This window comes from Leptidea sinapis, chromosome 26 (genome assembly GCF_905404315.1).
Source record: "Leptidea sinapis chromosome 26, ilLepSina1.1, whole genome shotgun sequence".
NCBI lineage: Eukaryota > Metazoa > Arthropoda > Insecta > Lepidoptera > Pieridae > Leptidea > Leptidea sinapis.
Window position 1 is genome coordinate 103779 of NC_066290.1, and position 137946 is coordinate 241724.

At 37.8% G+C, this 137946-nt stretch overlaps 1 protein-coding gene across 3 annotated transcripts; it reads left to right on the forward strand.

Annotated features, from left to right (window-relative positions):
* Positions 1-21018: 21018 nt before the first annotated feature.
* LOC126972290 (protein fem-1 homolog C) lies at positions 21019-91438 on the forward strand. Of its 3 annotated transcripts, none has more exons than XR_007731112.1 (10): positions 21019-21479; positions 35096-35705; positions 47758-47893; positions 47965-48208; positions 55354-55454; positions 73693-73827; positions 81645-81778; positions 86664-86933; positions 88322-90787; positions 90906-91438. XR_007731112.1 is itself a non-coding variant. In XM_050818938.1 (10 exons), exons 2-10 carry the CDS (start codon positions 21319-21321, stop codon positions 88568-88570), a joined length of 2040 nt encoding a protein of 679 aa, XP_050674895.1. In that variant the 5' UTR covers positions 21022-21160; positions 21256-21318; the 3' UTR covers positions 88571-91438. The 3 variants fall into 3 exon arrangements, 2 of the variants coding, with proteins under 2 accessions (XP_050674895.1, XP_050674896.1); XM_050818938.1 differs by having other exon boundaries at positions 21022-21160; positions 21256-21479; positions 88322-91438; XM_050818939.1 differs by having other exon boundaries at positions 21022-21160; positions 21259-21479; positions 88322-91438.
* The last annotated feature ends 46508 nt before the right edge of the window (positions 91439-137946 follow it).

Genomic DNA, 137946 nt, shown 5'->3' on the forward strand with positions numbered 1-137946 from the left:
ATTTGAAAAATGATCACAAAATCGTTCTCTGCACCCTCGAGATACTCGGATACGATACCAATAATGTAGTTATCATAATTATGAGGGGCGGCCATCTTGGATTTCAAAAATGATCACAAAAACATACTGTGCACTCTCAAGAACCTCGGATACGATACCCATATTTTTGTGATCATAATCTTGCACGGCGGCCATCTCGGATTTAAAAATGATCCAAAAAATGTTTTCTGCATACTCGAGAACCTCGGACACGATATCCATATTGCTGAAAACATAATTGTTTGCGGCAGCCCTCTTGCATTTCAAAAATTATCACAGAATTGTTCTCTGCACCCTCGAGAACCTCTGACACGATTTTCATATTGCTAAAATCATAATTTTGTGCGGCGGCCATCTTGGATTTGAAAAATGATCACCAAATCGTTCTCTGCACACTCGAGCACCTCGGGTACGATATCCATATTGCTGAAATCATAATTTTGTGCGGCGGCCATCTTGGATTTCTAATTTGATCACAAAATCGTACTCTGCACCCTCGAGAAACTTGAATACGATACCCATAATGTTGTCATCATAATTTTTGCGCGCCGGCCATCTTGGATTTCAAAAATGATCCCGAAATCATCCTCTGCACCCTCAAGAATCTCGGACACGATATCCATATAGTTTAAATCATAATTTTGTGCGACGGCCATCTTGGATTTCAAAGATGATCACAAAAACGTACTGTGCACTCTCGAGAACCTCGGATACGATACCCAAAATGAAGTTATCATAATCTTGCACGGCGGCCATCTCGGATTTAAAAATGTTCCAAAAAATGTTTTCTGCATCCTCGAGAAACTCGGACACGATATCCATATTGCTTAAATCATAATTTTGTGCGGTGGCCATCTTGGATTTGAAAAATGTTCACCAAATCGTTCTCTGCACCCTCGAGAACCTCGGGTACGATATCCATATTGCTGAAATCATAATTTTGTGCGGCGGCCATCTCGGATTTAAAAATTATCCAAAAAATTTTTTCTGCACCCTCGAGAACCTCGGACACGATATCCATATTGCTGAAAACATAATTGTTTGCAGCAGCCCTCTTGGATTTAAAAATGATTACAGAATTTTTCTCTGCACCCTCGAGAACCTCGGACACGATATCCTTATTGCTAAAATCATAATTTTGTGCGGCGGCCATCTTGAATTTGAAAAATGATCACCAAATCGTTCTCTGCACCTTCAAGAACCTGGGGTACGATATACATATTGATGAAATCATAATTTTGTGCGGCGGCCGTCTTGGATTTCAAAAATGATCACAAAATCGTTCTCTGCACCCTCGAGAACCTCAGATACGATACCCATAATGGAGTTATCATACTTTTGAGCGGCGGCCATCTTCGATTTCAAATATGATCACAAAATCGTTCTCTGCACACTTGAGAACATCGGATACGATACCCATATTGTAGTTATCATAATTTAGTGCGGTGGCCATCTTGGATTTTAAAAATGATCTCCAAATCCTTCTCTCCACTATAGAGAACCTCGAGTACGATATCCATATTGCTGAAATCATAATTTTGTGCGGTGGCCATCTTCGTTTTCAAAAATGATCCCAAAATCGTTCTCTGCACCCTCGAGAACTTCGGGCACGATATCCATATTGCTGAAAACAGAATTGTGTGCGACAGCCCTCTTGGATTACAAAAATGAACACAGAATTGTTCTCTGCACCCTCGAGAACCTCGGACAGGATATCCATACTGTTGTCACCAAAATTTTGCGCGGCAGCCCTCTTGCATTTCAAAAATGATCACAGAATTGTTCTCTGCACCCTCGAGAACCTTGGACACGATATCCATATTGCTGAAATCATAATTTTGTGCGGCTGCCATCTTGGATTTCAAATATGATCACAAAATCGTCCTCTGCACTCTTGAGAACCTCGGACACGATATCCATATTGCTGAAAACATAATTGTTTGCGGCAGCCCTCTTGGATTTCAAAAATGATCACAGAATTGTTCTCTGCACCCTCGAGAACCTCGGACACGATATTCATTTTGCTAAAATCATAATTTTGTGCGGCGGCCATCTTAGATTTGAAAAAAGATCACCAAATCGTTCTCTGCACCCTCAAGAATCTCGGACACGATATCCATATTGTTTAAATCATAATTTTGTGCGACGGCCATCTTCGATTTGAAAAATGATCACAAAATCGTTCTCTGCACCCTCCAGAACCTCGGATACGATACCCATAATGGAGTTATCATACTTTTGAGCGGCGGCCATCTTCGATTTCAAATATGATCACAAAATCGTTCTCTGTAGCCTTTTGAACCTCGGACACCATATCCATATTGCTAAAAACATAATTGTTTGCGGCAGCCCTCTTGGATTTAAAAATGATCTCAGAATTTTTCTCTGCACCCTCGAGAACCTCGGACAGGATATCCATTCTGTTGTCACCAAAATTTTGCGCGGCGGCCATCTTGGATTTCAAAAATGATCACAAAATCATCCTCTGCACCCTCAAGAATCTCGGACACGATATCCATATAGTTTAAATCATAATTTTGTGCGACGGCCATCTTGGATTTCAAATATGATCACAAAATCGTACTCTGCACACTCGAGAAACTTGAATACGATACCCATAATGTTGTCATCATAATTTTTGCGCGCCGGCCATCTTGGATTTCAAAACTGATCCCGAAATCATCCTCCGCACCCTCAAGAATCTCGGTCAAGATATCCATATTGTTTAAATCATAATTTTGTGCGACGGCCATCTTGGATTTGAAAAATGATCACAAAATCGTTCTCTGCACCCTCGAGATACTCGGATACGATACCAATAATGTAGTTATCATAATTATGAGGGGCGGCCATCTTGGATTTCAAAAATGATCACAAAAACGTACTGTGCACTCTCGAGAACCTCGGATACGATACCCATATTTTTGTGATCATAATCTTGCACGGCGGCCATCTCGGATTTAAAAATGATCCAAAAAATGTTTTCTGCATACTCGAGAACCTCGGACACGATATCCATATTGCTGAAAACATAATTGTTTGCGGCAGCCCTCTTGCATTTCAAAAATTATCACAGAATTGTTCTCTGCACCCTCGAGAACCTCTGACACGATTTTCATATTGCTAAAATCATAATTTTGTGCGGCGGCCATCTTGGATTTGAAAAATGATCACCAAATCGTTCTCTGCACACTCGAGCACCTCGGGTACGATATCCATATTGCTGAAATCATAATTTTGTGCGGCGGCCATCTTGGATTTCTAATTTGATCACAAAATCGTACTCTGCACCCTCGAGAAACTTGAATACGATACCCATAATGTTGTCATCATAATTTTTGCGCGCCGGCCATCTTGGATTTCAAAAATGATCCCGAAATCATCCTCTGCACCCTCAAGAATCTCGGACACGATATCCATATAGTTTAAATCATAATTTTGTGCGACGGCCATCTTGGATTTCAAATATGATCACAAAATCGTACTCTGCACTCTCGAGAAACTTGAATACGATACCCATAATGTTGTCATCATAATTTTTGCGCGCCGGCCATCTTGGATTTCAAAAATGATCCCGAAATCATCCTCCGCACCCTCAAGAATCTCGGACACGATGTCCATATTGTTTAAATCTTAATTTTGTGCGACGGCCGTCTTGGATTTGAAAAATGATCACAAAATCGTTTTGTGCACTCTCGAGAACCTCGGTTACGATACCCATAATAGAGTTATCATACTTTTGAGCAGCGGCAATCTTGGATTTCAAAAATGATCACAAAAACGTACTGTGCACTCTCGAGAACCTCGGAGACGATACCCATATTTTTGTGAGCATATTCTTGCACGGCGGCCATCTCGGATTTAAAAATGATCCAAAAAATGTTTTCTGCACCCTCGAGAACCTCGGACACGATATCCATATTGCTGAAAACATAATTGTTTGCAGCAGCCCTCTTGGATTTAAAAATGATCACAGAATTTTTCTCTGCACCCTCGAGAACCTCGGACACGATATCCATATTGCTAAAATCATAATTTTGTGCGGCAGCAATCTTGGATTTGAAAAATGATCACCAAATCGTTCTCTGCACCTTCAAGAACCTCGGGTACGATATCCATATTGCTGAAATCATAATTTTGAGCGGCGGCCGTCTTGGATTTCAAAAATGATCACAAAATCGTTCTCTGCACCCTCGAGAACCTCGGATACGATACCCATAATGGAGTTATCATACTTTTGAGCGGCGGCCATCTTGAATTTCAAATATGATCACAAAATCGTTCTCTGTAGACTTGAGAACCTCTGACACGATTTTCATATTGCTAAAATCATAATTTTGTGCGGCGGCCATCTTGGATTTGAAAAATGATCACCAAATCGTTCTCTGCATACTCGAGCACCTCGGGTACGATACCAATAATGTAGTTATCATAATTATGAGGGGCGGCCATCTTGGATTTCAAAAATGATCACAAAAACCTACTGTGCACTCTCGAGAACCTCGGATACGATACCCATATTTTTGTGATCATAATCTTGCACGGCGGCCATCTCGGATTTAAAAATGATCACAAAATCATCCTCTGCACCCTCAAGAATCTCGGACACGATATCCATATAGTTTAAATCATAATTTTGTGCGACGGCCATCTTGGATTTCAAATATGATCACAAAATCGTACTCTGCACACTCGAGAAACTTGAATACGATACCCATAATGTTGTCATCATAATTTTTGCGCGCCGGCCATCTTGGATTTCAAAAATGATCCCGAAATCATCCTCCGCACCCTCAAGAATCTCGGTCAAGATATCCATATTGTTTAAATCATAATTTTGTGCGACGGCCATCTTGGATTTGAAAAATGATCACAAAATCGTTCTCTGCACCCTCGAGATACTCGGATACGATACCAATAATGTAGTTATCATAATTATGAGGGGCGGCCATCTTGGATTTCAAAAATGATCACAAAAACGTACTGTGCACTCTCGAGAACCTCGGAGACGATACCCATATTTTTGTGAGCATATTCTTGCACGGCGGCCATCTCGGATTTAAAAATGATCCAAAAAATGTTTTCTGCACCCTCGAGAACCTCGGACACGATATCCATATTGCTGAAAACATAATTGTTTGCAGCAGCCCTCTTGGATTTAAAAATGATCACAGAATTTTTCTCTGCACCCTCGAGAACCTCGGACACGATATCCATATTGCTAAAATCATAATTTTGTGCGGCAGCAATCTTGGATTTGAAAAATGATCACCAAATCGTTCTCTGCACCTTCAAGAACCTCGGGTACGATATCCATATTGCTGAAATCATAATTTTGAGCGGCGGCCGTCTTGGATTTCAAAAATGATCACAAAATCGTTCTCTGCACCCTCGAGAACCTCGGATACGATACCCATAATGGAGTTATCATACTTTTGAGCGGCGGCCATCTTGAATTTCAAATATGATCACAAAATCGTTCTCTGTAGACTTGAGAACCTCTGACACGATTTTCATATTGCTAAAATCATAATTTTGTGCGGCGGCCATCTTGGATTTGAAAAATGATCACCAAATCGTTCTCTGCATACTCGAGCACCTCGGGTACGATACCAATAATGTAGTTATCATAATTATGAGGGGCGGCCATCTTGGATTTCAAAAATGATCACAAAAACCTACTGTGCACTCTCGAGAACCTCGGATACGATACCCATATTTTTGTGATCATAATCTTGCACGGCGGCCATCTCGGATTTAAAAATGATCCAAAAAATGTTTTCTGCATACTCGAGAACCTCGGACACGATATCCATATTGCTGAAAACATAATTGTTTGCGGCAGCCCTCTTGCATGATCACAGAATTGTTCTCTGCACCCTCGAGAACCTCTGACACGATTTTCATATTGCTAAAATCATAATTTTGTGCGGCGGCCATCTTGGATTTGAAAAATGATCACCAAATCGTTCTCTGCACACTCGAGCACCTCGGGTACGATATCCATATTGCTGAAATCATTATTTTGTGCGGCGGCCATCTTGAATTTCTAATATGATCACAAAATCGTACTCTGCACCCTCGAGAAACTCGAATACGATACCCATAATGTTGTCATCATAAGTTTTGCGCGCCGGCCATCTTGGATTTCAAAAATGATCCCGAAATCATCCTCTGCACCCTCAAGAATCTCGGACACGATATCCATATTGTTTAAATCACAATTTTGTGCGACGGCCATCTTGGATTTGAAAAATGATCACAAAATCGTACTGTGCACTCTCGAGAACCTCGGATACGATACCCATAATGGAGTTATCATACTTTTGAGCGGCGGCAATTTTGGTTTTGAAAAATGATCACAAATTCGTTCTCTGCACCCTCGAGAAACTCGGATATATTTGAAGCAAATACCTGAAATATTAAAGGATGAAACTATTAAAGCTATTAGGACACAAAAGTTCGATAAGGCACCAGGACCAGATCTCGTTACAAATGAACTACTAAAAACCACATTACCAGTGATCGCTCCAAAACTAACAGATATATTTAACGAGATTCTCAGAACGGAAATTATTCCAGAGGAGTGGACCAAATCGACAATAATACTTCTACATAAAAAAGGAGACAAGACAAATATATCAAATTATAGACCAATCAGCTTAATGTCCAATGTTTACAAAGTGTTTTCCAAAATAATATTATCTAGAATAGCCAATACCCTTGACGAAAATCAGCCTAAGGAGCAAGCTGGATTTCGTAGAAATTTTTCAACTATAGACCACATCCACACCCTTCGACAAATACTGCAAAAATTTAAAGAATTTAAGAAAACCTACTTTATCGGATTTGTTGATTTTAACAAAGCATTCGATACCTCAGAACATGAATTTATCTTTGATGCATTACATTTTCAAGGAATACAAACAAAATACATTCGAATCCTGAAAAACGTTTACAAAAAGAGTACTGCACAAATAAAGTTTGAATCTACAGGTGAAGAGTTTGACATTGAAAGAGGTGTTCGCCAGGGAGACCCTATCTCACCTAAACTGTTTTCAGCCGTCCTAGAAATGATATTCAGGAATCTGAATTGGTCAAAGAAAGGACTAAATATAAATGGCGAAAATGTGAATCATCTACGTTTTGCTGATGACTTAATCGTATTTTCTGATAGCCCAGAAACTTTAAATGGAATGTTACAGGAGTTAGCGGATGAGAGTATTAAGGCAGGCCTTTCAATGAATTTAACAAAAACAAAAATAATGACAAATTCTGCACAAACAGTGCAAATAACAGTTAATAACGAGCAGTTAATATCTAATGAAGAATGTATGCAAAAAGAAATAGAAAGAAGAATAGTTAAAACGTGGAAACGATACTGGTCACTTAATTCAGTTATGAAGAATAAAGATTTCTTTATTACTTAAGATTTTTTAATACTTTCCTTTTGTCTTTCATAGGCATTTGCCTATGAAAGACAAAAGGAAAGTATTTAATACGTGCATACTACCATGCTTATTGTACGGTTGTCAGACATGGGCATTGACAGAGCAACTAGCCAACAAAATTAATATTTGTCAGAATGGAATAGAAAGAAGCACAATAGGAGTAAAAAGAAAGGACCGTGTGAAATTAAATGCAATTAAAAAGAAGACAAATTTTAAGAATGCATACAAAACATTCAAACAATTAAAATGGAAATGGACAGGTCATATGATAAGAGAAAAGACAGAGAAATGGGCAAGACTAATAACCGAATGGCAACCACTAGATAGCAAAAGAAATAGAGGTAGACAGCCTATGAGATGGGAAGACGACATCAAGAAAATAGCGGGGCAACTATGGACTCGTATAGCAAAAGATAGGACAGAATGGAAATTTTTGGAGGAGGCCTATGTTGGAAGACAAGCTGTACCACAGTATAAACCGTTTGCCGATAGCATTTAGAGGCACTTTTTTACTATTTTAGTACCTAGTATGTAAAATTTGTACAGTAATAAAGGCTTTTTTATCTTTTATTTAATTTATTTATTTTTTATTTAAAGATTCACTCGAGCTTTTAGACAGCTAAAGATTCACTCAAGATTTAAGACAGCTATAGATTCACTCGAGCATTTATGTAGCTATAGATTCCTTCCAGCTTTGTGAAAGCTATAGATTCACTCGAACTTTTATGACAGCTATAGATTCACTCGAGCTTTAAGACAGCTAAAGATTCACTCGAACTTTTATGACAGTTATAGATTCACTCGAGCTTTTATGACAGCTATAGATAATCTCGAGCTTTTATAACAGCTATAGATTCAGTCCAGCTTTTAGACAGCTAAAAATTTACCCGAGATTTTAGACAGCTATAGATTCACTCCAGCTATTGTGAAAGCTTAAGATTCACTCGAGATTTTAGACAACTATAGACTCACTTGAGCTTTTATGACAGCTATAGAGTCACTCGAGCTTTTCGACAGTTATAGTTTCATTCGAGCTTTTATGCAGCTTTATATTCAGTCGAGCTTTTATGACAGCTACAGAATCACTCGAGCTTTGAGACAGCTACGGATTCACTCGATCTTTTATAACAGCTATAGATAATCTCGAGCTTTTATAACAGCTATAGATTCACTCGAGCTTTTAGACAGCTAAAGATACACTCGAGCTTATATACAGCGATATATTCACTCGAGCTTATATAACAGCTATAGATTCACTCGAGCTTTTATGACAGCTATAGAATCACTCGAGCTTTGAGACAGCTATAGATTTACTCGATCTTTTATAACAGTTAAAGGTTATCTCGAGCTTTTGTGACAGCTAAAGATTCACTAGAGCTTTTTGACAGCTAAAGATTTACCCGAGATATTAGACAGCTATAGATTCACGAGAGCTTTTAAATCGCTATAGATTCACTCCAGCTATTGTGAAAGCTAAAGATTCACTCAATCTTTAAAACAGCAATATTTAAAATAGCATTCAATCGAGATTTTATGACAGCTATAGATTCACTTGAGCTTTTATGACAGCTATAGATACACTCGAGCTTTCAGACAGTTATTGATCCACTCGAGCTTTTATACAGCGATATATTCACTCGAGCTTTTATAACAGCTATAGATTCACTCGAGCTTCTATAACAGCTATAGATTCACTCGAGCTTTTAAACAGCTACAGATTCACTCAAGATTTTAGACAGCTATAGATTCACACGAGCCTTTAGAAATTTAAAGATTCACTCGAGCTTTTATACAGCGATATATTCACTCGAGCTTTTATAATAGCTATAGATTCACTCGAGCTTTTATGACATCTATCGATTCACTCGAGCTTTTAGACAGCTATATATTCTATCGAGCTTTTATAAGAGCTTAAGATTCACTCGAGCTTTTATAACACCTATATTTTCACTCGAGATCTTATAAATGCTATAGATTCACTCGAGCTTTTATCACAGCTATAGATTCACTCGAGCTTTTAGACAGCTATATATTCTCTCGAGCTTTTATAAAAGCTATAGATTCACTCGAGCTTCTATAACAGCTGTAGATTCACTCGAGCTTTAAGACAGCTAAAGTTTCACTCGAGATTTTAGACAGCTATAGATTTTAGATTCACACGAGCCCTTAGAAATTTAGAGATTCACTTGAGATTTTATGACAGTTATAGTCACTCGAGCTTTGAGACAGTTATAGATTCACTCGAGCTATTATACAGCGTTATTATCACACGAGCTTTTATAACGGCTATAGATTCAATCGAGCTTTTATGCCAGCTATAGATTCACTTGAGCTTTTAGACATATATACATTCACTCGAGCTTTTATGTCAGCTTTAGATTCACTCGAGCTTTAATAACAGCTATTGATTCACTCGAGCTACAAAACAGCTATAGATTCACTCGAGCTTTTAGGAAAGCTAAAGATTCACTCGAGCTTTTAGACAATTATAGATTCAATCGATATATTCACTCGAGCATTTAAAACAGCTATATATTCACTTGAGCTTTTATGACAGCTATAGAATCACTCGAGCTTTGAGACAGCTATAGATTCACTCGATCTTTTATAAGAGCTATAGATAATCTCGAGCTTTTATAACAGCTATAGATTCACTCGATCTTTTATAAGAGCTATAGATAATCTCGAGCTTTTATAACAGCTATAGATTCACTCGATCTTTTATAACAGCTATAGATAATCTCGAGCTTCTATAACAGCTATAGATTCACTAAGCTTTTAGACAGCTAAAGATACACTCGAGCTTTTAGACGGTTATTGATTTACTCGAGCTTTTATACAGCTATAGATTCACTCGAGCTTTTATGACATCTATCGATTCACTCGAGCTTTTAGACAGCTATATATTATCTCGAGCTTTTATAAGAGCTAAAGATTCACTCAAGCTTTTATAACAGCTTTATTTTCACTCGAGATTTTATAACAGCTAAAGATTCACTCGAGATTTTATATAGCTTAAGATTCTTTCTTTCTTTAAGAGAAGCTTTGTAAAAGCTAAAGATTCAATCAACTTTTATGACAGCTATAGATTCACTCAAGATTTAAGACAGCTATAGATTTACTCGAGCATTTATGTAGTTATAGATTCCTTCCAGCTTTGTGAAAGCTAAAGATTCACTCAAGCTTTTATGACAGCTATAGATTCACTTGAGCTTTTATAACAGTTATAGATACACTCAAGCTTTAATGACAAAAATAGATTCACCCGAGCTTACATGACAGCTATAGATTCACTCGAACTTTTATGACAGCTAAAGATTCACTCGAGCTTTAACACAGCTAAAGATTCACTCGAACTTTTATGACAGTTATAGATTCACTCGAGCTTTTATGACAGCTATAGATAATCTCGAGCTTTTATAACAACTATAGATTCACTCCAGCTTTTAGACAGCTAAAGATTTACCCGAGATTTTATACAGCTATAGATTCACTCGAGCTTTTATGACATCTATCGATTCACTCGAGCTTTTAGACAGCTATATATTATCTCGAGCTTTTATAAGAGCTAAAGATTCACTCAAGCTTTTATAACAGCTTTATTTTCACTCGAGATTTTATAACAGCTAAAGATTCACTCGAAATTTAAGACAGATAAAGATTCACTCGAGATTTAAGACGGCTATAGATTCACTCGAGTTTTTATATAGCTTAAGATTCCTTCCAGCTTTGTAAAAGCTAAACATTCAATCAAGCTTTTATGACAGCTATAGATTCACTCAAGATTTAAGACAGCTATAGATTTACTCGAGCATTTATGTAGTTATAGATTCCTTCCAGCTTTGTGAAAGCTAAAGATTCACTCAAGCTTTTATGACAGCTATAGATTCACTTGAGCTTTTATAACAGTTATAGATACACTCAAGCTTTAATGACAAAAATAGATTCACCCGAGCTTACATGACAGCTATAGATTCACTCGAACTTTTATGACAGCTAAAGATTCACTCGAGCTTTAACACAGCTAAAGATTCACTCGAACTTTTATGACAGTTATAGATTCACTCGAGCTTTTATGGCAGCTATAGATAATCTCGAGCTTTTATAACAACTATAGATTCACTCCAGCTTTTAGACAGCTAAAGATTTACCCGAGATTTTATACAGCTATAGATTCACTCGAGCTTTTATGACATCTATCGATTCACTCGAGCTTTTAGACAGCTATATATTATCTCGAGCTTTTATAAGAGCTAAAGATTCACTCAAGCTTTTATAACAGCTTTATTTTCACTCGAGATTTTATAACAGCTAAAGATTCACTCGAAATTTAAGACAGATAAAGATTCACTCGAGATTTAAGACGGCTATAGATTCACTCGAGTTTTTATATAGCTTAAGATTCCTTCCAGCTTTGTAAAAGCTAAACATTCAATCAAGCTTTTATGACAGCTATAGATTCACTCAAGATTTAAGACAGCTATAGATTTACTCGAGCATTTATGTAGTTATAGATTCCTTCCAGCTTTGTGAAAGCTAAAGATTCACTCAAGCTTTTATGACAGCTATAGATTCACTTGAGCTTTTATAACAGTTATAGATACACTCAAGCTTTAATGACAAAAATAGATTCACCCGAGCTTACATGACAGCTATAGATTCACTCGAACTTTTATGACAGCTAAAGATTCACTCGAGCTTTAACACAGCTAAAGATTCACTCGAACTTTTATGACAGTTATAGATTCACTCGAGCTTTTATGACAGCTATAGATAATCTCGAGCTTTTATAACAACTATAGATTCACTCCAGCTTTTAGACAGCTAAAGATTTACCCGAGATTTTATACAGCTATAGATTCACTCGAGCTTTTATGACATCTATCGATTCACTCGAGCTTTTAGACAGCTATATATTATCTCGAGCTTTTATAAGAGCTAAAGATTCACTCAAGCTTTTATAACAGCTTTATTTTCACTCGAGATTTTATAACAGCTAAAGATTCACTCGAAATTTAAGACAGATAAAGATTCACTCGAGATTTAAGACGGCTATAGATTCACTCGAGTTTTTATATAGCTTAAGATTCCTTCCAGCTTTGTAAAAGCTAAAGATTCAATCAAGCTTTTATGACAGCTATAGATTCACTCAAGATTTAAGACAGCTATAGATTTACTCGAGCATTTATGTAGTTATAGATTCCTTCCAGCTTTGTGAAAGCTAAAGATTTACTCAAGCTTTTATGACAGCTATAGATTCACTTGAGCTTTTATGACATCTATTGATTCACTCGAGCTTTAAGACAGCTATATATTCTCTCGAGCTTTTGTAAGAGCTAAAGATTCACTCGAGCTTTTATAACAGCTATATTTTCACTCGAGATTTTATGACAGCTATAGATTCACTCGAGCTTTTAGACAGCTAAAGATTCACTCAAGATTTAAGACAGCTATAGATTCACTCGAGCATTTATATAGCTATAGATTCCTTCCAGCTTCGTGAAAGCTAAAGATTCACTCAAGCTTTTATGACAGCTATAGATTCACTTGAGCTTTTATAACAGCTATAGATTCACTCATGCTTTAATGACAAATATAGATTCACCCGAGCTTACATGACAGCTATAGATTCACTCGAACTTTTATGACAGCTATAGATTCACTCGAAATTTTTATGACAGTTATAGATTCACTCGAGCTTTTATGACAGCTATAGATAATCTCGAGCTTTTATAACAGCTATAGATTCACTCCAGCTTTTAGACAGCTAAAAATTTACCCGAGATTTTAGACAGCTATAGATTCACTCCAGCTATTGTGAAAGCTTAAGATTCACTCGAGCTTTTAGAAAGCTATAGACTCACTCGAGCTTTCCGACAGTTATAGTTTCATTCGAGCTTTTATGACAGCTATAGAATCACTCGAGCTTTGAGACAGCTATAGATTCACTCGATCTTTTATAACAGCTATAGATTATCTCGAGCTTTTATAACAGCTATAGATTCACTCGAGCTTTTAGACAGCTAAAGATACACTCGAGCTTTTAGACAGTTATTTATTCACTCGAGCTTTTATACAGCGATATATTCACTCGAGCTTTTATAATAGCTATAGATTCACTCGAGCTTTTATGACAGTTATAGATTCACTCGAGCTTTTAGACAGCTTTATATTCTATCGAGCTTTTATAAGAGCTAAAGATTCACTCGAGCTTTTATAACACCTATATTTTCACTCGAGATCTTATAACAGCTATAGATTCACTCGAGCTTTTATCACAGCTATAGATTCACTCGAGCTTTTAGACAGCTATATATTCTCTCGAGCTTTTATAAGAGCTATAGATTCACTCGAGCTTCTATAACAGCTATAGATTCACTCGAGCTTTTAAACAGCTACAGATTCACTCAAGATTTTAGACAGCTATAGATTCACACGAGCCTTTAGAAATTTAAAGATTCACTCAAGCTTTTATGACAGCTATAGATTCACTCGAGCGTTAATGACAAATATAGATTCACCCGAGCTTACATGACAGCTATAGATTCACTCGAACTTTTATGACAGCTATAGATTCACTTGAGCTTTAAGACAGCTAAAGATTCACTCGAACTTTTATGACAGTTATAGATTCACTCGAGCTTTTATGACAGCTAAAGATTCACTCGAGCTTTTAGACAGCAATACATTCACTCGAGCTTTTATGAAAGCTTTAGATTGAAACGAGCTTTAATAACAACTATAGATTCACTCGAGCTACAAGACAGCTATAGATTCACTCGAGCTTTCAGACAGCTAAAGATTCACTTGAGATCTTATGACAGCTATAGTCCCTCGAGCTTTTAGACAGTTAAAGATTTACTCGAGCTTATATACAGCGTTTTTATCACTCGAGCTTTTATAACAGCTATAGATTCACTCGAGCTTTTATGACAGCTTTAGATTCACTCGAGCTTTAATAACAGCTATTGATTCATTCGAGCTACAAGACAGCTATAGATTCACTCGAACTTTCAGGAAGCTACAGTTGCACTCGAGCTTTTATGAAAGCTATAGAGCCACTCGAGCTTTTAGACAATTATAGATTCAATCAAGCCTTTTTACAGCGATATATTCACTCGAGCATTTATAACAGCTATATATTCACTCGAGCTTTTATGACAGCTATAGATTCACTCGAACTTTTATGACATCTATAGATTCACTCGAGCTTTAAGACAGCTAAAGATTCACTCGAACTTTTATGACAGTAATAGATTCACTCGATTTTTTTTGACAGCTAAAGATTCACTCGAGCTTTTAGACAGCAATACATTCACTCGAGCTTTTATGAAAGCTATAGATTGAAACGAGCTTTAATAACAGCTATAGATTCACTCGAGCTACAAGACAGCTATAGATTCACTCGAGCTTTCAGACAGCTAAAGATTCACTTGAGATTTTATGACAGCTATAGTCACTCGAGCTTTTAGACAGTTATAGATTCACTCGAGCTTTTATACAGCGTTTTTATCACTCGAGCTTTTATAACAGCTATAGATTAACTCGAGCTTTTATGACACCTTGAGATTCACTCGAGCTTTAATAACAGCTATTGATTCACTCGAGCTACAAGACAGCTATAGATTCACTCGAGCTTTCAGGTAGCTACAGTTGCACTCGAGCTTTTATGAAAGCTATAGAGCCACTCGAGCTTTTAGACAATTATAGAATCAATCAAGCCTTTTTACAGCGATATATTCACTCGAGCATTTATAACAGCTATATATTCTATCGAGCTTTTATAACAGCTATAGATTCACTCGAGCTTTTAGACAGCTAAAGATACTCTCGAGCTTTTAGACAGTTATTGATTCACTCGAGCTTTTATACAGCGATATATTCACTCGAGCTTTTATAACAGCTATAGATTCACTCGAGCTTTTATGACATCTATCGATTCACTCGAGCTTTTAGACAGCTATATATTCTATCGAGCTTTTATAAGAGCTACTGATTCACTCGAGCTTTTATAACACCTATATTTTCACTCGAGATCTTATAACAGCTATAGATTCACTCGAGCTTTTATCACAGCTATAGATTCACTCGAGCTTTTAGACAGCTATATATTCTCTCGAGCTTTTATAAGAGCTATAGATTCACTCGAGCTTCTATAACAGCTATAGATTCACTCGAGCTTTTAAACAGCTACAGATTCACTCAAGATTTTAGACAGCTATAGATTCACACGAGCCTTTAGAAATTTAAAGATTCACTCAAGCTTTTATGACAGCTATAGATTCACTCGAGCTTTTATGACAGCTATAGAATCACTCGAGCTTTTAGACAGCTACATATTCACTCGAGCTTTTATAACAGCTATAGATTATCTCGAGCTTTAAGACAGCTAAAGATTCATTCGAACTTTTATGACAGTTATAGATTCACTCGAGCTTTTATGACAGCTATAGATAATCTCGAGCTTTTAGACAGCAATAGATTCACTCGAGCTTTTAGAAAGCTATAGATTCGCAGAAAGCGATGCTATTTTAAAAGAGCGTTATATAAATTTTATAACTGAGTATGAAGAGTTAGGTCACATGACAAATACATCAAAACAATTCTCTGAACCGATTCAAGCACAGATATATTCTTATTATTTACCTCATCATGGGGTCATACGCGAATCCTCGTCAACCACAAAACTACGCGTGGTTTTCAATGGTTCTAGCCCCACGTCAAATAAAAAATCATTTTATGATATTCAAATGGTTGGACCGGTAGTCGAAGATGATTTGGTGTCAATTTTATTACGTTTCCGACAGCATAAGTGTGTCGTATCCGGCTCGAAGGACCAAATTGGATAGGCGTGTAAATGGGAAGACGAGCAGACGCCTTGGTTATAAGATGATTTTAATAATTTGACAATATAATATGATGTCTTGATACGTGACATATGAATGACCGTCGCTGAAGCATTGTTGGACACGGAGAGCTGCGCCCGCGCCTGCCCGCGCGCCCCGCGCCTCCCCGCGCTAAGTGTTCAAGACTTGAACAGTCTAGTGCTCTCAAAGCTGAATGTGTATAACATGTTGTCTTTGGCCCACGTTTTGTTTCTGTAACTAAAAAACTCATTCAGAGAGTCCAGAATGCATGTGCCCGTTTTTGTTTCAATATAAAATATAGAGACTATGTCACCCCTTTCTTGAATGAGCATTCAATGTTAAAAATGAAACAATGGCGAAAACTTCATTTAGCTTGTCTCCTTTTTGGTGTATTGAAGTTCGAGAAGCCAAAATACCTTTATGACAAACTACCAAGAACGGCTAGTGTGAGGTCGTGTGGGTCACGGCAGTGTTCTGTTCAGATGGTTATTGAGAAGCATCGATCGGCGTCATTTAGAGGGAGCTTTCGTTACTCGGCATTCAAATATTGGAATTACACCCCACCGCCTAATAGAAATTTAAAAAGTCTACCCTTATTTAAAACGAAATTAAGACAATTTCTTTTACAGGAGCAAAGAGCACAAGAGAACTTGGCTCAAGATATGAGTGTAATATAGGTTAGATTCAGATTGCTCTTGTCTCTTTAGTACTATACTATCTTCCCTCTTAAATTAATAGGTGAATCGATTGGCAACCGAACTAATTATCTATTTTCGTCTATCTCTAATCATAGTTCATTTTAATAATATATTTATCTAGTAGTTATTATTCTTTGTATGGTGCTAGTATTTTTATTATCATTTTGGTTTTGATTGTATTACACTGCAAAATAATGTCGTAGGTATTTATTAGTTCAAAATTGTAAGCCTAATGCACAATATAAAATGAATAACATATTAGTTGACAATTGTTTGTTGATATAATGTGGCTCTAGAAGTCCTGTAATTATTTTAACAGTTGACAGTGTCATCTGTCACCTAGACAGTTGGTTGACGCTTGAGGACGCTTGAAGACCACAGAGCAAGCACCCATCGGTCTGAATCCGAACTGTATGTCGGGTATCAGGTTAAGTTCCGCGATATAATGATTAAGACGCGCGAGAATTAATCTTTCGTAAAGTTTCCCGATCGAGTTAATTAAGCTAATAGGCCTATAGGTACTCGGATTAGCTTTAGGTTTATTGGGTTTTGGGATACCGATAACAATGGAATCCATCCATTGTTCGGGGAACGCGCTATTAGACAAAAGAATATTAAAAATGGTAACCAATAAAGTAATAAGAGTCGAGGGTAGGATTTTAAGAACCCTATTGTTTATAGTGTCGGGCCCCGGGGCCTTCTTGGAGTGAAGCTCCTTAATAATTAGCTTCACCTCTTCGTAAGAGGTGGGTTTTATTTCATCGCCTGAAGGGCTCAGAGCGGAGCGACGTTCAACTTCACGATCAACGTCGTCAATGTGTGTCGGGTCGGCTGCTGCATTTGGAGAGCACTGACTCTCGAGACTGTCAGCGAGGCATTCAGCCTTCTCCTCGTCATTGAGCGCCGGCTGCAGTCCCGGTCTATCCAAAGGAGACATGACAGTGGGTGGCTCCTGTTTGAACGCGCGAGGCAGCTTCCAGACAGCCACATGTGATGGCTTAAGGTTGCCGAGCAAGCGGTCCCAACGTTCGCCGCGGAGTTCCGCGATACGTTCCCGTACCACACGCTGTAGGTAGCGGAGGTGGCGCCTATTCTCGACCGACGGATACCTATCGTAAACTCTAGTGGCTCTGTGCTTCTGGGTGAGTAAGTCCCTGACCTCTGGTGGCAAGTTTAGGCGATGCGGTTGCATCGTCGAGACCTGCCTGGAGTAGGCCTTGATTATGTTCTGGATGTGTGACGTCACATGAGAGATAGTACTGTGAGCCGTGTCAACCGAGTCGATGACGTCCGGTATAAGGTCAAGGTCGTCGGACTTGATAGTCTCGAGATCCTTTTCCAGCCGTTGCCAGTCGATCTCTGTTTTCGTCGGTGGTTGAAAGTTAACCGGTGGGCCTAGATTTAGGACGACGGGCCGGTGGTCTGACTCTAGTTCGTGAAAAACTTCAATAGAATTTACATTGAGCGTTACGTTTTTAAGTAACGCAACGTCTAGTATGTTGGGTCGGTGCGCGACGATATCCAGATATCGTATTGGTTCGTCAGGTGCTATTACTGAAAAGTTCCGCGTGTCTGTAAGAGAATCTAATAAAATTCCGTTTCTATTTGTGGCTCTACTGTTCCAGCGGGAGTGTTTGGCGTTAAGATCGCCGCCCACTATGACTGCGGCCCCGTGACCGAGTAATCTGTGTCTAATATTTGTTTTTTAGGCGGAAGATAAGCTGAAATAACAGTGCTCGGCTGGTGATTCGCCATACTGACTCGGATGGCAGAGGCCTCGATGTACAGTAACAGATACGACTTAGGGACCTTCAAGAAAAAGCATACTCCCACCTTAAAGGCCAGCAACGCATTTCTTGACACACCTGTTGTTGCGGATGTCCATGGGCGGTTGCCTCACCTCTCCCCATCCCGTGAGCCTCTTAACCATTTGCCCCCTCTCATATAAAAAAAACGCTTGGAGGTGTTCCACTGAAGAGGGTTACTGAGTTCAAATACCTTGGCCATATTGTAACTGAGCACCGTAAAGACGATGCAGATATTGAAAGGGAACGGAGAGCGTTAGCTGTCCGATGTAATATGCTTGCTCGCAGGTTCTACCGTTGTACCGCACAGGTTAAAGTAACCTTGTTCAAGGCGTTTTGCCAGTCCTTATATACCTATGCCCTGTGGGTTGGATATACGCAGCGGGCATACAATGTTCTTCGAGTGCAATATAATAATGCTTTCAGGATGTTGTTGGGGCTCCCGCGGTACTGTAGCGCATCAGGTATGTTTGCGGATGCACACGTGGATGACTTTTCATCAATCACCCGCAAACGGACAGCCTCACTGATGCGTAGGATTCGTGCGAGTACTAACAATATCCTGATGGTTATAGGTAATAATCCCGAATGTAATGTTCTGAGACACTGGGTTCATATACACAGCAATGTACCTGGTGCCTCAAAACAACGCAGATTTATGAATTAATTTAAATCAAATATAAATATAATGTTCAAATGTTTTAATAATTTTGCTGATTTTTAATTTTACTAGCATAGTTTTAAGTACTACTCTACTAACAATATAAAATGGATTTATAATGGTCTGAATTAAATGAATTTTATTTTATTTTATTTATTTTATTGTGTGTCTTCTATCGCATTTATCACGGGGATTGTTCCGAAGAGCTGTTTAACCTGATTCCTGCCGCCGAATTCCACCTTCGCACGACATGCCACAAGTTAGGATATCATCCCCACCATCTGGATGTGTGGCGGTCTTCCACAGTGCGGTTTTCAAGGAGCTTTCTTCAGCGTACTACAAAGCTGTGGAATGAACTTCCTTCTGCGGTGTTTCCGGGACGATACATCATGGGTACCTTGAAAAAAGCGCGTACACCTTCCTTAAAGGCCAGCAACACTCCTGTGATTCCACTGGTGTTGCAAGAGATTGTGAGCGGCGGTGATCACTTAACAACAGGTGACCCATACGCTCGATTGTCCTCCTATACTATTAAAAAAACCGACTTCAAAAAAGGAGGAGGTTCTCAATTCGTCGATTTTTTTTTATGTTTGTTACCCCAAACTTTCGACTGGGTGAGCCGATTTTGATGATTCTTTTTAATTTGAAAGCAGGTGCTTTCCATTTTGTCCCATAAAATTTAGTCCAGATACAGATTTAGTACAGAGAAAACCATTAGTCTTAAATTTGCTATACCTACATATTATTAAATTTATGAATAACTCAATATCGCGCCAACCGCTTTCGATGATTCTTTTTCTATTAGAAAGGATATACTTCAAAAGTAGTTTGGTGAGAGTTTGGTTGGGTTCTGATTATGGTATCCATGACAAAGTAACGGAACTCTTCAATTCTTAGGAGCAAATTTACGATACTCGGCCGAATCTTTTTATGCTATTAGGATATTTAAGTCATCTACCATAACATTGTTATGGTCAAGCAATCGTCATTGTCCAATATGATGATCAATGGGACTCCTTAACGACTTACAGTAATAACTTCCAAAAATAACAAGAATCGTAACTAGAATTATATTAAATAATTATATTGTTAAAAATACGCAATTATTTTTATATTTTTAGTGCATATTATAATATCTGTTGTTCTGGAATAGTGTTTATGAAGTCAGTTTTTTTTTGTTAAATTTCTTTTTTATTATCAATTGTAATTGGTGAATTAGTTTTAAGGATTTTGTATATATATCGTGTTTCTGAATTAAATTATATATTCCTGATATTCCTAATACTACTCAATCAGTTGTTTTAATGAACCTCCAAACCCTCAGTCTCTAAAAATAAAACTGATGACTAGGCAGCATGGTCTCTGGACCTTAGCCTGTTCCTTGTGGAACGAAAAAAATAGCAATAGTATTGTGACTTCTGCGGCTGACAGCAGTTGTCGGCTTTCGCACTCCGCTAGATAGTAGATAACACATTACCACAGAGTACACATTACACAATACTTGACAATGACTCAATATGTCAATAAGAAAATAAGTATAATTAATATGATTACAAATTAAAAGTTTAAACGTGCTTCACACAAAAAGTCAATTGTGAATTCTAGAACTTGATTCTAAACTAATCGTGTTGTTATTAAGGTGAATGATAAATAAATATCACCTTTACAAATACGTGAATAAATGTCATATTTCTGTGAAAGTGTGTATGTGATATGATAACAATGGATTTTCAGTAGAATACGTCGTAACATAGCTGACTTGGCAGACTAGTCGTCTATAATTGAAAACAACGCAATATGTTCTCAGTTTTCGAAATATGTGAAGAGAGGCAGAAAAGCGACAAAGTGGTCGGAAAATCTAAGCATCATGATGCCCTGTTCCATGATCTGATGGAAGAATGTAAACACAGTGCTCCCGGAGCCAGACTGTCTGCTAAAGTGCGCACAGCTCTTGAGAGGTTGCTATATAAGTTATGCTTACTCATACACCACATTAGTTGATACAGATTTTTATGTCTGGCTTAGATAATTTATACGTCTAGATAGAGACTCTTTCTGTTACACAACCGACAAAAACATGTTTAATATTTTAGTGTGCTTGACAAGCTGCTTCTTACGCTTATTACACTCGCGATTTGTATGACACTTTGTGTTATTGTGTGTGCATTGCTCAAAGTTGAGGTTAACTCTAAACTCAATTTTTTTCAATGTTTTCACAGTTGTCATAGTCTATCTAGACATATAAATGATCCAAGGTGGCAGGTCAAAATTTTAATTGTATTTAATATTTTTCTGAAACCTAATTATGACCATTAATTTACTATCTGATTTGGCTTAAATGTAGAAGTGACAATTAATGAGTTTAGCTTAGCCAACTTTATATTATCATGAATAGCAAGCAACAAATTAATATTTTAATGAGCCACAGCCTACATAAATAGTGGAGCAGTTACAATGTAACACCACAAAATTGCATGTGTAGTAAGGTAAAAGCACTAATACTCAACAGTGTTCAAAAGACTCATTTTCTGATAAGAATAATAATTATTCAAATTACTGTACTAATGATGCTACAGACATCTAGTGATATCTAAGACACTTTCTTAAGTAAATTTCTAAATGGTGTCAGTTGGAAGTAAACAATGTGAAGAAGTGAACACATGTGTTGAAATTCCTAAATTTTTTCTTAAAAAGGCTGACATCTTGCAGGTAAGATTTTGTTCTACATTTTTACAATTTTTGTTACATTTTGTTTTAAAATAGTTCATCGTATATCATTTTTATTATAATAAGACCACTGTCTTTTTACTTAGTTAAATTTCCTTACAATTTAAGTGAAAACCCTGGGGTTAAACCAACTTACTTTCATATACTCATATTCATGCAATTAGTGCCTCTATGTCTTGTGAATAAAGACCTATTTAATTTCTGTTAGTTTTAGATTAGCCTATCCAACAGTAAACTAGGTGTCATTTATTAGCTTTTGATTCTAGATTTGGTTGAGTATGATTTTCTGAAGCTGATATGGAAGTGGCTATACATAAATTGCAGGGGGGCATCCTCACAGGTTCTGTAGCAAAGCAATTCATTGTTCCAAGATTTACATGACCCAAAAAATAGAATGTATGAAGAATTAGAAGAAGAAGAAAGGAACTATAGCTGGCCTATGCATCAACTCATGGTCTTGTTATAGTTAATAAATAAATGGATTTGCTTTATGTGATAACATATTTTAACAGAATCATGACCATCATGTTCACGAAGTATTCTTAAACAAACAAGGAATTCAACCTCTATAGGTTCTTGCATTGAATATACTTATCTATATATATAAAAATGAATTGCTGTTTGTTTGTCTCGCTAAAACTAGAGAACGGCACGACTGATTTGGCTAATTTTCGTCTTGAATTATTTGTGGAAGTCCAGAGAAGGTTTAATAGGTGAATAAATATGAAAATGCTCAGAATTAAATAAAAACAACGATTTTGATTTTTCTTTGATGTGTCCACTGTCGGTCAGAAGTCAAATTAAAATAATAGTTTAATATGAATATAACTAATTATTATTTTTAAATCTTTCTAACTTTCTCAGGAGGTAAAAATAATCTTAGTTTAGGTAACTGTAGCAGGTAGATTAACTACAGTTGTTAACTATATATCAGATTATTTTTATGTAGATTGTTAAATCTTAAGTGTTCAAAAATAAAATTTCTGACCACACCAACAAAACAAAACAAAAAGTTTACCGTTTAGAAAGCTTTGAATTGATTAACAATATGTATCATAACTGTGTGTGTGCATCAATATCAAATTTAAACCTTATAAATAGCCAGTATTTCAGGAAAAGTCTGTTTTGTAAGTAAGGAATATCATGTGTAATTAATTGAAAATAATAATAAAATTTCATTCATACCGAGATTCCTTTTGTTTGTTTTAAGTTTATTTTATGCAAAAGTTTAAGTATTTTATTTATTGATTGAGGCAGTACGAAGTCTGCCGGGTCAGCTAGTAATTTATAAATTTGACACATTTTTTATTACTTTTTAAGAGATATTTGATACACAGAAAACACATAAACTAATTTGTTATTTAAGTATATTTATTATAATTATTGTTAAATATATTCTCATTCATTTAAAAGAATGGCTGTTGAGTTTTTTGTATGTTCTTGTCTCAATCTCTATTTTAGATAATAATTTAAATAAATATTTATCATGACTATTCAAACTCAAAGTCAAAAATATTTTATCAACATAAAACTAAAAGATTTATTGTCAGTCCAATTAATTACACAAAAGTTTAAACATATTCATATTTCAAAAGCACTTAGTATAAGCCTCTTTGAATAAAGTTTGCTTGACTTTAAAGATAAAAAAAATATTTTAACAAAAAAGCAACCGACTTCAAAAACACTATTCCAAAACAATAGATATAATATGCACTAAAAGTATAAAAATTGAGAATTTTTATATAATCTAATTCTAGTTATGATTATTGTTTTTTTTTTGGAATTGGTGTCCTTCCCCCGCGACCCGCTCTCGCCTCCTCACGACTCAAGCACATCTCACCTATAACTGTGTAGTTATAGGTGACCAAGATAGGTTAGGTAACTACATACATAATATGTAGTTACAAACCTAGCTTGGCTGACACCAACTCGAAAAAACCAACTTCGTAACTAGAATTAGATTAATTAATTAGATTGTTTAAAAATACGCAATCATTTTTATACTTTTTAATGCATATTATATCTATTGTTTTGAAAAAGTGTTTATGAAGTCGGTTAGTTTTTTGTTAAAATATTCTTACAGTATTTTGTTTTTTTTCATATTTCTAATCTACCTTTTTAACTGACTTCAAAAAAGGAGGAGGTTCTCAATTTGTCCGTATGTTTTTTTTTTATGTTTGCTACCTCAAAACTTGCGACTGGGTGAACCGATCTTGATAACTCTTTTTTTAAAAGGAAGATTTTAGTGGAAGATTGTGTGGATTAGTTGTAGATGTTAGATAGCATGGTTGATATATGTGAAGAGTGTGACAAAAGTGATGAAGAAAAAACTATCACAAACGAAAGGACTAAGACCTATTTTTAATTTTTTGTCACTAGCTCATGAATGAGTTGATATGATAGTTTATTATAATTGTTGCTCTATTTTGATGATAGTACAGTTGTCTATTATTAGTGATTTAGTTTTTTGGCGATGCTATCTATTAGTTCCAATGACAAAGTGTAAAATAATATAAATTTAAGTTTAAAATATGCTCATAAATAAAGCTTTGATTTTAGAAAGGAAATTTGTAAAACTTATTTAATAATAATAAAACTAATTTGTAAACTCAGTAATAAAATATATATATATATATTTTTGATGATTAAAATTTGTGTTTTTCTTAAAATACTAATAATTAAAAGGTTTGTTTGGTTCAAAAATAGAGAAATCTTATAACTAAGAACAATATTATGTTATATTACAGAACCAAAATGGGGTCTAGTCAACATTATGTTGGGAATTATGCTGGTAGCGTTGAGAAGTATAATTCCTAGACCTTCTCTAGACACCGAGACACAGACTTAGAGAATTAAATATTTATATATATTTATTATCCCCCAAGTCTACTGCTACCTAGTCTATAAACATTGGCAATGAAAATAATAAAATTATATATTTATGTACATATAAAATAAAAAACATCTGTGAGTTATATTATATTACTTATCAATTTAAGGAATATAATAATAACATAACATTAAATCATAATATCATAACATTGGTAAGTAATCAGCAAAATTTTTCTTACAAATAAAATAACAATAATATTTAAAAGTATCCATAGATAGGTTAACATTCGGTGTTAATAAATGATACACTAACACACACATGAATAATTTAACATTGCAATAGCACACTACATTACGATTACACGTCAAAGAACTATAGTAAATGCAATTATCGCAAGCAAAAAAGAGATAAATCTAATTTGCTAATTGCTTTGTATTTGAATAGATAAATACAGATTTATACCTAAAATACGATTCATTCATGAGTTCATGTAGTAAGTTTTAAAGAAGTAAAACTGCATTAAAATTAGGTGAATAAAGTGTCATTGATTTTACAAAAAAAATATTTAATATTGAATATAATATATAGCCACATTGATGATATCAATTATGTATACATAAAATAATAAAAAACATGCAGACACCAAAACAAAACCGAAATGTATCTACAGTAATTTTTACAATTTTACTAACGACGGCTTCCAAAAAGTTGATTACAATTATTATTTATTGTATCTTATATTATGTATGAATGTCTTTTTGTTGAGGGTTTTTTACAATAAGGTAATGGGAGAAGAAGAAAATGATCCATTAATTCTTCTGCAGTTAGCAAGGGATATACTGAAAGAGACTGTGTTAATCAACTCATAAAAATTATGACATTTCGTATTACGTTCACTGCAACGACTTTTTTCATCATTTCCTAAAATATTCTATCTCGATCATCCCGCAACAGACAGCATCAATATTTCGTCATTTCTGTACGTTAATCTATGATCGGCTTGGCGGCGATCGGCGTTGTCATGGCGACATATTTATTTTGTTAGATAAATAATAAAATAAAATGTTATAATTCATGATTTCTTAACTGTGATGTGTAATTATATGATTTTTTTTTATTTTCGTAATTAGTGCATCACATAACACAAGACGGCATTTCAATGTTGTACCTATATCATATTGTAAGCAATTCTGTCAACAACAAACGCGTGTGTACCGTTTTCGTATCGAGAGAGCGTCTACCACCAAAGGAACCAATTGACTCCATTTAGGCGATTGATTTCGGCGCGCTAGTGACATATCTACCTCTGTTGATACTATAATATCATTTATGTATGTATTTAACGTGTAGTTTAAGAATGCAGGATTACTTAGATCACCAGTATGTTCAACACACACTTGATTTACAGGAGTATTGGAACACATTATGTCTATAAGTGTTTCGCTGTTGTTAATAAAGTGTGTTGGCTCCGAAACGTATTGTCATGTTCATAGCTTGCAAGAATTGACACAACTTTTTTGAATGAATATATAGTTAAAATGAATATAGGCCAAGAAACACGATCTCTGCAGTGGGGATCTGCTCCAACACGGAATCTGTAGCCATTTGTATGTGTTCGAGGAGCCGGTCAGTCTCTGCGTTACCGCTATAGAACCTATACAGGCATGCGTAGATTCGCGGATGGTCATCGCAGTTTATACGCAGCCGGATGATGGATAGTTCCTGTCCTTCAAGAAAACTCAGGCGTCGAGAACAGACATTCTCCCTGACGTAAACGCACACGCCAGCCCGTGGTATAAAGGAGTGTTCCAAATTATACCCCGGGTATGAAAGGTAAGATGAATCAGTCAGAGAGGATATCTGGGTCTCGGTTAAAAAGAGCAGGGCCGGCTTCGCCGTCTCCAGGTGAAACTGGACGGCATTTAAATTTGAGCGAAGCCCCCTGATGTTATTATCTACCTAATTTCCATGCAGTTTTACTACTTTATAGCTTTTACTACATGAACTCATGAATGAATCGTAATTTAGGCATAAATCATGGTGTACGGTAAATAATGATATCTGATTAATTAACTGTATTTTTTCTATACAAATCCGAAGCAATTAACAAATTAGATTTATCTCTTTCGCTTGCAATAATTGCATTTACTATCCTTCTTTGACGTATATTCGTAATGTAGTGTGCTATTGCAATGTTAATTTATTCATGTGTGCGTTAGTGTATCATTTTCAAACTCTGCGTATTAGTGGTGTCCAATGGCTTGGTGACAGTCAGTGATGTTAGTAATGATGCGCTTGTTGACTTGATTGACGCCCACCATGGAGCCTTATCATTGATAGTTAAATTCACCGCGAAAAGTTTTCTCCAGTCGGCCCCTAGGCGTACATACATGTTTAACTGCGGTGATTATGAGGCCATTAATGCTGAAATACAAAGCATTAATTGGCACGGCGTTCTGTCGGATTTATCCCTTGATGAGTCGGTCACATTTTTCTAAGAGTTTTTTGAAAAATTGAAAACAAGATATATACCATCTAAATTTATTAAACCTAATCACTATCCAGTGTGGTACTCTATCCATCTTAAAAAAGCTTTTAAGGAAAATATAAATATTTACGTAAATACAAAACTTATGGTAAAATGTCGGATATGGTTTCTTATAAAATGATACGTGCAAGAATAAAAAATCTTGAAAAATCATGTTACGATAATTATATACGTACTGTTGCAAATTCTATAAAACTGAATTCAAAATTACTTTTGGTCGTATATGAAGTCTAAACAAAATCTGAACTCTATGCCTAGTTGCATGCATCTTGTTGACAAAACCTTCAATACTGGCACCACTATTTGTAATGCCTTTTCTGATTTTTTTCGTTATAACTTTACCGACCTTCCGATCAGTAAAAATGTCATCTCTTTATCATCACAACCGGTGTGTGATATCTCGCAAATGCACGTAAACGTTACTGAAGTAAAGAAACTACTCCATGGTATTGACCCATCAAAATCCGATGGTCCGGATCATATACCTGGAATATTCTTAGTGAAATGTTCTGATTCCATATGTGTACCCATTAGAATTTTATTCAACAAATCTCTCTATGCGGGTGTAATGCCAGATTTATGGAAAATGGCTTATATTACTCCAGTGCATAAAAAGGGGACTAAGTCTAAGGTTTTTGAGAAAATCATTTATAGTCAGGTTTATCCTGCACTAAGGCAAGCCTTTAGCCCCAGTCAGCATGGTTTTCTTAGAGGTCGCTCGCCTGTCTCTAATGTTGCACTTCTTAATAATTATCTAACTGAAACAATGCAGCAAGGTGTCCAAGCTGATGTAATTTATACCGACTACAGTAAGGCATTCGACCGAATACGGCATGACAACCTTCTAAATAAGCTCTATAATATTGGTATCAGCGGTGATTTGTTAAGATGGTTTTCCTCCTATATTCAAAATCGCACTCAAGCTGTTGTTGTCAGTAATTATATCTCAGGGTGGGTACCAATATCGAGTGGCGTTCCTCAGGGTTCCTTACTTGGCCCTCTATTGTTCGCAATATTTTTATATGATGTCGATACTTGCTTACGTACCGCCATAATATTGTGCTTTGCTTACGATATCAAAATTTACAACAAGGTATCGTCACTAGATGATGCAATAGCTCTACAAGAAGATCTACACTGATTGCAAAATTATTGTGATGATCATAGCCTAGACCTAAACCCATCGAAATGTAGCGTAATCACATTCACGCGATAGCATCCTATAATTTTCAAATACCAGTTGAAATGTGAAAATGTGCAGAGGAGTAGTACAATACGAGACCTTGGTGTTTTACTTGATTCGAAGCTATTATTTGACCAACATATAAATTTAACTATATCAAAAGCTATGAAAGCCCTTGGATTTATTATAAGAACCTCGCGTGATTTCCATCAAGTCAAGACACTGAAGATATTGTACTGCACCTTCGTTCGTGATCAATTAGAATATGCCTCTGGAATCTGGAATCCCTTGTATTCTACATATATTTCTCGAATAGAAAATATTCAAAAAAAGTTCTTACGCTTTCTATGCTACCGTACTAACGACAGATACAATTCAAAGTCCTACGAGCAGCATTGTAAAAAGCAACATTTACTACCCCTTGAGAAACGACGTATGATCTCTGACATTGCTTTCTTCTTAAAAATAGCTCAAAATAAGGTTGATTATCCAGATCTTCTTTCGACAATTTTATTGAGAACTTCGTCAACTGCACTACGCTATAGCCGTTTATTGTATGTACCTCAATCATCTACTAACTACCGGAGCAATAGTTATATCTTGCGAGCTAGCCCCACCTGTAATAAACTAAGCAGTGAAATAATTAATTTGGATATATATATATTTAGATATATTTAGATTTAATACAACTGTCAAAGCAATGAAACAATGTATCATGAAAACATTTTTTGAATCCTAACCTGTAAATATCAAGTGTGCTTATTATTTGAACTATAGCTAACTGCTACTATCGACTCAAAATACTTTATCCTATTAGAAATTAATATCCGGACGACCGAGCCTTGCTCGGATTTTTAAGTATGTACAAAACTTGAACAAAAAAAAAACTAATAGGACATCTGGATTCGAACCGGGGTCTTCTGCTTTCCGGATCACCCAATGTCCCATCTGAGCTATAATAGTCTTGTATATAGTGGCGAAATTTACCTTTGTATTCTAATGTTATTGTAGCTGCTTCTCATTCAAACATGGATAAAACATTTTTTTTTAATTGAAACCTAGCTAGATCAATTTATCACCCCCGAAATCCCCTGCATACTTAATTTTATGAAAATCGTTGGAGCCGTTTCCGAGATTCAGATTATACAATAGAATATACAAGAATTGCTCATTTAAAGATATAAGATATTAATAGTAAAATACGTCTAGTTAGACTATGCAGTTCACTTATCTTGTCGAAACTCGCTCTAGTAAGACAATACAACGTGTACAAAACGCATGTGCACACTATTGCTGGGACATACCTGCCCGTCCCATATAACTCCGTTTTTGAACGATGCCGGAGTTTTTTTTTTATGTAATAGGAGGACAAACGAGCGTACGGGTCACCTGTTGTTAAGTGATCACCGCCGCCCACAATCTCCCGAAACACCAGAGGAATCACAGGAGTGTTGCCGGCCTTTAAGGAAGGTGTACGCGCTTTTATTTGAAGGTACCCATGTCGTATCGTCTCGGAAACACCGCACAAGGAAGCTCATTCGACAGCTTTGTAGTACGTGGAAGAAAGCTCCTTGAAAATAGTACTGTGGAGGACCGCCACACATCCAGATGGTGAGGATGATATCCTAACTTGTGGCGTGTCGTGCGAAGGTGGAATTCGGCGGCAGGAACCAGGTCAAACAGCTCTTCGGAACACTCCCCGTGATAAATGCGGTAGAAGACACACAATGAAGCGACGTCTCTACGCAACGCCAAGTGATCCAGCCGTTCACAGAGCACTGGGTCCCCTACAATTCGAGCTGCTCTACGTTGCACGCGTACAAATGGATCGAGCTGATTCTGGGGTGCGCCAGACCAGAGATGACAGCAATATTCCATGTGTGGCCGGACCTGCGCTTTGTAGAGCGCTACTATGTGGGCCGGCTTGAAGTATTGCCGTGCTCTATTAATGACGCCCAGATGACCACGAAATTGGCAATCGCTCGAGATTTCGAGACCCAGTATTCCGATACTAGGCGAGGCTTTAAGGGAAGTGTTGTCGAAGAACGGTGATACGACAAATGGGGTTTTTTTAAGTGGTAAACGCGCAAACTTGAGTCTTCTGGGGGTTAAATTGGACAAGGTTCAATTTACCCCATTCCGCGACCTTCTCAAGAGAGGACTCGATAGAAGACACAAGTTTCTCCCAGCACTGGTCGACGATTTCCCGAGAGAGACCTGCATGGCCCGTGTATACGGCATCACCAGTGCTGTCGTCTGCATAGCAATGAATGTTGGAGGTGTCCAACATATAATTGATATGCAGAAGAAACAGCGTGGGAGACAGCACACAGCCTTGGGGCACTCCAGCATTCACGGGCTTAGGGTTCGAGCAATATCCGTCGACAGCGACCTGTATGCTGCATCCAGTGAGGAAGCTGGAGGTCCACTTGCACAAGCTCTCGGGAAGCCCAAATGATGGAAGTTTGGAGAGGAGCGCCTTGTGCCATACACGATCAAAGGCCTTCGCTATATCCAGGCTAACTGCCAGGCCCCCCTTGCTTTCAATAGCCGCAGCCCATCTATGTGTCAGGTATACCAGAAGATCACCTGCCGACCGACCATGGCGAAACCCGTATTGTCGGTGTTTGATTGAACTGGTGACCCTCTAGGTATATCAAGAGCTGACGGCTAATTATGCTCTCCATGATTTTGGAGAGCAGGGAGGTAATAGCAATAGGCCTGTAGTTTGCCGGATCCGAACTGTCTCCTTTTTTTTGGATCGGATGGACAAGGGCTGACTTCCATGAGTCAGGGACTACGCCTGCCGGAATAAATGCGTTAGCACCGGCGTCAACTCAGGGGCACACGTTCTAAGCACGATTGGAGAAATGCCATCCGGCCCACTCGACTTCCTGACGTCCAATGAAAACAGAGCTCGCCGAACCGTTTTCTGTCTGAACTGTACTTCAGGTATAGAGCTCTGACACCGCGGGATGGTCGGCGGTGCTTTTCCGTTGTCGTCAAGAGTCGAGTTGGAGGCGAAAAGAGCGCACAAGAGATCGGCTTTCTCTTTTGCCGTATGGGCCAGGGTGTCATTCCTCATGTGCAACGGCGGCATGGACGGCTGGCTGAAGTTACCAAGAGCAGCTTTCGACAACGACCAGAACTTGCGTGTTCCGGTCGGGTAACTGGAAAGCTGCTCGCCGATTTTGACGACGTGTTTTGTCTTTGCATGGGCGATTTGCCACTTAAAAATCTGGATGGTTCGGATCCTTTGTGCCCAGCGCCGCAACCCAAGTTCGATACGCCTGTTTTTTGCAGTCAGATGCTGCTTTAACTGACGCATCGAACCAGGGCTGTGATCTGCCACCGATCGGTACTACAGAGCTTGCTATAAAAATATCCATGCCCTGTAGTATCACATCGGCTACTGCAACGGCGCAGGCACTAGGAAAAAATTGTGCTCAATTTTGTACCCGGGGTACGTTAAATATGATTTATCGCTAGGTCGAGATATCTGCGTCTCCGTAAGGAAACACAAGGCCGGCTGCGCCGTCTCAAGGTGGTGGTGGACGGCGTTTAAATTGGAGTGAATTCCCCTGATATTGCAAAAGTCCACGTTGAGCGTGGAGCGGGGTGCCGTGGTGTTACTGCCTCGTTTGTCCTCGGTTATGCGCGGTTCTGTGCCCTCCCAGAATACGACGGGCAGCCCGAGCAAGAATGCTCGGGGAGGGATTCTCCGACTCTGGTAGAGCCGTTACCCTCCTGGGGTAAAAAAATCTCTTTCAGTTCCGCTGTCATATTCGGGTGGAGGGGGGGGGGGGGGGGGGGGGATGGCCTCTGGTCCTCGACACTTACCTATGCGAAACATAGCGGCACTAGGCCGCTACTTCTCGCCGGTATTCTGTGCGAGTATGGTAATTAGCCCGCACGAGTCTGGCTCGATTGTGCTGACGTCAAAAGACGGCAGCGTGACTCTGCCACTTCTAAAAAGCCCGTAGTCGCCTCTTACGACACCCATGGGCCTGGGACTCCCCTATTCTTTTTACGCCCCGGGGAAAGTACAGGGCAGTTTGTAACTTGAGTTGCCGCAGAAAAGTTCACTTTGCATTATTATCGAATTTTGTCTTAAGATTTATGTATATACTTTATTAGGAATTATTTATTATATGTAGAGCACACTGTATCTCCAGAGTTAAACAGGTACCGTTGAAAATCAGTACAGTTTCATAGCCACGGCCGTGTCACAGATAATCCTGAGTTGGTGACCCATTTCCTGCACTGCACAGGAAATCTCCAATATTATTATAATTTCTCAATTACTATTCAAATACGTTATTTTTCGGTTTGTTTTATACTTTTATCTTATTATATTAAGTGTATCCTGTGAGTGTTTTGTACAATATATATTTTCATCTCTTTATTTCTAAATATAAGTTGCATGCATACACCCTAAAATAGACCAAAATTGGCGAGTGTAAAATGTGTACAAGGCCCTTGCTAAAGAATAAGCTGATTTCTGAAGAAACTTCCATCAATGACGTCCACACTGTTAAACAATATATGCAAAAGTACAATTTGCAAATTGCAATTTTTCAAATTGCAAAAAACCCCTTGTCCTTCATATATTACTCAACGGCATTTGAAAGTATTAAACATACCTAATTATATAATATATATAATCAAGGCTGATACAACAAGGAGAAAACTAAGTGTATATCACCATTACAAGTAATGTAGATATACATTTAGCAAGGGAAGCAAAAGCTTTGTCACACTGAAATCAGGAGGTGCACACTTCCTCATCCAGCTAGCGGTATGTCAAGGGTTTGTCACCAAACCTGATATAAAATATCGATAGATGGACAGTAAATAGAATATGTAACTGAAAGATTCTACTTCAGCAAAATTATATCCCCTGCCTGACAAACAAATGAAAATGAAAAAAAAAACATAGTTCTAACAGTAGAACAAATATTGGGCGTTAAAATTTTGAAGAGCAAAAATCTAGATATGAGTATCAAATGGCACACCTCAGGGCTAAATTCTGGGGCCTCTATTTTTCAATGTCTTCATGAATGACATAATACGATCTGTTAATCACAGCTACGTTTACCTTTTTCAGACGATTTCAAGTTGTTCAAGACAGTGAGAAACAGTTCTGACGTGAAATGCCTTCAGAATGACATTGACAAAATTCACCCCAACTTCCGAATGGAATGGTTGCTTCAATGATTGGTTCCATCGTATGGAAAAATGTGTCAAATTTCGCGAAGAATACTTCGAAAAGCAATAAATACATTTTTAAATAGTAATGTTATGTCACTTCCTTGATACCCGAAATTTCGACTGGAAAGTGTACAGAAAAACTTAATTGGTAGTTTATAAAAGGCATTTATTTTCTCAAAATTGATTCCTTTAGAATTCTTTTTGATGTCATTTCTTATACTACTAGATACTACTACCGCTTCGGAAACAAATGGCGCTCTGAGAGAGAAGAAGCGGCGCAATCGTATCATACCGATTCAAGACTACAAATACAGTCAGGACATGTGCTGACAAAATGGAGCACTTTCAATTACAGCAGCTATCCTCGCGACGATCTCATCTCGACATGTTATTCCTAAATATGTTATTAAACGGCGGCATTGATTGTTCGCCTCTGTTACTTAATTTTAAATTTCCTACCAGAATACGTGGTATGGTGATGTCGTGACATCTATGTGATTTGTTTGAGCCAAGTTTCTGTAAAACCAATCTAGGACGTGATTGTGGTACGCATTTCTCATCGCTATATTGGCTATACAAAGAAAAGTCCAAATATTGACATTAATTTTGATAGTCTTAACATCTTTAAATTAAAGCTGATTAAGTGTAAGACCTATCTACAGCATCAGAATGTAATACTTAGGTAGTCTTATATAATAAATTGGTTGGAATATTGCATTCACAGATTCGTAACTAATCTAAATAGCTCGTAATTTACTAATTTTAATAAAATTTTTTCTAGATTTCTCCTTACTAATAATTTTTGTAACACAAAGCATGCTGTGATTACCTTTAATTGTAGGAAAAGTTAAATTTTATAATTAAATCCAATGTAATTATTAAAACTGTAACTACTATTTCTTACGTTGGTGATCAATTAAATACATAAATAAATAGCCATGCCTTACCAATGTTTGTGAAACATGGTCCCTGAGCAAAAAGCAGAGGGTTAGACTGGCTAGAAACCAAAAACCAATGGAGAGCATGGTAGAGCTCCAGAGGACTATAACTCATTGTTAACGGTGTGTCGCAGGTTGCGGCCGGCCGAGAGGCGCGAGCTGGTGTCGCGCACGCATGACGGCTGCGCGCCGCTGTTCGTGGTGAGCGGGCGCGGCAACGCCGAGGTGGCCGAGTACCTGGTGCGGGCGTGCGGCGCGCCGCTGGAGCAGCGCGGCGTGTACGAGCTGGCCGACGACCGCTGCGCGCACCGCGTCACGCCGCTGTGGCTGGCGGCCGTGGCGGCGCGCCTGCCCGTGCTGCGCGTGCTGCTGGCGGCCGGCGCCGACGTGGACGCCGCGTCCGACTCGGGCTCCACGCCCGTGCGCTCGGCCTGCTTCATGTCGCACCTGGACGTGGTGCGCCTGCTGGTGTCGCGCGGCGCCGACATCCACCGCGCCAACCACAACGGCGGCACGTGCCTCATCAACGCCGTGCAGTCGCACGCGCTGCTCGCCTTCCTGCTGCGGCGCGGCGCGCGCGTGGACGCGTGCGACACGCAGCGCAAGACGGCGCTACACTACGCCGTGCAGGAGCAGCGGCTAGAGAGCGCGCGCCTGCTGCTTCGCCACGGCGCCTCGCCGCACCTGCGCTCGTGCCACGGCGACGACGCGCTGCGCACCGCCGCGCTGCGCCGCTCCACCCAGGTGACCCCCGCTATTGTGTGACGTGTACGAAGTAGGACAGGTATACAAGTCCAACAGTGTTCCTGTAATAATTGTCACAAATTATCTTGAATTTGATATTACTACTGATATTACTCCTAAATCTCTTATGCTCCGAACTTCCATAGTCTGTGATAGCAAGTAGTTATTCATACAGGACGATTTTTTCTTGTTTGAGAAGCATATGCTATAGCACTTATTTTCATTTAGCAACATTTTGTTAAGTCTGCACCAGTTGTTTACTTTGTTCAGTTCCTCCTGTAATATTATGTTGTCAACAACCTGCTGTATTTTCTTGTACAATTTTATATCGTCAGCATACATTTTAAAATCACATTTAAAGTCATACGCTAAATAATTTATAAATATGACAAAGAATAGTGTGTAACACTTGCAGGGTATCATCGCCAGCCCCATCAGTTCCTATCGTGGATTCTTATCCTGTAACCCTCGAGATGCTACTCAAAGAGATTCAGTGCATCAAAACCCAACTGTCTGGTTTACCTGGCCTAATTGCAGATGTCCACACTATTAAAGAAGAGATCGTAGACCTCAAGGCTGCTAACGAGTTCAGCAACAACCAAATTGTGGAACTGTCGGACAGGGTATCAGCAACGGAATCGAGGATAGTAAAAATCGAACAACTCGAAGCAAAGGTCTGTTCCTTACAAAGTGAAGTAGCCACTTATCAGTCACTTTTATCAGCAACTGAACAAAGATCTCGACTCAATAATATCGATATAAAAGGAGTGCCATTGAAAAAGGATGAAAACCTGTTCGCCATTGTTGAGTCCCTAAGTAAGAAAGTCAACTGCTTATTTCCCAGATCTCAAATCAATTATATATACAGAGTTCCAGTATATAATTCCAAAGACAAATCTATAATAGTGAGTTTCTTGAATAGATATGTAAAGGAAGACTTTGTTGCGGCAGCAAGAGGATACAAGTCTTTGACTGCAGCTGACATTGGTTTTTCTGATTCACAGAAGCGTATATTTGTAAATGACCACTTGACAGCAGACTCAAAGAAGTTGCTAACTAAAGCTAAGACAAGTGCTAAAGATAAAAACTACAGCTATGTGTGGGTGAAGTATGTAAAAATCCATATACGTAAAAACGATACATCACCAATAATCATAATATCCAATGAGAGTGATTTAAACAAAATGTCTTAAAATGTGTTCAAACTGTATGTGTATATCTAAGCTCGTTAGCCTCTTGTCTTAAATCTTATTATTTACAAGTACTTGTTCAGTGTAACTTTTATTCAATCTTAATCCGGTCTTATGATACGCGTTTACTGTTATCGCATATAATGTTAATTTACGCCTCGACTGTTGTCCGGCCGATGCGGTATAGTTCTCAGCAGGTAAACACCTTTTCTATTGCTAATTACCTAATATCTGCCAGCTCGCTCACACTCGTGGTATATGCCGACTACTATTGTCATAAACGCATGCATACTTACGATATTTCAACGATTAGCACTTTTCTTGTTACAAATGCCTTTAATAATGTAATACATATTGTATACAAAATAGTTTATTATCCTATGTGTGTAAATTTACTAAGCTCATATCCTCCACACGCTCTAGACTACATTATTTTAGTAGCTTCTTATTATATTTTATACTTATTTTTTCGAAACGTAAACTTCATAATGTTTACAAGCGCACTATTATACACTGTTACTTTTCTTGTTCTATACTATAGCTTTAAAAATGGATAACACGGGCAAAATTAATATCTACTATCAAAATACTCGGGGATTACTCACGAAAACAACAATCTTTTATCGAAATCTCTGTCTCAATTCGTATGATATTATTATATTAACGGAAACGTGGTTGGTAGATAGTATTCTTAGTTCAGAGTTATTTGACGATAGGTATATCGTATGGCGGCGAGATAGGGATTATGATTTAACCCAGGAAGCTATGGGGGGTGGTGTCCTTATAGCTGCACGTAGGGACATTACCACTATGACACAGTCCAAATTTCATTCTACGGCTGAAGACTTATGGGTCACAATAACACTAAAACAAAGCCATTCTAAAAATTGTATTAAAATAAATTTGTGTGCCATATATTTATGTAAACAGAAATGTGGCTTATCATTTTCAGATAAGCTACAAAATTTCTTATCAAAACTTAATGAAATAATTTTAATGAACCCAAATGATAAGTACTTGATAGTTGGCGATTTTAATCTCAGTTCAATTATGTGGTCCCGCTGTAATGACTCTCAATACATGATGCCCTATAATGTAACTACCGACGAACACAAAGACTTCATTGATGACCTTACTCTTTTAGATTTGCAGCAATACAACTGGTTTGTTAATCATCAAGGAAGGATTCTTGATCTTGTTTTATGTAATGACGTTGTGCATGTGTTTGAATGTGACGACGCCCTTTCAAAAATTGATCCTTATCACAAGCCAATTGTAATAAAGGTGGAGTTTGTGGATCTTCTTCTTCTTAGTCGGACACTCTTGTCAGAGTGGTCGTGGTTGCGCTGACGAGGTACATGGTGGAGTGTTCGGTGGGTCAACATCCTTTCTGAGGGTAGATCTCCTGGCGATGTGCTTCCATTTCTGACGGTTAGAGGCGTTGCGAGTACACTGGACTATGGTGGACTCAGTAGCCTTTGTGATGGCGTCTATCCAGCGGGTTGGCGATCGACCGCGTGCTCTCTTGCCTTCCACCTGGCCCTGAACTACCAGTATCTCCATCGAGTTCTCATTTCTAGAGACGTGACCAAAGAACTTCAGTATTCTTAGTTGCACAATTGACGATAGTCTGTCTTTAATACGAAGCTCTTTGAGGATGGATACATTGGTGCGAAATGCCGTCCACGGGATCTTTAGGAGGCGTCTCCAGCACCACATCTCTAATGCATCGATTTTACAGCGGTCCTGCAGTCTCAGAGACCAAGTTTCGGCTCCATAGAGAAAGATTGGAAACACAAGGCATTTCATCAATCTGACTTTAGTCTTCTTGGTAATCCTCCTGTCCCTCCAAATCTTTCCCAGTTGTTCCACTGCAGACCTGGTGATGGCGCACCGTCGTCTGATCTCGTCGCCACATCCTCCAGTACTTGATATAGTAGAACCAAGATAAATATAGGTCTGAACCACTTTACAGTTGGCTATATAGGGTACGTTGGTTCCAATTTGTTCGGCCCGGTCTACTATCATCACCTTCGTCTTGTCTCGGTTAATAATAAGTCCGAATTGGAGACTGGTACTTTCTAGACGGTTTAGGAAATTTTCCATATCTTCTCTAGTCTGTGCGAGAAGGGTAGTATCATCAGCGTATCTGAGGTTATTTATCACGCGTCCCCCAACAGATATTCCTTTGTTCCAATCATCCAAGACAATGCGCATATTATACTCTGTGTAGATGTTAAAGAGTAATGGCGATAAGATGCATCCTTGTCGTACACCGGCCTCAGTCTTGAATTCGCTTGAAAGGGTATCATCCACTCGTACCGCTGCAGTACCGTGCTCATACAACCTCCTCAATAGAACTATTAAATGGGATGGTACACCCATTTCCGCAAGTATCTTCCAAAGGTGTGTCCATATGACCGTGTCAAATGCTTTGCGAAAGTCCACAAAGCAGATGTAAAGGGTTGTATTGAATTCTCTGGCCTTCTCAATAATCTGACGCAGTATAAGAATTTGTTCCCGAGTGCCTCTTCCCTTAACAAATCCGGCTTGCTCGGGTGCAATCTGCCTTGAGAGGTAGGCCAACAGCCTTGTATTAATTACGTGGAGCATCACCTTACTTGCATGAGATATCAAGGATATGAGTCGGTAGTTGATGCATTTCTTTTGTTTGAAATTTGTGGATACTCCGCTATTAATACCTCTAGCTCGATCAACTTATCTGTTCAATAAGGGAGATTATAATGCCATTAATTCGGAATTATTAGAAACTGACTGGCATAGCAAATTTTCCTTACATAGCGTAGATAAAGCTGTTACATTATTTTATAAAATCCTTGATAAATTACTTGAAAAATACATACCGACTAAACGTATAATGCGAGAAGCCTATCCTAAATGGTATACGCCTGCACTGATTAAGTCGCTAAAAGAAAAAACAAATATCTAAAAAAATATAAAACGTACAACAATAAATCTGATCAATTGACTTACTTTTTGTTGCGTGACAGAACCAAATCACTCGAAAAACGTTGTTATGAGAACTATATAGCAAATGTAGAAAGTTCTATCGAAAAGGATCCTAAGCATTTTTGGTCTTACATAAAATCACGAACCAAATCTAACAGCATTCCCAGCTCAGTGCACTATCTTGGAAGTGTTGCTGACACAGGCGACAATATTTGTAAGTCATTTAGCAATTATTTTCACTCAACATTCCTCACCCCTAGCGACACTGACTCATCATCACCTATTAATAATAACTTGTTAAACTGTAGTTCTCACTCAAGTTGTATCTCTCAAATCCACATAGACACAGATCTAGTAGCTCAACTACTATCAAAACTTGACCCAACTAAATCAGCCGGACCAAACCATATCAGTCCCATATTTTTAAAAAAATGTGCTAAAACTATTGCAATTCCCATCGCACTCTTGTATAGAAAATCTCTTACTGAATGTACGTTTCCTCAAATTTGGAAATCAGCTTATATTACACCAATACACAAAAAAGGTTCTAAAACGGATGTATTAAACTACAGACCTATATCTAAGCTATGCCTAATAGCCAAAGTCCTTGAGAAGATAATACACACCCAGGTTTACGACTCATTAAAGAACTCCTTCCACCCATCTCAACATGGATTCCTCAAAGGGAGATCTACTGTATCCAATCTAACCTTTATCAGTGAATTTCATTGTTCCATGGACAATGGTAGCCAGGTAGATGTAGTATATACCGATTATAGCAAAGCCTTTGACCGAATAGACCATAAGACGCTTTTATCGAAAATTCAACTTTTTGGTATTGTCGGGGACTTGCATCGGTGGTTTTCATCTTATATTGACAGAAGGTCACAAGCTGTGGTAATCAGTAACTATATCTCGAGCTGGGTAACCATTCCCAGTGGGGTTCCGCAAGGTTCGTTACTTGGTCCTTTATTATTCACCATCTTTATAAATGATATTTCCACCTGCTTTCATAACACTCGCTTGCTCTGTTTTGCTGATGATATGAAGATATTTAATACCATTGCGACTCTTAGTGATGTTGAGAACCTTCAAGCTGACCTAGACCGACTGGACAACTATTGCCAAACCAATAAGCTTGATCTCAATCCCTCCAAATGCTCTGTAGTGACTTTTACACGTAAATATAACATTATACCATCGGATTATAAATTAAAAAGTCAAACACTAACAAAAAACACTGTTGTGCGTGATCTTGGAGTTTTATATGACTCTAAACTGTTATTTGATGATCATATTGAACATATAGTCAAAAAAGCTTCAAGCGCACTGGGATTTGTACAACGCACATGTGCTTCGTTCAAAAACATCAAAACATTTAAAATTCTTTACTGCACATTCGTACGCAGTATACTCGAATATGCTTCCCAGGTGTGGAACCCACAATACGACACATACATTAGACGAATTGAGAGGATACAATTAAAATTTATTAAGTATTTATGTTTTCGACTCAAAATTTCTTTTAAATCAGATAACTATTATAATTTTTGCAAACGATTTCACATACTCCCTCTCTCCATGAGAAGAGAAATAGCAGATATATCTTTCCTCTTGAAAATTACTTCCAATTTAATTGACTGTCCCGAATTATTAACTTTAATAAAATTTAATACCCCTGTTAGCCTTTTGCGTTTCAATCCTCTTATACATACACCATTAGTTAAAACCAAATACAGGCAAAATTCCTACTTGTGGCGAGTGAGCATTAACTTTAATAAACTCGATAAGCGAGTAGGCTTAGACCTATTCTGCACAAGCGTAGCATCGGCTAGACACATGTTGAGTAACGAATTCTTTCATTGAATTGTTAGAGCATAAGTATAAGTATGTAATTTATTATATAAGTATATCTATCACTATCGTTGACAGTATTAATTGAAGTGTTCGAAACTATTATAAACTAATATGTCGCTATCCGTGAGGACCTTTAATTGGCTTTTTGTCACTATTAGATTTTATTTAAAACTATTGTACGCTGTTGGTCTTCCTATATGAAATAAATAAATAAATAGTGGACCCAAGTGAGATCCTTGAGGTACCCCCATGGGTATAGACTGTGCTCTCAATACATAACCTTGCATTTTAACGATTTGAGTTCTATTTTTGAGTTATGATTCGCACCACCTATATAATAACCATTTAATTTCATTTCATGACTAACCATTGCCAAAATCTTCCGCAGTAATAAGTTCCGCAGTTAATGAGGTCGAAAGCTATACTAAAATTGGTATATATAACATGCATTTCCTTACCATAATCCATACTTTTCGCGACCTCCTCAATAAATCCAATTAAATTCGTTGTAATCGATGTTTTTGGTAAGAAACCATGCTGCTGAGGGTTTAATGTGGCAATACATTTTCTGGTGTACTATCGATTCATAAACTTTCCCAGGAGCTGGTACGATGGACACCGGACGATAATTTAAGATGATATTTCTTTTTCCATTTTTGTGTATGGGTGTCATGCACGCCGTTTTCCAAATTAAGGGGAACACACCATCACGTTATAGATTTATTATATAACCAAAGGAACAGATAAATTGTCAGCACATTTAGTTAATACAATATTCTAAACTCCATCCATGGTTAAGTTTTATTTACTTTATAAAAACCTCAGATTCACTTAATGAAATTTCACCTAATGAGGACTAAGGAGGACTTTCGCTTACAATCAGCGACGGAAAATTTATATGCGAATGGGTTGCTGTTCCCTGGGGGCTGAGCCTTATATACTGATTTATTTATTTATTAAAGCACACCACATCATATACAATATAATCTTCTTAATTTTATGTTACAATTAGCAGTTCTAAAGTATAGGACAATTATGGTGCACATAAAAATTACAAAAAATACTCCCTAATTATTTCCGGAGCTCATGTCCGCAGCACTATCGGGGGAATTCCATCGGGCCCGCTCGATTTATTTATTTATTTATTCAGAAACAGACAGTCTTACAAATGATTTACTAAATTAAATAACAGATACTAGACCTAGAGTTTCCTTAATTAACAGGTTTAATAGCGAACAGTCTATTATAATTATACAAACATATAAAAATACTTTAAAAGATCATACAAGTTCTATGAGAATTTAAATAAAATTATTTTAATTTGTTTTTTAAATTTTGAACATAAACTGGAACAGGAAGCTATATCTACACTATAATCATGGTGTAAATTATTATTGTGAAAATTTACTCGCACGACGAACAAAACTATTTTCTACATAACAACTAGAACAAGAATTTACATGAAATAATTCGTTTGAATGACATGTGCGTTTTTGAGGGCGAGGTATTTTTATGTTTATACATTGCAACAACGAGGGACAATCCATAATATTATTAATTATTTTGTACAAAATAACAGTATCAATAAAATGACGTCGTTTTTCAAGATGTTACATTTTTGTTTGCCGATATGTCATAATCAGTGTATATATTACCGGTCTTATAATCTAAGGTCTTCGTAAATTTCTTTTGGATCCTTTCAATTCGATCAACATGAATTTTGAAAAACGGGTTCCAAACAGAGGATGCAAATTCTAAATTACTTCTTACAAAACTATTAAACAAAATTTTATGAGTTTGTGTGTTTTTAAATGGCTTTCCTATTCTCAATATAAATCCTAATTTTTTGTACGCTTTTTTAAGAATGTTATCAATGTGTGGTACAAAGGTAAGCTTTGAATCAAGGATAACACCCAGATCTCGCACTTCAGTAACTATTTTTAATGGCTTACCGGAAATAGTATAAGCGAATATGATCGGGTTTATCTTGCGTCTATAAGTGATCATATGACACTTATCAGTGTTCAAGAATAGACTATTACCCTTGCAATATCCCTCGAAAGAAGTGAGATCTGCTTGTAATGAGTAGCAATCATGCACACTCCGAACAATTTTAAAGATCTTTGTGTCATCTGCGTATATTAGCATATTAGATCCATTCACAATACTAGAAATGTCATTAACATAAAGTATAAAAAGTAACGGGCCTAAATGAGAACCCTGCGGTATACCCGAGCTAATATTTCTGTAGTTAGAAGTATAACCAGCGAGAGCAACAGCCTGACTCCTATTATCTATGTATGATTTTATCCAGCGCAGAAGATCACCATGTACTCCAAGACGCCAGAGCTTTAAAATTAATGTTTTATGGCAAATTTTGTCAAAAGCTTTGGCAAAATCGCTGTACACTGCGTCCACCTGACAACCTTCATTCATTGCATTAAGTATAATTTCGGTGAATGTAAGCAAGTTAGATTCCACACTACGTCCTGTGTAAAAACCATGTTGACATGGAGATACTATTCTGCGTACAGAAGAGTTGCGCAGTAACAATCTTCTCCAATAACTTACCAAAATGGCACAGCTTGGAGATAGGTCTGTACTTACAAATGTCATCACTAACTGTTCCTTTTGGTATAGGTGTGATCCAGGCACGTTTCCACAACGAAGGGAATACACCTTCTTGGATAGAACTCTGATAAAGTAACGTTATTGGCAAAGCAAGACTTGAAGCACATGAACGAATGAAAATAGGATGAATACCATCCGGCCCTGCACCCTTATTCACGTCAATAGATTTTAAATATTTAAATACTAAATCATGTGTAATTTCTACCGAATTTATATCTAACAAGGCGCAGGCAGGTAATTCACAATGATCTAAAAAGTTACTACTACTATGATCAGATTTTGGAAGTTCAAAAACAGAATGGAAATGATCATTAAATGCATCACAGATGTCTTTACCATCAGAAATACTTCTATTCTTATAAGTCATATTTTGGGGGATACCACTGTTTGCAGTTATAGATTTAAAATAGTTCCAAAAAAATTTAGGACAGGAATTGATCTTCGATTCAGCAAATTTAATATAATTGTTGTAACATTCTTTCTCTAGTTTAATTACTCTTTTTCTTAATAAACTAAAACTATCATAATCCAGCCTATTGCCATATTTTTTCCATAAAGTATGATATTTCCGTTTTTCTTTTAAAACTTTTATCAACGGGCGGGTATACCAAATCGGAAAAGAACAAGATGATCTAACAGTACGCAAAGGAGTATATTTGTAAATTAATTGATTAATATTATTATAAAATATATTGATACACTTTTCCATATCCAAATTTCTGAAAAGGTCACTCCACTTAATCTGCGAGAGCTCTAAGTTAATCTGTGCATAGTCTGCACCATGAAAATTTAAAACACTCTTATTAGCCGGTTTTAAAGCTAACTTACTGTTTATGCTACAATCAATGGTCAAAGAGGGGTGGTGTCCATCCTCGCAGGTGGTAAGTGGACTATCACATTTTACTACATTACAGTTTAAATTACTAAAAATTAAATCGAGCAAACGATTATTATGGTTTAGAATAGAATTGTGTTGTTTCAGATTAGTTAATGACATGAATTCGACCAATGACTGTGTTAACATATTAACACTGGGATTTGCAACCAAACTGTAACTATCAAAGAAAGTCCACTTTGTTGCTGTCATATTAAAATCACCACACAGTAAAATTAAATCCGCCGGATTATCAATAATAAGTTGCGCAACTAAGTCAAAAAATGATAGCAGGGTGTCTCGATGGCCTTGCCCATGAGGTATGTAGGCACAACATATATTTAGATTATTGTACTTACTATCTCGAAGAGGTACAGCCACCCAAACGGTTCACAATGCGCTGGAGACGGGACAGGCCAGTGTCGGCGCACAGGGTGATAGTCCCCCCACACCGCTACCGCAACTCCGCCCCCCCGCGCCGCGCCACTTGCCTCAAGTGATCGGTCCGCACGGAACACTACGTAGTTATTATTAAAATATTCTCTATCGTAAAAGTCAGGAGTAAGCCAAGTCTCGGTCAAACAAACAAAATCATAATTAGATAAGGACAGTCGCGCCAAAAATTCATGTGATCTACCACGAAGGCCTCTCGTGTTTTGATAATATCCATGCAATTTATTTATATCCATTTTTAAAAAAATCCGTAAGTGTATTATACTTATACTTTATGATAACTATTAATACTACTAGTGACAAATCGGCAAACAGCAAGTTATCTGTGGAACTATAATTACTATTGCTGTATAAATCAAAATATGAATCTACCCGCAATAATGTAACAATAAACAAGAAATACACGAAGTTACACAACAATTTTAACAACACATGATGATAAAACGTCACAAAGTTTAAATTAATAATACTTAAGAATCGTAACAATGCACTTATTTGCAAATAATATGCAGTTATTAGCACTGATCTCTCGTATATTATATGTAGAAAAATAGTAATTACCTGTTTCATTATATGAATAACATAGCCATTTAAATGTTTGCATGTACGTAGTCATTTAAGTTTATTTAAATCGGATGGCTTACAGATATGAATGACTTTAGACTTTTCACACTTACGCATCAGAATCTTACAGTCCCTCACCCACAGGTAATCATACTTAAATTGCAATTTAAGTTCACGAGCACGCTTCAATAATAGTTTATTCTCGGGTGTAAGGTGATCCCCGACGTAGATGCTAGTGGCAGGACCGGCTACTTCCAGCTCCGCGGTGGTGAGGCCACGCCGCGCGCGTACCGCCGACAGGAACTGGTCTTTGCAAAAGCGCCTCGTGAACTTCACCACTATCGCGGGGACGGGAGCCTGACCGTTTTTATCTTATTTCGTATCAAAACGACGCACACGGTGTATGTGATCGATGTCCTTAAGGTCGAGTTGATGACCTACTTTGGCACTTATTATGTAATATAGTTTGAAGGTTTTCCCCATTCATTACTCGCACACCAGAGATTTCTACATTATTCATCCTGTAGTATTGATCCTGGGCACTAATCGATTCCTGTAAGGTATTTATTGTGTCTTTTGCCGATATAAACTCAGTTTGCAATTGGGAAACCGCCGCCATCCTATCCTCAACTATCAGAAGACGGTCCTCAATGCTCGTGAATATGGCATCCATTTCGCTTAGTCTAATATTGAGAGCCTGAATTCCCGCGATGGCATCCTTCAACTCGTACTTTACGGTACTAAAACCATCCCGTAAAGCTCTGATCTCTGAAAGAACGTTTTGCATATCAGAGCTGGAAGATCCTACGCCGCCAGAACGGCATTGGACGCAGCGCCAGTTCACCCTCCTATCGATGTTCATCTTCTTGTAGCTAGCTTCTGTCACTCCAGCACACCCATAGTGGAGCATACGACTACATCCATTACATTTTACAAAGTCGATTAGCACATCACCACAAATTGAACACGACGACATTTTTATTAATCACAAATTATTTAGAGACTGAAAAATCGACCGTTCGCTACGACACGTCGAAGCTGACTTTATTTATGACTTGACATTTATGAATGTCCTAAGTGAGAAGCCTTAAGCACGGTCGGATTTTTAACGCCATGTCGGATTTTTAACCCCGGCATGTATGACTCGCACCGTGGAATATGTGGTAGTGGTGCACCTTGGTCATCCAGAGTCGAGTTGGACGCGAAGAGGGAGCCCAGGAGATCAGCTTTCTTTTTCGCGTCATGGGCCAGCGAGTTGTCGTCCCTGTGCAATGGCGGAATGGCTGGCAGGCAGAAGTTTCCTTGGACCTGGAGGCTTGATTGTAGTGTTTTTGCTGTGATATACTAAAGGACGGTTTGCGAGCCCGGTAAAGGTGCTTATAAATGAGTTATTGTGACAGACGCATTATTTAGAAATTAGTAGATGATTGGTGATTTTACTTTTTGACCCTTGTTTGTGAACCGGGGCAATGAAGTGGTAATAACAATGTGACCGGCGGCTCGCTGTCGGCAGATCGTGTCGCTGCTGCTGGAGACGGTACCGTACGGCGCGGCGCAGCGGGCCGACGCGCTCGAGCTGCTGGGAGCCACGCACCTGGACGAGTTCAACGACGTGTGCTCCGCGCTGAGCTGCTGGCGCCATGCCACCGGTACTGTGACCCCGCGCCGCAAACTCCGCGCCCGCACCCTCACCCCGCTGACGGCTGGCTGTGTGTTGCAGCGATCCGGGAGGCGGGCGGCGGCTACGTGCCCAAGACGGCCTCCGAAGACGTGGGCGAGGAGGAGCCGCGCGGGCTGCGGGGGGAGGGCTCGCGGGCGCTGGGCAGCGCGGTCGAGTGGCGCGCGGCCAAGGACCTGGAGAAGCTGGCGCACGACGTGGACGGGCTGCGGGCACAGGCGCTGCTGGTGGCGGAGCGGGTGCTGGCGCCCGCGCACAAGGAGCTCACGGCCAGGATCATGTACCGGTACGACGATAGATACCTGGAGGAGCTGGCGCACGACGTGGACGGGCTGCGGGCACAGGCGCTGCTGGTGGCGGAGCGGGTGCTGGCGCCCGCGCACAAGAAGCTCACGGCCAGGATCATGTACCGGTACGACGATAGATACCTGGAGGAGCTGGCGCACGACGTGGACGGGCTGCGGGCACAGGCGCTGCTGGTGGCGGAGCGGGTGCTGGCGCCCGCGCACAAGGAGCTCACGGCCAGGATCATGTACCGGTACGACGATAGATACCTGGAGGAGCTGGCGCACGACGTGGACGGGCTGCGGGCACAGGCGCTGCTGGTGGCGGAGCGGGTGCTGGCGCCCGCGCACAAGGAGCTCACGGCCAGGATCATGTACCGGTACGACGATAGATACCTGGAGGAGCTGGCGCACGACGTGGACGGGCTGCGGGCACAGGCGCTGCTGGTGGCGGAGCGGGTGCTGGCGCCCGCGCACAAGGAGCTCACGGCCAGGATCATGTACCGGTACGACGATAGATACCTGGAGGAGCTGGCGCACGACGTGGACGGGCTGCGGGCACAGGCGCTGCTGGTGGCGGAGCGGGTGCTGGCGCCCGCGCACAAGGAGCTCACGGCCAGGATCATGTACCGGTACGACGATAGATACCTGGAGGAGCTGGCGCACGACGTGGATGGGCTGCGGGCACAGACGCTGCTGGTGGCGGAGCGGGTGCTGGCGCCCGCGCACAAGGAGCTCACGGCCAGGATCATGTACCGGTACGACGATAGATACCTGGAGGAGCTGGCGCACGACGTGGACGGGCTGCGGGCACAGGCGCTGCTGGTGGCGGAGCGGGTGCTGGCGCCCGCGCACAAGGAGCTCACGGCCAGGATCATGTACCGGTACGACGATAGATACCTGGAGGAGCTGGCGCACGACGTGGATGGGCTGCGGGCACAGGCGCTGCTGGTGGCGGAGTGGGTGCTGGCGCCCGCGCACAAGGAGCTCACGGCCAGGATCATGTACCGGTACGACGATAGATACCTGGAGGAGCTGGCGCACGACGTGGACGGGCTGCGGGCACAGGCGCTGCTGGTGGCGGAGCGGGTGCTGGCGCCCGCGCACAAGGAGCTCACGGCCAGGATCATGTACCGGTACGACGATAGATACCTGGAGGAGCTGGCGCACGACGTGGACGGGCTGCGGGCACAGGCGCTGCTGGTGGCGGAGCGGGTGCTGGCGCCCGCGCACAAGGAGCTCACGGCCAGGATCATGTACCGGTACGACGATAGATACCTGGAGCAGCTGGCGCACGACGTGGACGGGCTGCGGACACAGGCGCTGCTGGTGGCTTTACTTTACTTTACTTTATGTATGTAGGTTAGTATCTTTGTGAGATCTGAATTACATTTTATTGTATGACGGCAAGTGTCCCTATTTCTTTAATTGATTTTGCGGAGTGAGACTTCCGTACGTGTACTATTATATATTCTTTGCCTTAGGGTCCACCGTTTTCCTAATTTTTTTCCATAAAAATAACGTTACAATGTAATATCATAGAATAAAATTTATTAATTAATAGTCTGAGGGTGGTCGCTCAATTCCCAATCTGTGTTGTCATTAAGACAGTCATCTTTGTTAAAGTAACCTGTTAAATGATAGCTCAGTTTGAACTTTTACTAGAAATCGTCTCCAGAATGTCTGCAACATTCTCTGTACTAATTGCCAACGGGTTAGTAAGCTTTGAATGATCTTTGAATAGGTATAATTATCCTCACGAACCCCAATTAATGAATCGCCTACTAAAAATGACCTGGAATTAATGGCAATAACTCACTAGCACCTGAATGATTGATCACACTCATTGGTCTTGAATTGAGACATGCTTCCACCTGAGTGAGGAGAGTGATCAGTTCTTCATATGTTAAACATGAATCACCAATCACTCTCTTTGAATGACATGAAATTTAGTCGCCTTTATTCTAGCTTCCCATAATCCATCAAAGTTTGGAGCTCGAGGAGGAAGAAAGTGCCATTTAGTTCCATTGGCCTCTGAAATGTCCGGTAAATTTTTGTAAACTGATAATAATTCCTGCAATTCCCTGTTTGCACCTACACATGTGGTTCCATTACCGCTCCATATTTGAGCAATATGGCCACGCCTAGCTACAAATCTCCTAAAAGCTGCTAGAAAACCTTGAGTACTTGAGTACTCAGACTTGAGTCTGTGACAGCTTCCAAGTATACAGCACGCGTAACCTTACATACAAAGAGACTTATGTTACCTTTGTGAGCATGATGTCCACGACCATTCGATGTCCTTATACTTATGGGTCCCGCATAATCGACGCCACTGTGAAGAAATGGCCTTGCTGGAGCACATCTTACAGCTGGGAGTGACCCCATTAGTTGCGTTTGTACATGACCTCTGTGACGTTTGCGTATGACACATTTGTGAATGTACCGTTTGATCCTATTTCTGACACCAAGTTTCCAATACGCTGCTCTCAGATAGTTCAGCATAGTTTGCAGACCTCCATGCAGAGTTTTTGCATGGGCATCGGCTACCAATAAATCTGTTAAACGGGATGTACTAGGCAACAAAATCGGATGCTTAACGGCTTCATCCAATAGAGACTCGTGCAGTTTACCACTGACTCTCATAATTCCATCACCGTCATATATGAACATAATGCCTTCAGCTTGCTAGATTTAGCTTTAATAACTCCTTTAAGTTCCAATTCGTTACAATCTTCTGCAAACGCTTTTCTCTGCACATTCTTAATACAAACTTTAAATGGTGCTTCTATCTCTTCTTTCTGTATATATTTTTTTCTCTCTTCTTTCTGATTTCTCTTCATGAATCTGCGACACTAAGCAATTACTTTAAGCATTCTTGGTAAATTTGAAAACCTTTCCAATATCCATTCGTCTTAGTCTTGCACTACAACATGAACCTTTATTGCTTCTTCTAAATCGGTTAGAACTTGATCCAAATATTTTTATTGTACTCAATATTTTGTTTTCTTGGAAATTCAGACCCGTCAAACCAGAAATCTTGATTTGCTAGTGCTTCCGCTGACATTCCTCTGGAAGCACCATCTGCTGGATTATCTTTCCATTGAACGTGATACCATTGCTTTGGACTTATAACCGAAATTATCTCCGAGACACGATGTCCTACAAAAGTTTTCCGTCTACTTGGATGGCTGTTTAGCGACCCAAGGACTACCATGGAGTCTGTCCACGCCCGAATGTTTTACATTGGTATATTTAATACCTGAACTACTTCTTGTATAAGTTTTGCTAAAAGAGTTTCACCTCATAATTGCAATCGAGGAATACTTTGTTGTCGAATGGGTGCTACTCCTGTTTTGGCCGTTAAAAGCTAAACTGTAACTGAAGATCTGTTACATTTGATCCTGAACCGTTTATTATTCTTAAATATACTACTGCAGAGTAAGCGGCTTTTGAAGCATCGTAACTCTTTGACAACGTCGTTATGTGATGCACCAGACCATCGTGGGATTTTTATTTCGTTTACTTGCACTAACTCTTTGCGGTAACAATTCCATCCGTCTATTAAAGTTTTAGGTAGCATGTTATTCCAATTCAAACCAGTTAACCACAGTCTCTATATGAATATTTTAGCCTTAATAATAACTGGCGCAATCCACCCAAGCAGGTCAAACAGCCTAGCAATTTCTGATAAGACATTTCTGTTCGTCACCTTCGTAGATATTATCACTGGATGATTAATAGCATATGTAAAGCTAATATATAAGCTTCCTCACGGGCCCAGGTAAGTCCTAATATTTTAATGGTAGTGTCTAATTTTATTTTTATTTGTTTGTCTCTGTTTTCCTGTATTTTCTTGTCCTAGCACTGATTTCCTTTAGGTTGGTTGTACTGGCCCTTTTTTGACTTCTCTGTATGTGTAACATTGCTAGTTGCTTTATCCTTTGCTTGACCTTCCGTAACCCCCTCGCGTTTGTTCCGTTATGTTTTCAATTTGTTCTATTAATTCCCTATTGTTACTTCCCCATTTTTGAAGTTTAAAACCTCCTTTTTCTAGTAAATCTGATATTTTCTTGTATATTTCTAATCCTTCTTATAGTTTATAGCAACTTGTCATTAGATCATCCATATAAAAATTGTTTAAAACTTTATTAACTGCGAGAGGATAGTTAGAGCCTTCATCGAGTGCGACATGTTATAATGTCTTCACAGCTAAGTACGAAGCCGCGGCAGTCCTTAAAGTAAGTAATTCATAATCTTGTATTTCTGATTATTAGAATAAAAATCTTTTTCTTTGTTAGATTCTCCTCGCCATAATATTCTTTGCGAAATTGTATCTTCTTCTGCAATCCACACTTGACGGTACATTTTGATAATATCGGCTACTAGCGCTATAGGATACTCCCGCCACTGCAATACAGTGTGACGCAAGTCTGCTTGTAGTATCGGCCGTACCATTAGATTATCATTAAGAGATACACCATTTTTATTTCCTCCGAGGCGTTGAAACTACTCTCTACTTTGTAGTACTCTTGTCATGACTTACGACGGCATGATGGGGTAAGTATACAGCTTCTTCCCTTCTATTGTCTCTTTCTTGCACTTTTCTCATATGTACTAGCTTTACATACTCCTTAAGAACTTCGTTGTACTCTATGGTTAAATCTTCATTTCTATTTAGTCATATTTCTAATGAATTAAATCTGGCTAATGCTATTTCTCTTGATTTTCCAAATTTGGCAATCTTACAATATATCGGTCTATCTTTCGCTCTTTTGGTTGTTCTCATAATATAAAAACCTTCGCATTTCTGTTCTTCGGTAAAATTTTTTGTAGTTTTAGATTGTTCTTCTAAGTCCCAGAACTTCTTTAACACGTCATCCTCTTTCATATGTACGTGCATTGTAAAAATATTATTTGACCTATTATCAACTTCAGTTTTGGAAATAATAACGCCTGAAAGGATCCAACCAAATTCATTTTTCTGAGCAATTAAATAACTAGAAGGACCTTTTAGTATACCCTCCGTAATGATATGGCTATACACATCCGCGCCCAACAAAACATCTATCAGACTGTTAAAACATATCTTATTTTTGGACACAAAATTACGTCTTTCGTTAAATGATTGTTTGGCAAACATGACATAAACAGAGTATGTGGGATTCAGAACAATACTCACATCATATTTTTTGGTGCACCCGTAGCTAACATTGCACGGGACCTATTAACATATCGAGAACTATTATTTAAATTTTGACCTGAAGCCTTTTTGGGCACCACGCTCTCTAATGCGCGAAGACTATTTTCAATAACAAGTTTTAATTGATCAAAAGTTGGCAGTTCATTCCCTGAATCTATATTGGAGACACTCATCTCCCCCTGTTTTCGCGTTTCGTTATCCAACTTTGACGTCACAATGTGAATGATAATAACATCCCAAGTAGATACATCTATGTACAAATTTTAGTGCATTTAAACAATCACAAGTAGTATCAATAAGTTCGATTTTTTTTATGGAATAGGACAAACGAGCGTACGGGTCCTGGTGTTAAGTGATCACCGCCGCCCACATTCTCTTGCAACACCAGAGGAATCACAAGAGCGTTGCCGGCCGTTCTTTCAGTGATATTGCTGATTCTACATTTATACGCTTTTGACCGAATAATCTTTGGAAAAAACAATTACCAAGATACTTTTTGTTGCTATATCTACCCTTTAATTGAGTCCAACATTGACTATAGTTAGTATCAGTAATTGGGGCATTTTTATAAGTTGTTCTGCCTCACCAGTAAGATGACTTTTTAAAAAGTGCAATTTTGGACATTATCCAGAGAATCATTATTATGAACTAATTATGTAAATAGATCATGAAAAGTTGTCCATTCAGAATATTTTCCAGAGAATGTAGGTATCGAGATCTTTGGCAATTAACTAAAGAACTAGATGATTTGGACTGACTACTAGTAGAGTTCTGACCACCTGGCGTTATTAATTACTGTCTTCATTAAAGTTTTATATGTTATATAAGTATCTTCAGTAATATAAATATCACTTATCTTTTGGTCTACCTCTTCAAATAAAAATCGCTCGTAAAGTTTAGAATGTGTGTCTATAAATGAAACCCAACTTGTTTCTAGTAAGTCCTGCTTTTTATCGATATATTCTATTGTTAATCTATCTTTCGGACTCTGTCTAAAATTACTTAATCCCTTACCAATTACATTTTGAGTAGTTTTCGTAGTTTTCATAAGTCCCTCCATGACTGCCAATATTAAACCAGAACTATATAACTAATCTAATATGACCTATGATTTCACAATAAGTAAAAGAAGTTCGATAAACTATCAAACTAAACAGAAATGCTTATACTATACACAGTAAATGAAATTATTATCACAGTAAAAACTATACAAATTCAGCGTTTGACTATTCGTATAAGTTATCTTGCTATTTAAGAACAAATGTATGTACAGAAAATAAAATATACTAGTTTCTTTATCCCTATAGTACCCCAAAAAATCTAAACATCTACTTTATCAAAAAAGCTTAAAAAAATACAAGTGTTTGACAATTAATACAATCTAAAGGGAAAATCGGACATAGGTACCATCACTTTTTGAAATTTTAATTTTAAATTATGTAAAAATTATGATGTAGATTGTAGACATTCATAGTGCCGATATTGATTCTGCACAATCTATCTCGAACATAAATTTTCGTGATACATTTGTATTGAATATTTTCTGGGATATTGTTCTTGTTGTAATAGCATATACATCGCCCAGTAAAAGAATTACTAACTCGACTCAGCCGAATAGTAGGCATTATAAGTTTGTTTGTTCCTGGTGTTAACATTTTGGTTCTAAATATCAATCAAAATAAAAATGAACGTATAACGGGAATTCATTCAATAGTTGTCGATACATATTGAGACCTAACATTTTAACATTTTGAATTTAGATCACATTTACATCAAACGTTTTTGTCATTACATTTCTTATTATTATTTTTTTTAATTTTGATGTGGCCACAGTTTTTAAAAAGTATTATATAAGTCTGTCAGCTCTTCTGTACAACAGATCATTAGCAGTCATCTTCAGGATCAATAAATTGGTAAAAACTGTGCTGAATGTTTTTTTTTCAGTGGATATTCTTACGTGGAGGCATCCGAGTACCAGCGCGGTATTGATCTGTGGACGTGGGCGCTGCAGCTGAGGAGCACCAGACACACGCTGCTGTACGCAGGTGAGGGACCTACTGGCCAACTGACCAACTGTCGGACAGAGGCTAAAGGTGGCTCGGTAATGAGTACATTTCAAATGTTGTGACAATAATTAAAATATACAAATTATTTAAGTTTTCTTTAGTGTTAATTCCGCCAATATTTGTTTTTAAAAACAATTCGACACGTGTTTCGCCTCTACCGAGGCATCCTCAGGACGTGTTGTCTCGCCAAAATCTGGCACGAGACTGAATCAAATGAGCCGGAAGTTGCTCTTTTATACCCTCGTCCCATGAAATGACGCGCTGTGATTGGTCGGCTGTTGTGACGTATTACCCCCGGGAGAGACACGTAACAAAGGTGATGGGACTAAATTTGTTTGTTCATTCAACAATGTAAACATATTGTTATTTTTGTGTTTTATTATTACTAATTGCTCTAACACATTTAAGCGAAATCCTTTTTCACATGTATGTAAAATATTAAAATTATTATTGTTTCCGAGTGAGTGACCTGTATCAATTAAATGTTTCGCGAAGTGTGATTTTTCGGGATGATTATTCGTAAATGCGGCAATATGTTCCTTTAATCTAATTTCGAAATTTCGACCTGTTTGAGCTATATATACCCCGTTACAAGTGTCACAACTTAGTTTATAAACGCCGGATTTTTCGGAATTATTTAATCGATCTTTGCCATTACATATTCGACTGACATTGTGATTCGTTCGGAAGGACACATTAATATTGTTTTTCCTAAATATTTTAGCTATTTTATCCGATATTGGACCAATATATGTCAAATTGTTTTTAAAAACAAATATTGGCGGAATGAACACTAAAGAAAACTTAAATAATTTGTATAATTATGGATTTCCGCTAAGTAACGCCTAATTCAATAAATTTTCATAATTAAAATAGTTAAAACAATTTGGAATATTGCAAGAAGAATATTATCGTAAGGATGAAATGATCTTGTCAAATTGTTTCAAGGTGTTTCTATTGTTACAGCGGTATCCTATATTTTAGCATCCTAAAAACGGCATGCGAAAATTTAACCATTCAAATAAGTCATGACGTATTAAAATTCCGAACATTTTACATATTGTGCAAAGCTAATTAAAGAATTCCCCATTTTACAATACCAAGTTATTTCCCGAGTAGAAGACGATTCTATCCAAAAAAATATGCTCCCTAAAAAAATCCGAAGAAATTAAAGATGAAGAATCAGAAGTTGATGAACAGATTGTGTTCATGCAACAAGAAAAACTTCAATCCATCTTTTTATACATATATTTTGCTGCCTTAATAAATTAACAAGTTAAAGATTTAAATTAATTTCTTAAGACGTGCGCTTGCGCCGACTACGTCGGTTTCGGTCTGGCGATACCCGCCCCTCCCCTTACGCTGCTACCAGTCATGTCTCTGAGACGTGAACATCCTCCCCCGTTGAAGAAGTCTTCTTCAAGTCCTCCTTATCATCTGGCCAAAGAAGACAAAGTCGGGTAATAGCACGACGAAGTACACCAGAACTCGTAGTAACATCGGCAACCCGATCTACTCCGTCAACTCCTGGATATAATGCGCTTATGCGACCAATACGCCATTTTATATTATTTATTCTATTTTTAACGTTGACTGCCTCTGCCGCCATTTCGTCCGTTGTTGAAGCTCCGACACACATTCTGTGCTCCAACGATTCCAAAAATGTTGTCATTTGCTCCAATTGTTCATATCTATCCAATCTATTTAGTTTGATATCTGTAAGTTTCTCTGATGGCAGTCCGGTTAATGGCCGTCCAATAAAAAAATGCGCTGGGGTGAGAGGGCTCAAATCGGTAGGGCTCGAACATAAAGGACATAACGGGCGCGAATTGAGAATGGCTTCTATTTGACTGAAAAGTGTTGCCAATTCTTCAAATGTCAGGTGTCTATCTCCCAATACTCTTGTAGATGGAATTACGCCGATTTGACGCCGGCCTCCCACAAGCCCCCGAAATGCGGTGCATATGGTGGGGAAAAGCAAAATAATACCTTCATCAGAACAGAACTGCATTATCGAATCTCGATTAGAGTAAATTAATTTATCTAATTCATTTTTAGTTCCCACCAAATTAGTTCCCCTATCGCAAAATATCGCAAAATTGTGGTTTGCCTCTTCGTGATATAAATCTTTTTAAGTTAATAAAAAGGCTGCAGCACTCAAATCAGTGACAGCTTCTAAATGGAGGGCTTTGGTAGCAAAACACCAAAATACACAAATAACACTTATATTACAACCACGACCTTTCCTGTCAGAGATATAAAGAGGGCCTACCAGGTGTTAAGCGTTGTTTTGGCAGATTTCCCATGATTGTTTCAATGGATTTACTACCAATATGTCTACAAACTATACATTTATGTGGAATACTCCTTGCAAGATTTCTTTCATTAACAACCCAATAACTTTCTCTTACAGTAGCTAATAAGTGTTGCGGACCTGCATGTAAAAGACGTCTATGTTCGTTTCCAAAAATAAGAAAAGACAAGCGATGTTTTGAATCTAAAACTATAGGATGTTTTTTATCATAACTGTTGTGTAATAAGGGGTATTAAAACACGAATGTGGATTTATCTCACCAAGCGAAGCCGAGTGTGATAATAGTATCACATGAGTGTTTTAATACCTAATTATCAATAGTTGCATACAAGACTTTATCTACACCCATAATATGAATCCTCTAAAAGATTCCGAAACAGTTAGCTTACTGCTAACATAAAAAACAGCCAGTCCTAGTAGTAACCTAATATTATCCATTATTGATTATATACAAATAAACTAAGTATTAATGAAATAATTATTTATTTTAGTAGTAATTTACATTTTGTATAGTGCAATAATTAAAATTTATTTGAATATTATGTTCTTTTTGAAATTAATCGCTCATTTTTTGTAAACAAAACAATAAAAATATCGAAGTAAAATGGCGGAGATTCGAATAACATACTTTTTTTTACGGCGCGCGACGTTCTGGTGGTGTGGAAAGCGCGTAAACCAAAATGTTCTTTTTTTGAAATTCATAGAGATCCCGTGCATCGAGCAATAAGAATGTGGCTGTCTGTTAAAACTCTTTGAGCATGAAGGGAATGAAAAAAAAAATACGAGTGTTGTTATGGAATTCAGTACAACATTACAACACTCTTTTGGGTGATGTAATGGATATTAGAACATTGGGTGTTTTAATGTTGGCAATAAGCTAACTGTTTCAGAATCTTTAATACAGGATTTATAGCATGGGTGTAGATAAAAATATAAAAACGATTGCGTATTTTTTTAGAATCTAATTAATTAATATAATTCTTGTTACGATAATTATGTATGTAGGTTCAAACCTACCTTGGCTGACATCGACTCCATAAATAACAATAATCGTTACTCGAATTAGATTAATTAATTAGATTGTATAAAAATACGAAATTATTGTTTATACTTTTTAGTGCATATTATATCTATTGTTTTTGAAGTCGTTTGTTTTTTTGTTAAATTTAGATTTTTTGATTTTTAGTGAATCTGAAGTACACTAACTAATAATTTGTCTAAATTTGTGTAGATCTACAAAATTTTGTAATGCACCAATGAACGTAAGCGCATTGCAATTTGATTACAGACACTTCTGAAACATCCTTAATGTAAGTAGTTAAGGACCATTCAAAGTTCCATTGATCATCATATTTGACTACGACAATTATTTGACCATAACGACGTAGATGACTCAAATATCCGGATAGCATATCAAAGATTCGGCCCATGCTCCTAAGAATTGAAGAGTTCCATTACTTTGTCATAGATCCCATAATCAGAACGTCACTCTCACCAAACTACCTTTGAAGTATATCTGAAAAGGGGTGCACTTAGGGGTAGATATATATATATATATATATATATATATATATATATATATATATTGCTTTTATGGTAAAAGTATTTATTTACATAAGGTACTAAATTAATGTATGACACATGAAAAATAACTATAATTAATGGTTCTAGTTGTGAGTAATGGTAACTAGGACCGGCCCGATCAATGGTCACCCGAGTACTACCTTACTGAAGGCAACACGTGGTTATAAATAATTAATTTTATCTACTAAGCAATATTTGTAATACAATGCTGTTCGATGGATTTACTTCGAACAATATCCTTTGCAATAATAAAAGAATCATCGATATCGAGTGGCGCGATATTGAGTTATTAGTAGTAAGGGAGGACGGCGAGTATGCATGTATTTTGGGACCCATTGAAAGAAGTGGCGTACATCATGGAAACTTATTAATAATTGTAGAACGTAACAAAACTTAGAAAAAAAAAGCAAATCGTAAGTAAGTCTAAGAAAGTGGGAGAAAAAAGATATACCTAAAAGTAAAATATAACCTAAAATTATTAAACGATAATTCGTATCTTTTGTCTATTAATATCTAATAACTGTTTGCTAAAATATATATTCTGTGTAAAAGATAATATATATAATATGTGGAAGGTTGGCCAGCAGTGGCATATTTAAGGTAATTAATAAAAAGTGCTAATAATTGAGGATTCACAATTCATTCTTTTTTCAAGCAAGTAACGATACTTTTTAAGAAGTTACCTACTCATTTTAATATCAAAAAACGATACTAATCTTATTGTGAATTACTGCTGATTTAAGTAGGTATCGATAATACGATGGTGTTGGAAGTCGGAATATACAACTAAATAATGAAAAAGGCATGACATGTCAAAAAATGTAGATGTCAATTGCCCAAAGCGTTCCGTTAGAGCAAGATGACTGATTTGAATGATTTTTTAGTACATTATAATAATTTATTTCTTTTGACTCCCATATCTTAGCGCCTCAATAATTTTTATATAAACATCGTATAAACCTATGTTTATAATTAACACAAACTTGTACTTGTACGATGCTTCCCTAATTTTTAAATTATGTGGGTCCATTCTCGCCATCCTCCTTTGTAGCGCACATACTTAATATATAGCACATAGCTTATATAAGACTTTTATAGTTGTCTCATGTGTCATATATTTGTAATTTTGTATTTAGCTGGCAACACTCTCTCTCGGCTGTCACCATAGATAATACACTATACACTAGAGATAGATGTGCAACTAATGTTTTTATTTTGTAAAATCAGTGTACCCAGGCTAAGAGATGGCGCTGCGTTATTTTTACGCTCTTAGCGTACCGTCGCTAGATGGTGCTAATTATGCTTTTAGTTTTTACTATGGTTGCAGACCGTATTGAATGCTTACTGATGATTGTTTTTTGTGTGGGTGGAGGGAGGGCGCCACTGTGCCACGATAAGCATCGAGTCCGTATATAAAATGAAATAAAAAATAAAAAAATACCTTAAAACTGAGCCAAAAGTGAAAAATCGTTAAAAGTGAATAAAGTTTTACCGCGACATTATAAAGTACTAAGAGGTAAACCAGTGAATAAGAAAATTTTCGCCTTTTTCAAATGGCATAAACTGTGCATCAAAACCAGCTGATTTCAAGAGAATTAAACAAGAGTGAACAGATTCATTACGTGACCATAGTGTTAAAAATACTTTAACCAGTACACCGGTCACGACGTGCTTTATACTATAATATTTACAAGTGCAGAATAAGTAATATTGACCTACATAACCTGAAAGTATTATTGCTACATTGATACCTATTCAAAAATTTCCCGATTATAAACGCTTACGAAACAACTAGCGCCATCTGTGAATGATCTTTAACATCACGATAATTAAACAATAACCATGGAGGAATTAAAAAACATGTTAGAAAATCTGCAGAAGGAAATCAAACAACAAAAAATTGATATGAGCGAAATGTTGGAAGATATAAAGACATCTATTAACAATAATATTAATACTAAGTTTAGAAAATTAGAAATGAAAAATTAATATTTAGAAAAAAAGCTGGAAGAGCATACAATAAAAATCAACACTTTTGAAAGATATATAAGACGCAAAAATTTAATTATCTTTGGAGTGGAACAATGAGAAAAATCATATAATGGCTTAGAAGAAATAATAATAGACATTATAAATAAATACTTCGGCTTACATTATGAAAATGGTATAGAGGCTGTTAGAAGAATAATTGGGAAAAAAGGTCAGACCCGTTATTTTTACATTTAGAACAATGGGACAAAAAATTAATATACAGCAAAATCAAAAATGCCTCACTAACTCACCTTACTATAGAAAACCAGAATATCCTTTAGAGGTTTTGAACAAACGCAAAGACTTACAAGCACAACTGAAAGCGGAAAAGGAGGCAGGCAATACAGCCTTTATAAAATATGACAAGCTTGTTATTTTACCCGGCCGCAATAAGAATGTAGAGCATAGTAACAAGAGAATGTTATCTGAGTCCCCTGAAATAGCGACAGAAAATTGCCCAAATATTACAAGAAATAAAAATAAACCTGTAAAGAAAAGTAAAACAGTAACAATGTCAAATTATATTCTACAGTAACCTAAAACCAGCAAACCAAATATAGAAAGCACTGAAAGGACTTTAGATAAATCATTACCAAATACAGAGACATATGTGTATGACACAGAATAGCAACAACAAAAGGCCCCTCTAAATCTCCCAATACGGCTTGTCCCCGCGGGAGTTAAAGACTATAACCCTCCAACATCTCAACAACAATTATTATATAATATATTATGTACATACAATGTTAGATCTCTCCTATCACCACAAAGAATGTTACTGCTTATTAATTCCTTAGATAGAATAAAATATGATATAATAGGATTAGTGGAAGTCAGAAAGCTTGGAAGCCACATTATAGAACTTGAAGATCATATATTTTGCTATACAGGAAAAACAAAAAGTCTATATGGTGTGGGCTTCTTGATTAAAAAGAAATTTAAATCTTATATTCTGAACTACAAAGGAATATCAGAAAGAGTATGCATACTGAACCTTCAATTTGAATCTACACAACTATCTTTCATACAAGTATATGTGCCAACTAATGATGCACCTGCAGAACAAATAAAATCTTTTTATGATCAATTGAACACAGCACAAAATATGGCCAGTGGAATTATAATTACAATGGGCGATCTACACGCAAAAATTGGTCAAAGAAAGCAGGGTGAAATGGGACATATTGTTATGGAAAAAGAAATCAAAGAGGCGAACGTTTGCTATATTATGCACTGGAAAAGAAACTTACCATAACCAATACATTATTTAAGAAAAAGACCACAAGTCTATGGACCTGCAGTAGCCCAAATGGATATTCTAGAAATCAAATTGACTATATTCTCTGTAATAGCCCAAGACATTTTTCAAACATAGAAACATTAAATAAGTAACTATTTGCAAGCGACCATAAGTTAGTACGAGGTACACTTAATCTAGAAAAACCAAAACTTAGTAGAGCAAGATTTAGAAACCAACCTATACTATTACAGGGAGAAGAAAATATAAAAAAAATCTTGAATCAATTAAATAAAGAATTACTTAAAATAACTAGTTGTGAAAATTATGACATAGAATCATACTACAGTAAAATAGAGTCTGCTTTAAGGCAAAGCATAAAAATCACAAGTACAAAAAAAGAAAGAAAAAACATTATATCAGCAGATACAGTGGATATGATAAAAAGATGAGCAGAATTACAACGTAAAAAGTCAAAAAGTAGAGAAGAGAGACAGGAACTTACGAACCTATATAAAATAACAAATAAAAAATTAAAAAATGACTATGAAAACTATAGGATGAAGGTAATAGAATTAAATCTATTAAAATTTGGAAGTCAAAGAAGGGCATTTAAACTGCTAGATCCAGGAAAAAAGTGGATTCCAAATGTAAAATCTATAGAACCCCAAAAACACATGCAATCCAGGATAGATTTAGTTAAAATAGCCTCAGATTACTATAACAACCTATACAGCTACCAAAACTGTAACAATAGAATCACAAAACATCAAAATCCTGTAGAAAATAATACTACAAAATTAATGTTGGTTAAACCTTTTGAAGAACCAGAAATAATAAGGCAAATAGATAGGCTTAAATTAGAAAAGTGCCCGGGTCATGATAATATCCCAAAGAAGCTCTCAAATTAGGTAAGTATTTACTAGGTAGTCATCTTTCAAATCTTTTTAATAAAATTCTTGAAAAGCAAAGAGTACCTGTGAAATGGGGAGAGTCAAGAATAATATTGCTATATAAGAAGGGTGATGCATTGGATATAAGTAATTACCGGCCTATAAGTTTACTACCTACTATGTATAAGTTATTCGCAGCCTGTTTAAACAAGAAAATAGAAACAGAGATAGAGAAGCACCAACCAACTGAACAAGCAGGATTTAGAAAAGGTTTTTGTACAGTCGATCATATCCACACATTGGAACAAGTAATTTAAAAACATCAAGAACATCAACAACCCTTATATCTAGCTTTCATTGATTATGCAAAGGCCTTCGAGTCTATATCCCATGATAGCTTATGGCAAGCACTGGACCATCAAGATATCCCCAAAACTTACACTAACATCTTGAAAGACATCTACAAGAAAAGCATAAGCCGTGTAAAACTTGACAGATTGGGACCAATTATCAAAATATGTAGAGGCGTAAAACAGGGAGACCCGCTATCACCTACAATCTTTATATCAGTCATACAAGATATAATGATACATCTAGACTGGGATCAAAAAGGCATTAACATAAATGGGAAAACTCTGAATAATCTTAGATTTGCTGATGATATAGTCCTCTTTTCAAGATCAGCTAAACAACTAGAAGAAATGATATCAGAGCTATGTGAAATAAGCTACAGTATAGGATTACAATTAAATACAACAAAAACCAAAGTAATGACTATCACAATCCAAACTCCTATTCAAGCTGGGAATTCTCAGATCTTAGAATGTGTAGATAACTATATATATTTAGGGAAAAATATTTCATTTAGCAAATCCAGAAACAAAGCTGAAATTGATAGAAGGATAAACATGACATGGGGTAAGTTCTGGAGCCTAAAAGAAATAATTAAATCAAAACTTCCCTTGAAATTTAAGAAGAGAGTTATGGATGGGTGTCTGCTCCCCTGCTTATCTTACGGTTCAGAAACTTGGACATTTAATAAATATACAAGGGATAAAATACAGAAGACCCAGCGTGAAATGGAAAGAAGCATCATGAATATAAAGCTGAAGGACAAGGAAAGATCAGAAAACATCCGCAATAAAACAAAAGTAATAGATGCCCTTCAACATATGAAAAAACTGAAGTGGAAATGGGCTGGTCATGTGGCCAGATCAACAGACGGTGCACAAAGCTGGTCACCAATTGGTCTGGACCACGAGGCAAGAGAGCCAGAGGACGCCCTAAGGAACGATGGATTGATGAGATCAAAAAAATTGCTGGAGAAAACTGGACTCAGAAAGCAAAGTCAAGAGCAACCTGGAAATTGTTGGAGGAGGCCTATTATTATTATTATTTGAAGAGGGTGGCTATTTCCTGGTCCTAAAAGGTTCCTAGTAACACCGCGTCCAGAATTGGACTATTGTGTTCATCACTCATACTAAAGCTCATCGTCAAGCCCTGCCGCCTTTACGAACCGCAGTAGTTCCTTGACGCGAGTGTTGCAAACACTATCTCGTGGTACGAAGTAGTTACCAAAGATTGTGTTACGCTTATGCATTAGTGGGCCGCAGTCGCAGAGTAGATGAATAGGTGTTTCATCATCCTCAAGGCAGAACCTGCAAGCTTTGTCGCTTCTGATGCCGACCACACTGAGGTGCTTGTTTAGGCGACAGTGCCCGGTTAGCATCCTAGTGAGTATGCATAGATTTTTCCTGTTCAATGATAGGGCTTCATTCGCATAGCTACTGTTGAATGCCCTTATCAGTGCTTTAGAGTGGTTTAAACCTGAAGAGTTGTTCCAGCGTTTAAGTGCTTCTTGTTTACATTGGTTACTCAGGGTGTGTCGGATGGCGCTCTTGGGCAGTCCACAAATGGGTTCCGGACCATATCGGACTGCTTTAGCCCCAGCTCTTGCAAGCTCATCGGCCATTTCATTGCCTATGATTCCGGCATGCCCTGGGACCCATCTGAGAATCACTCTGTTTTTCATGCCTAATGAATTCAGGCATTCAACGCAATTAATGACTAACTTAGACGACGTCAAGTCAGCGTCTAAAGCCAACAATGCTGCCTGACTATCAGAGTGAATGTATATGTTATGATTGAAGTAGCCTTTTTGGATATTGCTTTCCGCGCATTCCAGGATGGCGTATACCTCTGCTTGAAATATGGAGGTAAAGCTTCCCAGGTTTGTGCTGGATTTAAACCTGGGGCGTTCTCCATAGACCCCACAGCCGACTTCATTTTCCATTTTGGACCCATTGGTGAACCACATGAGGCTCCCGTCCTTCCACGTGACTTTGTTGTTCATTCAGTCGTCCCTGGAAGGTAGTTCCACGATATAGTGTTTAACAGAGATTAATTGTGGAATCATCTGATCAGGTAACATGCCTAATATGTGGTCTCGCAGAACTGAGTCCTCTAAGATCCTAAGCGTTTGCGACATCCAGTTACATGAACCCCCCTGGGCGATTGCCCTCAGTATGCTTGCCTTCGCCTCTTGCTGTATGAACAGTGGAAGAGGCGGTAGGTTTAGCATTGCTTCAATGGCCGCACCAGGAGTAGACGTCATGGCTCCGGTTACCAACATACAGGCAAGTCTCTGCAGGCTATTTAGTCTGTCTGCAGTTGTTTTCTGGTTGGCTTTGTTCCACCACACAATGGAGGCGTATGTGATTGTTGGTCTCACAATTGCTTTGAATAGCCATAGGAGGATCTTGGGGCGCATTCCCCAATGTCTCCCTACCAGACGTCGACATACACCCAAGGTTGTTTTAGCCTTTTTCACGGCTTTGTCGATGTGAGAATTCCATGTGAGTTTCTGGTCGAATGTGACTCCCAGATACTTAACCTCAGCTGAGAATTCCAAAGTAGAGCCGTTCAAGGTGGGAGACTTCAGTTTGTTAAGTGTCCGTTTCCTCGTGAATGGCACAATAACAGTCTTTCCTGCGTTGACTGACAGTTTGTTGGCTGTACACCACTGTGAGATGGTGTTTAGCGCCTTTTGCAATATAGAGCTTAGTAAGCTTTGGCAGAAACCTCTGACGATAATAACTAGGTCGTCTGCGTACCCTAGTGCATCAATTCTGAGTTCTGCCAGCTTACTAAGTAGTTCGTCTACTGCTAGTGTCCATAGAAGTGGCGAAAGAACGCCACCTTGTGGGCAACCTCGCGTAGTGTATAGCTCCAGTGATGTCCCATGGAGGGAGATTAGAGCTTTGCGATTTGAGAGCATTGACCTTACCCATTTGACAGTGGTTGACAGTGGTACATTTTTGTTTATTAGTCCCTTCACTAGCGTGTCTGTCGGGGTATTGTCAAAGGCGCCCTCAATATCTAGAAACGCACAGAGTGCAATCTGTTTGTTTTGTAACGCCTTCTCGACTCTATCCACAAGTTGTAGAAGGGCCGTTTCTGTAGACCTGCCTCTACAGTAGGCGTGTTGAGAACTATGAATGGGCTTTAGGCTTAGAGCATGCTCTCTTATGTGTCTGTCCAAGACTTTCTCAATAACCTTCAGGAGAAAGGAGAATGGCTTATGGGTCTGAAGGAGCTTGGCAGGGAGTAGTCCTTTCTGCCTGCCTTAGGTATAAATAGTACTTTAGCCCTAGTCCATTGCTCTGGAAGATAGCCCCAGGCAAAGCTTACCCGGTATATCTTGACTAGTAGCGGTACTAGGATATCCAGGCCTTTTTGAAGAAGCGCTGGAAAAATGTCTAGACCGCTTGACTTGTAGGGTTTCAGAGTCTTGATGGCGTACCTTATATCCCGGGGTCTGATTATCTTTGCCGCTCTACGCCAGTCCTCGTCAAGAGGCCGTTGTGTAGGCGTTGCTACAGATGGTTGATGGGTAGCCCCCGGAAAGTGGTGGGCCATCAGTACTCTTACGTTTTCTACCTCGTCGGCTGTAAAAGATCCATCTGGTCTCTTAAGCAGGCCGATTTGGCTAGGTTTGTCCTTGGCGAGCAGTTTGTGTACTCGGGATCCTTGGGGAGTTTTAGATAAATCCTCGCAGAACCTCTTCCAAGATGCTCGTTTGGCCTTCCTAACTTCTCTGTTGTAATCTGTTAGGGCTTCTTTATAGGGTTCCCATTCTTGGGTCTTTTTAGCCCTGTTAAACAGCCTTCTGGATTTCTTCCTTAGTTTGTTCAAGTTTGAATTCCACCAAGGCACTTTCCTGTTTGAGTGTTGTAAGGAGAGAGGGCAGCTAGCCTCGTAGGCGTCAGTGATGCCATCCGTGGTTACTTTCACTGCCAACTCTAGCTCATCCAGGGTTCTGATGCGCTTAGGGATATTCTCCTGATTATCTCCTTATCCTATTACTCCTGAGTTTCTCTTTATAGACAGTCCAGTTTGTTTTCTTTGGATCCCTAAACGTATATGTTTGTTTTTCGAGGCAAGTCAAGATGTCAAATGCTATGTGTCGGTGATCCGATAGCGAAATTTCATCACTGACTCGCCAGTTTGATATTCGCCTGGCAATGTTGTCGGTAGCGAAAGTAATATCTAGAACTTCCTGCCTGTTTGAGGTAACGAAGGTTGGCTTATTACCTCTGTTTAGTACCTGTAGGCCGTTAGTGTCTAAGAAATTAAGAAGTTGCTCACCTCTGTGGTTGACGTCGCTGCTTTCCCAAGTTGTGTGGTGCGCATTGACGTCGGCCCCGACAATCAGTTCGGCGTTGTTGCGTCGTGCATACTCGACCACTCTCGCCAATTCTGTTGTCGGGTCTCTTTCTTCATATGGGAGGTACGCCGAGCAAACGATCACCTTGGTGCCTTCCCAACCTTCGAAACAGATATACGCCGCAACAAGGTCGTCGGTGCAGACCTCTGTAACAGGTAAGAAATAAGTGTTCTTGTTGAAGACTATGCAAGCTCTGGGTTTTGATCCGCTGGTATTGTAGATTAACTTACCAGCGGTGTTCAGTCCCAGTATTTTGCCGGTGTTAACCCACGGCTCTTGTAGTAGGGCAAAGAGGATTTCACTACTCGCAAGGCATTTCTCCATTACTGCAGTAGCAGCTTTGGCGTGGTGGAGGTTTGCCTGGAGTATCCTCGCCCTATTTCTGCGGTGCGTCATTGGATCCCACCGGAGGTGGAAGGCTTAGGTCGGTCTGTCTTCTGGTATGGGTGTTTCCGCCCGCGGCCAGAATTAGCCCGACTCTGATCCTTCCCTCCCCTGAGGGGACCTGAGACGTTCCTCGACATCGGCGCTTTGCCTCGGAACGTAGTTGTGGGGGCAGCCGGCCGGTTTTAAGAACCGGTAGCTGTACCTACAACCAATAATATCAATTAATACAAATGTCTAATATCTAACTTGTAACGTAGCATTATAGATCGTAGAAATAGTAATCGTGCATAATAACTGTAATAACCGTATGCCGAAAGATTCGTTCTGAAAAGAACATTTTATTTTATATAACGTAATATTAGCTCTGATAAGAACCATTTCATAATGCTGTACATCAACTCATAGAATCATACAGATCACCAGTAGTCATCTCATGGATGTACGAGCATCGTCACGTTCTCTCGACAACCGCAGATATACTCACGTGATCAGTCATATGCTCCGCGTTACACAACCGCACGGCAAGGCCGAGCGTCCTTGAATGACGCGTCGGGACTCGGGCGTCGATCGCTATTCATGCAATTTTAATCAATGAGCGTCAGCGTAGGTGCTGAATGCTCATTGACATCGTATGATCGAGTTTCGACGCGAGTTTGCGAATTGCGAAACTGCGATAGCATTAGTTTAAGAGCGAGATAGAACACATAATATTATTCTCAATTCTTATTGAATGAAACGTTTTACTATTGGTTAAAATGTAAGCTTTAGTATTGGTGTGTATTTTCTGAACTTGTAAATATTTTTTAAGTAACAATTGTAATTGGGTAACTAGTTTTAAGGATTTTGTATATATTTATCATGTAACTTTCAAATAAATCATATCTTCCACATATTCCTCACAGTCAAGCAGTTGTTTAATTTAATCGCCAAACGCTCAGTCTCTAAAAACCCTATTGTTTATAGTGTCGGGCCCCGGGGCCTTCTTGGAGTGAAGCTCCTTAATAATTAGCTTCACCTCTTCGTAAGAGGTGGGTTTTATTTCATCGCCTGAAGGGCTCAGAGCGGAGCGACGTTCAACTTCACGATCAACTTCCTCAACGTGTGTCGGGTTGGCTGCTACATTTGGAGAGCACTGACTCTCGAGACTGTCGGCAAGGCATTCAGCCTTCTCATCGTCATCGAGTGCCGGCTGCAGTCCCGGTCTATCCAAAGGAGGCGTGACAGTGGGCGGCTCCTGTTTGAACGCGCCAGGCAGCTTCCAGAAAGCCACATATGATGGCTTAAGGTTGCCGAGCAAGCGGTCCCAAGGTTCGCCGCAGAGTTCCGCGATACATTGCCGTACCACCCGCTGTAGGTAGCGGAGGTGGCGCCTATTCTCGACCGACGGATACTTATCGTAAACCCTAGTAGTTCTGTGCTTCTGCGTGAGTAAGTCCCTGACCTCTGGTGGCAGGCTTAGGCGATGCGGTTGCATCGTCGGGACCTGCCTGGAGCAGGCCTTGATCCTGTTCTGGATGTGTCACGTCACATGAGAGATAGCACTGTGAGCCGTGTGAACCGAGTCGATGACGTCCGGTATAAAGTCAAGGTCGTCGGACTTGATAGTCTCGAGATTCTTTTCCAGCCGTTGCCAGTCGATCACTGTTTTTGTCGGTGGTTGAAAGTTAACCGGTGGGCCTAGATTTAGGACGACGGGCCGGTGGTCTGACTCTAATTCGTGAAAAACTTCGATTGAATTTACATTGGGCGTTACGTTTTTAAGTAACGCAACGTCTAGTATGTCGGGTCGGTGCACGACGATATCCGGATATCGTGTTGGTTCATCAGGTGCTATTACTGAAAAGTTTAGCGTGTCTGTAAGAGAATCTAATAAAATTCCGTTTCTATTTGTGGCTCTACTATTCCAGCGGGAGTGTTTGGCGTTAAGATCGCCGCCCACTATGACTGCGGCCCCATGGCCGAGTAATGCTTCGATATCTGTGTGTAATATTTATTTGTTAGGCGGAAGAGAAGCTGAGATAACAGTGATCGGCTGGTGATTTGCCATACTGACTCGGATGGCAGAGGTCTCGATGTTAGTGAGGACCGGAGGATCGATAGGTATACAGTGTAGAGACCTTTTTAAATAAATGAGGGTACCACCCATACGGGTGGTGCGATCATTCCTGACTAAGTTATAATTAGCGATACGCGGATCGCGTATACGTGGTTTTAGAAATGTCTCTTGCACTAAGAATAGGTCTAATTGATGTTCGTTGGCGAACTCCTTCACGAAGTCTACTTGAGGCTTAAGGCCTTGGGCGTTAAAATACGCTATACGGAGCGTATGTGGTTTGACCCGTCCGCTTATGTTGTTATGCATCGCGAATGTTTTTAAATTTTCTCCTTATATCGGAGATGGCGCGGAATACTTTGGCGTTGTCTGCCATAAGTTGGAGGAGTGACTGCGGGTCATCCCGGACAGTCACGAGTCTGTTGGCCAGGGCCGTGATTTCATCTATGTCGAACTGCTCCGACAGCTCGAACATGAAGGCAATGGCGGTGCCGCCTGGGTTGCCTGATGACGAGGACGCGGGCGCCGGTGGCCTCGGTCGCGGGACCGACGCCGCCGGGCGGGACGCCAGCGGTGGCCGGAGGGGCGCGGGGGCATTGGTAAGCGCTGGTGCTGTCTCCTTGATAGGAGACTTTTCCCAGGCGTTCGTCTTGAGCGGAGGGGCCGGAATGAAGGCCTCTGGCTTTTTGTTCGGCCCCTGGGCCTGACGCAGCCTGGGCGGACCCTTGCGCTTCGGTTATGGTGCCTTGGGACACCCGCGGTAGTTTGCAGGGTGACCTTCAGCACCACAGAGCACGCATGCCGGAGGCTCCGCGCACACTGTAGGGCGGGTGCACTCAGGAGTGCCATGGTTGCCAAGGCACTTGACGCAGTGAGGTTTCTCCTCGCAGTTGCCAAACGTGGCCACCATTTTTTTTGCAACACTCCGTGAACGAATAATTTTTGATGGCTTTAACTCAATTTCGAACACCCAAATTCGTGACTGGTTTTTTGTTTCGCGTTCGTACGCGTGTATCCAGGATTCGTCACCTGATACGATGTTGTATACTCTTCATAGAGCAAATGCGGTATCCATCGGGAAAACAACTTTTTTACACCTAATTGTTCATGCAAGATTATTTGTACCTGACTCATGCCAATGTCTAAAGTTGCCTGAATTTCGTGGTATGTCACATGTCGATCTTCCTCAATCAGCTTACGCACAGCATCAACGTTTTCTTTGGTGACTGCAGTTTTTGGGACGACCTTGACGGGGATCATCACTGAGCTTGACACGTCCACGTTGAAATTCAGCAAACCAGCTATAAATTGTGGTTTTGGATGGGGCTTCATCACCAAATACAGAAATCATCCGGTCCACACACTGTTTTTGTATTAAACCACTTCGAAAGTCATAATAAGTCATCGCTCTAGAATTTTCTCGAGTCAATTCCATTTTCTCAACGTCAAAACAAGTTTGACAAGACCTTGTGACAAGACCGCGAACTTTTTTTTAAATAAATAAATGATATTCGATTCTTAAAACCAAGGAGTATTTGATTGAATTGAGTCAGAACTCAAACAAATTGCCGAACGTGCCCATAAATGCATATAATATTGAACCTTTTGATGGTCGGGACTTTGATACATTTGAGACACAATTTGAATGTTTGATAACCTTGAATGACGTTTCAGAGGATAACAAATTTGCGTTAGTGATATCAAAATTAAGCGATAAGCGGCGATCAATACACAATTATACATTCATTACTTACACAAAATGAGTGTTACTCACTCTCCTAAGAAAGATGGAGCACATAAAAAGCCTAAAATGATATCTACCGAAGGAAGCAGTAGCTGCAGCTAAATTTATCAAGATGTGGCATAGAAGAACCAGAACACAACAACATTTCTTTGCGTAAAAGAAAATCACCAGAAAATGAATTTACTCATTTGTGTCATCATCCAGTGTACTAGATACAATGTTACAACCGGTACACAAATGATGGGAGATTTACCAGATGTTCGAGTGAATCCATTACGTTCTTTGCCATTAGTGGTGTTGATTTTGCAGGGTCCATTTTGTCAAGAATATGTTCGAGGAGCGAAAACATACAAATCATCTTTTCATTGATCATAGCCTTTTCATCTGTATGGCAACTAAAGCCATTCATTTGGAACTTGTTAGCGACATGACTACGGACGCCTTAATTGCGTCATTCAAAAGATTTGTTTCGAGACGAGGTCATTGCAAGGAACTGTGGAGCGATCACGGTACAACTTTTTTGGCTTCAGAGAAAGCACTATTAGAAATGTGGAGACTGATGAAAATTAATGAACTTCCCACAGAAATTCAAAAATTTTTAGATAGTCGAGGAACGAGATAGAAATACATACTTCCAGGAGCTCCTAACTTCGGTGGTTTATGGGAAGCCGGTGTGAAATCCACAAAATATCACCTAAAACGAATTTGAAAAAACTCAACCGTAAAATTTGTAGAATTATACACCGTTCTTACCCAAATTGAAGCTTGTTTAAACTCCCGCCCACCAACAGCTTAAGGCGAAGATCTAGATTATTTGACACCTGCTCATTTTCTTATTGGAGAGCCAACGGTTACGATACCAGACCAGCACTGGTATAAGGCAGCGTGCTATCTCAAAATTGTGTCACTTGCCAGACTAAAACAAGAACAAGACTGTCTTTGGCGGTGGAGGATGTTCAAATTGATATACATTTTATATTAAGTTTTACATAGCTTCCGATAGATGGCGTTCGATATTCACGCAATTATTTTACCTCGCGTTATTAATGTTTATTTAGATAATCCAATTGTTAGTCAATCATTTGTAGTAGTTAGTCCAAAATATTATAATATATAAGATATAAAAATATCGCTGACAAACAAAATTGCACCTATACCAGGAAGTATTTACTTACTATTATTTAATTTCAACTTTCAAATAGTTCACCGCATTATCACTATTTACTGAACCCCTCTCGTATGCGACAGACACGAGCGTGACGTTGACGGCCCTGACCCGCCTGCTGCTGGACGTGGCCAGCGGCCGCCTGGAGGGCACGGCGGACCTGCCGCGTCACTGTGACGTGCTGCGCGTGTTCAACCTGCTGGCTGACCAGCTGCCTCGTGAGTACACCACCATAGTTGTTCATGTCTGTGTGTCATGGACGTGGCCAGCGGCCGCCTGGAGGGCACAGTGGACCTGCCGCGTCACTGTGACGTGCTGCGCGTGTTCAACCTGCTGGCTGACCAGCTGCCTCGTGAGTACACCACCATAGTTGTTCATGTCTGTGTGTCATGGACGTGGCCAACGGCCGCCTGGAGGGCACGGCGGACCTGCCGCGTCAATGTGACGTGTTGCGCGTGTTCAACCTGCTGGCTGACCAGCTGCCTCGTGAGTACACCACCATGTCTGTGTGTCATGGACGTGGCCAGCGGCCGCCTTACCGACTTACGGTACGCAGACGTGGTCGCTAACTATTGGCCTTATGAGAAAGCTCATGGTCGCTCAGAGGGCAATGGAAAGGGTTAGGCTAAGGGAAACTCCGACTCTGCGAGATCGATTCAGAAATGAGGAGATTTGCCCTGTACTTTTCCCGGGGCGTAAAACGAATAGGGGAGTCCCAGGCCCATGGGTGTCGTAAGAGGCGACTAAGGGCTTTTTAGAAGTGGGGTCACGCTGCCGTCTTTTAACGTCAGCACAATCGGGCCAGACTCGTCCGGGTTAGTTACCACAATCGCAAAGAATACCGGCGTGAAGTAGCGGTCTAGTGCCGCTATGTTTTGCATAGGTTAGTGTCGAGGACCGGTGGCCATTCCATATATTATTATTATTATTATTAATATGGACAAAACAAAATGCATGCATATTTACTCGCCATATAACAGACGCGCTAAGACAGTCCAATACAAGGATATAGGTATAGTGGGGCATAGCTACGACTGCCTACACAGAGATAAATATGCGTGCGCATGTAGCTATATTCAATATGTAGAAAATTATAAGTATTTGGGATTGCATATCGATTGTAACTTCAATTTCAAAACACATGTGACAGCGGTATGCAATAAACTACGATCAGTTCTAGGGCAGTTCTATCATCTCGAGCCCGTGCTGAACAAACATACAAAACTGGTAGTATATTATGCACTAGCTGATTCAGTCTTAAGCTATGGTCTAAATATTTACGGTAAAACGTTTAAGACTTACTTAAACGAGATTGAAAAAATTCAAATTACACTATTAAAACTAATAATTGGAAGCAAGGAAAAGGAAAAATTCGGAAAAAATTATGACAATATATTTAAAGACTTAAAAGTACTGCCAGTAACTAACAAAGTAAACTATTTAATAACAAAAGAAAATTATTACTCAAATAGATTTAAAAACCCTGTTAATCTGAGGGAAAATTTGAGAAAGAATATCAGGAATATTTATATAATACCAAAAATATGTAACTACTATGGGGAAAGATTAAGGGAATATGTTGTGCCAAAAATTTTTAATAGTATAGAATGGTTAAGAGAGGATAAAAAAGACTGTAGAGTAGTACTTAAGAAAAATTAAAAGAGCACTTTCTTATGGTCTCCACATAAGCCTTAATATTTAAAGTAGTATAGTTTAGTTATATGTATACAGGTAAGATTTTAAAATGTTTTTAGGAATATTATGAATTGATAACTAAGTAATGATATGTGTGTAATGTTATATGTGTATTAGTAATAGTGTATAATATAACGAACAAATTAGGTATAATTTATTATAGATGCACAATAGTATAATATTGTCTAAGAGCGTAAACTCGCCAACAAACTGTTGCAACAGTTTGGCGAGATGTAAAATTTAAGTACCAACTGTGCATATATTTATGATTAAATAAATTTATAAAAAAAAAAAATAAATATACCAAACTCTGTAGTACCCATCGGTAGCAGATCACAGCCCTGGTTCGATGCGTCAGTGAAAGCAGCATCTGACTGCAAAAAACAGGCGTATCGAGCTTGGGTTGCGGCGCTGGGCACAAAGGATCCGAACTGCACAGTTCTTAAGAGGAAATACAACCGTGCCTCCAGATTTTTTAAGCGGCAAATCGCCCGTGCAAAGTCAAAACACGTCGTCAAAATCGGCGAGCAGCTTTCCAGTTACCCGACCGGAACACGCAAGTTCTGGTCGTTGTCGAAAGCTGCTCTTGGTAACTTCAGCCAGCCGTCCATGCCGCCGTTGCACATGAGGAATGACACCCTGGCCCATACGGCAAAAGAGAAAGCCGTTCTCTTGTGCACTCTTTTCGCCTCCAACTCGACTCTTGACGACAACGGAAAAACACCGCTGACCATCCCGCGGTGTCAGAGCTCTATGCCTGAAGTACAGTTCAGACAGAAAACTGTTAGGCGAGCTCTGTTTTCGTTGGACGTCAAGAAGTCGAGCGGGCCGGATGGCATTTCTCCAATCGTGCTTAGAACGTGTAACCCTGAGTTGACGCCGGTGCTATCGCGTTTATTCCGGCACTCTTATTCTAAAGGCGTAGTCCCTGACTCATGGAAGTCAGCCCTTGTCCATCTGATCCAAAAAAAAGAAGACAGTTCGGATCCGGCAAACTACAGGCCTATTGCTATTACCTCCCTGCTCTCCAAAATCATGGAGAGCATAATCAGCTCTTGGTATACCTAGAGGGTCACCAGTTGATCAACGACCGACAATACGGGTTGTTCGCCATGGTCGGTCGGCAGGTGATCTTCTGGTATACCTAACACATAGATGGGCTGCGGCTATTGAAAGCAAGGGGGAAGGCCTGGCAGTTAGCCTGGATATAGCGAAGGCCTTTGATCGTGTTTGGCACATGGTGCTCCTCTCCAAACTTCCATCATTTGGGCTTCCCGAGAGCTTGTGCAAGTGGACCTCCAGCTTCCTCACTGGGTGCAGCATACAAGTCGCTGTCGACGGATATTGCTCGAACTCGAAGCCCGTGAATGCTGGAGTGCACAAGGCTGTGTGCTGTCTCCCACGCTGTTTCTTCTGCATATCAATGATATGTTGGACACCTCCAACATTCATTGCAGACGACAGCACTGGTGATGCCGTATACACGGGCCATGCAGGTATCTCTCGGGAAATCGTTGACCAGTGCCGGGAGAAACTTGTGTCTTCTATCGAGTCCTCTCTTGAATTTCGTGGTCATTTGGAAGGCAAAGCCAAATTGGCTTCAAAGAAACTGGGCGTCATTAATAGAGCACGGCAATACTTCAAGCCGGCCCACATACTAGCGCTCTACAAAGTGCAGGTCCGGCCACACATGGAGTATTGCTGTCATCTCTGGTCTGGCGCACCCCCGTGAACGGCTGGATCACTTGGCGTTGCGTAGAGACGTCGCTTCATTGTGTGTCTTCTACCGCATTTATCACGGGGAGTGTTACGAAGACCTGTTTAACCTGATTCCTGTCGCCGAATTCCACCTTCGCACAACACGCCACAAGTTAGGATATCATCCTCACCATCTGGATGTGTGGCGATCCTCCACAGTGCGGTTTTCAAGGAGCTTTCTTCCACGTACTACAAAGCTGTGGGCTTCCTTGTGCGGTGTTTCAGGGACTATACGACATGGGTACCTTCAAATAAAAGCGCGTACACCTTCCTTAAAGGCCGGCAACTCCTGTGATTCCTCTGGTGTTGCAAGAGATTGTGGGCGGCGGTGATCACTTAACAACAGGTGACCCGTACGCTCGTTTGTCCTCCTATTCCATAAAAAAAGATCCGTGGGAGAACCGAAGTTACCGACGTAGTCCAAATGATTGCGAAACTGAACTGGCAGTGGGCAGGGCACATAGTTCGACGGACAGATGGCCGTTGGGGCAGTAAAATCCTTGAATGGCGACCACGTACCGGAAGACGCAGTGTCGGTAGGCTCCCCACAAGATGGATCGACGATCTGGTCAAGATCACCGGAATACGTTGGATGAGGGCAGCGCAGGACCGATCGTCGTGGAAATCTGTGGGGGAGGCCTTTGTCCAGCAGTGGACGTCTTACGGCTTATGATTATGATGATGAAGCAGTCCAATATTTTAATAATTAGTAATTTCTAAATCTTAAATGTTCTGTCATGTTATACAAGTTTCACTCTGCAATTTTGCACCAACGATATTTTATTTCAATATAAAATAGTCATCCCCTCAATACGACAATATCATATTTAAACCTCTATTATTAACAGATTTTATTTAATAATACAAGTATTTATAATACACTCATATCACTATTATAATATGAGATTATTATGATGGCAACTATGCATACATCAAACATGACAAACTGATCGTGAAGGAAAATTCAAGGGCCATAAAAGAAAAAGAGAGATATCAACTTCACCGCAAGTTTATCCGCAACCAAGAAAACAACAAACCATAAGCTCATCAAAGAACGACAAAATAAATGCATTCGATATTATGAAGAGTCGATCTCACTCTCATTCAACTACTTCAACAACGAAACAATAGCAATTATCTACCGGTGATCGGAATCAGAAACATAATAAAAAATATAACAATGAATCAATAGAAAGGAAACAACCTTCCCCAAGCCGGCTGGTCCCCGTGGGGAAAAAAGACCACAACCCTCCAGCGAACACTAAAATATCGACTCCAATGATAAAATACTCACAACAAAATCTAAAGATTGGTACATTTAACGTAAGATCTTTGGCAACAACAAAACGATTTATTAAACTGACATATCTGCTCCACAAAATAAAAATTGATATATTAGGCCTCGCAGAGGTTAGGAGAATGGGCTGTGCAATTGAAGAACATGAAGATTACATCTTTTGTTACAAGGGCGAAACACTAGGCCTCTATGGAGTTGGCTTTTTAATAAAAAAAGAACATAAAAAATAAAATAGTAAGTTTCTCAGTGATTTCAGACAGAGTTGCTGTATTAAAAATGAAATTTGACAACCACATGCTAACAATAATACAAGTGTATGCACCAACTGAAAGTGCAACAGATGAAGAAATTAACTCATTCTATGAAACTTTACATGTAGCTCTCGGCACTGAAGGAGAAAATATTCTAGTTATCGGTGACTTTAATGCAAATATTGGCCAATGGAGAAAAGAAGATAAAGACAACTTTATTTTAGGAAAATTTGGATACGGAAACAGAAATGAAAGAGGAGATAAACTAATTCAATATGCACTAGAACATAAATTGTCAATAATGAACACCTTTTTTAAAGCACGAGAAAACCGTAAATGGACCTGGCTCTCCCCTTGTGGCAACATAAAAAATGAAATTGATTTTATTCTATCGAACAGTCCTAAGCAGATAAGAAACGTGGAAATATTACATGGATTAGGATTTAGATCTGACCATCGCTTGGTAAGAGCTGCCTACACACTAGATCAAGGCAAAAAGAGTAGAATATCCTTCAAAGCACAACCTAAGCCTCTCAGGACGGAAGAGGATAAATCCTCGTATCTAATAAACCTCGAAACCAACAAAGGTCAACTGGAAACACAACATGAAGAAGAAGAAGATATTCAAACTTTATACACTAAACTGGTCAATATTATCAACACCAGCCTTGTACGTAATTCAAAAAATAAAGAATCAATAACCATCCACAAAATACTTAGTGAATCTACTCGAACCCTCCTCACAAGACGAACTGAACTTTTAAAAACAAAACAAAAGTCGAAAGAAATGAAGGAAGAATTGAGCAGATTATTTAAAGCTACAAGCAGGGCTATTGATAAAGACTACAAAAACCACAGGAACAAAATAATTGAGACTAGTCTAAAAGAATACAGAAGCACAAAGAAAACTGACCACGCACAAAAATTGGATTACAAACTTAAAAACAAAATCAGAAGAAACCAAGAGTAGACCAGACATCATAAACGTTACCACAAATTTCTATAAGAAATTTTATGAAAAATCATCAAACTCAGCATATTGTACCACTACAATCAATAAAACAATGGGATATCATTCAGACAGAAGCAACCCACCACCAGTAAATATTACGGAAGTCACCAAACACATCCTAAAACTCAAGGCAGATAAAAGCCCTGGTCCTGACGGGATACAAAACGAAGCCGTAAAAACTGGAGCTGCCCTGCTAGCCCACCCACTTACATACCTATTCAACAAAATTCTTGACACCGGTAAGGTACCAGATCAGTGGAAGAGATCAGACATAATACTTCTATACAAGAAGGGAGATCCCCGAGATATAGCTAACTATCGCCCTATAAGCCTTTTATCATGTGTGTATAAACTGTTCACGTCAATCTTACAAAGTCGATTAAGTCCGGCAATCGATAAGCTCCATCCGATAGAACAAGCGGGATTTCGGTCCGGATTTTCAACAACGGACCACATACAAGTAATGCAACAAGTGTTAGAGAAATACAGGGAGTTCAACAGGCCACTATATATCGCTTTTGTCGATTACGCCAAAGCATTTGACACGATTTCCCACGACTCTATTTGGGAAGCTCTGTATAAATGTCACATAGACGAAAAGTATATACTAGTGCTAAAGAGCATCTATAAGGAAAGCGTAAGCCAAGTCAAATTAGAGACACGAGGCCCAGATATGCTGATTTGCAGAGGAGTGCGACAAGGAGATCCCCTATCACCCAAGTTATTCATAATGGTAATGCAACACATCTTTGGTAATCTCAACTGGCAGTGGGAAGGGATCAAAATCAATCGAAATCGACTTACTCACCTCAGATTCGCGGATGACATTGTTTTATTTGCAGAAACAAGTAAGGGATTAGAAAAAATGTTAAATACCTTGAACACAAAAAGCGAAGAAGTAGGTCTTAAAATGAATGAAACTTAAACCAAGGTATTGACAAACAGCCACACAAACATAATCAACTTGAACGGAAAGCCGCTTGAATATGTCAAAAACTACATATACTTAGGTAAGCAATTATCATTCGATGACAAAACCGAAGAACAAGAGGTCGAGCGCCGTATTAACATGAGCTGGAAAAAGTTCTGGTCCCTGAAAGAAATCCTAAAAGGAGAATTTCCCCTCCACCTAAAGAAAACCGTCTTAGATACCTGTGTTTTACCTACTCTCACATACGGATGCCAAACGTGGACGTATAATATAAAAATTAAAACTAAACTTGTCTCATGTCAGAAAGCAATGGAAAGGAGCGTATTAAAAATAAAAAGAATACATAAAGTAAAATGTGAAGGGATACGACGAAAAACAAAGGTTGTAGATGCCTTACATTACGCTCTGAAACAGAAGTGGAAGTGGGCTGGACATATAGCAAGATGTAGAGACAATAGATGGACCTCAGAGGCAACTATGTGGGAAGGGCCAATAGGAAAATGGAAAATAGTACGTCCTAGGAAAAGGTGGATAGGAGACATTCAAGCGACAGCAGGACACTTATGGAAAAAGATAGCAATGGACAGAGAGGCATGGAACAAGCTGGAGGAGGCCTATACCCAAGAAGGGGTTCCAATCAATAATGATGATGACAGTACATAACAACAGTCATTAATACAAATAAAAATTATATATATATTTTTTTTCTTATCTATGTAAATAATGCTAACAATAAGTAATATTTATTATAATAGATGTAATCATAAATATAACTGTAAGAATGTAATTTAATAGTAGATTGGAAATGAATAGGTTTTATTATTATTATTATATTATTATTATGATGGCAAAAGCGAACATCACGGGATCTGACACGACCTATTTTTTAGCGGTCGAGGGGTGGAGGGGTCGAGTAGTGAACATTGTGGAGAGTGCCGAGAATTGATTAAGTTAAGCTGAATGGTGCAGGGGACCGAGGTGAAGGGCACTGAGTAGCGAGCGGAGTGTTGCTCCCGCCTCTGGTCTGGTCAGTCCCATGTGAGCCAGTCTCTCTGTCTCGTGATCAGTCATCAGCCGGTCGTTGTCCCCAGAGGCCCGCGCCGCGCTGGCGCCCCGGCCGCAGCACCGGCGGCAGCTGCAGACCTTCGACCTGGCCCTGCGCTGCCTCACGCACGTGCTGCACCTGCTGCTGCGGACGGCGCGCGACGACCGCCAGCGGGACCAGGTCTCAACCCACACTCACTATATTACTTACAAACTATATTAATAATTTAAATTCTTAATTACTATTTTGGTAATTTAATTGTTAAAACAAAACTCGCACTTTGTGCAGGATGACATTGCCTATAATAGGGTGTCTGCATGTAACTTATCGGAGTGAAATTTATTTATTACGTCGAAAACGGTATCCGTTATAGATTATTATGTATATAATGAACTTATTAAACTTATTAAACGATAATGTGTTGCTCTGAAATAATAAAAGATTTATTATACTTTATAGTTTTTAACACACTTATTATAAGACATCACCATATTAAAACAAACCTGAAATAATAAAAGAAACGACATTAAACTTTATTCTTTAAATATGCCAACTCTTTATTAATTAATATTGATAGTTTCAACTTTCAATTCCAATCTTTTCATCTGTCCCCTATCCAATCACTATTGGATATCTCTTTCTTTAATTCGTTTGGTAAAATATTAACATCTTCCTTTAGGCAGCGCGGTAAAATTCACATTCAAGGTAATTAAGAAAATATGAATGTATTTTCTTTATATATATAATTTAGTGTAGAATCTTTTATCCGGGTAATTTAAATTAGCATGCAAGAAAAAATTAAATTAAATTAAAAAAAATCCTTAACACTATAATTTTTTTTGTCTATTAACCATTTAAACACAAGTCCAAAATCCATCCATCGTTCCAATGGTAAGTTTTTTTAATTTTAACGGTAGATGATTGAATTATTTTATACACATTGCATCGCTAATATTTAAATATAATGTTGTTCTGGGACTACTACTCAAAGACTAGTAGAAGAATTATCATTACGTAATCAAAATCATAATATCAATAAATTTCTTTAGTTCAATCTTCAAACAACAACCAATTAGCTTAATGTTCATCATATAAAATTTGCTCAAGTAAAATGAGTAAAGACAAAATGGATCATGACAAATTCTCTTAACAGCTTAGTATTTTGAACGGTGAAAAGGAGATAATATTTAAAAGAATAAATCGTTTGTATAATTTATCCGTCAATGTTTCTAGCTTCGAATCACGCAATAATGAACAGTTTTTAGCTTTTACGAGTCATTTAAAACAAATATTCATGAGAACAAAGAACTAACAGACTCACCGTATCCAATATTTAATGGGTAAGTTACCTGATTCCGCTTTAAAAATAACCGCAGGTATAATACCTACAGGTGATTCCTATAAAATTATTTGGAATTCACTAGTTAAAAAGTATCTAGATAAACGATCGTTAGGTACATAGAATTAAAGGCTTGTTCTCATTCCGCATGTAGTTTGAATACCTTTATTGAAAAATATTTGTCATGAATAGCCGCATTAAAGCAATTTGATATAAACGATTTATTAGATTTTATTGTATTGCACTGTGCTTTAAGAAAAATAGATTCTCAAACCGCACATTCATTCGAGTTATCCGTCCGCGATGTTGAAATTCCTTACTTGATAAACTTTATTCAAAATCAAGTTAAGATTTTAGAATGTTTAGAAAAAATACGTAATTCTAATATAAACACAGGCTTAGGGCTAACCCCGGCTGGGAACAAACCTACCGCTGCGACGCGCGTGAATCGCGCGCACGAACCTACAAATTAATTAAGTACAGCGTAAACATTTGTTAGACAGCATGGTGCAATCGTTTTGGAAGAAATGGCACACTGAATATCTGCATACGCTGCAGATTCGACAGAAGTGGTCTTCTCCTGATAAACCAGTGGTGGTCGGAACTATCATATTAGTTGGATAGGAGGACTTCCCACCGTTAAGTTGGCCAATAGGGATTATTACGGAGGTTTTTCCTGGCACCGATAATGTTTTTGGAGTTGCAAACGTTAAGACTACATTCGGTGTTTTCAAGCGTCCGGTTGTAAAACTTTACCCTGTACCAACTCAGTAATTTCTTTATTTTGCCGCTAGTTTATAAAGTTTACTTTAGCTTAATTTTAAGAAAAAAAAAATATTGAACTGACCACTCTTTGAGACATTTTGTTTTTACGTTTTTATTTTTTGAGAGAATTGTAAGTTACTCAAATGTCAATTTCCTTTACCGCTTAAATTTATTTCGTATGGGATTAATTAAGATTTTTCACTTGTACTTATTATGCCCCTTAGTAAGAGGTATAACTATAGATAATTGGTTGTACTCTTTTATTTAATTCACTTAACATTACTTCATTCATGTTGAAAGGTCTCCGACCTTGCAAGGCGGGGAGCATGGTGAAGCAGCTCATTGTATAGTTCACTAAAATATTAATGTCTGATTTATGTGGATAAATTATGACGGCATCTGATGCGTTGGGCCTTCTACTAACTTAAAATTGTATTTAGTTACGCATGAAAGGTCTAGATTGCGCTAGTTGTCGCGCATGCGCGCTGAATACGTCCGAATAATTGACTCGCATGCCAAAGACAGTAAGACAGTTGTCTTCGAGTGGTATGTCTTCCGTGATTGATTCTATATCTTTATAAGTGTTTTTGTGTACCACGTGTCCGCTGCATATATTTTGAAGACGCGCTTATGGCATCATTCTAATTCGCGACTATACCGTGGATGCTTCCTGATAGCTGTTTTTATCCGCTCTACTGCGCCAATGACAAGCCACGAATCAAGACTGATTTGCGAGTATTCCTCCTTAGGAAACTCTAGATTCAATACAGGTTAGTGGGTTGGTTCTTACATTAGTTGTCGCCATAATTATCCGCTACTTTTTTCGATTTACGTTCCCCGCGGTAGACTGTCTATTTACACGTCAGCCTACCATCATTTATGTGTAGAGTTTAAACGCCCTACCAGGTATTACTTATAATAATATGCCTATGTTGAATTGATTATTTCGAGACCAAAATTCTATGATGGCATGTGTTCATCGCTCCCTACTTCTCAAACAAAAATGGACGCTGACCTGAGACTGAAATGAGCCTGAGGGTGTTCGCTGTATTCCCAGTCCGTGATGTCATTAAGAAAATCGTTTATGCTATAATAACCTTTCCCACACAAACGTTTTTTAACAATTATTTTAAATTTCGTAACACATTTGTTTTGTACATTTTCTGGAATCATATTGTAGAAGCATATACATCGCTAAACAAAAGACTTACTAACTCGAACCAACCGAGTAGTAGGCATAACAAGTTTAAGTTTGTTCCTCGTGTTAACATTATAAATATCACAGTTTCTAGAAAATTCCTCAATGTGCTTATGAACATACAGAACATTATCAAAAATGTATTGAGAAGCAACAGTCAAAATGTTTATTTCTTTAAATTTTTCTCTTAATGATTCTTTAGGACCTAGGTTATAAATCGCGCGAATAGGCCTCTTCTGCAGCACAAAGATACAGGGACATAATACTAGGAAAATAACTAAAGTATACTTATCTCGCCGTATCTATGTCAGTTAACCGTCTAATTTTCTTAACGCATATGCTGCAGAACAAAGTCTATTCGCCAATCCTTCAATATGGGGGCCCCACTGCAATTTGGAATCAAGAGTAATGCCAAGAAATACAGCAGTTTCCACTGGTTTTACCACCTCTCCATTTAATAAAATATTCGCATCTACATTTCTGACATTTGGCGCGGTGAATTTAATATATTGTTTACCATTACATAATTTAAATCAAAATAGAAAGTCGACGAAGTGAATACGACGACCATTTTCGAGAGATTTTAATTTAAAAATATTTAGCCTCTGGCTGTATGATAAACATAGACCGCTATGTTTTGTGTATCAGAAATCGAGTAAAAGACCTTTGAATTATTTCTAACCTATCAACATTAATTTTGAAAAAAGGGGTCCCAAATCACACAAGCATATTCCTAATGCGACCGAACAAATACATTGTATAAACAGATGACAGAATTAATCTGTTTAAAATCCTTGGAGGTACGTTTAATAAACCCAACCATTGTCGTCGCCTTTCCAACAACTTCTTCTATATGTGGTTTGAATGAAAGTCTAGAGTCAATTAATATTCCTAGATCTTTGGAAGTATTTACTGCATTGATGGTAAGGTCATTAACGAAATATGTTATGGATATTACATTTTTCTTCCGCGTGATTTTAATATTTACACATTTATGAGCATTGAGGATCATTTTGTTACTTCTGCCCAGTCGCTAACACATTAAGATCTTCTTGTAACAACGCTCCATCATTATGTGACTTAATTAATCTGTACAACTATAAATCATCAGCATACAGTAGCTTTGCTATGCTTCACAACAGAAACTACGTCATTAATTATAACTACAAATAGCAAAGGCCCTAGGAGAGATCCTTGGGGAACGCCAGAAAAAGTGGTGTAACACATGGAGGTATAACCATTCGTGATGTCTCTTTGAGGTCTACCTTTGGTATGTCTTAAACCAAGATAATAGGGGGTTAGAGATGCCGTAGTTGAAAAGGTTAGTAACGAGTAGATTGTGGTCGACTTTATCAAACGCACTAATGAGATCCGTGTAGATGACGTCATGACGCTATCAGCTAGGTTATTAACAAAACTCATAAAATTTGCCACCAAGAAAACCATGCTGAGTGTTAAAAATATGTTCTTTAAAATGCCAAATCATAAATTTATGTAAAATTATTTCAAAGGCTTTCGGAAATATAGATAGTAGAGAAATGGGTCAATAATTAGAAACATCAGATTTATCTCCTTTCTTAAATATTGGTACGACATTAGCTAATTTCCACGTGGGAAAAGTAGATGTAAAATATAATTTTAAGTGGAATGGCTAGTAGTTGATAGCAACATAGCAACCGATTTGGGTATCGATCTATTTACTAAAAGAGAAGCAAATAGCTCATCACTCGTGTATCACCCTAACGGCCGGCGGTCCGTGACAGACGGAGGCGGGCGCGCGGCGCGTGGTGCTCCTGGGGCTGCGCTCGGGCCAGACGGGTGACTCGCTGCTGCACCTGGCGGCGTCCAGCCTGAACACGGTGCACACGGCGCTCGCGGCCCGCGGGCTGGCGCCGCAGCGCTCGCCGCGCGTGTTCCCCAGCGAGCCCGTGGTGGCGCTGCTGCTGCGCTGCGGCGCCGACCCGCGCGCGCCCAACGAGGCGGGCTCCACCGCGCTGCACGTCGCCTGCATACCCTACAATTTCTCCAACTCGGTGAGCCCTCCGACCCTATCATCATCATCTCGCCCGGAAGACGTCCACTGCTGGACGAAGGCCTCCGGCGAAGATCTCCACGACGGTCAGTCCCGCGCTGCTCTCATCCGACGTATTCCGGCGATCTTGACCAGATAGTCGGTCTATAATGTGGGGGGCCTGCCGACACTGCGTCTTCCGGTACGTGGTCGCCATTCGAGGACGTTACTTCTCCACCGGCCATCTGTCCGTCGATCTATGTGCCATGGGTTATGGGTAACCCATTCCCAATGGGTTATCCATACAATCCTATATTTTCTCCATACTCGGTCAGCTATCATACCCTACAACAAGTCCGACAACTTAGTCAACTTTCTTTATAATCATCTTTTTAATATCTTTTGTTTTGAATATAATCTAATAATAAACAAAACCAAAATCCACTCTGAGCAGGAAGCAGCTTCTGCTTTTCAGAAACTATTTTCTGACATTCATGTTTTTAGAACAAGCACTCTTGTCTCCTCCACTAGTGTTGTTGAGTCACTTCTTTTGGAAAATATTAACGAATGCAAACATAATTTCAAATTCAGTAATGTTAGCCCAGCAGAAATAATTAAAATTTCAGATCTTTATATATGAAAAATACTGCTGATATAATGGGAATATCTGTAAAAGTAATTGACGTCATAGCACCACTAGTTTTGCAATGCTCTTGGTATCTTCTGTAATTTATCTAAGGCTTTTGATTGTGTTCAACATTCAACACTGGTCAGGAAGTTATGTCACTATGTTGTAAGAGGATCTGCGCTCGATCTTCTGATCTCATATTTAAATAATAGGATTATGAGGGTTGATGTAAATGGCAGGAGATCTCCTGGGACTCCTCTCGGTATGGGGGTACCACAAAGGTCTATTCTTGGACCCTTCATATTCCTAATTTCTATAAATGATCTTTGGAACCTTGTTAAAAAAACACAAGGTAGTATTGTTTGCGGATGACACTTCGGTCTTATTCAGAGTAAAAAGAAGCCAAGTTTTATGTGGTAGTTTTTGACTTTCAATAAGTGATGTCGCATCCTATTTTGAATAAAAATGAATTTGAATATCTCACTCCATTCTACAATGGAACACGGAACGCTTGCTATAACCGATAGCGTCTCCTTCCAATACTACTATCTAACAAACAGAGTCGGATACTTTCAAGTCCGTCAAGGAGAACGTTAAGAGAGAACATACTCCCGGCCGAAAGGTCGGCAACGGATCTCTCGGCGCCCGGTGTCGGTCGCCTCACCGCTTCGCGAGCCGTGTGCTCGTTTATTCCCTGTAATATAAATTAAAAAATCCGTATGTATTTGTAGTCGCATTTCTAATTTGTGGGCGAGTACATTGAATGTCCGGGTCGCCCGCAGCTGGTGGAGGCGCTGCTGGCGGGCGGCGCGCACCTGGACCAGCTCAACAAGTTCTCCAACTCGGCGGGCGAGCTGCTGGCCCTCAACCGCGCGGCCCGCGTGTGCCCCGCGCGCCACACGCCGCTGGCATGCCTGGCCGCGCGCGCGCTGCTGGCCGCCTGCCCGCGCGACCTGCCCGCGCCCGTGCGCGCCGCTCTGCCCGCCACGCTCATGGACTTCCTGATGCTGCACCGAGAGCCCGCCGCCTGACTCGCGAGCCACACTCGTTTCCAATAAACATTCAATTACATATATTGCATAATTATTTGTTTTATCAACCAGGTTCGTGCCCGCCCCCGCCGGTCTCTATGATTGACATCTGGCCACTTTCGTGACTTTTGAACGCTTTCTGGACGCTAAAACAAAGTTAAAGAAACACGCAGGACGATCTATGCCCGACTTTGGTAAACCTTTTGACAGAGTGGACCTAAATAGCTGTTAGAAAATCTCGTGAGGGTTCAAATGTTAAGGTAGTGTTCGATGAGATGAGTCGAAAGTTTCATATATTTCATATGCGGGATACCGCAGGGGTCAATCCGGGAACCGCTTTTGTTTATACTGTTTGTTACTGATCTTCACAAGTGTTCCAAGGTCATAAAATTTCTTTAATATGTTATGAATTTCTTGAATATGCACACGACCTCAAATTTTGTTTTCGACCTCAAGTATTGGCTTCCTGATCTGAAATGATGCTATTATGCATGTCAAAAACGTTACGTAGCATTGTACTTAGTACCCGTTCTACTATATACAACTTTTTCAGACTGTATGTATTTGTCTGTATGTATTTTCTTTTTTTAGTTAAAGAAACTATCAAAACATCAATATGGCTTAAGATCAGATAAATCAACAGGGGCTACAGTATCAAATGTGGTAGAAAACTACGTCGACGTAATTCTGGACCTTGTGAAAGCCTTGGACATACAGATTCTACGACTTTATACCACTACTATTAGACAAAATGGTTATAAAGGTGACATGCACTTTTAAGCATTTTCTTACAAACAGACAGCAAAGTGTAAGAATAGATAAATTAAAAATTACCTTAGCCCGTTCCATCCAGTAACTTACGGAGTACCCCAGGAGAGTGTCCTCAGTCCTACAAGGTTTCTGATTTATGTGAGCAACCTATGTCATCTCAATTCAACTAATTGAAAAACATTTATGTATGCTAATTATTCATGTCGGTTCTCAAAACAATGTATATCACTTCAAAACAAATTTTCTGCGTTTAATGACATAATAATTGTTAGAAAGTCTTCACACAAACACAGGATGCTGTTGGGTTTGTAAAACGAGAATAATAAAATACCTAGGAGTTGTTATAGATAAGACATTTATTTGTTATTAAATTATATTTTAAATTTATTTACATATCTACCTATAATTGTTATTGAATTTGCATAGACTACGGTTGCCTCTGGAAATAACATGGCATTTAAAATACAATTACAATTATTTTTTCGGAAATCCAATAATCGCACACTAATACATAAATTACATACAAAAAATAAAATATATATCTAAGTGTACAGATAACTTGCAGGTTTACACATCATTCATTAACTGTTATCTTTCTTACCATATTATACAAGTTGGATTACAGTCCTTTAGTTAAATTACAGTGTATCAAATATGTTATGTATCAAGATAAGATACAACAGTATTTACTCATTATATTATTAATTTTAGTATATTTGTTATTTTTTTTAGCCCATCTGCACTAATGTCCGAGTCTAGTATTTTATTTAGGTACTCACTATATTCTCTTGACATTCGCTCGATTGGAGAATTTTTGCCGAGGTTTATTTGTATTAACTTTTATTACTGTAAAAAATTGGGCGTTGGCTTCAAGGGGCAGTACGATGTACATTAATACACAGTTTCGTCAGCAAGTCTGGGCTATCAATTAAATTGTGAAACAGTTTATGTAAGAACTTAAAGTCTAACAATATTCGCCTCTCTTCTTAACGTCTGTATTTTAAAGAACTCAAGCCGGCTACACTAGGTGTCCAATATTCTGGGTGTATGAAATTTGTAAGATAAATATCGTAAAAACTGTTTTTTTAATACTTTCTATTCTTTTTATGTGGATGTTATAGCAAGTGGACCAGACGTGAAACAATACTCGAGCTTGCTTTATTTAAGACAAGATATAATAAGAGTAACTGGCTTAATAAAATGCTTTCCTTGTCGCATCACAAACCCTAGTGTATTGAGTGCAGAATTGGCAATTGTATCTATGAACCGTAACTGTTTATCATTTGTAATAAGTACCTAAAGTTCTGATTTCATCAGTAGTTGTTAAAGTTATATGGGCAATCTTGTATTGGTCAGCACGTTGATATTTATTTTTCATGAAACTGTAATTGAGAAGCATTTCTCAGTATTAAGATACATTTTACTATATTTACAAAATTTAGTTAGGTTATTAATGTCATCTTGTATGTGTCAGCACGTTGATATTTATTTTTCATGAAACTGTAATTGAGAAGCATTTCTCAGTATTAAGATACATTTTACTATATTTACAAAATTTAGTTAGGTTATTAATGTCATCTTGTAGTAAATGACAATCATTTTCATTTATTATGGTTCAGCCTATTTTTAAGGCATCGGCAAATAGAAACATGTTGCAGTTCTGGATAGCTTTAGGAATATCATTATTAAATAAGTTGTAAAAGCTATTTTAAATGCTAATCACTATAAAACCAAATGAATTTAGTTTATTTATGTACCTACCTATGTAAAGCATTAATTATGTAAAAGCTTAACATACTATCGTTTAAAATATGTCGAATAGGTGTTCTTTTTAATATTTTTTATTTAAACTACTACATTTTTTTTGTGAAGTTACTTTAAATAGATTTTAGAAATGGAATTACTTACTTCGAATTACTTTACAAATGTTAAGTGTAGTCTTTTAATATAGTCTTTTTATAAATGTATCTCGCTTTATAATCTGCGGCTAATGTAGAACTGGTTTCACAGTTGATGTGGCTTGTTAATTATACCTAGCTATAATATAATGTGTTACATACGTTTTGTTGGTCCCAATAAAGTAAAAAAATGTGTTGACCTCGTGTTTTGTTCAACATAACTATTTGCTTTTACCCTTAACAAGAATTTGTAAAATGTTAGAAACAATAACGAAAACAAATGATCACAACACTAGACAAAGAAAGAGTGACAGTAGGGCTGCCATTCTAGTTTCGTGTTCTTAACTCAATTTCGACATTTTAGCTCTTTATTTATATTATTAAATAAAAAGCTACCTAAATAACATGGGAATTTATTGATGAAGAATGTATTAAATTTTGGTACGCTAAATAGTTTATCTTTAATACGTCTATTTTGGGCTTCATTTATGTCTTCCACATCAACCAGACCATGAAATCGTAACATTAATCTCTGAATCGTTGTGCCTCACAGTTAGTACATTACTGTCTTGATATAAAACAGAGGTAGGATACAAGAATAAATGGAAGTGACTCATCTTAAGTAGGTATGGCTCTTTGAGCTCTTTCTTCTGTTATGAATTGAGTTTTTGCAGCACCTCCCCACGACATACAGTAAGAAACTAGAGATTCGCACAAGGCATGCTAATAATCTTCATTAGTTTAGGATCTGCAGGATGACAAATATTTTTTAATAAAACTATCAGTTTACGAATTCGCGTACTTAAATGAACAATATGTGGTTCAAAATTAAATTATTATCTAAGATGACATCTATGACACTATGGCATAGGCATACGAGGCACACCACACGAATGGTTTAAATCGTATTTAGAAAACCGCGAACAATACGTCGACGTAGAAAATTGTGACCATAAAACAGGGCTAGTAAGCTACATCAGATCGGACATAACAACCATGACTAACTCAATACCCCAAGGAAGTGCCCTTGGGTGTATTTTGTTTTTAATTTATATAAATGACTTGCCGAAAATTTTTGACAAACATTGTATATTATTTGCTGATGACATTTCTTTATTAAGTAATAAAGGAAGTCCTTCAACAAAAAAATATAATTATAATGATAAAATCACTCGACTATTAAATGACATTACTGACTGGATGAATGACCATAAATTAGAAATAAACTATAATAAAACAAAAATAATCCAATTTCTACCGAACCAAAGGAAACCATTAAATATTAAATATACTTTTAAAAACACGGACATCGAATGCGCCGAGAAATTAACATTTTTAGGCATTGAAATCAACAAAAACAAAATTATCGAAGTTTATATATGGACTCAGAGAACTAAAAAGAACTACCAACTTAAGAACCGCACTCCCCGCGTATTATGCTTATGGCTACGCATTTTAGAGGTACGGAGTTATTCTCTGGGGAAACAGCACAAATGCCCAGGATCTATTTATATTACAAAAAAAGTGCATACGAATACTGGCCATTTAAAAATAACAGACTCATGTCTACCCCATTTCAAAAAAATAAATATTCTAACCCTACCCTCCAAATATATCTTCGAAATATGCAAATTTGTTAAAAATAATATACACAATTACACAAAGAAAGAAAATAAGCCCCGTCGATATCCCGAAAGATATATAAATAAATTAAACGTCCCAAAATCAGATTTAGTACTACATACATCGAGTCCTTATGGAATGTCTATAAAAATATATAATAATCTGGCAAACAAAATTCGAAGCATAAATGATGAAAATGAATTTATTAAAACACTGAAAAACGTTTTATTAGAAAAATGTTACTATGTCGTAAATGATTTTTTAAACGAGCCACACTAAAATAAATTAAAATATGGGTCTCCCTACTACGGTCTGCTGTTCAGAACAAATTGCGACACCCAAACTGGGTATCCATAATATACTGCCTTGTATAATAATTACAGTATTAACTTCAAATGTTATATTTAAGGACTATATTTATGGAATTGCATTAAATTGAAATTAATATAATAAATATTTTGCTGTTGTAGTTCCGTTGAATATTCGACAATTACATGAAGAGGAAGTCGACAGCGCAATACAGGAACAAGAATTAGCTATGATATGAAAACAATCTACTGACGGTTGGAAGTTTTTTTTTTAATTGAGATTGTCATATAGTTTACAAAGTGAGCATTTACAAAGGCTTCGTTCGAACTCCCTCCCCAGAACGTGCAAGCAGTATCGTCGGCGAATGTAATTATGCGGCCGTTGTGTATTGGCATGTTACATAACTGATTGATGTAAACTAAGAAGAGAGTTGGACCGATTATACTCCCTTGAGGGACGCCATAGATAACATCGCGAGGGCTACTGGTGATATCATCAATACGCAAACACTGAGATCTCCCCTTTAAATAATCATCTAATAAGCCCAGCTGGTGGCCTCGTACACCTAACTGGTCGAGCTTTTTTACTAAAATCTCAATTGATACCGTGTCGAATGCTTTGGCAAAATCTAGGAAAATTGTAAGACATTTCTGCACTGCGTCCAACTTCCCTGCAACAGTGTTTATTAGCTCAAAGACTGCGTCAGCAGTAGATAGAGTTTTTCTAAAATCGAACTGATTATTAGATATAATCTGATTTTTTTCTAAGTAATCGATGAGTCCGTTATAAAGAATTCTTTCAAGTATCTTAGAAAGGGAAGGGAGTATAGCAATAGGTCGATAATTTTTTATTACTGTCTTATCCCCACTTTTATAGATAGGGACTAGCGGGACAGCTAAGATCTCTTTATTCTCTTTTATTATTTTTGCATTAAAATTAACCCACCCAACCGAACTAGTATTTTTGAGAGAGTTTATTAGAATTTTAACTTTGCCAATGTCAGTTTCCAAAAGGCCAAACGATGAAGGAGGAGAAGGTAACGTTTCTAACCGGGAACATGTTGGGTAAATTAAATGATTTATTGAATTTGCCATGTCTTTTCCTATATTCGCGAAGTAATCATTCATAGAATCAACTGCGGTTAGTCGTGTAGGGTTATTGGCTAATAATTCATGACTTGTGTTTGATTTCGATTTATAGTTTGTGATCAATTTTATAGCAACCCAAGTCTTTTTTACACTTGGTTTACTCGAAATTTCCAGTTATGACTTTTCGTATTGGGTTTTTAATTTTCGGAGCAATGTACAGTACTGTACAATGTGAAATTTCTGTATCTTCGATAAGTCACGCTAAGTATTTCATTATGAGGATCCGTTTTCAGCTTAGCGTGCATTTTATCCCTCGTTCTCAAGCAACGTAATAGGCCAGGGGTCATCCATGGTTTTATAGGCCTCTTACTACGTGGTAAAGTTACCGTGCAAGAATGTTTAACAATATTTTTCGTAAGTATGTCTACTAGCATAGAAGCAGACTCGTTGGGGTCATTTGAAGTCAGGAGTGGCACAAGGTCGACTTGTTTCAGGTCCGATGAGATACCATGGTAATCAATTTTAGTAATTTTATGTTTTGATGTGTTTTGGTTAATGCGCCTCCTTAGATCGATAGAGAACATCACGCTAGAATGATCTGTCAAACTATTTTTTAAAACTAGGGTAGTACAAGTGAGGGTGGTTTTTACTAAAACATGATCGAGACAGTTTTGAAGTCTAGTAGCTATGGTATGGACTGGAAGCAGTCCATGCAGCCTGGCGCTACTCTCTAATAAACTCGAATGTGTTTGGCATTGCACTAAAACTAATGGCAGCAAACGCTGTCTCGCTCTAACATATATTCGACTCTTTTGATTGTTTTGGTTTGATTGTCATGTGACATGTCATTAATTGAAAATAAAAGTGACTGTTTACAATTTTTGTTACGAATTTTCGCTTTCTTTTACTTTATTCGTGTATTATTCAGGGCAATCTGCTTAATTATTTATAGAATAAATGCGTAAGACTTTCTAATCTATATACTAAAATTAATAATTGTAGTGAAGTACCCTTTATTTTATCATAAAACTAAAGAGTATTTTGAATCAGATAAAGAAAATAAAAATTAAAGTTTTTATGTATGTATTAGGAGTAGTATGTTAGTATGCAGTATTAGGAGTACAGTAATAAAGTTTCATTTAAGTTAATATCAGTTTATAATTTCGTCCAGTCACAATTTGAGGTTGATTTTACTTTTGAAATCAATGATATTTAAAAGTATACATAGGTTACCTAGACAACATTCGGTGTTTGTAAATGATACTCAAACGCACACAATATGAATAATTTAACATTGCAATAGCACACTACATTACGATTACACGTCAAAGAAGGATAGTAAATGCAATTATCGCAAGTGAAAAAGAGATAATAATATAATAATTTGCTAATTGCTTCGTATTTGCATAGCAAAAACACAGAATCATTTACCATACACCGTGATTTATGCCTAAAATACGATTAATTCATGAGTTCATGTAATAAAATTAAAAAGTAGTAAAACTACATTTAAATTAGGTAAATTAGGTGTTATTGATTTAAAAAAAAGAAATATTTATTATAATATATAGCCATATTAATGATATAAATTATTTGTACATAAAATAATAAAAAACATACAGACATATCAAAACAAAACCGAAATGTATTAACAGTAAGGGTTCCATTTTTACAATTTTACTAAAGACGAGAAGGCTCGCAAAAAGTTTTAAGTTTACAATTATTATTTCTTGTATATTATATTATTTTTGAATGTATTTTTGTTGAGGGTTTATTACAGTAAGATAATGGAAGAAACAGAAAGTGATCCACTGATTCCTCTGCAGTTAGCAAGTGATATACCGAAAGGGCAGTGTTACTGAAAAAACTCCTACGCAAGCAGATAGCACTTACTGTCTACGTCCGCTACCTACCCTAAAACTTGTTTTTGTAGATTGATAGTTCAGCTATACGCACTTGTTTATTAAAAATATTAAATTTCGTATTACATTCACTGCAACAACGCCTTTTTTACGTCATTTCCTAAATTGTCCTAAAATATACTACCTCGATCATCCCGCAGCAAACAGGGTAGTTGCGGTATATTCGGAGTATTATCGTATCGTTCCAAATATGCCGTTGTCGATTTTGTGAGTAGAACTCCTGGTACGTTCCATACATTCCAAGGTTAAGTACTAATAAAATATCAAATAGCCTGCTATAACTAATCTCATTCTATACCACCTTTTTTATAAGACTTTGAAAGCCAGAACTTATTATAATCATCATAATATTATTTAAGAAAGACGCCCACTAACTAACAAGAAAACTCAAGTTCCGCAATCAAGCGGTTACGAACGCTATGTATTCTGCCTATGATTTCACTTCTGGTTGTTTAATCTATGACACACACTATTTGCCCTTGTCGCGCTGCAGTTGACATCATATTCTCTATCTTGCTCGAACCACCATGTTAATAATTCGAGATTTATTTGTAAATAAGAAATAAAATCGTGATAAAATACAAATACGACGTTCTTTTATATAATTTCGTATGGTATGAAATACCTTCACTCTTATATATCTTGAAAACATAGTTTTTACATTTTGTTAACACACAGGTTGGCATTTTAGATTATTATTGTCACGCCGCGAAAACGTTCTGCGTAGCTCGCTGCTATTAGCCGACTAAATGAAATTACGACAATTGTCTGAATTTGTCTGCAACATTTTGCGCACGCTAGTGCGATATCTATCCTCTTTATTGCATATAATATCATTGTTTGAAATGGTCTCTTTTCGTTTTCAATTTAATCATAGAATTGAGCACCTGTCATTTAAAAATTATAGTGACGAATCTGTCGACGAATCAATATGGATTAAATGTTCTCTACCGACAACCGTTCTGGTTTCCATTGAGCCGTAATTATTTAAAATATTATTTCTACTTCCGTTATGAGTGTGTGTCCTTACATCCCCCGCTCGTCACGCACGCGCTTGGCTCGAGTTGAATTTCTATATTTTGTAAAAAATTTCGAAAATCACAATAAATATGGAAAATGTAGCAATAGAATAGAATATAAATTTATATATTTTAGCATTTATAACATAACATGTTTAAGCAACACTTGGGATACGTCATGAAGGTACACATCAGTTCGTTAAAGGGCTTTGGAATGGAGGAGAAGAACTAATAAGAAACTTCCAGCACATCTACGGGACGGAATATTTAAATACGGTGACAGTCCCGTGTATACGAGACGTATGGCAACTCTACTTAATTAATTATTCAAAATACTAAGAACTATTCAATCCCATTTGTCGTATGATGCAATAAAAAATTCTGTTAAATATGTGGTTTAAAATTTGGCTGGTCAGATGGGAGTTAGAGAATTTTCATGGCTAAATTATTTTTGGATAAAGAAAGGTAAGCACTTATGAACAAATAATAAGGTAATAATAATGCTTAAAGTGATAGAGAATTGATTTAATTCATCTAGAGTAAAAATTATAATATTATAATGTATCTGTAGTGTTTGCCACTTTTTTATTGATTGTCGATATTTTATTTGAAATTATTATTAAATTAATTTTTATTTATTTAATTTTTATGGTAACTATCTATATTTTTGATCAATAAGTTTATTGATCTTAGTATAATAGTTTATGAGTTTATTAACCTTTGAAATCCTATTTATTATATTGTATTGTGGTTATGATGTGAAAAAAATATTTAAAGCCTAAAAATTAGGGTCAACTAACTTCTGTTAATAAGTATTCTATTATAATTTCAGATTCAGGACCCACGCCTACGACTTTATTGCAATTTCTGAAAAACGAATATTTGGTATTCGTCTGAACCGACTGTCTAAGCCTAAACTACAACGCAAAACAAAACTATTAATAAAATATTAATTACGAGTATGTTAATTGTTTTTTTTTTGAGATAACTAAAACGTATCCCTTAGTTTAAATTAGTAAGACTTTGCTTAGGTCCATATTAAATAAAAAAAGAGAACCTTAAAATTAGAAATTATTTATATTAATTTATATATATATAATTATCTTATATATATAATTATCTAATTCTAATCTATTAATTATATAATTATCGATAAAAATTATTGATTGATTCCAACCCTATATATTTATTATATTGGCACTCCCGTCTCTTGAATGTAGTAGTGTTTTAATTCTCTTTGGTCTATGCGCGGAAGTAAGATTGAGATATTTTTGTAAATTCGGATCTGTATTATTATGTTTAATGACTTAGGGATTCTAACAAGATATTTAAAGATTTTATAAATACATCAATATGACGGAAAGCTGGTTTTCTGTATATGGATAGGTATGATTGTTTCAGCATTTTGTATTGTACTTACAAGGCAGTTGGCCTCATTGACAGTAGGTTCAAAACTGTTTGCTATCAAGTCTTATTCCACATTAAAAATAATATCGTCATTTTGATTATAGTGCGTTCACAGTTATTTTACCTCTAGCCGTTAGGCTACCTAACCTGAGCGTTATATTGCCATATTTAGTTTCTATGACTCCCTCAAACAACAAGTTAAATTTTACGGTATTGATGATATTTTTTTTCTTTCAATCTAATAATAAGACGGTTGAACGCATTTAAATTTATATTTGGAGTCATTACATAAATTTGCTTACCAAATTTTAATTTTTGTTATTCAAAGGTTAATTTTCAATAATAATTAGATCAGTGTGATATATTAATTATTATAGTCTGTTTTATAATGTTGTCCATATAAATGTGGCGTACAGAGAACCAGCTCGTTCCGAGAGATAATTCGTACAGATGGGGATCATCGTAGGTACGTATGGACGATTGAACTTAATGGTTTTTATGCAGTGAATGAATAGTATCTGGTAGAAGAGTAGAAATAATACGACAAGTTATTTTAATAGTTTTAGTATTCGGATTCCGATGATAAAAAATATACCTATCTTATAATATTATTATACATATCTTATAATATTATTTATACCTATCTTATTATATTAATTACCGTTTGCTTTGTTACTTTATATATATACCTTAAAGATATATACCTAAAGGTATAAGACTATACCTTCTATACCTATTCTACCTATCTAATAATATTATTTTAATATAAAAAAACAATTAAGTGATCGGGAGATTTCCGTCAGGAGCGAAGTTCGTTATTCCAATTTAATAAACTGTTCAGTAAGATACGAAATTATAATAATTACAATATGAAAATAACTCAAAAAATATATGTAAGCTTATCAAAAGTATTTAACTAGTAACAAAGAATTACCAACCCATTTATGATTATTTTTTATCTTAAAAAAGCATGTTTTGTGTATTAATTGTAAGCTGTCTATTGTATTAGTTAGGTACACAGTAATAACCACAAACTTATTTGTGTTGGAGTGTAGCGGTACGCTATTTCTGTAGTATACTGTAGGGGCCTACCCCCTATTGTGTAAAATAATAGTTAAGATTTATTTTTATTTATTTATTTTAAAAGGTACATCAACAGTACACACATATAACAATTACATATAACACTATCTAGGAAATTACATTACTGATGCGAGTACCAATAATAGATGTACACAACATTCACAGTTGCTACTGTGACTATTATTAATTATTACAAACTTATTATTACTAACTATTAACTAATTACCAATATAATTTAAAATAAAATTTAATAACAATTTAAAGTTGATTATAGACTTTAAGTTACATAAGTTTAATTATTACATATAAAAGGAAAAAAGATATTTAATTATTTATTTATTTCTATAAATACCGAGTGTTTTTTATTTATTGTTAAGTTTTCGAAGATTACGTTAAATTCTTGTAGACTATTGGAAAATATGTCTATGTTCACTATTTCTTTATTTATTTCATTGTACTACCTAAGCAGTCGTGATACGGGTGAAAATGAGCCTAAGTTTGTTCGATAGCACGGTATATCAAAAATACACGAATTAGCTTTACGAGGCATGTTGTGAGGGACGTATATTTTAACAGCTTCTAATAATTTAGGACAATAAATAATACCATTTATTAATTTATATAAGAAAACTAAACTTAAATTATTACGTCGGTCATAAACTTAAAAAAATTACTTCTGTCACTATAAGAGCTTCTGTGGGATATACCCTGAGCACTGTATGCTAAATATTTAGTAAATCTCCTTTGTATGGTTTCGAGTCTTTGAAATTTAAGAGTCTTTATTTTTATAATTGCATATGGACACTAGTCACAGAGAGTTTACACTAGAAATAGCTGCATCACAATTTATGCGAATATATTGGTGTCCATCTATCTGCCGCATATACAGCTTTCCAAAGGATATCCAACAGCTAGCAGTGCGGGGTTTTTTTTACATATTCTCTAGCTAGGTAATGGAGGTGTTTTGTTCTACTTGCCAAGTTATCCATAACGTAGACTGGCTTGCATTCGCCCTGAATCTGGAGGTGAGTAGAGTTAAGCTTATTTTTATTAGTTTTGTTAAAAGTACTCACTGACTTCATAAGCTTTCCTTCAAAATATTTGTAGTAAAGTCCACAATTACAGAACGTTTTTTGTTGGATTTCGTTTTTATCTGAAATATGTCACGGATTTCAAATTCTGGTATAGGCTGGCTTTCAGTCTTGCCTAAGTTTTTATGATAGACGCACAACAAATTGCCTTATGTTTCAGTTGGAGAAGGCTATTTCTTAATTCAACTGAAGAAGATTTAGGAGTTTCTCTCAAGTACTTCAATTTTATTTACCAGATTATTTATACGAACTTATAGGCGATGTTTTCCTTTTCAAGTTTTTCAAATTTTAATAATAAGTCATATTTATCAGATATAAAATCAAGAGATATTTGAGTGTCAAGGTTTTTTTCTTTGATAGTACCGCTATCCTGTTCTAATTTTTCATATTGCATATCTTGTTTTCTTTGTATCTCACACAGCAATTCTTTTAACTCAGCATTAGCTTCATAACATCATCATGTTTCCTCTTACTCCTTCTCGTGACATAGGAACGTTGATCCGAATCGGATGCGATTTTATCCGTATCAGAGTCTTGAGAACATTTACTGATAGATATCTTCGGCGTTGATCAATGGCTGCCATTCTGATGATTCAATTTTTGATTGTACTGTATAATTTTTGTTACTCAATTTAATGTTTGACGCTATTGCTAATACAAATTGAGCAGGCGTTATATAGTATAAAACAACCAGGCTTGATTGAGGGTCCTCCTCCTCGCGTCGTTTTCCTCATTACTGAGGGTCGTGACTCCCCCGCTGCATCAGTTTCTCCCGAACGATTCCGCTCCATCTGCTGCGATCCTGAGCCTTATGAAGGGTATCATGGAAGTTGATGTTTAGAGCAGTACGTATTTGGTCCGACCATCTCGTGGGACTGCGGCCTCTGGGACGCCTGCCATCTAACTTGCCTGTCACCATATTGAGTGTAAATGAACATTATTGTCTGATTACAAATGATCTAAAGTCACTGTGTTATTATACAACTCTGTTTGTATTATCATATGGTTCAGTTTCACATTGCACATTGTCCTGCTCTTCATTATTTAAATACCGACTGTTACAGTTTTTATTAATTTCTTGCTGCAAGTCTTCTTTGGTAACAAAATTATCATTTGCTGAGATCCATTGTTACTTAAATTTATTAAGTTCCTGTTGTATGAGTAACATCTATGTGATCAGAGTTCTCAGTGGGCAGCCTGTGTAATTAAGTATTAATTAAATTTGATGAGCTGCAAAGGCAAATAGAATCATTAATTTCAGAGAATTTAGATGCAGAAATTGATGAGCGAGAGCAAATCGAGCAAGAACTAATATTGTGCTCCGCTATGGCTAAGAGCTTAATAGAAGAAGGGAAGAGCATCGGAATGGCTTTGATGACTTTCCTAGATTAGAACAATTCAAGCGGTTTTAACTGATCGTGCCGATGTTCTCGAATCAATACATCGCAATAAATCCGATAGTAATATAAAATTTACACTAAATCAGTATGTGGCTGTAATAATAACAAACAGTATTCAAATATAAAATCATTTCCGACAGTAAATGTAGTAAAAGGTACGGTATAATATAAACCATAAAACATATGACTCCCATATATTCAAATCAAAACCTATTAAGGACAAGCTAGCCGATATTACAAAATAGAAAGTATGTTCTAATTGTTTAAGGCAAGGGCATCCTGTTGGTGAATGCCGCATGGGTCCCTGCAGACAATGCAAAAAACTTCACAATACTTTAATGTTATAATAATTTTAATGAAACAAAGGTTAATTCCATCGAAATTGATACGTCTCATCCAAGTGCTTCTCCCATTTCTATGTCGATCCTATCGATTTCTATCCAAAGCTATGTCGTCGAATTACAGTCCCTATGTTCAGATTTTAAAGTTAAGGTCTGTTATAGGTAGTGAGCAAAAATCTTTAGGCAAATACAACCCAAAAATACATAACTCGAAGTTTGGTTGGTTAACCGGTGGCCGCATGAATAAGCTAAGTTTACATAAGTACTAAAAAATATTAAAATAAATCTCCGAATAAACACTTACAAAGTTCGTTCAATGAAATATACTCCTAGTCATATATATCATAGTTCGTCTTCAAAGCAGGATATGCAGCAGACGAGTGTGACTTTCCACAAAAGGGAATATTAATGAATATAACAAAACATGTTAATGTGAATCACATTTTCAAATAATACCACCAGACGAAGAAATGGTAGATTCTGTATACGATTACCATTATGGGAATTAGATTATGAAAAATTAGATTATATCACATTCATTAATAATATATAAATGTATCTTGAATCTGTGAATAATTTTTCAAAAGACTCTTTAAACGATGCTTAGATGTATTTTTCATCGGGGCCGGCGACTGTAAATATTTTCTATTAATCGGCGAAATTTTGTGCTGCTAAAGAGATAAACTTATTCATATATCTTTTTCTGAATTTGCAGCTCAGTAAGGCACCAAATTTAATTTTACTCCTTCGTATGATTTGGCGGTATTTGGGAGGTCGGTGTTAAGTCCGCGAAATTTCATATAAAACGTGTAATGGGTAATTCTTAACTGACATTTCAGGAAAAAAACAACTTTGTTTGCACAAGTGGAGTCCGTAGTTAACAGTCGTCGCTTGGGTCCGTTGTCCTCCTCACTCATTTCCTGTTCCTATCCCCAGGGCATTTTAATTGGAAGACCCCAAATGCTTTGCCTTCACCTTCTTTGGAAAACAAAAAAGAAAGCAGCCTCTACCGCTATTACCGATTGAAACGCATTCGTCAACATTTTTGGAAGAGGTGGCAGAGAGAGTACATCTTTGAGCTTCAACGACGGACAAAGTGGAAAAAATCTAGTATCAAAATTGGAGATTTGGTCCTAATTAGCGATGACTCGGCGCCTCCATTATGCTGGATTGCTGGCCCAATAACTAAATTATATCCTGGATCTGATAATATACCACGCGTTGCTGATGTAACCACTACAAAAGGTAATGTCCCTTACTTCAACTTTGCCCTGTCCTTCCAGTATCTAATTAGTTGAAGAACTTCCGTCTTCAACGGCGGGGAGTTATGTTAACGCCAGACAAAGTCACATATACTTTTATTTCATTCATTACTTAGATACTCTGTGGTAATCATATGGATTGTATTGTGAAATGTTTACTCTTACTTTATATTTAGATATTATGCATCATAATATCTAAATATAAAGTGGAATATGGAATATGGAATCCAGTGCCTAAAGATGTCAAAAAGAAGAAAATATTATATATTCTGTGAATAAAGAATATTAAGTTAATAAAGAGCAATTCCGTCCAGATAAGGTACGCGACAATTCTGTTGAATCAATGTGTCCCATTTGCGACAACATTTATCACGTAAAGAAAAGTTTCAGCGTCGCTCCAAACTGCTCTCACTTCACGTGATATATCTGAGCTAATCACATACAAACATGTATCAAGCCTTTGATCTCGTGCGATTGAAAAATCTGAAACATTTCTGTAATCAATAGGAAGTAGATAATATGCATATCGACGCTTGAAAGGAGACATTGACTAAGCGCCATTTTTCAGCATATTGAGTTTGATGAAACTTTACAATAATATAGCTTACACACCAGAATAACACAAAGGCTATTATTTATAAAATTACCGCGTGAATTATACTTTATATGGCAAAACAACGTTTGCCGGGTCAGCTAGTATATCAATATATTTGAAGTATGTACAAGTGTCAACGGTGTGAGGCAGAGTTCAGAGATGGAGTTCTATGTAGTACTTGTCAGGGTCGTTATGACTTTGGCTGTGTGGGTATCATGGAAATGGGATACAGAAAGTTAGGTGAAGGAAGGAATACATGGAGATGTTCCACGTGCAAAACATCGGGGTCCTTGAGTCCACTTACTGTTCCCACTTCGAAATCAGCCGAAACGAAATCCCCAACGATACTAGACATGGAGAGCATATCACGCGACCTAAGATTACTAACAAAGCAAATATCAGCCCTCGCGGCACTTACGGAGAGCGTTAAAATAGTTCAAGCCGATATTGCTAACATCATGGCAGTGAAAACAGACATAGAGGACATCAAGAAATCAATGAATTTCGTACACAGTGCTGTCGAAACGTTGACTGAGAAAATAAGAGCAATCGAACTCGAAGTTCAAGTGTTACTGAAAACAAAAGAAGAAGTTAATCGCCTACAGAAGCAAATGGAGCAGATTCAAGACACTATCCGGGACCAAGAACAGCGTTCACTCTTAAATAATATAGAAATAAAAGGGATACCTTACACCAGTGGATAGAACCTGTTTTCAATCGTAGATAAATTGGGTAACTTCATAAAGTGTCCTCTAACGAAAGTCTCAATTAGCTATGTGGCGAGAATACCGATGCGAAATTCAACAAAAATTAAAAATATTGTAGTAACTGTGCATAATAGATACTTAAAAGAAGATTTTGTCGCTGCGGCAAGAAAATGTACAATTACTCCTAAGAACTTAGATTTGTGTGGTGAGAATCGAGTATACATTAATGATCACTTAACCATTGAAAATAAAGTGTTATTAAACAGCTTATACATGGGTATAAGCATAATTCTTGGTTATGGTTGCAAGATTTTTTTAAGAAAACATCCATCATCTCCAACACTCACCGTAAGGTCAGAATCAGATTTAAGAAAACTTTAACTTTACACTGTAAACACGTTAAACTTTGTTTATTGATATTCGTTTTCATATGTTATATCATAAACGTAATTTTACTGATACGTCTGCACACTGCTATGTTATATATTCCTATTGACTTTACTCAATTACCATTCATTCATTGCACAAACAATAGTAGCTGTGCTTATTGTCCTACTTAGCTAAAACTAATCTCAATACTTTCTGTCCAACAAATGCATCGTGTAATAATATCACTGCTGCTCATTGTATAAGAAGCCTGTTCTGGTCTTACCGACGCGGACGTCACACGATTGAATTGCTCGCATTCCCGATAGTCGCTTATTGGTTACTTCACTTAGCAGTCCGCCAACAACCGTATTCAAAATTAAATTATTATCAAATGTACTTTAAAAAGTTTCATACAAGGTTCAATTACTACTTACCGCAAAGTTATCAAACACTTACTCCTGATTATGCTATTAAAGTTCTATCATTATTAACTTGCTATATTATAAATACAAATACTATTATTTCAAATTAAATGGTCAATTACTATTACTAGCATTATTACGCACACAACACTATTACAAACAACATGCTTCGCTTATATAAAATTTTAAAACTATTAACAAATTATTAATAAAGTTTATTAAATTATTATTTTTAAAATGGAAGGGTTAAAAATATTTTATCAAAATTAGTTAAGTGATTTTCAGCTTCACCAATAGATGTCAAGTTGTTGTTCTAAATGGTTTTAGATCTGCTACTATGTGTATTCCTTCAGTACAAGGATCCATTCTGGGCCCCCTCTTATTTAATGTTTTTTTTTTGACGATATGAAAATACTTTGCCCGGTTAATTGTGTTAGAGACGCTGAACTTTTACAAACTTATCTAGATAAATTTGTTAGTTATTCTGCAGAACACAAATTAGATCTCAATATTTCAAAATGCTTTATTTGCACATATACTAGAAAACAGAATGTCATAAATGAAAATTACTCAATATCTGGAACATCAATAACAAGAGTATCATCCATTAAAGATCTCGGAGTTATCTTTGATTCAAAGCTTCTATTTGATCTACATATAAACAATATAATTATTAAGGCTAATAAGACATTAGGGTTTATCATAAGTGTTCTGAACTAACATCAATTAAACTAATGAAAATATTATACTGTGCTTACGTTCGTAGCCATCTAGAATACGCATCTCAAGTATGGAATCCAGTTTATAATGTGTACATTAACCGCATCGAAGCAAAACAGAAAAGATTCATACGTTACTTACAATTCCGTACAAAAAACTATTACTATAATTACATGTGACGCTGTAAAAAAATTTCATTATTTGCCTCTTCAAGAAAGGCGACGTGTTGCAGACATTACTTATATACTAAATATAGCAAACGGTAGAGTCAATAACTGTGCAGAACTGCTAGAGCAGATTGGCTTACGAACCACTGTCAGCTCCCAAAGGCGAGGCAACATACATGAAATACAATCAGCAAAATGTAATTATAGACAGAACAGTTTTCTTATAAGAGCATGCAAACTTTATAATGAAGTTAATAGTGAATACGACCTTGACTTATTCAAGACGACACCATTTCAATTTAGACGTCAAGTAAATAAAAACTTTTAATGTATATAAAGTAAAAGTAGGTTATATAATATTATATTAAATGTAGGTAAACAACTATACACAATAAATAGTTATTATTTGTGAAAACTTGTAAATAGCTTTCTGTTTTATAATAGATTAATTCTTAATATGTACCTAACTGTAAGTTTTCTAAAGTTGTAAAATAAAAATAAAATAAAATAAACAATGCTCTAAATGACTATATTTACCTTCATAGTTAATAGTGATTTTTCTTATAGTCAGGTACCTAATTATTAAAAATCTGTGATCAGCACCATCTATCGAAAACCGTTATGTTGTCGTATTACTCGATAGATTCAGTGTTCGATTTGGAAAAAGTTTATAAAAGTGACACTAGATGACGTTTAATCAAGTATTATTTATTTTTAATTCCAACTTAGATTAGAGATAGCCATCTAAATAAAGTTTAGGTAACTAACGTACATTAGCCACAACACTTCTTATTGCAAAATAAAATAATCTAGACTAATTGTTGTCCTATTTGTAACCAGACAAAGTAAGTTTTTATTTAAATGAAAAAAACGTTACTATCCGATTTGATGAGTAGATTTTACTCTCCATATTTTTCTCATACCGGGTGCCTTATATGAAAATCGATTCTTATGGAGTAAGCTCCAATAAAGTAAAACTTGTATTATGATTATCTGCGGTGCTAATGTTTGTGTTGTTTATTAATCTAGTATTATTTGTATTTACTTTGAACTAAGATAAGGAGTGTCTGTGGTTCAACGCCATTTAATATAGTTTAGGAAACTAACTTTCACTTGCCACAACACTTCTTATTGCAAAATAAAATAATTTTCAAAAGTAACGCTAGGTGCCCGACAGGGAAATACAATGCTAATTGTTGCCTTATTTGTAAGCAACAAATACAGTCTGTTTTTATTTAAACGAGAAAAACGTTACTATACTACAATGCTAATGCTTAAGAATCAAGCCGTTCGGAGATGACTTGATCGTCGATGATTCGAGCCGCTCTTCGTTGTATGCGGTCAAATGGAAGAAGCTGGTACTGGGGAGCCCAGAGGTGAGAACAGTGAGTACTCCATGTGAGGCTGAACTTGCGCCTTATAAAGTTGTAGGCAGTGGCTTTTAGTGAAGTACTGTCTCGTACTCACTGAGTACACCAAGCTTTTTAGAGGCCAGTTTGGCCTTCTCTTCTAAGTGACCATAGAACTGAACACCTCTTACTTGTTGCTGCCGCTCAGTCTGACTACTCTGTTTGCTAGGATATCCTGGATCTAGTTGGTGATATCTGGATTCACATGATGTCTAGTGAGTGCAGCTTTACTGCTGTAAATGTTGGTTTTGTCGAAAGCACCCTCAATATCAATAACGGTGCCTAGACAGGTATCTCGATTTTGCAGACCTCCGCATGAGGGGCCGATTCTGTTGATTTGCCTGAGCTGTAGGCGTGTTGGTTTCTATCAGTGCATTATCTCTCAGATGTCGGTCACACAGCCTTTCTAATGTTTTGAGAAGGAAAGATGTGAGATTGGTTTGTAGGAGCTTGCATCTGAGTAGTCAGATTTACCAGGCTTGGGTATAAAAATTACCTTTACCTTTCTTCAGGGCTTGGGTACATAACCAAAGGCCGGGCATGCTTGAAAAATGTTTACTACGATTTTTTTTAATCTTGAGCCTCCCCATTGTAAAAGAAAGCTTTTGGTGGCCCACACTGTTTTCTTGGGATTGATGACCTCAGCTAACAATTTCCAGGACAACATTACCAATTAGCTTCATTTACCACGGAGCAGTCTGGGAAGTGCGTTTGGAGAAACATTGGTGTGACTCTTCCAATTCTTTGGTGTAAATTGGAAATAAATACTCCCGCTTAAAGGAACGAGCCTTTATTCACTTCACCGGTCTGCCGCTGTTCCTCTTGGCGGTGGCGGTGCTTTCAACAGATTACAACACGTGCCGAACACTAGTTCTCTTCTAATTTAAATTTGTGTGTTATGACACAAATTTAAACATTGATCACAATGTGGATATCAGCAGTAGGTGGCCATAATTAGGAGTTCTTAAATAAAGTTTTTTTTTTTTTATGGAATAGGAGGACAAACGAGCGTACGGGTCACCTGGTGCTAAGTGATCACCGCCGCCCACACTCTCCTGCAACACCAGAGGAATCACAAGAGAGTTGCCGGCCTTTTAGGAAGGTGTACGCGCTTTTCTTGAAGGTACCCATGTCGTATCGTCCCGGAAACACCGCACAAGGAAGCTCATTCCACAGCTTCGTGGTACGAGGAAGAAAGCTCCTTGAAAACCGCACTGTGGAGGACCGCCACACATCCAGATGGTGAGGATGATATCCTAACTTGTGGCGTGTCGTGCGAAGGTGGAATTCGGCGGCAGGAATCAGGTTGAACAGCTCTTCGGAGCACTCCCCGTGATAAATGCGGTAGAAGACACACAATGAAGCGACGTCTCTACGCAACGCCAAGTGATCCATCCGTTCACAGAGTACTGGGTCCCCGACAATTCGAGCTGCTCTGCGTTGCACGCGGTCAAATGGATCGAGCTGATACTGGGGTGCGCCAGACCAGAGATGACAGCAATACTCCATGTGAGGCCGGACCTGCGCTTTGTAGAGCGCTAGAATGTGGGCCGGCTTGAAGTATTGCCGTGCTCTATTTATGACGCCCAGTTTCTTTGAAGCCAGTTTGGCTTTGCCCTCCAGATGGCCACGGAATTGGCAATTGCTCGAGATTTCGAGACCCATTATTCCGATACTAGGCGAGGCTTTAAGGGAAGTGTTCTCGAAGAGCGGTGATACGGCAAATGGGGTTTTTTTTGTGGTAAACGCGCAAACTTGAGTCATCTGGGGGTTAAATTGGACAAGGTTCAACTTACCCCATTCCGCGACCTTCTCGAGAGAGGACTCGATAGAAGACACAAGTTTCTCCCGGCACTGGTCGACGTTTTCCCGAGAGAGACCTGCATGGCCCGTGTATACGGCATCACCAGTGCTGTCGTCTGCATAGCAATGCATGTTGGCGGTGTCCAACATATCATTGATATGCAGAAGAAACAGCGTGGGAGATAGCACACAGCCTTGGGGCACTCCAGCGTTCACGGGCTTGGGATTCGAGCAATAACCGTCGATAACGACCTGTATGCTGCGCCCAGTGAGGAAGCTGGAGGTCCACTTGCATAAGCTCTCGGGAAGCCCAAATGATGGAAGTTTTGCGAGGAGCGCCTTGTGCCATACACGATCAAAGGCCTTCGCTATATCCAGATCAACTGCCAGGCCTTCCCCCTTGCTTTCAATAGCCGCCGCCCATCTATGTGTTAGGTATACCAGAAGATCGCCAGTCGACCAACCATGGCGAAAGCCGTACTGCCGGTCGTTGATCAACTGATGACCCTCAAGGTATACCAAGAGCTGGCGGTTAATTATGCTCTCCATAATTTTGGAGAGTAGGGAGGTAATAGCAATAGGCCTGTAGTTTGCCGGATCCGAACTGTCTCCTTTTTTTGGGATCGGATGGACAAGGGCTGACTTCCATGAATCAGGGACTACGCCTTTTGAATAAGAGTGCCGGAATAAACGCGTTAGCACCGGCGTCAACTCAGAGGCACAAGTTCTAAGCACGATTGGAGAAATGCCATCCGGCCCGCTCGACTTCCTGTCGTCCAACGAAAACAGAGCTCGCCTAACAGTTTTCTGTCGGAACTGTACTTCAGGCATGGAGCTCTGACACCGCGGGATGGTCGGCGGTGTTTTTCCGTTGTCGTCAAGAGTCGAGTTGGAGGCAAAAAGTGTGCACAGGAGATCGGCTTTCTCTTTTGCCGTATGGGCCAGGGTGTCATTCCTCATGTGCAACGGCGGCATGGACGGCTGGTTGAAGTTACCAAGAGCAGCTTTCGACAACGACCAGAACTTGCGTGTTCCGGTCGGGTAACTGGAAAGCTGCTCGCCAATTTTGACGACGTGCTTCGATTTCGCACGGGCGATTTGCCGCTTAAAAAATCTGGAGGCACGGTTTTATTTCCTCTTCAGAACTTTGCAGTTCGGATCCGTTGAGCCCAGCGCCGCAACCCAAGTTCGATACGCCTGTTTTTTGCAGTCAGATGCTGCTTTAACTGACGCATCGAACCAGGGCTGTGATCTGCCACCGATCGGTACTACAGAGCTTGGTATAAAAATATCCATGCCCTGCAGTATCACATCGGCTACTGCAACGGCGCAGGCACTAGGATCATCCGAAAGGAAACAAACTCTGCCCCAAGGGTAGGATGCAAAAAAGGAACGCATCCTATCCCAATCTGCTGACTTGTAGTGCCAAACGCGGCGGGTCGCTGGTGGTCTGCGACGTTGGCGTCGGATAGGCACTACACTCCTGACCAGGCAATGGTCGGACGTTCCGAGAAGGGCGTTGACAGAGACCTGGTAACCATCGGGATGTGTAGTCAGCAGAAGATCTAATAAGGACGGCATGTGGCTATCCACATCCGGGAGCCGCGTCGGCGACTCAACCAATTGTGACAGACCATACGCCAATGCAAAATTATGCACAGATCGCCCTGCGTAGTCTGTGGTACGTGATCCAAGCCATTCGGCATTGTGCCCGTTGAAATCACCCAAGACTACGATTTCAGCGGAGGGGATCTGAGCAAGCACGTCATCAAATGCCGCTTGAACGCAGCCCATGAGGTGATCCGTTTCTGCGTTACCACTATGGGACCTGTAGACACACGCATAGATGCGGACGCGGTCCTCTAAATCTCCGCGGAGCCAGAGAGTAGACAGGCCCCTTACCCTCAAAATTTCCGAGACGGCGACAGCAGATATCCTCCCTAACGTACACACATACCCCGGCATGAGGCATGAAATTATGCTCAATTTTGTACCCGGGGTACGTTAAATATGACGTATCGCTAGGTCGAGATATCTGCGTCTCCGTAAGGAAACACAAGGCCGGCTGCGCCGTCTCAAGGTGGTGGTGGACGGCGTTTAAGTTGGAGTGAATTCCCCGGATGTTACAAAAGTCCACATTAAGCGTGGAGCGGGGTGCCGTGGTGTTGCTGCCCTGTTTGTCTTGTGACATACGCGGTACTGTGCCCTCCCTTCATAAATTAGTTACTTTTGTTAGTATAATATTCTCGCGTGTTGGCGTTATGTTCGCATTTTACATTCTGATATCTGAGGTTCTATAGTTGGGCTGTAACAGTGTATCAGAATGACAGAGTTACATTCACATACATACTATGAATAAACTTACATTTTTGAAGATAATATTATATTTTTCAACAAGACAAATCAATCTAGCCTCAGCGATCCCAATGACATACTCCTGCTCCAACTATTTACTACATTTTACAAAACATTTACGATTTAATTTTAAATTTTACAAATCCTTCAACTAAGTAATGCAATTTTTATTGCATTGAAACTGGAAATAGCTTTTAAAAGCAAGGAAAGCACGCCGAGCACTCGACAACTTGAGCTGACATATAGTTGATAGTGACACTAGACACTAATGTAAAGCTTTAAGGACGGTGGAATGGCGGTGCAGATAACACACTGTTAATGCTTTCTGTTCAATGGTATAAGCATTATATTTTAACGGGTTCATTTTATTAGTGTGACCATTTTAACATGCTTTCATTTTAGTTGAATTGTTTTTATGGTTTTTGGCATCAAATTTTCCAACTTTAAGTTAAAGTTGTGAACATTTGGTCCTCCATTTTGTGAACAAGTTCATTCCTGTTCGGATTGTGTTCGAAGTGATACGTAATATTTCTTTCAAAAAGTTTTTACATCTGGAGTTTTGTCACCAGTCCATCCATCTAATCCAGTGAATTGAACGAGCTGTGACTTGAATAATAATGGATCGTTTTCAAAAGTCTTTTATTTCACGAATGAAGGACGTTGGTAGTCTCCGTCTACATGTTATTAAGTTTATCTCAATTTTAAATTGAAATAGGTATTGTTGTTGTTGAGAAGTTTAAGTCAAGTGTTGTAGACAAGAAATATTACAATTTACAAATTCATTTGAATGGCGAGGTTATCTAAATACTAGCTGTGCCCTTTTTGGGGATGTCTTTGTCCAGCAGTAGACGCCTTCCGGCTGAAATGATGAGCTGTGTCCTGCATATTTTATAAAGCTGCATTAAAATTCACAAATATATTTCCTATAAGTTTGTGTTTAAAGATAGTAATAATGGAGAAAGCAGCAGGTGCTTGGGTTACAGAGTGCTTACTACGCGACAGAATAATATATGACAAAAATTATTTTGGGATTATTTTTCTTGAATCTAATGTAGTAATATCTCGGAAGCTGTTTGAAATGACCATTATTTTACTAAATAATATTGAATGAACGGCCGCGGCACTGCTTTAATTTAATGCTGGACAAAATCACTAAACAACTTCATTCTATGTGTCTTTTTCATTAATACTCAAGTGGACGTAAAACTTTTGTGTTTGTATTGCGAAGGAAGCTCTCGTAAATATTGTTGCCTTCAACTTAACAACGACCTACATCAAACTGTTTAGCTGACGATAAAGTTAAGACAAGAAAAGAGAATGTATTTTTGTATGTTCCCTAATATTCGACCGATCTCAATTAAATCTTTTGTAATAGATTCGTTGAAGCTCAAGGAAGGTTTACATGTATAATTTATATGGCAAAACAACGTTTGCCCGGTCAGCTGTATTATAATAACTATGAAATTCTTTTGTAAAAGTTTGCACTATAAGGTGATGATTGATCTTTGATAGATACTATCTAGGCATTATACGATACCATTCAGATACTTATAAACTTTCTGTGATGAACTTAGTATAGAATCGATCGATTATTTAAGAAAAAAAGGTGGTAAGAAGAGTAAGACATTCACGTGATGGTAACTGATGTGCTCTATCCCCAGTGCAATGTAGCGCCGCTCAGGATTCTTAAAAGCCCCAAAATTGTGAGCTGCATCGTAATGACGCTCGTCATTTGACACATAACATAAGTCTTGTTAATCCAGTAATTTCACTCGCTACGGCTTCCTTCAAACAGAAACACAGTAGGTAAATCCTCCACATTGCTGCCAGAATGCTATTAAGCATAACCCCATTGTGTCGATCAATTGAATATTATAACAATCAAGTACATAAAGGTTTAATTAAGATGATTTAACATTAACAATTAAATTAAGATTCAATATCACTTAGATTCGAAACGATTAGATTGATCAGGTCACATTTACAAGAACAGAATGATGACAAAATGAGAGGTTTATTTAATACAAGTTACAATATTTTTGTTGGTCAAACAATAAGTTTGTATTATATTGTAACCTAACAGCGTGTATTGTGTGCTGTGTGTGTGCTATGGAGACTTACCGCTAGGGGTAAGTGTAATGATATTTTTGATATGATAAATCAACAATTTTTAAAAACGAGTGAATATTAATTAATTCATCAAAATCAAAAATCAAAAATTTATTTATTTAGCATTTTAGTAAATAGTATTTGAAGGACTTCCCTTTTAAGTTCACAGAACCTGTGTTAGGGAAGACCGCTCTTTCCAACGGATAAGAATGCTTACACATTTAACAAAAACATAAATTATACGTAAATAAACCAATCTTAGGTATAAAATAAACAAACTAAAAAATTGTTTCAATATTGAAGGTATATTAATATTTGCGTGGCTCACACTAAACTTGTAAATAATATACCTACACAAAAACACTTGTCATCGTCTCAAGAATGTGCGACCACTGTAACTATGAACTAAGGTAATTTGTAGTTTTACGAATATTTATATAATAGTAAAATGTTTAAAGTACGATATTTAGATAACAAGCAAATTACAGCAAGCGAAATTTAATTATCTATTCATATAATATACTCTACTATAATTACAACAAAATTAATATAATATAGTTTTTTTTTAGAACACACATTTACACTATTTTACTCATATTATATTTAATTTAGCAAGTTTTCAGTTTCTAAACAATTAAGAGTTTTCAGCCATTTAGAAACGCTAGTTTTACATTCCCTATATGTCTTTGTGTATATATTTAAGATTTTATTTGCGGTATTGTATAATTTAGTAGCCTCTGCATTAAATTGTTTAGACGCAAAATTAGTTTTAGTAAATTTATATTTAACTACTGTATTTTTTTTACGTTTATTTAAAATCAAAGGATCCAGAGATTTACTTTTGTGTATTTTTAGTATGCATTGCAATATATATAATTTTCTTACGGATAAAAGGTCCGCATCTTCATATAATTTTGTGGTATCATACAGACGATTTTTGCTTAGCATGTATTTAATTATTGCTCTCTGTGCTCGTTCTATGCTTAAAAATTGAGTTTTAAAAGTACCCCCCCAGATTCTTATACAATATAGAAGGATAGATTGTATCAGAGATGTATATATATACTTAATAAGTTTGATATCACAGACGTTACGTAGGCGTTTGAATATCCAGATCAATTTTCTAGCTCTGTTGGCAACAACATTTAACTGAGGATACCATGATAAATTTTTGTCTATAATTACTCCGAGGTATTTGGTGGTGTTTACTCTTTCAAGTTTAGTGCACAGACAGTTTTCTATATCAGCCATGTCACATGTATGAGCAGATAAAGTAAAATTTTTATTAGGTTGAGTAGAATCTTTTATTGAAAATGTAATATAATTTGTTTTCGTTAAATTTAAAGTAAGAATGTTAATTTTAAGCCAGTTTTGTACTAAGAGTATTCCTTTCTCTGACAAAGAAAAGACCTCCTCCCAACTGTCTCCATGAAATAGCAGGGCAGTGTCGTCGGCATAAGAGAAAACTTGTCCATTTTGTATTTTTAAATTTGTTAGGTCGTTAATATACATTAAAAATAGCGTAGGTCCGAGAACACTACCCTGAGGAATTCCGTATGATGTAGAATATTTAACAGAACTAAAAATTTCTTTATAAATTTTTACACGTTGTGCTCGATTATGAAGGTAATCAGTCAGTAAATTTAAAAAGTTACCTCTTATACCAATTTTTTCAATTTCACGCAAAAGTAGAGGAATAGAAACGGTGTCAATACCTTTTTTAGGTCAAGAAAAATACATAGAGTTTTTTTATTTCCATCTACATATTTTGTTACCTCTTGAGTAAGATCTTGAATAGCATCCTCAGTGCTGACTCCCTCACGAAAGCCATACTGGGATTTAGATAACAAACCATACGTATTTAAGTACTTGATTATTCTAGTATTTATAATGCTTTTAACTCATAACTGGTGCAGTGAGGAGCAGGCAACAGTCGACTGTTCTGTAGCTGCTTTAGATAATCAACCTCTTGAAAAACTCACCACGACCCTTGTCCGTCCACTTGAAGTTAGAGAATATATATCTAAACTAAAAACTCGAAAAGCACCAGGTCCTGATGATATAACAAATCTCCTCATCAAAAACATACCTCAAAAGTGCATAGTGTTGCTCTCTAAAATCTTCAACGCTTGTTTATTACTGACATATTTCCCTACGATCTGGAAAACAGCGAAAGTGATTGCAATACACAAGCCCGGCAAAATTTCTTCGGATCCTAGATCCTACCGGCCCATTAGTTTACTTCCTTCTCTGGGTAAATTATTTGAAAAAGTTGTTTTCACTAGGTTGTTAAAAGCTACAGAAAGTAAGCTATTGGACGAGCAGTTTGGTTTCCGGAGAGGTCACTCAACTGTTCAACAACTAGCGCGGGTTACTGAATATGTGACACACAACTTAAATCTAAAGAAGTCGACTGGAATGTTCCTCCTGGACATCGAAAAGGCTTTTGACACAGTTTGGCACGATGCATTACTGAGTAAACTGATTAGCCTAGATACTCCCATTATGCTTGCGAAATTAATAAAATTGTACTTGACTGAAAGAAATTTTATAGTTCATGTTGGTGAAAACTCTTCATCTCCAAAATCTGTACCTGCTGGAGTCCCTCAGGGCTCCATCCTGGGACCTTATCTGTTTCTTATCTTTGTAAATGACATCCCCATACAAAACCACACAAACATCGCATGCTTTGCTGATGATACAGCGTCCTTTACCTCATCAAACGATATAGATTTAATAGTTAGCCGGCTCCAATTATCAATAGACCTACTTCTTGCCTATTTCAAAAGATGGAAACTTAAAATAAACACGTCAAAAACAGAAGCGATACTTTTCACTAGAAAACGCAAACTACCTACACGTCAAATTAAGGTCGATGACTACCAAATTCCTTGGAGCAAGTCAGTTAAATACTTAGGTATTACCTTAGATAAAACACTCAACTGGACAGCGAACACTTCAAGATTTTGCCAAAAAGGTATAAAGGCCATAAACGCTCTAATTCCAGTCTTCAACAGAAAATCTTGTCTAAGCAGCCAAACTAAAATAAGTATTTATCGTACCCTAGTCCGTCCCTGTATAACCTACGCATGTCCCGTATGGAGCAGTACATGTAATACCAATTTTAAAAAGCTACAAGTTATCCAAAATAAAGCGGTAAAATATTCACACAATACCCCAATGTTTACAAATCTCACTAAATTACATAACAATAGTGGCCTGCCTAACGTATATTCTTATATACACAAAGTTTCAAAAAATTTTTACCTAACAATCAATACTAAAAACAATAATAAGTTAATTACCAGCATAGGTAGGTACAACCAAAAAAAACAAAAAAAAAAATCAAAAGAATTTAAACATTATCGATAACTACGAAATATTTCACCCCAACACTTACTCAACTGGACTTGTCTAGTTATGAGTCATCACTCAACAGGCACATCTACTCGCGCAGTTACGAACTACGAAGCACTGTCTGCGTTGTTCGCGAGCTATTGTCGCCCGTATGCAGAAGCTACCTAGGGTGCTAGTGGCATGTGAGCGACAACGACGGATCGTCCACTCTTGCGTAGCACTGTTGTTTACAAACCTGATTCTGAGTTCTCACTCAAAACGACCCCGATGGCTTCTCGCCTTTGTTTCTTGCTGTTTTTTATGGACAAGTGTATAATTTGGATTATCTACCTACATTGTAGAAAATGTAATGCTGCTTAGGTACTGAAGCATACATATAATTATATAAGTTACCTGTTTGTTATTTATAATAATTAAGTATATATAAATTAAGTATTTGTAATTTTAAATTCCTTTAAATAGTTTTTGTAATACAGGCGATATCTGTTAAAAAACGTGTTACTACTGTTATTACTTGTATTTCTAGGTTTTAATGTACACTGGAAGCATACAACTGTAATAATTATGATAATAAAGAAATTTCAAATCAATCAAATCACTCTAGATACAGGGCTTCGAAATATAATCTCAAGGCAGGAAGCTCCATCCAAAGCAAATTCTAGGACACTATGTTCTAATGTTTTTTTTACAAATACCACAACACCATCATTTTGATTTACTTTTCTATCAGTGTTATAAGTAAAATAGTAGGGTTTCTGTGGAACTGGTTTTTCGGGATCTATTCTGCATTCAGTTAAAACTATTACGTCAGTATTACTTTTTAGCATACTTATATTGATATCTAAGTCATCTAAGTTCGATGTGTTATAAACGCTTCTTATATTTTGGGTTACGACGGAGAGGAATAAATCTTCGTGGAGTGTTTTTATTAAAATGCTCAATAGAACATTGTTGAGCTGTGGTGTTATTTGTCAGGCTATCTAAATCTTCTAACAGAGTTATTGTATGATTATCCATTAAAGGCGTTTTTGTTACAATAGGTGTAAATCTTAAATTGTATATTATGCATGATACTATTATTTCTGTAGAGATTTATACTTTGGTTTATTTTAGTTACTGGCTTAATTAAGTATAGTATTTTATTAATTTTAGTATGTTTTGTAGTCTTATATAAAGTATTAGACTTTTGTATGCTGTAAAGTACAAGATGTATAAATATAATTAAAATATAATAAATATAACAGTAGTGATACAAATACATTAAAAGATTATAAGTATAGTTACGAAAATCTAGAAATAGTCATTCATTCCACAGTGGCTGTAATTGAGCTTCGGCCTTTATCCAAATAGTTTTTGAGTTGTCTTCTCTTTTCATGTAGACACGACCAAACGATGTCCAACAATACTTATATCCTTTAGATTTTTTGAGGTCCCTTGCCAAAAAATACAAACGTGAAGCCTTTGCAGTTAAGTGTTCTGTTATAAATATATGGGTTCGTCGGGTTGCTTTTTTGAGCCAAGGTGTTTGTTACTAAGTTTGTCATTTCTGTTATTATTGTTAAATAACTTACAATTTTTTAAGACTTCTTCCTTAGTTAGTTCAGATACAAATTCTACAATGATTGTTTTCTTGTCTGATTTTCCATTAACTTTATAAATGTCAGTTATGTCTGATCTATTTATTGTCATGTTGATATTAGTAGCCAATTGGGACAACATTAACACCAATCCTTCTTTGGTTTCCCTGGGCCCAATATTGGATACATTTTTGATTTCTATACTTTTCTTTTTCACTACTCTTGTTGTTTCTTCAAGTTTCTCTTTTAGAATAGCAATTCGCTCGTCTTTTTTCTTTATTTCAAGTTCTAGATGCTGAATTTTCTTCATGAACTCGTAATTTTTTTCACTTAGAGAGAATACGGATGCCTCTATTTTCGAATTTGCTGCCTGAATCTCATTTAGAATCGGTAACAGCTTACTCATTTGATGTTCACTTTGATTTACCATGGAGCGCACCAACTCCCTCATCTCTTCTTTAAATTCTGAAAATTCATCTGTACCAACAGTTTCTAGTTTATTTTTTGCCCTCCTGGCAGTTATGTGAGTCTCAAAATTTGGTTCATTTTGTGACATTGATGATAGGTTGGGCACAGAATTAGATTTCTCCGGTGACAGTGGTTTAGACATGTTAAAGAGAAAAAAAAAACTAAATTGGATTCAGTCAATAGTTTATGTGGTCGTCCTCCACACACACCAGGCACGAATGACCGATGCACACAGTAATTACTTGCGACGGTAGACGTAAGTTTATATTTGCCGGTTCACTAATGCTTACGTTAATCTTTTTTAAATAATTGTATCGAAATTAACAAAACACACGTCCGTTTGCCTCGAGTATCCGAGTGGAAGGATCATGGATGATGCAATTTATAAAAATGTTTTAAAAAGTTGCAAATTTTAAATTAAATTAAATCAAATGAAATCAAAATCAATTTATTCACGTAGGTCACGGAAATGACACTTATGAATGTCAAAAAACAATTTTTTTATTGAATCTACCGCTACTTCGTAAAGGGTTGAGCTAATGAGAAGAAGTAGCAAGAAACTCATTGCCACTCTTTTATATCAAGATTTACATACAATACTTCATTTCAATTACAATATAATATGTAAAATGATGCAAGAAACATACTCAAACTCAAACGTCAAATAGTCAATGTCTTACACGAGTAAGTCAAAAATTTGCTATATCCTAGGATAGGTGATTCACATAGTCTTTTCTTTAACTCTAAGAAAGCTTGTTCGAACTCTTCATCCCAGGAAAAGGCTCTTTTCTCCTCCGTCAGTCGATGTGAGGGCTTAGCAACATTGGAAAATCCTTTTACAAAGCGTCGATAATAAGAGCATAGTCCTAGAAATGCTCTCACATGTGTCTTTTCTGACGGCGTCGGCCAGTCCTTGACAGCACTTATCTTGGCAGTATCCGTCGCAACGCCTTGCTCCGAGATAACGTGCCCCAAGTAATTCACTTGACGTTGAAAGAAGGAACATTTCTTTGGACTCAACTTCAAGTTGGCACCCTGCAGTTTTGCGAAGACTTTTTCGAGCTTCTTAAGATGATCTTCAAAACTTCGTCCCATAATGATTATGTCATCCAAGTAGACAAGGCAGGTTTCAACATGCCTGCAACATACCTGCCAGCACATTCTCCATCAACCTTTCGAAAGTAGCTGGGGCGTTGCATAATTCGAAGGGCATTGTTTTGAACTGCCATAACCCTTTTCCGGTTGAAAAAGCCGGCTTCTCCTTGTCTTTAGGGTCCAGATCGACTTGCCAGTAGCCACTTTTCAAATCAAGAGTAGAGAACCACGTCATACCACAAAGTGAATCTAAGGTGTCATCGATTCTTGGCAATGGATAACTGTCTTTCTTAGTTACATCGTTCAAACGCCGATAGTCCACACAAAATCTAGTTGATCCATCCTTCTTCTTCACCAGAACCACTGGAGAACACTATGGACTCGATGACGGTTCTATCGCACCATTTTCTTTCATATCCCGAATCATGTCTTCACTTCTTATTTGCGTGCAAACGGAATACGTCGTGGTCTTTGCCGTATCGGAACAGTGTCTCCTGTGTCGATCTTGTGTTTCACCAAACCAGTTCTTCCGATGTCCCCGTCGTTCTTCGAAAACATCCGGGAGTAGCGTAGCAGGAAATTTCTCACTTTTATTAACTGAAGCTTGGTAAGATTGTCCTTACAGCCATCCAGAAGTTTCTGTATGTTGACATGCTGGCTTGCAGCTACGATCTTCCTCCCTTCTTCACACTTTCCTAACCAAGCTATCTCCTCACAAGCTCCGATCACTGTTTCCTTCCTAATTCAAATTCAAATTCAAATATTTTTATTCAAAATAGGATTTATAATCACTTATTGAACGTCAAAATTCACCCAACCCATTCAAAAGAGACTGCCTCAGACCTGAGAAGAATGGGCGCAAGAAACTCAGCGGGCTTTTTTTTTATATAAAATTTGGATTATAATGTAATATCGTACAATAAACATTTATAATTATAGAGCCTAAGGGTGTTCGCTTTAATCCCAGTCCGTGGTGTCATTAAGAAAATCGTTTATGCTATAATAACCTTTCCCACACAAACGTGTTTTAACAATTCTTTTAAATTTCGTAACACATTTGTTTTGTACATTTTCTGGGATCATATTGTAGAAGCATATACATCGCCCAACAAAAGACTTACTAACTCGACGCAACCGAGTAATAGGCATAACAAGTTTATGTTTGTTCCTCGTGTTAACATTATGAATATCACAGTTTCTAGAAAATTCCTCAATGTGCTTATGAACATTCAAAACATTGTCAAAAATGTATTGAGAAGCAACAGTCAAAATGTTTATTTCTTTAAATTTTTCTCTTAATGATTCTTTAGGACCTAGGTTATAAATCGCGCGAATAGCCCTCTTCTGCAGCTAATGATTTGCTTGTCCTCATGAGGACTAAACACGGGAACCATCGCAATTTGGGAGTTTCCCACAACAGTCCTGGCTGGGATCCATGTCGCGTCCGATGTCTCTCTTTCTATTATAGCGCATTTACAAGGTCCCCCTCTGTCATCCCTTGGCAGGTTACTACCGGGACTAGGGTCTGTGATCTCGGATTTAAAGTAGTGTCTCTTAAGCACAACACTTTCCCAAAAGTTCCGCCTTTTATTGGAATTTTTTCATCTCCATGCTTAAATACACCATGTTTCATGTTAATGGTACACTGATGATTTCAAAGAAAATCCAACCCAATAATGCGAATTATCTGTGATATCCGCGATTGCCATGCCCGATTTTCATGGCCACGTCTTTCTCCCTGGACTGGTATGCGCTGGCCGGTAGCTGTTGTGAGTGTTAAGTTTACATTTTCTCACATATGTCGTCTTCTGATGCTCTCTAGTCTTCTTTGGCTAACGACTGTACGTTCAGCTAGAATCTGCTGGAACAATTTTGCGGAGTCTCAACGCCCGAGAATCGTGGCGAACCGCTTCCACTTCCAACGCATGTGCCACCGCTTCCTAGAGCTAGTATGATGACTGAATCGTACGGCTGCTCTTACTTCGGCGTCCCGTATTCCATCGATGAAGACTTGGAGCAACATTTCTTCTATTGCAGCTGGCGACGACTGATATGCTTTACGCACTAGCTTCTCAGCTTCCACGGACCACTGCTGCAGAGTTTCGTTGGCCCTTTGACTGCGGTCCTTAAGTTGCACCCGATACACATGCTCAAGGTGTTTATCGCCATAACGTGCCTCCAACGCGTCAAGAAGGTCTGTGTAGGTCACTTCCTGTTTTTTTTTTTATTAGGTTCACTAAACGGGATACACTCTTAATGTTGTATAAAACAGAAAAATATGTTATCATGTTGGGGCGAGTGGCTCCTTCTGGAAGTGAACACAGCATGCTTTTAAATGTGTTCTAGATTTTATATAAAACTAAAAACATTAACTTAAGCTAGATGAACACAATTCAACCCCACAGTCCCCAAGCCAATAATCCGCTTTTTCTAGCAGAAGTCTTCTGAACCTAGGGACTGACGGATTGAATATGTCTACCTTCTGACAGACTTCATTATACAGAGAACAAATGCGATATAAACTAGAATGTTGACCATAATTTGTGCGTGTTGAGGGTAGACTGAACGTTTTCCTATTAATAATACGGCTGCAGTGCCGTGGGACAGCCAAGGTAATTTTACTCAATAAAAGAGGACTGTCTACGTGGCCATGAATCAGTTTGTGTAAAAAGACAAGGTCTGACACTTTCCTACGCTGCACAAGAGACGTCATGCCAAAATGCTCAAGTCTAGATTCGTAGCAGTCTAATCGACGACAAAGATTACTTGAATATGAGAGATGATATAAGAATTTCGACTGCACCTGCTCTAACCTCTTAATGAACTTTGTAAGAAGGGTTCCACACCGGACTGCAATACTCTAAAAGACTACGCACGTAGCTGTTAAAAAGTATCTTCGACACATCAGGGTCGTTGAAAAATTTAGTTTGTCTAATCACAAAACCTGAAAGACGAGATGCCTTTTTGGAAATGTAGTCAATGTGCTCTCTAAAATCTAATTTTGTGTCAACCATGACACCTAAGTCTCGCATTGTAAAAACTTCTGTTAGTGGACACGCATTTATGAAGTAAGTAAGTAGTGAAGAATTTCGTTTTCGAGAAAAGTTTAAGTAAAAACATTTTGAAGAATTTAAAACCATCCTATTACTAACACTCCAATCGCAGATCGTATCAAGATCACTTTGTAATATGATCGTTCGTCTGCAAACATTTGAAATTTGGATTTTAATTTACTCGCTAGATCGTTCACAAAGACCAAGAAAAAAAGGGGCCCCAAATGGGAGCCCTGTGGAACCCCTGATGGCACGGCTCTTGAAATTGACTTAAAGCCACGGATCTTTACAATTTGGGAACGGTTCTGCAAATAGGATTCGCACCAACGCAGTAGAGAGCCACATAGTCCTGCGTGACCAAGTTTTTCTATGAGCAGTACGTGGTCAACCACATTGAAGGCTTTTGATAAATCAGTGTAAATAGCATGCAATTCGTGACCATCTGTGAAAGCTGGAGTAATGTCAGTAACAAAATCCACAAGATTCGATGTAGTTGATCTACCAGGTAGAAATCCATGCTGTTGGGGTATGAGCAAGGGTTTAACGTGGAAAAAAATATTTTTCTGAACGAGTAATTCAAACAGCTTACCGATAGCAGACAAAATTGAGATGGGCCGGTAGTTAGTAATAGCTCCTGGATCTCCCTTCTTGTGAATTGGACTGCGCAACCTTCCATCTCGAGGGAAAAGTTCCACATAGTAAAGACTTATTGAAAATGATTCGTAGCGGCTCAGCCAATTTTGTGCCACAGGCCTTTAAGAAACTAGGAGGTATAGAATCTGGACCAGGACCTTTATTTGCATCTAGGCTTTTGAGCGCTGATATGACATCTGAGTCTGTGAAACAACATAAACTAAGTGACATGTGGCATTCGACGATTTCATTGTGTTTAGTTCTTGGGTTTGGGTCATGCTAATAGGTTGAGTGAAAGTATTCTGAAAAAAAATTGGCAATCTGCTGGCCACCTTGAACGCTTTGATCTATGTAAGTCATTTCATCCGTTATGTCGCTGCTATTTGATCGTAGAGATTTTATGAAAGACCAAAAGTATTTAGGATCCTTCTTGATTAAATTTTTGGCTTCTGATTTTAACCTTTTTATATCAGTCGTTAGGATTTTGTCACATCTCTCGCGGAGTAACCTATATGTAAACTGATCCATTGGATTGCCATACATTTTAAATCTACGATGGTACTTTGCCTTTTCCTTCAAACTCTGGATCAACGATCGACTGAACCAAAATGGGAAATTGCTCCGACCTTTCGTACTCATTGGAACATTTTTATTAATGATGGATGTAAGTATATCGAATGTATAGAAAACGTCTACTGTCTCATCGACTGTTAAACTAGGATCGAGAGTTTCCTCCCAGTTAATATTATCTAACTCATTTCTAATGATGTCATATTTAGCTTTGCTAAAATTAGGCCTGGGTGTTTTTTTAATTTTTGGGGGCCTCAATGTTGCACCCACAATATTAACGGAAATACCTAGTACCGGGTGATGCGTCTCCAAATCCACTAGTGGGACACCCTGGGTCACTGATACTAGTTTCGGTGAGTTTGAAATAACTAGATCCAAGAATCTGCCGTTTAAGTTAGGTATTGCACACATTTGGTGGAGATCGTTGAAAGAAAGAGAATCAATAAGCAAGGCGTCTGTGTTATCTGTAGGAGAGCTAGGGATCAGAGAGCATAAGTTTCGGTCTGTACAGTGAGACCAGTGGAGGTAGGGCCTATTAATATCACCTACTAAAAGAAGTATAGATTCTTTTGACATTTTGTGTTGTATAACATTTGTTACATTATTCATTAAATTTTCTAAAGAATCATACTTAACGGGGGGAGGAAGGTATAAAGTACAAATACATAATTCCACTTTTGAGTTACCCTGGCCATACTTAATCGAAATCACATTAGTGGACTCCCACTTCAATTTCCTAACGGGGGAATGTTTTTTGTGGACTGCTATGAGGACCCCACCTCCCTCCACTTTCTGCGAGACTGTCGAGTAAAAACCAAGTATCTGCTGTCTATAAGTTCATGGTCATAAACAGACTCGTTTAAGTTTGTGTCAGTTAATAGAATACCGTCCAAGTCTTGTTTTAGTACATTTTCTCGTAAAATATGCGCTTTGGTTCTAAGACCATTTACATTTTGATATACGATTTTAAGATTACAAATAGGTTTACTTAATGAAAGCATAGACACAAATTTAGAGGGAGTTTAAGATTTCCGAGTCTCTAACCACGAAACTTTTGGAATTAACGTCCTTTCTGATAAAAATCTTTCCACCTGGAACCCACACAAACTTGTAGTGCTTATCTTTAGCAATTCTACGGGCAGCCGCGTGAAGTATTTTGTTGTCTGGAGAAAGATGCTCGCACACGTACACTGGTTTTTTGCTTCCAACAAGTCCCAGGTGATTTGTATTGAGTTTCTCTTTCTCGTGAGTCTTGTTGAAAGTTTTCACTGCAGCTAATACTGAGTCACGTACAAGGGGACACGCCAACTTCACGATAATGGAACGAGGTCGGTTGGACTCCTGGTTTCTCTTTGCAACACGATGGAAGTTCACAAGGCTATGGGATGACAGGTCACAGCCGACAGTATTTAAGAGTTGCTGAACTACGGCTTTCAGGTTCTCAGTCCTATGCTCAGGGACACACTGTACCTCTAAATTACAGTCGCGGGAGTGCTGTTCAAATTAGTTTAGTCTTGACTTAAGCTCAGTTACTTCGCTGCGTAGAGCAGATATCTCTGTCTCGTGCTTTTTAATAACCTCAGTTGTAATGGCTAGATCACTTTGAAGCTTGTCCAATTTGTCTGACATAAATTTAACACTAACAGTCAATTCCTGAATACTGCTGCGAGTGTTAATGTTTTCAGTGCTGATGTCGCGTCTTATCTCTCTAAGAAGATGGGATAACGTATCTTCAAGCTTTCTGTCTAGATATCGCTTGAGCTCCTCGTTACTATTTAGTGGTGGGGAGTCGTCTCTAGGGCTGAAGGCTACGGCCTGACAAGGTGTAGTAGTTGAATTGTTGCCTCGTTTATTTGTTTTGCAGTCGGGGCACTTCCACGACGCTTTGTATGTCTTGGACTCCTTTCCAAATGTTTCCGAAGGCACTCCAAGGCACTGGTAACCGTAGGCATTGCTGCACTTGCTACACAGTTTGATATCAGCCGGCTTAATTTGCTTGTTGCACTTAATGCAGAGACCCATTTTAATATTACCCCGTGTAGTAGGAGAAAATTTCTACGCTGGCAATATTTTACGCTTGTCAGAACCGAAAACAGAATGTCAGATGAATTTGACAAATTGTCAAAGTCGAAAGTTGAATTGTCAATTGATTTTGACAGTAAATTTACTCGCCGGTTGAGGGTGATCGCAGAAAAATATTGACAGCCACAAAAGAAGTCCGTTTTGAGGGTACATAAATCAAACTTATTTTACTTGATTTCTATTGCAAATAATTGGAACTTATCTGAGATAACGCCTAAGCAGCTTCTTCGTAGATGTTGCTTTCCGCCTGTTACACTTTCCACATGAAACTAGCAGTAATTTTATATAACAAGATAAAAATCTAGAAGCACTGTATCAATAGTAGCCCCAGCGCCGAGTGCTTCCAATACGGAGAGTGAATCGTCACGGAGAGCTAGTGTGAGGGCAGAATGCGCTTCTTGGTCACTCCAACCGCAGGCTATTCTGACCGTCTCCAAATGTAGCTTGAAGGCAGGCCAGGAAGACTTGCCGTCGTAGGGAGGTACTTTTAAATTTCTGGTCGGTTGGTTCCGCAGGTGACTCCTGTGTTGGTTGAAGGACACACGACCCTCTCACTGAGCTGATGAATGCTTAATTCCATCTCTCCCATCTTACGTTGAAAGTTTTCTTCAACTTTGTCCATCTTCTTTTCCACACTTTTAATCCGGGCGGAGTTTTTCTGCACAACGGATAAAATGTCTTTGGAGAGGCCTTCATGCAGGCCTCGCAGCTGCTCCTCCTGTCGGCGTGCTTGTTCCTTCTGTTGGCGCGCTTGCTCTTCTTTCAAGCCCTGTAGCTGTTCTTCCTGTCGCCGCGCTTGCTCTTGCATCATGGCGGCCATCTGCTGCATGAGCGCGCTGATGTCTACGGCAGGAGCCTACGGTGCTGACACCGTCGCAAAGGGTCCAGAGCCCGATGCTTCTTGTGACTCGTCCTCGGCCGCGTACAGCTGCTCCCGCTCGCGTGGTCACTCCCTTCTCGTTCCTGGGTACTAATGGCATCTTTACAATCCCACTTCTGACACCAATTGACACTTGGGGTCGCTCAGGGATTGGAGATAATACTCCGCTTATAGGAACGAGTCTTTATTTGCGTTCACTTTTTTTCGAACTTGCACTACGCCGGTCTGCCGCTGTTCCTCTTATGGGCGGCGGTACCTTCAACGCGTCACACCGCACCAAACACTAAGTCTCTTCTATCTTCTTCTTCTTGGAACACTGCCACTTTTCACTATTTCTTCTTTTCTTCTTCTTCTTTACACTTTCGAGTCAGAACTAGAACTGCCGTAGGCCACGCTTAGTACGGCTTATATACCCCCGGATCTGTTCTATTTACAAAACGATTCTCCCATTCCATCTTTAAATTTAAATTGTACTAGAAAATTCTTTTAACTATTTCTATCCTGGTTACACATTTTCCATCCCTTTTTTTCTGTTGTCAGGATTTGATCCTGAACTTACTAGAAATTTCCATTAACATTACAACAGCCAAAAAATTCCATACACTGGTAGGTGTATCGAACCCGGGTCTACAGCGTCTAAAGTAAACACTTTTACGCTAAAGCTACGAGTATTGCTGACGGAACTGTTGAAATTGTCAATGTCTTGAAGTTTGACAACACTCGTCATGTACGTTGCTGCACGATATGACGTTTGACAACTCTCGTAATATACGTTGAAGCATTGTTACGCGACAATATTATATATTATTAATATTATATTTTTACTAACAGTAATCAAAAGCTCAATTCTTTAGGGTAATCAAATCAAAATCACCTTATTCAGGCAGGTCAGGGAAATGAATTTTCTTTTTATATCCACCTCCTTTGAGGGTTGAGCTTTAATACTCAAAAAAATGTAAATTAATACGTAAAAACAAGAGCTATTGAGTACAGTCACGGCCGACTACTACTGTAGCAATTGTAACAATAATACTAGGCCATGGTACAGTAGATGCATCAATCCACACACACCGTAAATAAATAAAGGTATTTAGCGACCATTTAATTAGAAATTATAAAAAATATAATTTTTGCTTCCTTGACACCTTCCAGATGACCTGTAGACATGACCGGACGTGGTCTTCATAATCAACTCGCAGCCAGAGAGTACATCCTACCCTTGAAATTGCCGAAACGTTGACAGCAGATATCCTCCCCAATAAACACACCTACCCATATTATTATTCTTTCATTATTCTGTGCGAGTGAGGAACTTAATCAGAACGAGTTACTGGTCCGATCGTACCGTAGTCATAGGACGACAGCATGACTCTGTCACATCAAAAAACCTTTTTAGTCACCCACAACAAAACAGTAGTTTCGTAAGTTAAATCGTAAAATAATACTTGCTAGAATTTCATTAAATTTATAATTTGTTTAAATTATAATAACATTCGAATAACACAAAAATAGTTGTATCCTATTGTATCCTATCGTTGGTTAGATATTTCGTAATGGATGCTAAATAATGGTAAAAAAGTATCGAAGTATAATTGTGAAGTATTCCCTATTAGAGACTAATTTTTTTTCATTATTTGAATGTTTACCACTTCAGTCATCACTTATCAGTGGCCAGTGTATCGCGAGTCTTCTGGGCAAATAGATTATGTGTTTGCCTTTCGAAGGAATCAAGCTGAAATGGACACTTTCTACTACTGTATGTGTGTACCTGTGTAAATTGTGTTAATTGTTATTGCTTTTACGGTAAATTTGACATTTAGTTTTTCTTTTACGTTTGCGAATACGGGTGAGTTATTTTGAATATAAAACAAGATGCACAATATTGAATTTACAGTTCAGTTCAGTTATACCGAAATAAAAAAGTGTTCGTAAGAAAGAACATAGAGAATATTTATTTCGTCACAAATAATCAAATAAATCAAAGGTGAAGCCGACGATCCAGAGTTCAATGTACGTCGTCTAAACAGTACTGCTAATACTTAGTATATTTATTTGAATATTTATTTTGTTTGAAAATTTCACTTTTTCAATTTAAAGTTTTTAATTAAATAATTAATTTTGCGATAGTTCTGTGGACTAGTATTACTTATATTTTTATTTATTTCATAGTTATGCAGACCATACTGTATATATTGGTTAGAATCAGTCATAATTTTAAAATCGTTAAATTTAGATCTAAGCGACTCTCTTGGTCCCATACCATAAATTGCCCGAACAGCTCTTTTCTGCAGCATGAAAATAGAATCAATATCAGCAGCATTACCCCATAATAATATACCATATGACATAATGCTGTGAAAGTAACTAAAATAAACCAATCTTCCAGTTTCAATGTCTGTTAAGGAACGAATCTTATTTACTGCGTATGCAGCAGAACTTAGTCTACTTGATAAGTTTTCTATATGAGGGCCCCACTGGAGTTTGGCATCTAGCGTTATTCCAAGAAAAACAGCGGTATCAACTATATCTAATTTCTCGTTTTTAAGCTGTATATCGATTGACATTTGCTTAACATTAGGTAAAGTAAATTTAATGCATTTCGTTTTATTACCATTAAGTAACAAGTTGTTAGCTTTAAACCAATGTACAACTTTAGTTAAAGCATTGCTAACAACATCAAAATTTGGTAAGCAACGGTTTTCAACAAATTTGATATTTATCCTTTGCAATATAATAGAGATCATTTATATAAATAAGAAATAGAAAAGTTCCTAAAATCGAGCCCTGTGGAACCCCCATTTTAACTATTGATCCAGAGGACTGCTTTCCATTGACATCCACCTTTTGTAGCCTATAATTTAAATAGGATGTCATTAAGTCCAATGCTTTACATTTAATACTGTAATGGTAAAATTTTCTGACTAATGTTTCGTGTTCAACACAATCGAACGCCTTGGATAAGTCACAAAAGACGCCAAGTGCATCACGAGACTCTTCCCAGGCTTCAAATATATTATGTATCAAGTCAACACCAGCATAGGTATTTGAACGACCCTGGGTGAAACCATACTGTTTGGAGTGCAATAAATTATTATGGAAAAAATTAAGAAGCAATTGATATAAAATTAACTTTTCAAAAATTTTACTGAAAGTGGGTAATATAATTAATAATATTAGGGATAATTAGTGGGGTCACTGGTAAAACCCGATTTAAACAGTGGAACTACTTTACTATGTTTCATTAGGTCAGGAAATTCACCATATTCTACACAATTGTTAAATATTATAGCTAAATCTGGCGCAATAATATCAATGAAAGACTTGACAAGTTTAACTGATATGCCCCAAAGATCATTTGTCGCCTTATTTTGAATAGATTTAAAAGCTAAAAATATAATAAAATAATATCAGAGCCAGAAACATGGTGAAATTTAAAGATTTTATCACATTCAAAAATGTTATCTTTCAATAGTAAAAGAGTGGAGTCTGGTGATGAGTTCAACTAATTTGTAGTAGCAACAGGTATATCTGTAAAGAATGTCTCGAAAATTGTTGCAACCTCATAATTCGACTTTACAGGCCTGTTATCAAAGTTTCAATTTAACTCAGATATTTTATGGGTCACCCTTCCGGCTTCTTCATTTATTATTTTTCCAAGTCGTTTTATCACGTTGGAACTATTGATTATTTTATCTCGTATATACCTTGACTTCGCAATAGTTGAACATATCTTTTGAAGTCATCACTACAGTTATATTGTCGCTTCGCATATAAATCGTACAATTTTTGCCCGTTTTTGTGTAATTCAACTGTTGCCCACTCCCTAAAAACTATTGCATCAGTTTTGAGGACCGATTTAGGAGTGAAAATAGAATTGATTAAATTATAGAACTTATTAAAGAACAAATTATACATTTCATTTGGTTTTAATGTATTATGTAAAAATGGGAGGTCTCTAACAAGGGTGGCCCTCACTCTTTCTATGCTATGTAACTGGCACAAAAGTTATTTTGTGTTTAGTTATATTGGGTTTTAAAGATTCAAACTGAATTAACTTACCACAGTGGTCCAAATCTAATTTACTTATAAAACCCATCGTTCATTAAATTTTGTTATTCAAATTTTATTTGTGTATTAATCCTAGAAGTGAGGGGTTATCACTTTAAAAACATAACAAATTGTTTAGATTTACAAGAGCGACATCTGAAGTCAATTTCCTAATATGCAAATATTGGGGTTGAGCAGGCTATCAACTGTAAAGTAGATCCTGTTCATCTACAGATCCTGCCACAACCTGAGAGTTGAACAAAGCAAACAGAATTTTATAACGAGGCGGTATTCGAACGGTTAGCTCAGTGGTTTAGAGCACCGGCACGGAACGCCGGAGGTCGTGGGTTCGAATCCCGCATCGTTCATAAAATTTTGTTTTTCAAATTTTATTTGTGTAATAATGTAGCTTACACATCAGAATAACATATAGGCTATAATTTATAAAGGTATATTGTGAATTATCCATATTCAAATTCAAATATTTTTATTCAAAATAGGATTTAAAATCACTTATTTAACGTCAAAATCTACCACCCATTCAAAAGAAACTGCGTCAGACCTGAGAAGAATGGGCGCAAGAAACTCAGCGGCCTTTTTTTTTTTATATAAAATATGGATTACAATGTAATATCGTACAATAAACATTTATAATTATAGAGCCTGAGGGTGTTCGCTTTAATCCCAGTCCGTGGTGTCATTAAGAAAATCGTTTATGCTATAATAACCTTTCCCACACAAACGTGTTTTAACAATTCTTTTAAATTTCGTAACACATTTGTTTTGTACATTTTCTGGGATCATATTGTAGAAGCATATACATCGCCCAACAAAAGACTTACTAACTCGACCCAACCGAGTAATAGGCATAACAAGTTTATGTTTGTTCCTCGTGTTAACATTATGAATGTCACAGTTTCTAGAAAATTCCTCAATGTGCTTATGAACATACAAAACATTATAAAAAATGTATTGAGAAGCAACAGTCAAAATGTTTATTTCTTTAAATTTTTCTCTTAATGATTCTTTAGGACCTAGGTTATAAGTCGCGCGAGTAGCCCTCTTCTGCATCACAAAGATAGTATTAATATCGGCCGCACTGCCCCATAACAATATACCAATCCTTCAATATGGGGATTCTATATCCACTGCAATTTGGAATCAAGAGTAATGCCAAGAAATATAGTAGATTCCACTAGTTTTACCACCTCTCCATTTAATAAAATATTCGCATCTACATTTTTGACATTTGGCGCGGTGAATTTAATATATTTGGTTTTATGATTATTTAACAATAAGTTATTGGCGCTAAACCAGTACACGATGTCAGATAGAGCATTGTTTACTTCGTCATACAAAACTTGGCTTTGTTTCACTTTGAATATAAGTGAAGAGTCATCCGCAAACAATACTACCTTGTGTTTTTTTTATCTTAATATAATGATAAGTGTCAATGTGGACAAAAATATCTGATTTGCGAGATATTCTGGCGTCGGCCGCAAAAACCGTTGAAGTTACACGTATTTTATATATTATAATTAAAGTGTTTATCTTAAATAGTCCTACAAAAAATCTCGGCATTGCATATACTCGTATTATCTCTCTTTTATATGAAAGCCATTATCGCCAAAATAGTGAACCATAAATATAGTAAAAATTTATAATTATTGATTTCTAACGCACATATTTTGGTTGTAACAAATTGATCCTTATATGAAAATATATACTTTTATCGCATTAGGTATTTAAAGTAGATAATCATTTTCTTTTATACTGCGTTATTTGAAAAAATATTTGAATAGTTATGATGATGACGATAAAACAACCAAGTGCGCAATATATGGTGCAGTCCGGTGGCGGGCGAATGGGAATTTAAACTCCTGCAGTTTTAATTAAAATTATTGCATTTTAAATGACTGTTAACAAATTACAGGGTTAAACTTTAAAAGAAGCAGGCATAGTTAGTTTTTCCCATGGCCAGCTCTAAATGGCTTGCTCACGCGTTTCTAAATATTAAAATCGGCATGTTTATGCTTACTGAAATAAATAAATTAATATAATATATATGAGCATATTACAGTAACTACCTATAACGTTTGCATTACCATTAATCATCATATTATACATTCGTATCTATATCCTTACAAACAGTAGCGTTTATAATACGTATTAGTGAGATCATCAAATACTCAGTTCAAATTAACATTACAGAATAATGTTCGCATATTTCTGGAGAACGCTTGCACTGATTTTCATGATTTTTAATTTGATATATTTCTCTCCGTCCCGAATAGCAGAATAATATAAAAATATTGAAAAATTTACGAAACCACCACACCACATCACCGCCACCCACACTCTCTTGCAACACAAAAGGAATCACAGGAGCGTTGTAGCGATATAATTTAAATGGCAAAACAACGTTTGCTGGATCAGTAAGTATGTCATGTAAAGAATCGACCCACATTTGATATAAGAAAGATTTCAGATGATTTTGTTAATGGAAGTTGTTTCAATACTGTTTTAAGACTACCAAAACAAGATAAATGTATATTAAGTTTAAAAAATAATTGGAAGAAAACTGAAAATTACTATTATAGTTTCTCAGTGGGCCTAAATACGCTAGAGGAAAGAACTATATATATTTAAATTATTATTATTTTAAAATTACAGTTTATTTTAAACATGTAGTAAATTTGACAGACAAACAGATGTAGTACTAATAGTTTTGAATTTGCTAGAATTTTTTTATTTAAATTCAGGCCCCAACAAACTGAGCTCAATCTTTGATCTATTGAAACCATAGTAAACTTAATAGTGGCTTATTAGTATGATGTCGTATTTCAAGTGCTACAAAAGTTACCGCGCTACATTTCCTCATAAATAGAAACAAACACATCCCTTGCAATATAAAATACTTGCACCCTCACTTCGTACCATGGCAGGATGTATACCGTGTTCTACTTAGCAGGGACGATAATATAGTTCTTAAGAAGTGTGCTATGTTAACAAATGTACCTAAGCTGGCGTTTTATACGGACTCATTACTCGAGCCAAAAATATTTAGAAGATACACAGAATACCTTGTTTATTCAAGTAAAATGAAAATAAATATAATAAAGTTATTATAATATATAATTTTTCTTAATTGTTACTGCTCTCAATAACTTCTAATGTTTTTTTTTTATTGACATAAGTAATCTGAAGCGTTGAAGTCGTGCCGAGGCAGCGATACATGTGAAATAATAAATAAATGATAATAGTAAATAGTTTAATAAGTTATTGTTATGAAACAGTACAATGTCAAGCCAAATATAAAATAAACCACAATTGCACGGAATACTCAGCCATTAGACGGAAACCCTCGGTGGCAAAAGACAACGAGAAAATATTAATTCTTACTTTACCCGTTTTGAGACCCCGTTCCCGCGGGAAGTGGCATGTTGCTAGGTTCCATTTTAACAGATAACAGAGGTGAGCGCCATTACCCAGTGAGCGCTATTCCCCCTCCCTACCCTACCTGTACGAAGTAGTAAAATAAAATCTTGAAGTATAATTACAGACAGCGCTGCATACGGACTGCTAGCTCGAGTCATGAGACCCTGAAGTGCGTTTCTTTGTTTGCGGCCGCGCTGATCTAAATTTTGGTTCGGTGTTTTTTGTCGGTAAGTCCAAAACTTTAATGCTTATTTATTAATTATTAATTTAACTTTTCTGACTTAAAACTATTCTATTTTATAATAAATTATAGATCAGGTGTCTACAACATTGACGCTAGTGTACCGCAGGGTTCAGTGATTGGCCCTACTCTTTATAACATATATACTAGTGACCTGCTCACATCAGATAATGTGACTGTCGCTACTTATGCGGATGACATCGCCTACCTTTCCTCCCAGGAATCAACCAGTTAACAGCTGCAGCAGGTTCTTAATCGCACATTCCAGTGGTTAGCAAAATGGCGCATTAAATCCAGCGCCCGAAAATCCCATCACATCACCTTCAGCTTGAGAAGAGGAATCTGCCCTCCAGTACAACTAGGCAATGATGTCTTGCCACACCGTGATTGTATTAAGTACCTAGGGTTCCACCTGGACTGCCGCCTCACTTGGAAGTCCCATATAATACATAAACGAAATGAAGCCAACCTTAAATTCAAGAATATGTACTGGCTAATCGAACGGAATTCAATTCTCTCCATAAAAAACAAATTACTTCTATACAATGCAGTCGTCAAGCCTATTTGGACCTATGGCATACAACTACGGGGAACTGCCAGTGACAGCATCATAATATGTCTTCAAAGAGCACAAAACGGTATCTTGCGGACAGTAGTAAATGCACCCTGGTTTGCTCGCAATGACGAGATACATTAATATCTGGACATGCCCACTATAAAGGAGGAAATAAAAAAACATTCCAGACGCTACGCCGAACGCCTAGCCACTCACCCAAATCGCTTGGCGACTAAACTGCTCGAGTCCTCCCAAGCCATGAGAAGACTAAAACGACAGCAAGTCTCATTAGAATAAGGGCTGGTTGAGGCGATGGCCTCCAAAACCCAAATCGTTTAACCAAACTCTACGGAACTGATTATAGTCGTTACCGACTGATGGCAGTTAATAATAAGAAAAAAAATATAATAATGCAATCAATTTTAATGTATTGTCTATGTTTTTTTTTAAATTTAAATTAGTTGCAAAACGACCGTTTGGGGTTATACCGCTCACCTGAGCGCCATTAGTAACTTATTAACTTATTTTTTATCGTTTTAGATATGATTCGATGTTGCAGGTCTTTTGAGTAAAGGATACGTACTAGTTGCGAATATAAGTAAAGCAGAATTTAGATATAGAGCCACGGGAATTTACTCATTGAATTTTATGGCAGCGTCGCTGATAGCCCAAGAATCGGATCAATTTTGAAGATGCGTAGTCTGATGGTATGGCGATAATTTCTGGACATGAATCTCCTATGGCGGGACAATCAAATAAGGATCAATACTCTGAATCTATTTCGGCAGTTGCTTGTGCCCAAGAACTTGATGATGAGCAAAGAACTCGTATCGTTTTCTGCTATAGCAGCAATACCAACTGTTGCACCATCTTCTAAGCCAGGTCAAGAAAAGACAATACAATGGTACCATATTAACTGCGATTCCTATGAAATTATTTTAGAGGATAACGAAAAGAAAGCGAAACTCAATAAGACCGGAAAAGATGATAAATCAATACCAATAAACAAAAATGTTACAAGAGAATTTTTTTACAAGAAAGTTCTTCAGAGAGAAAAGTTAAAGAGCACCTTAGCGACGATGACAGTACTGACGAAATTATGGCGGGCGATGAAAATAAAAAAATGTATAATTGGCCAAGGATTTGGAAAAAAAATAACGAGTATCGCTGAACTACCATCTACAGGCTGTGTGGGCATGCTATATGCTCAGAGTGGTATTTGCCAGAGGGATATCCCTGTGATTTAAGTGTCCAAAACTATATTAAATATTTATATTTTGAACTACCTCTAATAATTATTATTATTTTATATGATAATAATTGAAGTCGATTTGATATCGAAGACTTTGGTGATTGTAGACTTTATTATTGTAAAAGGTTGAATTCATGAATATTTCTGTAGTTAAAATGTATGTTTCTTGTTAAATTCGATAAAACATGTTTGAGCGTCATTACCCAAAGTCAGGAGCAATGCCGCTCAAAGATGTTTTTTTAATAATGTTTCCCTAC

Coding starts and splice junctions, on each gene's coding strand:
- LOC126972290 (XM_050818938.1), top strand. CDS start 21,319: ATGTTCTCAGTTTTCGAAATATGTGAAGAGAGGCAGAAAAGCGACAAA. Junction 55,455..73,692: donor ACACACGCTGCTGTACGCAG/GTGAGGGACCTA, acceptor CGTATGCGACAG/ACACGAGCGTGACGTTGACG. Junction 86,934..88,321: donor CCTACAATTTCTCCAACTCG/GTGAGCCCTCCG, acceptor GGTCGCCCGCAG/CTGGTGGAGGCGCTGCTGGC.